The following is a 144,179-nucleotide window of genomic DNA, read 5'->3' on the forward strand; positions in this document are numbered from 1 at the left end:
GGACTTTTCTCTTCTGGCCCAGTGACTATTATCTACTTATTATCTATCCATCTCCTGGCAATAGTGACTATTGCCTATGTCTTAATCTCACTTTCTCACATCAAGTTCAGCACCCAACTGGATAGGCTCTTGCCTTTTTGTAAGCAGTGAAGTATGTTATTCTTTGTGCACTCTATAACTGAAGAACCCACCATCTGAATACCAGAACTGGTCCCAAATCAAAACGGAGATGAGGCTTCAGTTGCCTTTGTGCTCTCCTCTGCTTGCAGTTCCTTCTCCTGTCCTCTCAGCACTTAGCTCAAGCTATGGCCCTGGCCAGAATGCCCAGGCAGGCCTGCTCTCTTGTGTAAGATGGGAAATTATTAGGATAAACAAAGTCATACTAAACTGCTGGAGTCAAACCCCGTCAAGGAGCCTTTGCATTTAAATTAGCTTGTCAAGACAGGTTACTCCTTTCTCCTAATTCTAGATTTTCTAGCATGGTGATGCCTGAAAAAAGGGGCTAGTATGAGGCAGAGGCACCCCCAAAACAAAATATAAACCTTTTTGCTAATGTAGAGTATTGAAAGCGAGAAGCCTATTTTGTCTTGCTTGATTGGGGGCGGGGGTTTGTATGAGTGTAGGAGAAAGGTAATTTGTATGCTTTCTTGTCCACAACATTCTAAGCTTCAAAACACTTATAAAACCAGATGGAGAAATAAGGGACACAAATTTATTACATTTCCTTAAAATGCATCTCTGATTTACCTACTCAAACTGAATCCATAAGAACTCTTCGTAAGCTGTGTGTGGTGATAATATAATAATGATCTGCAACGATTTGTAAAACATTTCTGATTCTTCAGTCATATTAATAGTCTTACAAGTACAGGGGAAAACTCCATTTCATCCACAAATAGCTATTATAACTGATTACATATGAGTCCTCTACATTCTTACTTAAACTGTAGAAAACTATTCACAGTGTTTTCCGTAGAACACGAGTCTCACCAGAGTTTCTGAGGAAAAGGGAATCCATGGCTGTATGAGTTTAGGAAAAGCTATAAACTATATCCCCTCTTGGAGATTTAAAATGTATTTGACCACATAAAAGGCTCAGAGTGGCTCTGCAGTAAAGAATTCGAACTTGTTTTCGTCAAAACCTTCCCCAGATTGATTAGACTACTGAACTCGTCTTTTCACATAACGCCCGTTAACGTTGTGAGCCAGTATACTACAGCGTATTTTGGGAAACGTTCTAATAGACTCTTGTCAGTTGGGAGGGATATATTCTGAAGCTTTTATAAATCCCCAAATTCATAAATACCACTGTAGCATATCACTTCTATCATAAAATACGCAAATGTTGACCCTTATTGAAACAGGAACTGAAACAGTTTGTTGAATTGTTTTTCCTGCTCCCACGAGGAGTACATCGCAGATTCATTCATTTCATAAATCCCAACTACCTTCCACGGAATTAGGCATTAAAACCTGCATTTACCCCAAACTTCCTTGGTTAAAAACACTACTTTCCTTAACTTCTTTACTTTTTCTTCATTTCTATCACAAGGATTAGCAGAGGATAATTTGGGGGACAATTTCTGTCTCTGACACTCTCTCTCTCCCTTCTCCCTCCATACACACACATACATACAAACACTTTTTGTGTTTTTGTCTTATTTTGTATTCTGCGAAATAATAGAGTAAATTGTGGCCCAAGGCACTACATGCACAGAAGCAGAAAAATATGCAAATATATATAATCAGCCTCACCTTTGAACCCATAGTGACCTACACATAACACAGGAATTTGGGGGAACTGTTGGGTGTCATATTTGAGATGGTTTTGGAGTCAAACAGAAATGGGTGGACTCTAGGTGCCCTTCAGCAAGTTAGCTTATCTTTCTGGGATGTGCTGTCCTCATTTGTTAAATGGGATTATAATAGTTTTGAAGACTAAATGAGATAAGGTATGGAAATGCCTGGTACCTACGAAGTAATCCAAAGGGAGCAGTAATCATCTAAGGAACAGTCTCACAGGAGAAATGTCATTAAAATCAAAGTCTTTAAAAATCACGTTTGGGGCTGGCCCTGTGGCTGAGTGGTTAAGTTCGCCTGCTTCACTGCAGGCGGCCCAGTGTTTTTCGCTGGTTCGAATCCTGGGCGCAGACATGGCACTGCTCATCAAACCACGCTGAGGCAGCATCCCACATGCCACAACTAGAGGGATCCACAATGAAGAATATACAATTATGTACTGGGGGGCTTTGGGGAGAAAAAGGAAAAAAACTAAAATCTTAAAAAAAAAAAAATCACGTTTGCCCATGTGTACAGAAATCAAGGTTCAGAGCATGCTTGATTTTATCAACACCTTTGCAAGCTAGTTCAGATTTATGCTACATTACAGATTCAATGAACATCTATTGGGACCCTCTTGTCTAGCTCTAAATAGAGAGGATGAGATTCTCTGATCCAAATTCTGCACCAGTCTACTTTTCTGAGTAGAGGCCCCTAGGACATAATTTTACATACTTCTCCATACCTTGTACTTCTTCGGGAATTAATCATCTTTTACTTTGCAAAAATACTTGGATGGCAACTTTCTACCTGTTCCTATATAGGTCAGCACCCAAGAAGTATTTTTGAGTAAAGAAATGAATATGAGATGACATTACTGATAGTATGAAGAGCAGGAATTTATACCAATGACTGACATGGAAAGAAAAAAATCCCACCCATATACCCATTTTCCTAAATATGCTATTCTTTTTTTCTTTTCTTGTCCTCTACTTGACCTCTCAAATACTCTCTATATGACCTGAAATAAAAGAAAGTGTGAATAAAACGTAAGGGTAGAAACCCTTCATGTTCAATCTTCCTTAGTTCAACTTCCCTATCTTGTGGCAGTGAAATGGGACAGAATCTCTCTGATGCAGTGTGTCACAAATGGCAGAAATACGACACTTACCACTGTCATCTCTCTCTGTCTTGCGCGCGCACACACACACACACACAGATGGAAACCCATAGCACAGTAAATAGTGTTTTGTGTGAGTGAAACCAAACAAAACACAAACAATGGCTGGATTTCTATGACAATAGAGTCCATGTCATGGTTTCTGGGAACCTTTGGCAGCTATCTTTAATCTTAAGTATTTGGTCTGCTTCCTTATATCATGTCAGCAGTTCTGTGGGCCTCAAAACGTGTGCCTTGGCCATTTAAAGGCATTTCACTCCTTCTCTGTGCTCCTAAGTGTCTAGAAATAAGGCTGCAGCGTGAGCCTTGCTCAGGGCTGAGCCACTTCCCAAACCTCACTCAGAGAGAACCTGGAAGATCTTCTCAAGGTCCTATAGGCGGTGGAAACACCAGTAGTGAGAACTGCACTAGTCATCCTTCTTTAAATTAATTCCCACAAATGTCCTAATTTTGGAGCCGGGCAGTGGGTTTTATGTGCTATTATCTTTTCTTTCATGTAGAAAAAAAAATCTCATTTTTTTCTGAAATAAGAGGTCACTTTTCTTAAACAAAATTGTTAGGTAAGATCAATTTAACTCTCCAAACAATCCTGTGATGTAGGTATTATTAGCTTTATTTTTTTATTATTATTCTTTTTTTGGAGGAAGATTAGCCCTGAGCTAACATCTGCCGCCAATCCTCCTCTTTTTGCTGAGGAAGACTGGCCCTGAGCTCACATCTGTGCCCATCTTCCTCTACTGTATATGTGGGATGCCTACTACAGCATGGCTTGCCAAGCAGTGCCATGTCCACACCCAGGATCCGAACCGGCGAACGCCAGACTGCCGGAGCGGGTGAACTTAACTGCTGTGCCACGAGGCCAGCCCCTAGCTTTATTTTATGAGTGATAAAAATTGGATTCAGAGAGGTTAAGCAACTTGTACCAAACCCACAATTTGCAAACAAGAGGGCCTAGATTAAAACATAGTTACTTTGAAATCCTATTCAATTCCTTCCAATTTGGACCTTCCTATGCCTTTTACTGCATTCATGAGTGTGGTTCATAAAATAGTGTTTCAGGAACATCTTTGCCTAAGAAATATTTAATGAGGGCAAACAGTACAACTAAGAATAGAGCTATTGTTGTCGCCTCCACTAGGTCTGTGTGTGTATATGAGAAGGTAAAAAATTTCAGTGTACACTTGTGAAAGCTGATAGATGCATTTAAAAAGAAAAGAACAATCTTCTCTCACAGACATGTCCAGAGAATCTTAATGGAAAATGGGAAGATGTGAGTGTTTTGATCCCAAGTCACATTGGTGATTCTTCTAACATTACGGAAAGATACTCGACAGATTATTGAATCCATTTATGTATTGGTTTTCCTGACTATAAAGTCAAAATTTTACAGTTTGGGTGAGTTATAAAAAGAATGAGTAACGTGATCGTGATAAACTTAAATCCACAATGTTATTGCCTGTATTGTTTAATGCTTACACACAATCAGCTGACCATCCTTTATTGCCTAGGTCAGTTCCATGTGCTCTAGGAGATAAAAACAAATGTGTGATACAAGCACCATCCTGGAGGGGCCTACCAGGAGGTTGGTGAAACAGAATTCACAGACGTAAAAGAAGTAGAATGCACTAGAAGACAATATTGAATCAAATAGTATGAATCATCTTGCCCCCATTTAGCAACTATTGTTAATCATACTTTTTCCCAAAACCAACTAAAACCCCATTTACTCTGTGAAGCCCTCCCTGAATTTTCTAGCTCTTAGTTTCTTCCCTTGATTACATTTTATTTGAGTCATATTTTTGTCAATTATCATATACATATTTGAATTTTAAAATTTGTTAACATATAACCTGCTTCCCCAACTAGATCATAAGTCTGTTGATCGGGAACCATATATGATTCTTTCTTGTATCTTCCAAGCCAGATGCTTTGCTTTGCACGTGGACGTACTACTGATTTTTTCCCCTGATTATCATAAAAATGATGACAATTCTTAGTGAAGTATGAGTTCACGGAATGGGGCAACCACAAAGGCAACACTTCTATGAAGTTGCTATGTTGCAGGCACACTGGATGCACTTGGCTGTGAGTTCCTCAAGGACAAGGATTATGTCTTTTTCACATTTCTCCCTTGTTTTTGTCCTTGTATGATGCCTGACACATGGCAGAAATGGCAATGTTTGACAAAGGAAGGAAAGTAGAAAGGGGAGGAGAGTGGAAAGGAGGGAAGAACAATTTTGGGTGTTGAAGAATGGATTTCAATATGAGAAAAAGCAGGGAATTCTAGACAAGAAGAACATTATCTACAAGGCAGAGTGGGTGAAATTGCAGTGTGTGAGTGTGTATGTGTGTGTGAAACTATGGAGAAACTATTCTAACCACAACAAGAAATTTACTGTATGATGGCATGGAACAACATGTTGAATAGGGAAGATATTTTTCGTGCTGTGGAGTCATATTGTAAAAGTTGGAACGAATAAATTTAGAATTGGAGCTAGAAGCAATGTAGCCATTACAGGTTCTTAAGATGACAAAAAGCATTTTTAAGAAAGCTACTTAGAGGGCCCGGCCCCGTGGTGCAGCGGTTAAGTTCACACGCTCCACTTCAGTGGCCCGGGGTTCGCCTGTTTGGATCCTGGGTGCGGACATACGTACAACTTATCAAGCTATGCTGTGGCAGGTGTCCCACATATAAAGTAGAGGAAGATGGGCATGGATGTTAGCTCAGGGCTAGTCTCCCTCAAGGAAAAATAAAAGAAAGCTACTTAGAAAGAGCATCATACAAGGTAGATGAGAAAGGAAACATTAAAGGAGGAAAATCAGTTTAGATCCAATTGTGATAATGTAATCAGGGGGTGGTGAACCTAAACTATGGCAGGGTCACCAAAATAGAGAATCTCCTTATTGAGACAATCAGTGGGGTTTGATAATTAACTTGTTGTAAGATTAAAAGAGATAGAAACATAGTGAATATTCCTAAACTTCTAAATGGTGAGAGAGGTTGAGCTCACAAATTGTGGGGCCATAAATTAAAATAAGGACATACAGAAAATAGCTGGTTCAAGGAAAACGACAATTTAATTTTGGACATATGATTTTATGTAGCTTGAGGTAGTAGAAAGAACTTTATATTAAAGACAAAATAAGCAAAGCCTCTAATTCTGTGCAGAGTATGGAGAAGGCACTTAAGATGCTGAATTATTATTTTCATTAAGTCACTTAACATCTCTAGGTATTTATGTTTCCTAAAATATTAAAGGGGCACATAAATTCCTGCCATAATTACCACATTGTGATAATAAATAAGATGGTGATCATTAGAATCCCTGGTGTGGTCGAATCTTACATAAGCTATAAATCAGAGATCAGAGGCAGAGGTATAAATTTTACTCTGATCCATAACGAGCTGGGTTATCTGCCCTTTCTAGGATCTTACAGAGGAGTGCTACTCTCCCATGTCCACTTTCAAAGGGATAAAAGGCAACAAAATTGTAGAGAACACAGGATTTATTTTCTGAAAAAACAAATCCTTGAATTGGCTGGGCCTTCTTCTGTCAACCAAGTACCTCTATTTTCCTAACTATAAAATAAGAAGAAGACACCGCCTACCCAAGCTTCAGCAAACACAAAAACAGGAACTCTGAGTAGGTAGAAGAAGGAGAAAGTGGTGCTGGGTGATAAGGATATATGGCTTTCTGAATTATGGCAGATCTACAAAGAGCTAGAACCAAGTAGAAGGAAGGGACCTGATTACAGGGGATTTTGATTAAAAGGGGAGAAAGCATTCAATAATGATTAAGCACATGGACTCTGGAATCAGGCAGAAGAGTGTTTATCTTGAGATAAAACACAGCTCCTAGCTGTGTGGCCATGGGAAAATTGCTGAAGTTAGCTAAGCCACAGATTGCAACATGGGCACAATGAGAGCAGCTACTCCTAGAGCTGTAAAGATACAACGAAATATAGAGTACTCAATAAATACTAGCTAACATTGTTAAAAGGAAACAGGGTTATATCTCCTCTAATGAGCATGAAGACACCACTAATTTCTAACCTTAAATATAAGAACAAAAATAAAGACAGAGAAGATGGAAGAGAGAGAGGAGACAGCAGCAAGCATAGGTAAAGAAGAAATGGGATAAAAATGAGGGAGAAAAGTGACAGGTAAAAGTTGAAAAGAACAAAGGTAAAAGGAAACGGGGACTTATCATTTGAAACTACCATCTATAGTTCCTTTGTCATTGAAATAAAAGCAGAACCACTAAAATATAATTCTGGATGAAACTGGAAACAAATGTCAATGAAACATTCATTGGAAAGCTTAGGTGGAGAGCAGAAGGATAAAGGAGGAAAAGCCTTGGTGTTGGACATATGGGATTGATTAAAAGGCAGAGTGGAGGGCTGGCCAGGGGCACAGTGGTTAAGTTTGGTGTACTCCACTTCAGCAGCCCAGGGTTTATGCGTTCAGATCCTGGGAGCACACCTACACCACTTGTCAGCCGTGCTGTGGTGGTGACCCACATACAAAATAGAGGAAGATTGGCACCGATGTTAGCTAAGGGCTAATCTTCCTCAAGCAAAAAAGAAAGATCAAGGTTGGCAATAGATGTTAGCTCAGGGTAAATCTTCCTCACCAAAAAAAAAAAAAAAAAAGACAGAGTGAAGGATGAGTTCATCTAATTCTTTCCTGGGTCTTCTTTTCCCATATTTCTGTAGCTATATAAAAATGCTTGTTTAAATAATGTGCATTGCAAACCTTCTTAGTTAAATATGGTTTGGCCTTTAGATGCTACTTTAAACAAAGTACACTTACATAATTAGGAATGGTTCTATAACACAAAGCAAAGATATTATATTACACCAGGAAACTTAAGTTCTATAAAACAGAGGCTACATTCCAGCAAACTAGCAAATCTTTCTTTTATAATCCCTATTCATACATAAGTCAGAATGATGTAATGCCAGGTTATATATCAACTAAGCCATTCTTTTAATGAATCTCTGACCCAAATGCCTGAGGAATCTGTCTGGAGCTGATGGCACGCTGAAGAAATGAATAAACTCTGTGGTCTATCTATTATAGATTACTACAGTTCTCATACAAGAACCAAAAATAATTCAATTTAAAATGCTCACGTTACGCTTAGGAAATGAATATTAATAAATGATGCAAGTTCATTGAGTTAGGACTTCATTCACTTTTCTTATGAGTTGAGAAATCCTTCACACGGACTGAGATTTACAGATTTAGTGACCACGGACTTCTACAAACTTTTAATGTGTAAGCCATGTACATTCAGGGTTGGCCACGGGGAAAATTGCATGGGACCTGCAGTTACAGTGGATGACCTATCACCTCTCAACCCTCTCCTCCTCCCACACACAGATACACAAACCCAGGGACTCATCCACCTCTCCCTCCCCACACAGGGCTGCCAACCAAGTCTCTCCACTCTAGTTTTGGCTTTGACCCCTTCTCATAATATTATCTTGTATCTCAATTCCCCCCACTCAGTTATTTGCTACCCAACATGGCATAACACAAACCAGGCCACAGGGTTCCTAAACACCCATGGATTGAATTCCTTTTTAGTTAACCTATTGATATTGAAAGTTAAAGTTAAAAAAAAGTTTAGGGACCAGCCTGGTGGCATAGTGGTTAAGTTCTCACACTCCCCTTTGGTAGCCTGGGGTTCACAGGTTTGGATCCCAGGCACGGACATACACACTACTCATCAAGTCAGGCTGTGGCAGCATCATACATGCAAAACAGAGGATGTTGGCTCAGCAACAATCTTCCTCAAGCAAAAAAAGAGGAAGACTGGCAACAGATGTTAGCTCAGGGCCAATCTTCCTCACCAGAAAAAAACAAAAATAAGTTTAATGTTAGTGCTGTGGGGAAGATAATTTTTCTAGATCGTTTATTAAAAATATAGAGAACTCATTATGTCACATGTAGTTTGCTTTTGACTATTTTATTGCACATTGTCTCAGGCAATAATCCTGACGAGTTTCTAGAGTTATCTTTTGCTCACTACTGACAGGAGTCATTCCAAAATCACACACTGTGCTAGAGAAGGCAGCCTACTTCACTGTGAGAGAGGTATAACAAAACTCTGCCATGAGATGGCCAGAGCACAATAATATTATTGGCACCATATAAAGCTAGGGCTTTAATATTCAGTATTAACCAAGGCTGCTTAGAAAATTCCTTATAACTAAGATAAACAGTTCTTGGGTAAATGACATTTTCCCTTGTTAAAACACTCAGGATTCCCCTTTAAAAATATTCCACTTGGGGCCGGCCTGATGGTGTGGTAGTTAAGTTCATGAGCTCCACTTCACTTTGGCAGCCTGGGGTTCATGGGTTTGGATCTCGGGCGTGGACCTAGCACTGCTCACCAAGCCACACTGTGGTGGCATCCTACATAAAGTAGAGGCAGATTGGCACAGATGTTAGCTCACAGACAATCTTCCTCAAAAAAAAAAGAACTCCACTTAATTTCTTTCTTTAGGGTTAAACAAAAACTGCACTTGTTATAAAAGCTATGCATAAACATGCAAGAGAAAATGGAAAGCACTAAAAAGAAATTTTAAAAGCAATATTCTGAGTTCTTTTTATAATTAAAGTTAATAAAAGTAGGAAAGCACAAAGATTAGATTAAAACCTCCCATAATCTCACCACACAATGATGGTTTCTTCATTATTTGATAAATCTGTATATATATTATATATGACTTCAGGTAACGATTATACACTTCTATGCATATGTGTGTATGTATGTGTATATGCAGAGAGAGAAACACATATATATATATATTTAAACATGTTGCTGACACCTGCATTTTTTATCCTTTTCTTTTTCAATTAACAACATACTGGCAATATTTCCCATGTCATTAAGTATTCTTCTATCACCTCCTTTTTATTGGTTGCAGCGTGGTCCAAGCTACGGCTATATATAAGTTAACTAATTCCTTATTGCCAGACTTCCGTAGCAGTTTTTGCTTGCTTGGTTGTTTTTCTTTGGGATTTTTACATTGAACATACTTATAAATAAACCTCTGCACATATTGCTAATTACCTTTTTAGAGATAAATTCTTAGCAAATGAATTGCTGAGTCTAATGATAGGCCTAATTTCAAAAGTTGATCACTGGCCTCTAAAAATGTTACAATTTACATGTACACCAACAGTATACTTAATTCACCCAGATATGGTCACAACTCAGGTGTTTGGAAATTTGAGGTAGGTTAATGAATAAGTAAATAAATGCTTTACTTTCTGTTTTTCCTGCAAAGGAGTTGTAACAAGCTACTTGCAAGTAACCAAAATTTGTCTTTCCAGAATTCCCTTATTTCCCTAAGTCGTCTCCAGCACAAAACCAAAACGGAGAAAGAGAGAGAGAGAAAGAAACTAAGAATGAGAGGTGTTTCTGCTGCAAATTTCTACACAGCTGTCAAACAAGATTGGTTACTAACGTAGCAGAGTGATCATATTTGTTGGCCGGAAACTGCGTGGTTTTTACCTGTCAGAACCTGCTCTCGCTCTCTCTGTCCACCGCTCCCCCCCAGCCCCCAGCCCCGTTTCTTTCCTGCCTCGTCCCCCTCTTTGTTTTTGTTTTTTCTTTTTTTTCTGCTTTATCTCCCCAAATCACTCCTGGTACATAGTTGTATATCTTAGTTGCAGGTCCTTCTAGTTGTGGCATATGGGTCGCTGCCTCAACGTGGCCTGACGAGCGGTGCCATGTGTGCGCCCAGGACGCAAACTCTGGGCCGCCACAGCGGAGCACGCGAACTCAACCACTCGGCCACGGGGCGGCCCCCCTCTCTTTGTTTTTAATTTAAGACAATTTCTTGCACTGATATCTCAGATATTTATGATCACATCTTTTCAACTGACCCCCTAAGAATCAGCATTGATTCATAAACTCAATCCAAATATGAAGTGTTTCTGATAAAGCACAATGAAATTTAAACACAATTTAGCAACGTTCTTAAAACATTGGAGTGTTTGAACTACCAAACTCTAGCCTAAGGTTATAAGCCAAAGTTTGTTATGGAATTGAGGGTCAGCCACCGAAAAATCAGCTACAACACATGGAGTGGGTATAGGAAGATCACAAAAAGAGGATAGGGCGAGCAATTGCACTCAGCTGTCTTTCATCTTCTGGAAGGGCAGGATGCCTCGGGCTTTTTATTTTCCCCTAAGAATTTGCCATGCTCTTGGCAATGGCCAAATCAGACTGGCAAAGAGAAGTTCCCCTGATCAAAAGGTCGTAAACCCTTCTGCCCAGCCCTGATTGTTGCACAAGCTTTCCGATAGCACCCTTTCATGATCGCTGTGCTCCCCCAGCTCCATCATTTCTTTCAGGGTCATCACCTTGTGAACCAAAAAATTAATTCCCACATCTGTTCAGATCTTGGCTCCACCAAGTGCAGGATTCAGTCTCAAATACTGGCTTGTGCTGGAGGAGAGAGTGATAAATGAATGGAATTGGCCTTCTAGAAGATCCTAAGTTCCCTTAAATGATTTATTGTAAATGAATCTTCCATGAATGCACTTACCTTCTGGGTTTTTTTAAATCTATTTTATTTTTTATCTCTACCTCACTTAAAATATGAATTCCCCAAAAACATCAGAAGCAGTAACTCGGTATTGGCTTCTTAAAAATATATGATCAGCAGTGCAACCCCCAATAGTTCTGAGAGAGCGCTAACGCCCATTTGTAGCTAAGGGAAACAACATGAGTTTGGGAGTAAAATATAGCTTGGGGCAAATCCCAGCTTCCCCACTTGATGCCAGTGGAACGCAGGGCAAGTGGTTTCACCTCTTGGAGATTCAAATTAATCTTATGAGAGCAGGGTTCATAACATTCGGTTCTCTGGGTTGTTAGAAGAGTAAATGATACAAAACATGTAAAGAGTCTGTCATAAAACAATGTTTAATACATAACAGCTCGCCTTATAGCCAGCATTTGTTCAGTTTCCCCCACTCTATTTTGTCCCTGTGATTTGTGCTGCTCTGATTTAAAAGTGCTCTCTCCTTCAAAAAAGGTTCTTGCTGATTCATCAAATGGATATAATAACCAGTAACTATCTGCTTTAATATTTTGAGGACATAATTACAGTATTTATCTGTTATAGAAGGTGCATATACTCAATATGTCTCATTATGGTCACAAAAGTATTCTCATTGAATCATACTTACTTCTCAAAGAAAATCACATTCTCTCTCTCCCTCCCTCTCTCTCTCTCTCTCTCCATGCAGCAAGGTTAGTTAGTAGCTTAAGAAGGCTAACTTTCAACTCTAGAGTAACACTCTTAAGTTGTAACACGAAGATCTGCAATTCTAACATGGGGAATTCTTGAGTTTTAATCCCAAATAATGCTAATCCATGTGTGTCTTTATGTAGAATCATTGTGATCTTTTTAAAATTAAAAAATGCATTTTATTCCTCATTCTCTTCCTCCCAAGACTTCTGAAAGGCAGTTTTATCTTTCCTTCTATAACACTGACCATAAGGAGAAGTTAGAAGCCTAAAATATGGACAGGAATGGCGATAGTCCTAAGACATTGCCCAGAAATGGGCACTGATCACGAAGCCATGACACTCAGGGGGGAATTCTTCGGCATGTGCCACATCTATAGGTCAAAACCCTTGTGGGCAAAGTTGTCGCCAAACTTCTTAGACACCATCCTCTCTGTTCGTGTTCATCATTGCTTTTCCCTACCCTCACTGTGCTTCTAGTTCAATATGCTTAGCATGTGTGTTGTATTAAATCAATACTTCAAATAAAATCTGTCAAGTCTTTTTCAAATCAAACTCATAAGATCGCCTCTAATCTAGGACATAGAAATAGGATATTTCTTTAGGCCTTTTATGTTTATTTTAATGTTTATACTATATATTGTTAGAACTCACCTCAAATTCAATTTTAGAAATCATCACGTATTTGTTGAAAGATATCAAAGCTGGACTATATGAATTATTTCCATGATTCTGCTACTGGATTGCAGGATAAGGATGTTTCTGTCATCAAAGTTTCCTAGCCTATAAAAGCTTGTTAAAAAGAAAAAAGCTAACAGCTATTATTAACTAACTCATAGGTGATTATAAGTAAAGGCTAAACTAATATTATTTTTAATAAATTTTTCCTGATTAGGAAAATCTCTTATCTATTTCTTCTCTGTAGCTTTAAGCCTACAAGCTGCCTCCCTACCTCACTGCCAAACATTAAAAAGTACCAAACAAAAAGAAGATTCCAGTCCTCTTGTATTATTCACAGTCTCGTGTCTGCAGTGCCCCGCTAAGACCAAACATCATTCCACAGTGTTATGAGTTGAATTATGTCAGCCAAAAAGATACGTTGAGATCCTAACCCTATGGTACCTCAGAATGTGGCCTTATTTGGGAATGAGGTAGTTGTAATTTTAATTTGCTAAGTTAAGATATACTGGAGTAGGGTGGGCTCTTAATCCATTATGACTGGTGTCCTTACAAGATGAGAGAAATTTGGACACAAACACAGAAGGAAGATATCCACATGACAATGGAGGCAGAGTTTGGAGGATTGCTGCCACAAGCCAAGGAACCCCTGGGGCTACTAGAAGCTAGAAGAGGCAAAGAAGGCTCTTTGCCTCAAGGCTTAGGAGGGAGCCTGGCCCTGTCAACATTTTGCTCCTGAACTTCTAGTCTCCAGAACTGTAAGACAATAAACTTCTGTTGGAAGGCACTCGGTCTGTGGTACTTTGTTATGGCAACCCCAGGAAACTAACACACGCAGTTTTATGAGCTCGCTAGACTTCCTGCTGCTGACTTCAGGACTCATTTCCCCGAATATCACTTTGCCTAACCCTTAGACTTAAAACTGTACCGCTTTTCCTGGCTTTAAGTTTTTATTTCCTTTCTTAACCATAATTAATGATCATCCTCCAATTCTTTATGAAACAGAGGTGTGCTGGAGCCAGCCCATACCAGTTTGCAGGAGTCAATTGTTAAATTTTTAGGAATTTTGCAAGACAATTGCTAAACACAGCCATTATTTTTAAAACTACATTGTATAAGATTTAAACTAGTTAAATTACACTAAAACAAAGGTAATAAATCAAAACTCATCACTTCCTAATTATTTGACTACACTTTACATTTTATCTATGCTCTTGAGGTTATTTATGTCTAATATGTCTATATGGTGGAAATGATATATGGTGCTGTGCTATATGATCTTGCCCATCTTTTCCCAACTCATGCTGGTGGCTTGAAGTCAGCCATCATGGGAGTATTTACACCATGAAAACTGTCAAAAGCTACAAATCAGTTATTTTTATATTTTCAGACAGCTAGTTGTAAACATTTACCAGCATACCACTGACATAACCTATAAATCCATTCCATAAGCCAAATTAGGATGGCTATGGAGGAACAGACCAAGATTGTCATCACTGAAGAGATCTCTTTTCTAGGCCCTGCACTGAACCTTTCAGCAGGAATTCAGAGCTTAGGAAAGCAAGAAAAAGTAAATAAGGGACTATTCCAAATAATGAAGGCAGAGAGATTTGACAGGGATTGTGAAGAGGGGATAAGGCAGCCTTAGATGCTGGTGACCTACTTTTAGTATTGTCTGCTAAATCTCTCAGGGAAGCCTTTAGCTCTGATTATAAATATTAATTAGATTCCAATCAGAGCATTACTTAAAGGATCTTGTGCTCCTAGGAAGAGACATTTTCAGATAGATAGACAGACATAGAGATATAGTGATATAAATGGCTATGCATATATACATAAATAACATGCATAAATTGTTCAAGATGGAAATAAACTAGATAATTTTACTTGGTAAAACAGATCCAAGCCAGCTACAAAATTATAGATGAATTACATGAGTCTATAAACAGGCAGGATTAAATCTTCACAGCTTTAGGGGCCGGCCCCATGGCCTAGTGGTTAAGTTTGGTGCTCTCCATTTCAGTGGCCCGGGTTCGGTTCCTGAGTGTGGACCTACACCACTCATCAGTGGCCATGCTGTGGCAGTGACCCACATACAAAAGAGAGGAAGACTGCCACAGATGTTAGCTCAGGGTGACTCTTCCTCAGCAAAAAAATTAAAAATCCTTCACAGCTTGAGCAGATATGTAATTCCACTGTGTATGGAGAGGATCAACATTCTTTAGTTTTGCTGTGACATCTTCCTTAAGCCAATTGTCAGCTGAACAAAAATATTTATAGGAACAGCACCTCTGTGCATTTAAAACAAAGATTCAAAGAACCAATTAAGTACTTACTTCCTAAAATTCTTAAGGGCAATTTGAGGCTGTTAGCTGCTTGATATTCTCCCACACTGTGGGGAGTGGAGTCCCAGGTTAGACTCTGCCTGAGTCCTTGAACTCTGTGCCGGCAGGAGTTGTGAATGCTGCAAACTTTCAATCAGCACCAGAGAGAAGGTGGAAGGCCTTTTTTCTTGTAACCACAATGCCGGGAGCAGCTTAAGGAGTGGCATTACTCACACCGTCCGAAGTCCTGCTGAGTCTACTTTTGCTTTAAGTATGTGTCTCTTAACAGGAAGTGTTCTAAGCTTGGAATGTGTGGAGCCTGCATCACATCTCTGTTTTTGTGACTGAGGCATTCTTTTAAAACCTGTCATCTGAGTCCAAAAAGGTTCCTATTTAATTAGCTACTAGGGCTTTTTAAAATGATAAATAAGAAGCTCCCTTTCTTTCTTTGTGAACACAATCCAACTGGGGAAGAAACTCAGTCTCTTAAAGTTCTCCATAGTTTGACACCCATTCTTAGATTCCTTAGGCCTTCTAAACAGAAAAAAGGGCCCGTCCAGCTCATACATAACACAGACAGAAAAGAAAGCATATCATAAAGCAATATGGATCTAAAAAATTATATCACCAACACAAATAATATACTATTTCTTTAATTTTACTTTTCAATATATTAGGCTTGGGGAAACACTCTGAGTTTAGGTTGTTGCTGGCAGATGTTAGTAATTAAGGAAAGAAGAAGTGGTTGGAAGGGGACGAGAAAGGTAGGAACAGGAAGGGAGAGCTGCTAAGAGTGAGGGCGCAGTGAAATATACAAAGGTTGCTCTGAAGAGGTTTTCTCTATTTCTTTCTCAATTCTCCCTATTGCCCTCTTCTACTTGTTGAGGACCTCACAAGTTTACATTTGTTTTATACCGCACTGGCACAAAGTATTACTTTACATATAGATTATATTTTTACCTTCAGAGAAATTTTCTCTGCAGACATTTAAAATGCAAAAAAAGTTTTCTAGTTTTGAGTTACTGTCTTCAGGTATCAAATACTAATTTTTCTGCCTCACAGCAAAGGAGGTGTTCCTTTCCTGTACAGTACGTTGATGATAATTTGACAACACACTTTTTCATTGACCAAGTTCAAGTTAGATACGTAAGCTGCTCTTCTCAGCCAGCCCTGTGCTGAACTTTGTAATGGTTTTATTTATTTATTTATTTATTTATGTATTTATTTATTTGAGGAAGATTAGCCCTGAGCTAACTACTGCCAGTTCTCCTCTTTTTTGCTGAGGAAACCTGGCCCTGAGCTAACGTCTGTGCCCATCTTCCTCTACTTTATATGTGGGACGCCTACCACAGCATGGCATGCCAAGTGGTGCCATGTCCACACTGGGGACCGGAACCAGCGAATCCCAGGCCGCCCAGGCAGAACGTGCGCACTTAACCTACTGCACCACCGGGCCGGCCCCTGTAATGGTTTATAATAAAAAACTGTTCTTGACTGAAATACAAGGCTTCCATAATTACGCGTCACAGGGCAAATCTTATCCAATGAGCTTGTGGTTTTCCAAATTTAGGACAAAGCACGTCATTTGATTAGCGAGTTGAGATTTAGTCTTGTTCTCCTTTGATTCCATAAATGCTTGTTCCGCCTTTAAAATGAGCCACTTAACTTACAACTATTTTCTCCATTTCTTTTAAGAGAGAAATAATATACAAATATCTGGTATGTTGACAAGAGAACTTCAGCAGTCTTCTCCCTGATGTGAAATATTTCAACCCGAAGGCCTATGCTTCCTGTCTATAGATGGCCTAGGTGAGGCCATGCTAAACAGACTCAGATGCACCTGCCTGTGTGCCCACAAGTGTAAAACCTGAGTGATGTCTCGGGAATGGAGCCCAGGAAGGACCAAGAACACAAGTACTTCTCTGTCCCCAAAATAGAAGGGCCCATATATTGAAGAATTCTAATGGAAGCCCCAAATTAGACTTTACTGGGTAGAAAATAGTATCCTCTACTTGAGGATTATTAACACAAAGTCACTGTTGAATCAAACCTATAATCCACATAGCTCATAGTAACTTACTTGGCAGAAGTATCTCATCAATAGATTGCACGCTTTGAGTTTCTTCTAAATAGTTGAAAAATACAGAGAAATTATCACAGAGGATGACTTTTTCACTAGCTATGCTCAATATTTTTTCCTCCATAATTAAAGTATCTCAGCAACTTCCCCCCTTTCAAATCCATCTCAGTAGTCATATAAATTATTCTGGCTATTTAATTCTTCACTTCTTGCGGTGACACAATGTAACATTTGGTAAGACAATTAATTTTGGTTGTACATTCTCACTGAATTATTGGTGAAATAGTATCGCTCATTTTATTAGTATAAAATTATCAGGAAAGGCTTCTAAAGCTAGATTTCTGCAGACTAGGAAAATGCAGGGATGGGAAATGACACTGCATTTAAAGTCATTCTTCTGCCTCTAATTTTTGTTAAGTGTTGTACAGGTTGTAGCTACCAAGCAATTTCGCCGGGAAACCTGAAAATCTAATACCCTGTATTAGGTACTCCCCACTAAAGCAGGACGCTGAACCTGCTACTAGCAGCGGGGTTGGGAAAATTTCTGCTGCTCTTCTTGCCTGTGATATACGGTACAAGGGTTGGCCCTGATTTGGTCCACCTGCCAGCGGAGTTTAAAGTTTCCGAGGCTCGGAAGAACACAATGACTTGGATCAAACAGTCTAAATGGGAAGAAGGGTATTTCTGCTGCATCAAGGAAGCCGTTAAACTGCTGCTAAGCTAACTGTCTCTTTTTTATGCGTCCATGCACACGACTGACCTCTATCACTGACCAGAGATTATTTCTGACAATCCAGGATATTCCGAAAGCTTGGAGACGTATGGCTGGAAAATGAAACGACCCTGGAGTGTGGCCACATCATTATTTTGTGTCGCGCGGTACCAGATGGGCAGCCAGTGAACGGTGCAGGGATGTGAATGGACAGTTTTGTAATGTGAATTTTTCCCCCGTAAGACTAAAACAGACTTGATTTCCCCCTCTTTTCTTTTGGTCTGTAGTACTTGCATTTTCCCCCTCTCTGCAATATCAGTTAACTCAACTTTGCGGTGGGGTGGCTAAAAATGAAGAGGATGAAGCCATCTCTATAATCTTAGGAAGTGTCGGAGGAGCCGCAGCGCCCGGGAAACTGCGGCTGCGACCCGCCGCGTCCTGCGCGGATTTCAGGGTTGATACAACGCAGACGGTTATGGAGCGGACGGTGCGCTGGGTCCGCCGTGGATAGAGACCCGGGCGCCGGGAGGAGTCCGCTCATCTCGCGGCAGCCTTGGAGGCCGCTGCTGCCTCTCATCCTCTGCCTTTTATTAACATTGTCCTCTTTCTTCAAAAGTCATGGAAGACGGCCCGCTGCCAGACCTCAGAGACATCGAGCTGAAGCTGGGGCGCAAAGTACCCGAGAGCCTAGTGCGCTCGCTCCGTGGGGAGGAGCCGGTTCCCCTGGAAAGGGACAGGGACCCCTGCGGGGGGAGCGGCGGCGGCGGTGGCGGCGGCTGCAGTAGCAGCAGCAGCAGCTGCAGCTTCCCTCCCTCCTTGTCGTCCTCCTCTTCGTCCTCCCCAACCTCTGGCTCCCCGCGACGTAGCCACTCCAGCGCCCTGGAGAGGCTGGAAACCAAGCTTCACCTCCTCAGGCAAGAGATGGTGAGTGTGGTGCGCCAGTTGTGGGAGAAGGGGTCCGGGTCGAAAGAGGGGGCGGTGGGAAGTTGGGACTGGGGAAAGAGGGCGGCCGGGGCTGCAGAGCTGAGGGCTGGGCGCGTGGGAAATGCGGGGTGGAGGAGCGCGCAGCGGGCGCGCGTCTGGAGGCAGCCGCGGCGAGGCTTGTTTACCCCGGACTTTGCTCGTCCCGGGTCTGCTGACAGCAGAGCCTGCTCAGCTCTGTGTACTTTCTGATAGCACCCACTGGGTGCTTCGGCCTCCGACCATTTAGCTGCCAGTCCGCAGCCTCCCGGGCACTAGCCTGCGGAGGGTTTGCAGTTCCTGCTCCCATCTGGGGCCTGCTGTGCGCCGTTCACACTTTCGGTTCAAGGGTGGCTCCGTCCGTTGCTCTTACTGCAAAAATACTTCCTGGTTTGCCGAGAGGTGGCGCGGCGGGGTCCCTGCAGCGCTCCTTCCTCAGGAGCCCCCTCCTCTTCCACCACTGCCGCCCCCGCCCCTTGGTGCAGCAGCTGGTCCAAGGCCACCGTTGAGCTGGTTTTCCACAGCTGGTTCAGAAAACAATGGCCCACTCGTCCTTGATGGCCTTTTGAATAGCTTGTTTCACTGTTTTGATCCGAGAGAGCAGGTGATCCCCAGGCCCAGGGATTTGCTAATGACCACTTCCTACCCTTCCCCCTCAGTCCTTAATCTGCAATTGTTTTCGGTGCTGTTTGTAAACGTTAGCCTAAGAATAGGACAATGGGGCTAGTACCAGGTATGAGAATACTTGCTATTCCGGATGTACTCAGACGGAGACACATTTACCTACCATGAGCTCTTGGCAAGTCACTTCGCCTCTGTGGACCTCAGTTTATTTGTACAATGAACTGGTTGGAGGAAATGATTCCTTCCTAAATCCTTTGAAGAAAATGACCACAAAACAACAACATTTTCTACCAGTCTGGAGAGGAGCAAAGTTGCACCAGAGGGTCTCAGTCACCCAGAGGATGGTGAGAAGAATTTTCTGTGTAAACAACCCTGTCTACTGGGGCTTTGCATTAAAAAGAAGTAACCAGAGGTGTTGCCCTAGGTTCTCTCTTTCTGCAGTTGGAACACTCCCGGGGGGAATAAATTCCACAGCAGAAAGTAATCTTGGCAAATATATTTGTGCAAAAAGCCAGTCTCCAGAGATCATGGCCTATGTTTAGGATTTTCACCACACTGTCTACACAAAGGCTGTAGGATTTCTCTCTGAAAACCTCTCTCAAGATCTTTAAAGCTGCTCCACCTAAGGACTTTAGGTTTTATGTCTCAAGTATCCATTTTCTTCCCTCTTGGAATGTTCCAGATGTTGAAAGCGAATATATATATACAGGCACCTATATATGTATAGGTGTTTTTGTGTGCATATATATTCATATACAACATATAATGCAAATGATTTTATTATGATATTCATATTTCACTGTCTAAATACACACAGGTTATGCATCCTAGTTATTGGACAAGTATTTATTAAGCATTTACTATACCTGGTAATTAACTGGATGCTGGGAATACAAAATAAAAGTCAAGGAGCCTAGTCGGGGCTATCAGATCTCTTGCACTCATTTGCCACTTATTATTTGTAGGATATCAAGCCAAGTGTGTTGATGAACTCTGTAGCATAAAAATAATCTGGTTATTTTCAACTAAAGACAAGTTCTAGACTTGCCTATTTTTCTTAATGAAAATGTCATAGAGTTAATAAAAATCTGTTTCCCCAAACCAGATTTTGCTATGTATAGTAGTTATGGTATATTAATAAATACATTTTTTAAAAGCAAACAGAAAGAGCAACAACAGCAGCGGCGACTGCTAAGTTGATCATTCCTTGTATTTTCACTGTGAAGCGTCAGCATCTGTGGACCTAGGAGAACTTATGCCAGAACAGGTATTTTGGGTTCAACTTTGTAGTCAACGAAAGGTCTCCACTGAGCAAATGATGACATTGGCTCTGGGAGTTTGGAGGGGAGGGACTGAAAACAGGTATATTCCCTTGCCAGTGAGACAGTTTTCCCCCATTTTACATAAGTCTTGTGGGTGCTAAAAAGCCCAGCTTCAGCATAATTGCAAAGCAACAGATTTGTTTTTATGTAGACTTGGCAGTTTTGTTATAAACACCAAACAGATGCAGTTCTGCAGTTCTTCCTGTCTCCTCCTCGCATCCCCATACAGAGAAGTTGGGCTATGATGTCTTAGTGGTGATTTTTATGTTCTTTTCCATCCTCTATTAGGAGCAGAGTTAACCTCCTTGCTATTATTCATGATCCCCACATGTCATGCTTATTATTTTGAGTTATTCACACATTTTTCTTCTGGATGGTCTGGAATTATCAGGCTTGGGTCCTGCCTTCAGAATTCCCTCCTAAGAAACACCTTAGCCATGCACAAGCCTTTCTAGAGACTTCCAGGAATTGAGCCTCCCTTCTTTTCCTATTAGAATGGATGTGTGTATACATTGACACAATACAGCACAGCCTTGCAGGGAAGTAATCATCTCAATGCTTAAAGTTCTTTACACATATGAGATGTTATCATTGTCTCTCTCATCTCCTTTTATGCTTTTATGAATAATTTCCTTAACTCTTATCTGTAAATGTTACAACCTATGCTCTTAGAGGTCTGAGATGCAGTTGTAAAGGAAGCAAGTTAAAAGAGGTTGAAGAGGGGGGAGAAAGTGTTTCTGTGACCAAACTTCTTAATGTTGAAACCCTTATTGACATAAATAGCATCATACATATAATAACGGGTGTTGGAAGGAAAATATTGGAAAAGAAAATCCGCAGGCATATATTTGGTACAATAGGTCAATTCAAGGTAACCATCAGGATGTTTTGGGGGGAGGGAGCAAATTTTCCCAATGTGTATTTTTATTTTGAATTTAGAGATGAGGAAATTTGACAATACAATAAGCAAATGCAGAGATATGCATAGGAAATTCATAATGCAATTGGAAAAAGAGGCCAGACCTCTTGGATGAAGTTTGCCCAATACCACTTGCTCACTACTTTTCAGTTCACAGTGTTTTAATATCTGTCACATCGTTTGAGCCTAAGGGCATGCTGGGAAAGAGGAAGTCATCCACATTTTACCAATAAGATCATTATGGTTTAGAGGTGGTTGAGAAAGCACGCCAAGGTCACACAGCTAATTCATGAACAGAATCACAACTTGACCTCATATCATCCGACTCCATGTACTGTGCTTTCCCCCTCATTCCGGTCTGCATCCCAATAATTTCTCTTCAAAATACAGTATAGTTTTTATAAATCTGTGATATTTCGGCACTCCCTAGGGTACTAAGGGACCAACAAAAAGAAGCCCTCAGGATGCACATCAGGGGTTCATTCAGATATGGGTTCATTTAATAATCAGCAAATATTTATTGAGTGCCTACTGTGTACCAGGGCTGCCTTGACAGCTTGGGAACGTAGAACAAAATGCCTACTTTAAAAAGTCAGTCTTCAGCGGTCCTGCCCTATGTTTGAGGTTTTCATCCTACTGTCTATGCAAAGACTCCTTCTGCAGAATTTTCTTAAGAATGGGACTTTAAGCATTACTTATCAAATATTATTCAGAGTTTTACTTAATCTCTGTCAATACCTGTGTTCTACCACTTATCGCACTTTTCTTTTACAAGATGTTCAAAGGGTTTTAGTGCTTTCTCAATACGTCCATATCATACCTCTAGTTTGCGAGTGAAACTTATTTTCATCAGTTTACTCTGTAAGAAATTTGAAATGCATAAGATTATAAGGGCAATGACTAAAGAATCGAAACCTGGAATTAGAAGGAGTCTAAAGCACTGCTCCCCCCCCCCCCCCCCCCCCCACCCAGGTTTACCTTCCTAGATAATCCCTGTTCAGAAAATCAAAGTATAGTTTGGAATGAAGCTTATACTACCTGTCCATGCCACATTCTGGATTTTAGTCAATTCTGTATTAAGTTGGGATGGTTAATTCAGTGCCATTATGAGAACTAGTTTGAAAATATTGTGACCTGATTTCCATATTTTTGGAAATTATTTGCATAGCAGCTGTGTAATAGTAAGGTATAAACAATCTTGTTACTTATCTTTTCTTACCATTACAGTATTCAAATAACCCACCCAGTTCCTTAACTCTTGCTTTAATAATGTTGTCTAGGCAATACCCAGGACTAGACGCACACACACAGACTTACAGACACATCCGTGATGCTAGAAGAACAGAAATCAAAATGTCAAAATTTCTGAGAATGGTAGATTTATACTTGGTTTTTACTAATCCTTAGTCTTAGTGATCTTTTTCCTTGTTTTTCTCCCTATGTTAAATGGCTTGCTAATTTTGTAATAAAAAGAAAAATTATCTTATATTCCTTCAAAAAGATAATTTCATTAAATTAACTTCACCATTGCTTGGAACATGCTATAAAGCAGGCTAGGAGATTTCTATCATTTCTCCTATCATTTAGTTATTCTTAACAAAATAGTTTCAATAGTATTTTTACTATTTTACCATTTAGTTATTTTTGAAGTTGGACCAAAATTTAAGGAAAACCCTTAGGTATATAATTGAGAAGCTATAAAGTAGAAGGCACGTTCTTTGATGAGTTCACAAGGTAGCTGAAAAGATAAAATGGGGATATAATTTGGCCAGAGGAAGATTACAAACCAACACGTCAGCAAGGCGCATGATGCCACAGCAGAGCTCAGACATGAGTGCTGAGACCAACAGATAAGGCTGAGGAGATTTCTCCCAGCAAATGTGCCTCGTACCAGGAATTAAAAGTGCTGATAGCTATGCTAATTAAGGACTTAATATTAGGGATAAAGACATCAAGGAGATGAGAAAATCTGATTCCTAACAGTGGCTTCTTCTGTCATTTTGCACATGGAATGTTATTATACTTATTTAATCTAATAAATGAATCTTGTCGAAACTTGTTTCCTGACACAGTGGCTCAAAATTGACAACAGTGCAGACAAAGGTAGTAATGTTAACTTTGCTAGAAATACATAGAATTTAGAGGATTTATACATAACTTGAAAACAGTGACATTTCTAAAAACTGATGAGCCCCGCCCTGTCCCTAGGAATGTATGTTGAATGATTGGTGCACACATGAGGAATATAATCTGACAAAAAAGAATTATCTTCCATTCCATTCAAGTTTCACAACCATACTGCCGTGATCTTGAGGGACCAGAAATTTTATGAAAATTTTTGAACTGATTATGTTCACTTCTGTGACAGCATAAAAACATATATTTACTTTCCATTTTATAGTGATGAGTCACAATTAAAAGACTTTTTCGCACATTAAAACTTCAGTTTTTTAAGATACTACTTCTGAAACTGGAATTCATAGCTGGAGTCTCTAGGGTCGCTGAGAATTTGTTCCTTTTTTTGGTTTTTCTTTGAAGGGCGTTCCTTGTTGGTTTTCTTTAAAGCTTGTCCATTCACTGCCCAAGGGGTAGACCTCTGGTTTGGTGGGCCCTTCGTGGGTTTGGAATCAGATAAGCTGGGATTCCAGTCAAATCTAAAGCAAGTCAGTGCACAAACCAACAGGCCTCACAGGCTGCCAATGCCCTACACCCTAATCCTGCAGGGACTTTCAGCTCATCGTCCCTCCAGGGAGGGCCTGTTTAGCTCTCAGTGGCCCTCATTCTAGTCTTGGCTCTTGCACTCACTGGCATGTGGCATTGAGCAAGTCATATAACCACTCTAGGACTCAGCTTTCTTGTTAACAAAGGGATAAATCATCTCTATTAAGACATTGTAAGAATTCAGTGAAATAATATAAGAAAATCAATGATTACATAGACATTCAAAAACAGTAAGGATGATGACAGTAATAGTTATTATGTCAATTACATGCCTGTTCTGTCAATGTTACACAAGTAGCCTTGGGTGGGCAGTGTGGCTTTGGGACTGATGAAAGTATAAGCGCCTCCTCCACAAGACTATCATAGCACCTCCCATGTCATCAGCTCTTCCATAGAGACCATGCTTCTACACAAAAGCAAAAAAGAAATATGCATAGTCTTTCCCCAGCTTCAGTGCGAGCAGAGTACAGTAGCATAGATTAAGGAATTGTACATGGGGCCGGTCTGGTGGCGCAGTGGTTAAGTGTGCACGTCCGCTTCAGCGGCCTGGGCTTCGCCAGTTCGGATCCCGGGTGCAGACATGGCACCACTTGGCATGCCATGCTGTGGTAGGCGTCCCGCATATAAAGTAGAGGAAGATGGGCATGGATGTTAGCTCAGGGCCAGTCTTGCTCAGTAAAACGAGGAGGATTGGCAGCAGTTAGTTCAGGGCTAATCTTCCTCAAAAAAAAGAGAAAAAAGAATTGTACAACCTAAAATCTGGTAGCCTAGGAAGTCTAAGAAACAGAGACTGGTATATATTTACTTATAGTGAGAGCTTTCTATGTGCAAGGCACTGTATTAAACATTTTATATGTATTATCCCACTGAAACCTTACAATAATCTTAACTAAACATAATTTTCACAACTCTCTTATAGATAAAGCATTGAGGTTTATTGTTAATGCTCAAGACTACTGAGATAGTAAGGGGATGAGCTAGGCTGAGGTCACAATCTGAACTTTAAACCATGACTGTGCTATTACATGTCATGTTTTAGAGTACCTCAATGCTCATGTTGACACCCAGGATTAAATGGATATATCTGCTCTTCTTCCAAATTTCAAAACATTAAACATCTTAAACCGTATGCTTATTTACCATAAGCCCTCCTAGGAGGAACAAGAATTAAAGACAGTCTCTGTCTTAGGAAGACTCAAGATTTGGATGAACATATTCAAAAATCGCCTGGTGTCCAGCAATTATACCCTTTCTTTTTTTTCCACTGTCACCAAGATCTTCACAAATACTTCTTCCTGCGCCACAAAAGCTGCTAGTGAAGAATTCCCTGCCCTGACCGGTTCCAGGCTCAGAGCTCAGTGGTGGAGCTCAATTATGTTCACGACTTAGAGTTTTAGTAGCTTACCCTTGGTAGCATTTTAGTTCCCTGAGAGATTCTGTTCAGGATAAAGCTTGGACCTTAGATAACTCACTAGAAGGAACTAGAAACTGAGAATCCTGACACCTCCCATGACTTCTTAAATGTATGTTTGCAACACATTGATCCAAACTGTGCTCTATGTAAACTATATTTATAGAATTCACAAGGAAAAAAGAAGGTTATGTTTTCAAACATACATTTCAAAAGTCTCAGTCTTAGACTTCAAAATGAAACCTAAGTAACTCATCTATTTAAAAAGGGGCTACATATTATACTGGGTCTTTATATATGGCTATTATTATGTTCATTTTACAGATAAGGCAACTATGGCTTACAAGGGTTAAGGAATTTGACTAAGTCACTGTCAGTGGTTTCCCAGCCATTCATTCAAACAAGAACCACTGTGAGCTGGCTATGTGCTGGATCCAAATCACTCCCCAACCATGCTTTTTCTAAGACCATGAAGTGTGCCCATTTGTTATTAATGAACATTTTTATAGTAATATCATCACACATCTACCGATGGCTCTTTTGGTATTCCTTTAAAAATATTGTTCCATTTTAAAAATTAAATGTATGCTTTCTCATCATAAAATTTCCAGAAATACAGACATATTGCAAACAGAAAAACAAAAGTTCCCCCATCACCCACCCCTGATACTACACCTCCCCCATATTACTCTAGACCCCAAAGGAAACCGCTGCTGACAGTTTGGTGTGAATCCCCTCAGGTCTTTTTCTGTGTCTTTGCCTGCATATATATGCACATATATCCTACATAATTTTGGTGTGTTTGGATTTCATTTTCCTTATTTTATGTAACAATATTTTACCGTGTTACCTGAGATTTACTGGATGATGACAACAAGCCAGTTAGTCCTGCAAACCATTCCCATGGATTATGTCATTTCATTCTCATGCTTCACCCACTTATGAGGTAGGCACTATGGGGTGTTAGGTACTGTAGACAGATTCCTGATAGAGCTCTAGAAATGTTTATCTAGTCCATTTTATCTTATTCTGTCACTTCTCTTACATGAAACTCAACTAGTCACTAATTAAAAAGCAGAGGTAATTACTTTGCTTTTTTGATGTGATTATCCAAATATTTAATAGTTCTTTTTTTTCCTGCTGTTTCTCCCCAAATCCTCCAAGTACACAATTGTATATCTTAGTTATGGGTCCTTCCAGCTGTGGCATGTGGGACTCCGCCTCAGCATGGCCTGATGAGCAGTGCCATGTCCTCGCCTAGGATCCGAACAAGCGAAGCCCTGGGCTGCCAAAGCAGAGCGTGTGAACTTAACCACTTGGCTACAGGGCTGGCCCCTAATAGTTCTTTTAGAAAGTAAATTCCATCCATAGAAATATGAACTAATCAGAACACCTCATTCTTCAATTGAAGAAATAACTAAGTCTTCAAATTGGAATGTAATTCTCAATGACTGACCATTTTAACCTAACCTTCTTGTTGAGTTTTCTTCTGGTAATAATAATATTAATAAAACCTCTCAAACTTGGACCAAAAGGCTAACACGACACAAGGTGATCCATGCCACATGGAGAAGGCAGAATGGCCACCCAAGACTTGTGCGCCTTCAGTCCTCATGGCGCAAAAACATCTTAGGTTTGTTCAGACTTTGGAACACTTATGATGACAAAACAGATTCTGTTACTAGAGATCATACATAATCAGAACATTTGACTCTTCAATTGCAGAAATAATTAGTATCCTTCAAATTGGGTCTTACAAGAAAGGGATGTGTAAAACTAGAACTATAATATATTACTGAGGGATAAGCACTGTCTCTGAAGGTGCACGTCATGTTGAGAGCTGGAAAACTGGTGAAGCAAGGGATTAGGGTGAGAGCGAGGCAGGAATTTGATGGCGTCCTGGCACTGTTGGACCCAGGGCTTCATTTGGCCGCTTCACGGCAGCCATTTCCCTTAACTGTCTTGGTTGGGTCAGCCAGCCTCCACTGCAGTTCAGCCTATATTCTGACACATTTTATTCTTGACAATGTTAATCCCAGAAATCAGAAGTTGGTCATATTGAATGATCTCTGATGTCTTATAATTGATTTCAGACTTCTAGAGGCTAACCATTTCCCTGATTTCTAAGTTCTAGGGGTACATCACATTCACCTGCATGCCCCCCTCTACTATCAGCATCACGTTGCTTTTGTAGAATAATTTTTAAAAAACATTTGCTGGATAATCTGTCTTATTTTTATGTAAACCAGAAATGATCAGGATTATCTATTTGTAATTAAAATTGTGAAATGTTCTTTTTCTCTCTGTATTTTAAATTAGGATATCTGAAGTGAGCCAGATTTAAATCTTTAACTTTTCATATATTTATTGAGCAGAATAAAATTGGTGCTATATTAATAGCCACCTCAGTGAACTCATAAAAAAGGTTTTAACACCACCGTCCAAAACAGTGAGATAGGTCTGTTATAACTCAGTGATTGCCAGCCCAGGCTATTATCTAACAGTTTCCCTAATTTTTTTTTTTTTTAATTTTTCAAAAGACGTTTAACTAAACTTGTCTACACTGATATGTTGTTTTAGTGCCAACCAAAGGTTGAGACCAAAATTGAGATGGAAAGCCCCTCCTCATGGCCATAAGTCCAACTTTCAAAGCTACTCAATTCACAGGACTGCTTGTAGTTCCTTTACTGAGAATTTAAACATACATAGTTACTGTTGGCTTTTTATTAGTGTGAAGCGTACTTTGTTTCCAAGTTTTCTCTTAATTTCATAACATTTTACAAGCATTATTATTAAAATGATACATGCTGTTACTAAAACATGCAAACAGTATAAAAGGATCTAAAGTGGAAAATGAAAGTTCCCCGCTTCCCTTTTCCCAATTTCCACTCCCTAGAGATAACTGCTATGAATATTTTATGTATCCTCCTAGAAATTTTCTGAATATTTGCAAGCACACCTTTAGTTTCTTATATAATTTTAGCTATAATTATAGACATGTATTTGTGAAAGTATTTGTGGATGTATATAGGTGTGTATAATTTTAAAGTTGAAACTCTTAGGAACTCATGTTGCAGCTATTTTTCTAGCTTCAGCAAATTATATATTGCTTTCAAAGCACAACTTACAGTGCTGCCACTTTGGATGGATTATTGGCAAAGGACAGCGGTCAGAGAGAGCCCTTCTATTTGTATAAAAAATATTGCAGGGGCTGGCCCGGTGGCCGAATGGTTAAGTTCGCGCACTCTGCTACAGGCGGCCCAGTGTTTCCTTGGTTCGAGTCCTGGGTGCGGACATGGCACTGCTCATCAAACCACACTGAGGCAGCATCCCACATACCACAACTAGAAGGACCCACAACGAAGAATATACAACTATGTCCCTGGGGGGCTTTGGGGAGAAAAAGGAAAAAAAAATCTTAAAAAAAAAATACATTGCAGTTGATGAGGCAAAAACAGACTCAATAATCTCTAGAAGTGGAAAAGAGAACCAGAGAACCCTAGGGTGGGGAGAAACTTCAGAGGTCATCTAGACCAATTTCCCACTGGCATCCTCATCAATTGGCCAGCCATCTTTTGCTTGAACTTCTTGAGTGATGGGGACTTCACTGGCTCCCAAGCCAGACCTTTCCTTTTCAGACACTTCTATTCATAATATTGGTTAACTGGCAATTCCAGTGGTTCATCAAAAGACAAACTATAATCATTCACCCTGGGGGAAAGAAAATGCTCCAGCATGTGTGCCTACAAGCTATGGATTTATAACTGAAGATGGAAGTTATATCAGGTATAAAATACAATGAAAGCTCAATGAGTTTCTCCTAGTTTATATGTATATGACTAAAATAAAAGACTTTCTTGCTTTTTGTGCAAAATGGGAAAAGCATGGCAATGCCGTGTATTGGCAAGGATGGAGAGAAGTGGGCCCTTTCCTGTACTGTTGCTCGAAGTGCATGTTCAAGGCATCTTCAGAGGTAAACTTGACACTGTATTAAAAAAGATACTCCTTGATATAGCAATTCTGGTGCCAGTAATACTTAGGATAAACATAGAAATTTATCCTAAGGAAATAATAATGAATTTGTACAAAAATATAGTTTAAGTGTGTACCTTTGGTATTATATATGATTGCAAAAAATTAGAATAATCTCAATGACTAATAATGTAGGTTATGTGCATATGATAGAAATTTGTGCAGCTATTAAAATTATGCTGTAAAATTACTTATGGAAGAGAGAACATGGTGATGGATATTTACATGCTTAGAACAAAAGGCTGGAATAAAATACTATATAATGTTAACAGTGGTATCATTGGATGGTGGGGTTATGGGTGACTCTTTTTGTTTTTCTGTTGAGCTCTTTTGTTTTATCCAGTTTCTCTGCACTGAGTACATATTGTATTTTGATAAGAAAAAAATACATAGATATTTAAAAAAATAAAAGTAAAAGAATATGGGCTGTAGAATAAGGTAGAGCTGAATTCAAGGAATCATGGTCCTGCCTTTTACCAGCTGTATGTCTGTAAGCACATAATAGTTTAATATGTGTAAAGTAGCTGGGATTCTGCCTGTTAAATAATAAGCACTCATTAAGCATCTTTTTATTTTTTTGTCCTTCCCATTTGATGAATGGCCTAACTCTTTCATCCTTATAGGAAAAGATGAGACTGGATTTTTTTCCTCCTGTTTATCTTTCTCGTTCTTTCTTCTATTCTATTTCGGAGTTGCTAAATTTGGCATTGCGCATCCCTGCACAGAAGCAACTCCTGGCATGATTAGTGCCCAAGTAAGAACTGGCCACTTCAACTCTGGAATGTCCTCTCTGTAGAAAAAGGTGAATTAAAGGCCAACTGGCCCCTCAGGATTTTAGTCGTAGTGGCTGATGCTAATTATGAACAAGTTCACCACAAAAAGGGAATGGAGCTGACAGCTCCTCTCAGAAATATTTACGAAGCATTCCACAGTCTCCTTACATGAGCCTTATGCTTCTTGACAGAAACTGAGTGAGTAGAAAATATTAGGATTCGGATAGATGTTCATATAGGTTTTTAGAGAGAAAGTCACTGCTCAGAATGCAGAAAAGGATAAAAAATAACTGACTCAGACAAAGCCCTTTTTAGGATTTCATGGGCAAGGATCTGAAACCATCCTCTAGTCTTCTACCATTTTAAAAGGTGATGATAAAATTGTATTGCAAAGAAATAATACGCAAGGAGCCACCAAGTATAACTTCATTTAAACACTTAGATCAGTGATTTTAGTTACACTATAACTTAACAATTTAATGGTGGATTAAATATTATTCATTGATAAAAATCTTTCTGCAATCGAAGCACATTATTATTTAAAATATATATATATATATATTTTTTTTTTTTTGGAGGAAGACTAGCCCTGAGCTAACATCTGCCAATCTTCCTCTTTTTGCTGAGGAAGGCTGGCCCTGAGCTAACATCCGTGCCCATCTTCCTCCACTTTATATGTGGGATGCCTGCCACAGCATGGCTTGCCAAGCGGTGCCATGTCCGCACCTGGGATCCAAACTGGCGAACCCCAGGCCGCTGAAGCGGAACGTGCAAACTTAACCGCTGGGCCACCAGGCCGACCCCTATATTTAAAATACACTTATAAGTCTCTGAGGCTAATGATTTCCACAGGGTGAAAGTCTGAGAAAATTCTATGTACATAACTTTATTTGTCACTTTCCTATTGTGCCAAATTTTAGGCTATTTCAACGCAGTTAATAATGTTGCTCACTGTTGTTTTCTCCCTCAAAGTAAACACCTTGAGGATAGGGGCTAGCACTAAGTAATGCTTGTATTCCCCTAATGCCCCACCAGTTATTTAGGGACTCAGCCACTGTTTACTGTGTAAATTAACGTACATCTTAGTTCTGCTTCTAACTTTTATGTTTGGAGTATGTTAGCAACATTCTCTTTTTGGACTGGAATATAGAGCCCCAGTCCCCCCTTTGCCTCCCACAAGCCGATCACCTGGAATTCAGGTTCTTAGTTAAAGAAAGAGTAGAACACCTTTGTAGTATCTGTTACTGTGACACTTGACTTAAAAAAAAAAAAAGAAAGAAAGAAAAAAAGGAACTTTTCTGCCTGCTTTGAAGTCATAAAGCAGGATTTCTTCTTGGTGGCAGGACCCACTCTATCCTCAGATATTGTCAGCCTTGGGAACCACTGTTCTCAGGGGTACTGGCAGAACATAGAAACGAAAGAGTTGCTTTTCTTCTCTGATAGTGTACAAAGAAAATGCACATTTTAGTTTTTGCCATCCCTTTTTCTACTCTGGAATGAGGTTTTGAAATTTTAGAGTGAAAAGAAAGAATTTAGAAGGAAAAACGAGACATTTTTTATAGAGGTTTTTTTTTTTTTTTGAGGAAGATTAGCCCTGAGCTAACATCTGCCGTCAATCCTCCTCTTTTTGCTGAGGAAAATTGGCCATGAGCTAACATTGTGCCCATCTTCCTCTACTTTATATGTGGGACACCTGCCACAGCATGGCTTGACAAGTGGGGTGTAGGTCCACGCCCAGGATCCAAACTGGTGGACCCCGGGCAGCCGAAGCAGAATGTGAGAATGTAACTGCTGTGCCACTGGGACAGCCCCTATTTATAGTATTTTTATAGCATACATATGATAAATCGTCCAGTGAATGTGGTTTTGGTTGAAAATAAATAATCATTTCTTTTGGCAGCCTAATTTAGTACTTAGGTAGTGTTAATGGTAGGGCATTAATTCTCTGACTATCCTTGGCACGGCCCCTAGTATAGACTTGGGGACTTATGAGTACAATGTGACTTGGGCACAAGCCCAGATGAGTAAGTTGGATGGACAGAATGAGAAAAGCTAGATTTCTTGAGTATTCATTATAAGATATTAGAATTGGAAGGAGTTTCAAGGAATCAACCCATTTTTCTGTTTTTAATTTGGAACTAGATTCAAAAGATGAAAAATGCTACCAAATATTCTACTATTGCTACTAAACAAGCAACTGCACGTGTTTCCTTCTGGATTTTTTTGTCCCTACATGAACTTTTAAAAATACTTTCCTGGACTGGCCCAGTGGTGTAATGGTTAAGTTCGCATGCTCTGCTTCGGCGGCCTGGGGTTCACAGGTTTGGATCTTGGGCGTGGATCTACACACTGCTTGTCAAGCCATGCTGTGGTGGCATCCCACATACAAAATGGAGGAGGACTGGCACAAATGTTAGCTCAGGAAAATCTTCCTCAAGCAAAAACAGGAAGATTGGCAATGGCTATTAGCTCAGGGCCAATCTTCCTCATCAAAAACAAACAAACAATAAAACCCCTTTCCCAAAGGTGTTAGTTTTACCACCTTCCAAGAAGCTACACTACATGGGCTTTTGCTGTTTTTAATCTCCATCTTTATTTGTATCATCCATAAGGGGAGTTCCACATATGTTGCAAAATTTTAAAAAACCTTTATTTTGGGGGCCAGCCCAGTGGCGTGATGCTTGGGTTCGCACACTGCACTTTGGCAGCCTGGGGTTTGCAAGTTTGGATCCCAGGCATGGACCTGCACACTGCTCATCAAGCCATGCAGTGGTGGCATCCCACATACAAAATGAACGCAGATTGGCACAGATGTTAGGTCAGGGACAATCTCCCTCAGGCAAAAAGAGGGAGATTGGCAACAGATGTTAGCTCAGGTCCAATCCTCCTCACACACACCAAAAAATGAAACAAAAAACCCTTCATTTTAAAATAATTTTAGACTTTACATAAAACTACAAAAATAGTACGAAAAATCACTATATATCTCTCATCCAGGTTCTCCTACACGGTAACATTTTACATTTACCTTCTCATTCTCTCTGCCTCCCCCACCCCTCTTTTGCTCTGTCTCTCTTTCTCTGCACACACACATTTACTTATCCTTAAAACTTCTTCAAGTTAAAAGTTGCAGACATGGTATTACTTTATCTCTAAATACTTTAATGAGCATTTCTCAAAATCAAGAACAGTTATTGGGCATAAATGTTGTCCTTCCTTCCTCCCATCTACACTGCAGTCATAATTAATGACTTACATCACTTTTTCCTGCCGAGTTCAGACCTGCCCTACGAATATCTTTCAACAGAGCACTACAAGTGGCCACCTTACCTCCATCAGAAACCTACCCGAGGCCGGCATTCCCACAGATAATACCAGTGGGTCCATGTGAAGCAGAGTAAAGGCAATAAGAACACGCCCTCAATTTCTCCCCTTCTGTGGACTTAGTGCCAGAAATTCTATACTCCCCAAATCATCTTTTCAGCCAGAGCTTGTGATCCGTATATGAAATAGTAACTGGAAGATTTTGGACCATAGGTAGTATTCAGTAAAGATATTTTGAATGTTGGATACACTAACGACACCATCGCCTTCTACTATTTAAACTGTATGGGAGCAAGGATTCTGAGAGCCAGTTTTGTTGAGTGAGGAAAAAGAGAGAAAGGACACAGGAAAAGGAAAGAATCTTTTAGAATCTTTGTCTAAGAAAAGATTTCTCCTGTAAGTCCTTATTTCACACTGTATAACATAGTTTACAAAGCATTTGCACATATGCTGTTTTCTTTCCTCAGTCCTGGGGTTATGAGGTTACGATGATTAGACAATGAATATAACATTTGCAGCATATGTTTCAATACACTGCAGCATGCACTTTCTAGAATATAGTATTTGTTTAATAAAGGTGACGATTAATACTAGCCTTCTGCCTGATATTATACTTGCTTGGCCAAGGAAGTAACAAATCAAGCTATACCATGACTATCACCATGTGCGATATTAAATTTAGTTTTTGGGGTTTATATTATTTAAAGTAATTAAATAATTGAAGTTCACTCTTGAAAAATAGCCACTTGTCTTTCTTCTAATCTGGCTATGTTCAGTTTGCCAGGAACTATGGCTCTGACAACCCTGATGAAATGAAATAGGATTTTAACTTTTATAATCTGCTTAACTTTGACTTTATTTCTTTATTTTTAAAGTTTGTTTTGTGATGAATACTTATTCCAACTATTCCTTATTTGGAAGTTTTTAAAAATTAGTTTGGAAATGCCAGAATAAATACATGAAAAGAAAATCAGGATAATGAAGAGATTTATGGTCTCCATATGTGTGTTTTTGTCAGTGGGGAAAATGAACTAGAATATGACAAGGATTATTTTCATAGACATTGGACTCTGAGGGTGAACCCAGATTACATGTTTTTTTAATAGGGACCAAACTTATTTAAGGACTTAGAAATGGATCTTGAAATGTTCCCCACTCTGTCCACCACTCTGTCTCTCCCTCTGACCACCATCCTTAGTAGCCTGGAAAACTATCAAAATACCACCGTGTCTGCCAACATTTGTGCTGCCTCAAGGTAATCTGGTACCATAGGGAAATGAAATCTAGGTTCTCCACACCAGTATGCTTAATGTAAAATGGAACTGTTTCTTAGGTAACCATATTGGTATGATTTCTATGGGTTACCATTTAATCAAGTTGATTTTTATCAACAAAGATATTTGTTGTCCATGACCTTGATCTGTACTGGAGTAGAGTTAGACTGATGAGCATTCTGTATGTCCTGCTAAACATTATTTGGACTTGCTTGGTTACTCAATGGCAGTAATTTTTAATTGCCCACCTTTCCAACCACATTACAATTTGCATTTATAAGTGGGATTAAGAGACTGATTTCATAGAAGATGGGAAACTTATTCAGCGAAGCAATTGACTACCTCCATTCTGTTGAAGTTGAAATCTTAAATGGATTCATATATGACAAGATCAGAAATTTTGAGATCTTAATGGTTGTCATGTATTATGCTGATGTATACTATCTCTTTAAGGTTAAAAAGACACAGTGAAAAAGCTTCTTCAAACAATATTCCTTCCAGTCATGATACAAAGAATCTTTTTAGTGAACCATAACTTTACTTAGCAACAGACATGGAAAATCAACATGCTGTGAAGAACAGTGCCGGCACAAATGGAACTGCCCATTTTGATTTAATTAATAAACGAAATGAGTTCAGAATATGGCCATTAGCAGTCGATGAATAAATAAGGCTGAACTCTCAACTGGATGCTTTGTGTTTTGGATACTTTTAAATAATCATAGCACAACCATCTTGCCCTGTCGGCATTAACAAGCAAGTGGGTTGAAATGATTATTGTTAGAGCCTGTAATACTGTCAAAGCCACTAATCATTCATTAAGTATCCTAGGAGCACTATCAAATGCTCACATTGCTGAGCTGGAAATGGAGATGTGGAGACTGAGTGATTTACAGTAGATTAAGACAAGGCCAGACTTCCCACTTTCCAAACTGGTTGTTCAAAGTGCCATGGAGCGGCCAATATAAACAGAGGAAATGCGTTTCCATTTACACTTTAATTCCAAAAGTCCAGACATCATTACTGGGAATGCTCAGTAATTTCAAAACGTTAGCTGTTGTTTTATTTTTGTTTGCTTTCAGTCTTAAGATAAATTGATTCTCTTTGGATTTCACTCAAAATTCTTTAAAAAGAAATGCACTTTTACTTTTTTATTTTTTCACATTGAGTTGATTTCGTGTCAATAGGATCAGATAACTTGAGGAAACTTATCCTCTACATGAAAATAGCCCAGTGCCCTTTGTAAGCAGAATTTCGTGCTCCTCAAGTGCCCTAACTCCTCTGAGAACAAATAAATTAAGTACATACTAAGAACTTCAGGTTGATTCACACACTTAGAAATGAGTCTAACAAGAATCTATTTGCCATCTCTTAATCTTACACATGAAATCAATTTTGCCCCAGCCACAAATTTTGGTTGTTCCAGTTAAACACTGATGATGCATATCTGTAGTAAGTATACATATTTCCAATTCCTTACTATTTCTTAGGCCTTAGAGACAGATGGAAACTCTCAGTGGCACACTATTTAACTACGAAAATATTCACCCTGGACATTGTTCCCCATCTCTGTTTCTAAAAATGTTTCCATAATAGGAATCAAGTAAATACAACACATATTTTTAAGCATGTACTATATCGCACTCCTGTATAAGTCCCAGAAGAAATACAAATGAAGTTGAAGACCTGGATTTCATGTCACTTGCAAATCAATCAAATAGGTGAGGCATGTGGCAACTACTAAAACAATGGTAATATTTAATCTCCACGGTATTGAAAATTCCAGTCTAATCCCAAAGGTCCATGATCTGTAATAAAATGTAATTGTTTTTCAATCTCTTGTGTTGTTGTCTTTGCTGAGGAAGATTCACCCTGAGCTAACATCTGTGCCAATCTTTCTCTGTTTTGTGTGTGGGTCCCCAGCACAGCATGGCTGCTGCTGAGTGGTGTAGGTCCACTCTGGGAACTGAACCTGGGCCACCAAAGCTGCCCCCAAAAATGTAATTTTTATAAGAAACAAATTATATCATAGCCATTTAATACTTTGCCTAGGAACTGATCATTTACATCTTAATGTACAACTCCAGCCCTACCTCCTTTCCTCAGATATGCTGTCTGTACTCTTGTCTCTTGACATTTGTACATGCTGTTCTTTTTGCCTGGATCTTTCTTCCTCTCACCCTAATTCCTCACACCTCATCCAGTTAATTCTGGCTTCTTATGCTTCAAGTCTTACCACTGATAACATTGCATTTTGCTTTTATTTTCTGTTTTTTACTTGTTTATGTCCCTCATTAGACTGTAAGTTCTCTCACTGCTAGAACCATAACCAATTATTTCATCTCTACAACTTAAGCAGAGAGTAAGAGCTCAGTATTGGAGGAATAAATTAATAAAGCTATCTATAGAGGGACCTTGAAAGAGAGGAGGGTAACGTAGGTAGAGGTAATAATTGAGCAAATTTGGGGGAAGTGTAAGCAGTGATTGCCTAGGAAATTATAATGAGAATGATTGAGATAGATGGGAAGGTTATGTTGAAATTAGTGAAAATAAGATTGAAAAGGTAAAATAATCCCAATTGATGACAATACTAAGCTAAGAAGTTTCAATATGATTTGATAGGCAGTAAGGACCAATTGTAGTTATTTTAGAGACGTTACATAATGAAACCTGTGTTATATATATATCTTTTTTTTCCTGCTTTATCTCCCCAAGTCCCCTTGGCACATAGTTGGATATCTTAGTTGTGGGTCCTTCTAGTTGTGGCATGTGGGATGCCTCCTCAACATGGCCTGACGAGGGGTGCCGTGTCCGCACCCAGGATCCAAACCCATGAAACCCTGGGCTGCTGCAGCAGAGCGCATGAATTTAACCACTCAGCCACAGGGCCGGCCCCTGTGTTATATTTTTTAATACTTTATTTTTTTCTTACAATTCTCTTCTTGAGGACTAAACATGTGTTTTATATTATGGGATCCTTAAAGTATGTTGTACTTTTGAAACACTCATAAACAAGAAACTACACTGTTGATTACTGAGGAATGAAAGTATGCAATAAAATAAAAACTGACAACAATATTTTTGGAACAAGGAAAGAGACGATTATACTTGTACAAGATATAAATATTTCAAAAATGTTTGTTTTCTTCCTATCAGATAAAATTCCATAATTACAAATTTTATGACTACACAATATGCCCTCAATAAATTTCACTTGCCTTTGTTAGTATGTTAACGTTTTCTAAACAAAAAAGTTAAGTATGTTTTGATCATCCAAATGACATTTATCCATGAATAGCTATTTATATAATTCTCTGTATTTATGATTGTTTGATTTATTTTGTAATTAATTTTTCTGATTAAAATGTAATATGCATTCCTGATACATAATTTTTAAAGTACATAAAATATTAGGAAGGGAGAGAGGGCCCAAAAAACCATGATTACATTACTCTGAGTCTGTTATAACATTTTTGTCTTATTTTATTCAAATATTTTTCTTCTGTAATTTTCCCTTTGCATTGTTGAAGTTATACCTTATATCTTCTTGTAGAGCTTATTTTTTTGCTTGACCTTGAACTGTAAACCTTTTCCTCTATAATTTTCCTAAATCTAATTTGTATTGCCTGAAAAATATTCCACTGGATGTGCATTTCCCTAATATTGGATAGTTAACTTGTTTCTTATTTTTGTTATGATGATGTCACATTTCAGGTTATTTCCTGAATAGTTCCTGGGCAGGGAGAATAAATGTCCTTTTTTTTGCAACATGCTTTTCCAACTCTTGATTTCTTTTTCTTTTGTCAGACTAAATATCAAGCAGTTTGTTTTTGTAAAGGGGTGCATAAATGCTGTGTTTTCTGAGCTCTTGCATAGGGCAAAGGAAGCAGGTCAGCACATGGGCTTCAGAGCCAGATAGATCTAGGTCTGAATGCTGGCTCCATCACTTTCTAGTTGTGTGATATTGGCAAGTTACAGATCCTCTCTGAGTTGTAATTTGAAGATAATAATAATTCCTACCAGTTAGAGATTTTATGAAGACTAGGCAAAATATATATATAATACTTAGCATAGCGCCTGGAACTAGTAGCTAGACTATTAAAGTCTAGCTATTATTGTTTATGCTGTTATTATTGTTGTTGAAATTCTTCTCTGTCACTATGGAAGTTAACTTGGGTTAGTTAAAAATTTCTGTGTGAGATTACAAAAACAGTAAGAAAAGAATCATAACAGCAAATACATTATCAAGAACGAAAACTTCCACTCCCTTTAAAAAGGATTGCTTTAGGACGCCTCCTATTTCTGCCGTCAACCATCAGAGGGCTTTACTTATGGGAACTATGCTTATTTCCCAGAATTCAGTACACCACCTCCAGTTGCTCCTTCCCCTACTTCTGAGCAGTGAATTCTGATCCTTGCAAAACCAGCCTAGAAAGATGCTATTGCTGTTACTGAAAGTCGTGATGGGAATCAACCTTTGATTAACTGATAAAAGCAAAAAATACAGAGTTTTAGGAGGGACCAATGCTGAGTTTTTATTGATTGCATGAATTACATCTCTGAATAGGAGATAGATAGTGGGGAAGAAAAATAGGCTTTATTTTTAGAGAAGCCTAGGTACAACACAGATTATATTTTTTAAGCTGCATCCCGCAGGATTTTAATCAGTAGAAAAGAATCTCAAATTCTACTGATAATTTAATTGAAAGTGCAAGCTTTTATTGTGGTAACTTTGTCTTTTTTCTGTATTATAATTTAGGATAAGCTTTTAAGTTTTGTTTTAACTTCAGAAAATTCTTTAAGGATTTTGAGTAGGAATTATATTTTCTTTAATAGAGAGATATCAAATCAACCCAAATAGAGCCTTTATTTGGAAAATTCACACACAAAGGAAAACATTTGATTTTGCATCATCTTTGCTAATTATATGGCAAAATCTTATCTAAAATCCAGCTATTATTTAGTATCACATGTGTGAATATAAACACTTTGGTTTCTTTTTTATCATCTGAGTTTATGAATTGTATTTATGGAACCAACTCCAAATGGATAATGGAATATTCCTTAAAAATGAACAGTAAATTCAGGTGCCAGTTCATTGGGCAAGCATCCCATGTTAGGGTATCTCTGTAGTGTTTTATGGGTATTGAGTCAAAGTTTTATCATAAGCATCATTCTTGTCTCTAATTTATTTTCAAAAAGCATGTGTAATTATAATATAAGATGGTAAATGCTTCATAGATGAAATTTTCAGTGTAATGTTAGGATAAGGCATCATCTGAGCAAAAATAATAAAACTTGGTATTATGATGAAGCTGGGTGTCTGGACATGTCCTGATGAATTCATCATGTGCCATCTGCTCCAAGAATTCTTGCCACCAGCAACCATGCTTTGCCAGTGGGCGTTGTAGGTTCCTACCTATATTTGCTTGACTCTATTATGGATTTTTCTACATGGTTATGGACAGAACCATGACACGAAACATACTAGCAAACTACAAGTCCTATATTTTAATAGGACACTTAAAAACTATCAAAAAACTAGGACCCAATCAAGTCTGCATTGTCTTGATTGTTTCCTTTTCCATGCTTTTCACCTTATGTGAGAAGAATTGAGAAAAGTGAGCCATCCTATTCCCAGTAGCTCTTTTTAAATGTGGTGACCCATCTGTTGCCATATGCCAGGCATCTGCTTTTATCACCCTCATTTGTGGTCCTTCAAAGCTAGAATTGATGAATTAACATTGAATTTATGCTAATTTTCACTGCAAGAGAACAGCTATTTGCAAACCATTTAATCTGCCAGCAGGGATTTTCAGATGTAAGGCTATACAAGAGGATAAGAATAGAAATCAGCAATGTATTTTTATTCCCAGCTACCCTTTCTGAAGAGATGAATAACTTTTAGGTAACTGTAATACCTCTGTGGTTCCATTTCTTTAACAGCATAACGTGAAGAGTGATTCTTGGTTATAAAATATTTACTGAATTTATATCAAAGTAAATATGACATCAAACATTATAGGGTAGAATTGCTCATAAATGCTCATGCAGGTCAGCACCTCTTTAATCCAAGTTGTGGAAATGTTTCTTTCTTTAAAACAGATGATTCATTTTTATCCAATCCTAAACTGTCATCAGAAAGTGTTAATGGAATAGTAAAGGCTAATACCACACCGATCAGACCATAATATAATAATTCTCAATTCTTTAGTATTGTGGATACATCAGTGAGTTTGCATGAGAAGATCACAATGTCAGTCCTGTTTCTACCACAAAGTGTTGATACAATTTTGGGAAGGCATCTGTCTCTTGAGTCTGCATATGTCTTATAAAATGAGGAAGCCTGACTCGATTATTAACTATGGTTTCTATGAGCACCAGCAATATGAGGTGCTTAGGCATGTCTTTAGGGTATATTTTTTGTTGTTGTATGGAATTAATCACACATGCATTCATCAATCTAGTTTCTCAACGAATGCATGTAATTCTGAAGTGCAATAGATACGATATCAATATTAGATATTTAGATTGAAATAGCATTGTCTTTAAAACTGAAAATAAAAGTGACTTACCTAATGTGTATTGTGCAGATTTTCTATGCTGAAGCCAACATATAAATAATCTTTTTGACCAAGGGAACAACCAGATTTTTATTGGAAATAAATTCAGTCTGTTTCATTGATCTGCTTAATTACACTGAATTTCAGTATCCTCAAATTAGAAGGCATTCTTGGTTTAATTTAGGTCATTTTAAAAGTAAAACAGATAACTAATTTTTTTTATTCTGTATGGTAAAAAAACATAGGATTTACCATCTTAATCATTTTTAAGTGTAAAGCACAGTGTTGGTAACTATATGTACCTTGTTGTGCTCTAGAACTTTTTCATCTTGCAAAACTGAAACTCTATACTCATTGAACAACTCCCCTTTTCCCCCCTCCCCTCAGCCCCTGGCAACCACCATTCTACTTTCTGCTTCTAAGAGTTTGACTACTTTAAGTACCCCATGTAAGTGGAATTATGCAGTATTTGTATTTTTGTGCCTTGTGTGTTTTACTTAGCATAACGTCCTCAAGATTTATCCATGTTGTAGCAAATGACAGAATTTCCTTCTTTTTTTAAGGCTAAATAATATTCCATTGTATGTATATACCACATTCTTTATCCATTCATCCCTTGATGGATGTGTAGGTTGCTTCCACCTCTTGGCTATTGTGAATAATGGTGCAATGAACATGATTTTTCTTCGAGATTCTGTTTTCAATTCTTATGGGTATATACCCAGAAGTGGCATTGCTGGGTCATATGGTAACTCTATTTTTAATTTTTTAAGGAACCTCCATACTGTTTTCCATAGTGGCTGCACCATTTTACATTCCTACTAATAGCACACAAGGGTTACAGTTTCTCCACATCCTCATCAACAGTTGCTATTTTGTGCTTCTTTCAAATAGTGGCCATCCTAACAAGTGTGAGGTGATATTTCATGGTGGTTTTGATTAACATTTCCCTGAGGATTAATGACGTTGGGCATCTTTTCCTATGCTTGTTTGCCATTTGTATATTTTCTTTGGAAAAACGTCTGTTCAAATCCTTTATCCATTTTAAATCCGATTATTTGCTTTTTTGTTGTTAAGTTGGAGGAGTTCTTTATGGATATTACCCATTTTCAGATATCTAGTTTGCAAATATTTACTCCCACCCCATAGGTTTCCTTTTCATTCTGTTGATTGTTTCCTTTGCTGTGCGGAAGTTTCAAAGTTTGATGTGGCCCCATTTGTCTATTTTCTGCTTTTGTTGCCTGAGCTTTTGGTGTCATATCCCAAAATACACTGCCAAATCCAAAGCCATGAAGCTTTTCCCCTAGGTTTTCTTCTAGGAGTTTTATACTTTCAGGTCTTACATTTAAGTCTTTAATCTGTTTTGAGTTAATTTTTGTGTATAGTATAAGGTAAGAGTCCAGCTTCATTATTTTCATGCACATATCCTGTTTTACCAACAGCTTTTGTTGAAGAGTTTATCCTTCCTGCAATGTGTAGCCTTGGTACCCTTGTCAAAGATAATTTGACCTATATGTAAGGGTTTATTTCTGGGCTCTCTATTCAATTCTGTTTGACTATATACCTGTCTTTATGCCAGTACCATACTATTTTGACTAGTGTAGCTTTGTAATATGTTTTGAAATCAGGAAAAGTGAGGACTTCAGCTTTGTTTTCCTTCCCAAGGTTGTTTTGGCTCTTGGGGCCCTTTGAGATTCCCTAGGAATTTAAACATTTTTTTTCTATTTTTGCAAAAAATGCCATTAAAATTTTGATAGGGATTACATTGGATCTGTAGATTGCTTCGGGTCTGTATGGACATTTTAACCTTAGTAAGTCTTTCAATCCATAAACACAGAATGCCTTTCCATTTATGTTTCCTCTTTCATTTCTTTTAGCAACACTTTTTAGTTTTCAGTGTACAAGTCTTTCACCTCCTTGGTTAAGTTTATTCCTAAGTATTTTATTCTTTTTGATGCTATTATTAATGGAGTTGTTTTCTTAATTTCCTTTTCAGATTGTTCATTGTTATTGTATAGAAATGAAACATTTTTGCATGTTTATTTTATATATTGTAACTTTGCTGAATTTTCTTATTAGTTCTAACAGGGCTTTTTTTGTGGAATATTTAGAGCTTTCTTCATGTGTGTTATCTGTGATCAGACATAGTTCTTCATTTACAGTTTAGATGCCTTTTCTTTCTTTTTCTTATCTAATTGCTCTGGCCAGTACTTCCTGTACTGTGTTGAATAGAAGTGGCGAGACAAGGCATCCTTGCCTTCTTGATCTTAAAGACAAAGTTTTCAGATTTTCACCACTAAGTATGATGTTAGCTGTGGGTTTTTCATGTATAGTCTTTCTTATATCAAGGTAATTTCTTTCTATTCCTAGTTTGTGTTTTTATCATGAAGGGGTGTTGAATTTTGTCAAATGCTTTTTCTGCATCAGTCCAGTGGATTTTGTTCTTCAATCTGTTAATGTGGTGTATTTAATTGATTTTCCTATATTGAATCATGCTTGCATTCCAGGAATAAATCCTACTTGGTTATTGTGTATAATCCCTTTAATTTACTTTTGAATTCTATCTGCCAGTATATTACTGAGGATTTTTCCGTCAGTATTAATCAGCACTATTGGTCTATAGTTTTCTTATAGTAACTTTGATTTTGGTGTTAGAGTAATGCCACCTCATAAAATGACTTTGGAAGGGTTCCCTCCTCATCATTTTTTTTTTTTTTTTATAGAGTTTAAGAAAGATTACTGTTAATTCCTCTTTGAATGTTTGGTAGAATTCTCCAGTGAAGCCATCTAGTCCTGGGATTTTCTTTGTAGAAAGGTTTCTGATTACAGAATCAGTCACCCTATTAGTTATAGGTGTAAGGGAGGAAAAATGTTTTCCTTGACCCTCTTAGGATCCCTGGCTTGGTCTGAAAATTAAGCTGAGAAAGACATATTAACAAGAGAAAAAGCATACAAATTTATTTAATATAAGTTTTGCATGACACAGGAGCCTGCATAAGGACATGAAGACCTTAAGAATGGTTAAAATTGATTATTTTCATGTTAGGTTTGATGAAGAGTAGACAGTCAGGGAGAAATATGATAGGTCAGTGGGGGAAACTTAGCAAGGCCTGTTTGTTCAGATTCTTTTCAGCAGCATCTTGTCTTTGGAGATAAGGATGTTTCTTTCCTCTGGGGCTGGGGAGGGCACCTGTCATGTAAGAGTTTTATGACCTGTTTCAGGAGAAGAGTAGGGGAAGGAAGGTGGTCAGAGTGACCTTCTTGCTTCTGCTGTTTTCTCATACTCTTTCAGCTTAAAATATTCAATATACCAACATACTATTTTTGGGGGGTAGCCTGTCCTGAGTGTCATCATAGGTGTGTTTAGACTTCTTATCTCTTTATGATTCAGTCTTGGTAGGTTTTATGTTTCTAGAAATTTACTCATTTCATCTAGGCTATCCAATTTGTTGGCATATAATTATCCATAGTAGTCTCATAATCCTTTTTATTTCTGTGGCATCCGTTTTCACATCTCCTCCTTCATTTCTGATTTTTGTTATTTAAGCCTTCTCTCCTTTTTTTCTTAGTTAGTCTAATTAAGGGTGTGTCAGTTTTGTTGATCTTTTCAAAAAACCAACTTGTAATTTCATTGCTTTTTTTTCTATTCTCTATTTTGTTTATTTCTGTTCTCTTTTTTTATTTCCTTCTTTCTGCTAATTTTGGATTTAGTTTGCTCTTCCTTTTCTAGTTCCTTAAGATGTAAAGTTAGGTTGATGATTTGAGATTTTTTTGCCCTAATGTAGGTGTTTACTGCTATAAATTTTAGGAGTTAACTAAGTTTTGTTGAGCACCATTGGGCCAGGCTCTATGCTATATGTATACCTTATTTCATGTGCTTCTTCCAACCATGCTAACATAGTAATCGAGTTAGGTAATGTATATAATTTTATGGATTAGAACATTGGTGTAGAGAAAATATTAAGTAACATGTCCAACTGACCAAAGTCCAAGACGTAATTAGTGGAGGAATTGCATTTTATCCCTGGTCTTTCAAGATCAAAACCCATGTTCTTTCTAGGGTACCAATGTGTCTGGGATATCATTTTCCTACACTGTTTGCATTTGGAACTTCCTAAGGATATAGCAAAGAAATGCCCAAACATACTGAATCCAAAAGGAAAAAATAAAACACTAAATAAAAAACTATTGTTCCTTAATTGATTTAGAGAAAATGCTTAGGTGAACTCTTCCTGTAAAGTGATATGATCAGTGTGTGAGAAAAAAAATCTCTTCAGATCATCTGACTGTCTGATATCTTTGTAATTTTCACGATGGAAAATAATTAGTATCTGGAGGGTAGTCTGTCTTGACAAGCTCATGTAGAAACTGATACTTCTTGTCTTAACTTTGACTAGGCATAGTTAATTGTGATACTTAACATGTAAAAGCAACTGAAAAATATTTAGGGCTTTTACATAACGATAAGGATCAAGCTCTTCTCCTTGGTACAAAAATATTTTCCCAGTGAGCTGCAGAAGCTGAAAATATGATTGCCTAATTATAATAATCATATTGCAGTTGCACACAGCACCTTTCATCCAGGAACGTCTAACCACTTCACAAGCTATAACTGATTGAGTCTAGCAGCACCTCTTTGAAGTTACATCAGAATATAATTTTGAAGGTGGTTAAGTATATTAAAGATGGCTAAAGGTGTTAAAAAACTTGCTCATGGTGAAGAGAATTAGGAGTAACTGGAAGTGCAGTCATCTCTCAGTGTCTGCCAGGGATTGGTTCCAAGACCCCCGGAAGCCAAAATCCACGGATGCTTAAGTTCCGTATATAAAATGTTGTAATATTTGCATATAACCTATGCGTATGCTTTTATATACTTTAAATCATCTCCAGATTATTTCTAATACAATGTCGATGGTATGTAAAAAGTTGTTATACTGTATTGTTTAGGGAATGATGAGAAGAAAAGAAGTCTGTACACATTTATCACAGACCCAACCATTGTAGGCCTTTCAATCTGAGGTTGGTTGAATCCACAGACATGGGACCCCCAGATACGGAAGGCCACCTGTATATCTTAGGACTTTGTATCCTTGTTCCTTATAATAGAGCACCAGGACATTTTATTTTTTTCTAAAGGAAAACAAGGGAATCTTAAATCATCATTCATTTTGGGAAATTTTTACTGCATTAACTTCATTAAACTGCTATAAGGATACAATTTAATAAGCAAATCTTGCTTTAAGAACATTTTTAAATTCACTCATAAAAAACATAAAGTGTGTTTAGCAATTAAGTTAGGAACAATTAATGTTACTGCATTTGAAAGGCATGTGACAAACTTCCTTTATGTCCTTTACAAAAAAGGCAGTATAAACACAGACTTCAGAGAAGTATGTCCCCAAAATGGGAGAAGTCAAAACCCAAGAGGAAGAAAATATTTGTCGTGAGAACTTTAAGAACAATAAGACTGGGTTTATGGGGAGGAAATGGGTGATCAGAATAAGAATTTGGAGTCAAGACCTCTGGGCCTTTCTAAGTCATATACTTGAAAAGCACTTCCCCCTGTCTTTGCTTCTGATTGAAAAATGGAAAACAGCTTTGCTTCACATATGCAAATGGACTCTTTTTGAATTCTCAGCCTGATTCCTCCTAAGAGTGAATCTATCACTTTGGATTCAGGTTACTTACAGTTTAGCAAAATTAGTCCTGAAATGGGGGCCAGCCCCGTGGCTGAGTGGTTAAGTTTGTGCCATCCACTTCGGCATCCTGAGGTTCACCAGTTTGGATCCTGGGAGCAGACCTGCGCACCACTCATCAAGTCATGCTGTGGCAGCATCCCACATGGAAGAACTAGAATGACCTACAACTAGGATATACAACTATGTACTGGGGCTTTGGGGAGAAAAAAAGAGGAAGAGTGACAACAGATGTTAGTTCAGGGCCAATCTTCCTCACCAAAAACAGAAAAGAAAAGAAAAGAAAAATTAGTCCTGAAAAAGAAAAATTAGCACCCATTCCAGAAAGAGATGTACATGACAAAGTTGGTGTCAATCTAAGCTTTAGTCCTTATCTAACTTCCTTTCACAGCAAAATTACTTTTTCTTTAATATCCTTTGTTGTTGCAATTAGCCCATATTTGCCCCTGCTAAAGAACAGGCCTGAGATGTTAATGAAACCCCCTTATGCTCCTTTGAAGGCAGCTCAAAGTCAGTAACCTACAGCCCAGCAGTGAGGTAATAATCTGATGGAGAGCTTCTGTTTAAGACAATGTGGTTAGCTTTTATTTGGAATGGACTGTCACAGCATTTCTCAGAGAAAGCCTTGCTCAACACTCCAGGGTTTCCATGCTGTGTCTCTAAAGTACCTCTCCACCTTCACCTTCCTCCACATTCTAGATCCTCGGCCCCTCTGGTGGCTTGCCTCTTCCTGAGCGTGAAATGAACTTTTACATCTATAGGCCTTTACCTATTTTCCTTATTCCACGATAAAATTATAATGTGCTTCTTAGGATAGGCCACACATACCCATTTCTCTCTGTCCAAAACTATCTTATTCTTCACTATTCAAGTGACATATATCTTCTTTTCCCAAAGAAAATTAATCCATATTTATTCTCTGCTACATTGCCACATATATATGGACCTGTATTTTCCTCTCCCATCCGTTTCTTCTTTCATCATGTTTCTTGATTTGCCATGCACTAATAATCTTAGTTAGGATAGGATTAATGGATAGGATAGACCCACAGCACTAGAGGAATTCATGCTTACCACTTCTTTGTCATTTGTCTCTGTATTTGATTGTCACCAGTATGCTTATTTCTCCCGTATCTTGAAAAACTCTATCTCGAAAAACCCCCTTGTTCACATGTAAACTCCTTCTACCAATGCAGTCATCTCCCAGAATCAAACTCCAAAGTAATTCCAACATGCTCTGTCGGACTCATGGAGGAAACTTCACCTTTCTTTGCAAACTGTACACTGATCATACTCTGTTCATGTGCAGTCTCGGAGATTCAAGACACTGTAGGGCTGGAAGGAATTTTGAAAATGATCTCTAATATCCTTATCTAACAGACGGGAAAATAGAGGCATGGGAAGATTGGGTGACTTGTTACAAGTCACAGGTTAAGTTACTAATGGAACTAAGACTGGAATCAAAATTTCAGGTTTCCTTGCCATTCTCACTCTACTACACCATCGATAGGTAGTTAGGTCACAGGGCATCACTGGTGTAAATAAATAAAAAATCAGCCATCACCTCTGTTTTAAATTTTTTGTATACTATTTCTTCTGGAAATCAATTAAATCATATTCAATGGAGGGCAAACTCTCACACATCTAGGTGAAATCACCATCTACATTAATTAGAGTGAAATTCCAGGAGAATACTAAATGGGGAAAATGAACCTAATATTTTAGGCAATATTATTTCAATAACTGTAACTAATTTCATTTAAAATAAACACAATAATTTTTCAGAACAGTATCATGCCAAGGGACAGTTTAAACACTTTAATTTCTAAAAGACTTTAGTGTTTTAGAAGCACGTGAGTTGAGTCATGGATAATCTGTGGTGCCGGAGATATCATGCAGCTATTTGTGGGAAATAAAATGTAAGCAGCTCAGTGACATTATGAGCACTGAGTCATCACAATGCTTGGTATATGCTGAATCACAGATAATCAGAGAGGCAAATCCATTAGAAATAAAGAGCAAAGCCATTCCTTCCTCATGGACCTCACCTTGGTTCACATTGAAAAGACAAAATTTATTTAGTCTTATTTGAAGTATTAATTCATGGTATGAATGTTCTCTTATGCAATAAGGGTAACTTTTTTCTAATAAATAGGAAATAAGTGATTAAATAAAGGTAAAAAGGAGTTAAAGATCTAGGGACAAAGAATTAACAGAAACTTTCATCACAGCAGAGTCCCACTTTTAAGTTCCTTGGTCTCATTTGCATTATCTGGGCTGTTCCGGGCCCATCTGCATTTGCACCAGTTCTAACAAGATTTCTGTCTGTGGCTCTGTTATTTGATTCTATCAAAGTACATTTTCCAAAAAACATGACTCATACAAATTTAAAACAAGCGTATGCTAAAGATTTATTTAACTCTTTAATGGGGTGAACTGTCAGGATGGAAAAGGTGGATAAGGAAGAAACAGATGAGCAGAGGTCACATAGTCCCTTAGGAAAGGTATACTGAGTGAAATTCACCAGGGAGTGTCTTGTTTTTTTTCGCTTTTTTAAATACCTGTAAGATTGAGACCCTGGCAACCCAATGCCTAAATCCAGCTAGCCTGTTTTCATAAATACTCTTATTGGAACCCAGGCTGGCCCAGTCATTTACTGTGGCTGCTGTGGCTGCTGTCTAGCAGGCTTCATCTAAGGTAATTGCCCAGGGCCCCTTGCAGTGACCTCGAAGAATAGTTGGGTGTAAAAGGCATTTTAAAATTTTTCCCCCTGAATTTAGGGTCTTAGCATGGGAAGGCAGAATTAAAAGGGTTACAGTATTATTAGAGTAGATCTACTTATTTGATTAAAACACTATCATATGTGCCTGGAAACAATAGTTATAGTTTGGAGTGAGAATGCAACACAATTTTAAGTAACCTTTTTTTTGGTAATCAAGGATGGCGAAGTCAGCACAAAGTGCAGAAAGTTATCAGGTTAGATAAGGAATCTCTGCTATCTGGGCAGTTTACACAGAAGAATAACCTTTTACTATCTCTTGTTAACAACAATCTAAATTTTTCTATACCAATTTTTCATTCCAACAAAGGAAAAAAAAAAAACTAGTTCTAGTTTTGCATTAATATATTTAGCAGTAATTTATTCACAAGCTCCTTCAAAAATTTATCTCCTAGTTAATCCCTCAAAACAGCAAATTTTACCAACATTTTTACACATTTTATTGCTTTTTTTTCAGAATCAATCTTTGGAGATATTATAATTCAAAGCAAATAAAGTTTCTTTTTTTTGTATCTTTACTCAGTTTTCAATATCAAGTCAGTTCTATCCATAACTGTCTTCTTTCACATTCTGGAACAATTTTAATTGAGAACAAAAATACTCTCCTCTTTGATAAACAAAACACATTTTAGTTATAGTTCTTTGCCATGATTATTCCTAGTGTAGTCTCAACCATGTATATAAGCCGTAATTTTTAATCAAATTTACTAATCTTTCAGAGAGACACTGAAAAGACAGTAATTATTGTCTGTCACATCCAAGCATTTTAGCAAACCAGCAAAGCTTACACAACTATAAGATCTCCACAGCCAAATACACACCTTTCACACCTTTGTAGATGGCAAAATTACTATGTTCATTAAAATGACCCAAAGATGCAGCCACTTTATTACTATTAAAGAGATCCATAACACTGGTGATCAGTGTTTCAATATTCTATCTTCCTTAGAAGTTGAAGATTTTTATTTATTAACTTGACTTAATATGTCTAAGTTCTAAAATTAATAAATATCTTACAAATTATGTTTAAGCTGCCACAGTACAGAACATAATTAGTTGAGTTAAAAAAATTAAGACTTATAATTCAGTGTAGTTGAATACATAATTGTATATTTTCTTAAATATTAAATATATGGAAGAAACATTAGCTTATATCATCAGTAAATCAGTATAAAAAATTTATGAAGTTAATATTAACTAGTCTTTTCATTAGAAAATAAATCCAAATCTTAAAAAATAAAATTAAATTTTATGTTTATTCTCTATCCTGGAAAAAAGCAATGAAAAGATACATAGCTATTCATAACCTAAAACTACCAAACCAATATATGTCTAAAGATTCCCTTTTATTCTTCTATAGAAATGCTTCTGAGCTAGCATTGACTGTGAAGAATGGCTTTTTTTTTTTCCTTAAAAAAGTCAGTACATTCAGTGTATGAGAGTTCAGTTTATTTTCTTGAAATTCTGGGATTGTTAAATTTTTACAAGTATTTTTACAAGTAGCCTCTATTATTAGAAAAGTTTCCTTTTCCTTAAAAGACTTTATAATTTAATTTATTAAGACATTCGAAGTAGGAAAATATTTCATTTTCTTATCAATGAGCAGTAAAAGTTTTTTCTCAATTAAATGCACAACCACCAACAGGACTTGCAAGTTCAATTCTACCATCTCAGGCACAGAGCATTAGAAAACACAGAACACACATTCTCGAAGGGTTATTCTCTTACTCAGTGGAAATAGAATATTTTCCACCTGGATTTGAGCACACTAAAGGAGAAACAATACAGACCAACTAACCATATTCTGTGTCATCTCTCACCCAATAGAGAATAGATTTCCATCATTCTAATAGAGATCACCAAGTGATCACATCATGAAACCAGATTGCCAACTACTGCTACCCCAAATGGGGAGTAACTCATAGGGTATGTGAATTTGACTGGCCTAGTGATTCAGTACCCACAAGCCCCCAGAGTTGGCTGTTTTACACACGTTTCATACATGAAGGTTCAGTATTCAGCTGTGGAAATGGACATGACCTAAACAATGAGTTAAACAAAACATGTAACTATTGGCCAAGAATCTGAAACAATGATGTAGGGGAGGAAGACATTTCCTCTGCCCACTGTGGGTTCTTCTGGCCGGAGAACGAATTAAATTCACATGAGACAGAATAACAGGAGAAAATCAAACAAAGCTTTATCACATGTATATATGGGAGAGGCTCAGGCAGCCTGAGCAACTTGCCAAAATGGCTGAATCCCCCACCTTAAATATCCTCCTCACCTAAAGACAAAGGAGGATGTTGGCAGTGGGGGGAGTCAGTTACAGGAGGTTACCAGACAAGCACAGTAAACAGGAATAAGATTATAATGCAGATTTAAGTCCTTGCCTTCTGCATTGATAAGAATTTCTAGAGATAAGGTCATCCCCCATTCTTCCTGGTACAGAGAGGGAGACACCTTTACAGATGGAGATTTCCCTTACAGATGTAAATGTCTCTTAACAAAGGGTAAGTAAATCTACTTTTCAGTTGCTTTCCTGTCTGCAGTTTATTAAAAGTAACCAGCCCCAAACAATCCCCGTGCCAAAGAGACATATCTTGAGATGGCCAATTCCAGGCCCCCACAACGACAAAGCAGACAAACCAGAACAAAAAGCACTGGATCAGAAGAAGAAAATTGAGAGTCAGAAAAGGTAAAGTTCACTTGCTATCTGTGATCCACTCTGGAAGCCATTCCTTGGGCAACTTGGTTTAACTAGTTCTAGCAGGTGAGCACACTGGGCATCTTGAGGGCAACCTCCAAATTGATCAAAGCATAATTTTCAAGAAGCTGAAAACATGACTCTCATACAAACAAAGGGAGCACATGTTCAAGATTTGTTAACTCATTTAATGAGGGAACCAGCAAGATGGCATAGCTGGTTCAAAAGAGAATTAGAGGGATGCTTTGTATATTTTCTCAGGAAAGACATACGAAATCATTTTAAGTTAGAGGCAAAATTGTTTAACGTCCAGCAGGACAATACAACCATAACCTTTGAGATTATTGTTTTTTAACTGGACAGAAGTCATTTTCATGTCTTCCAGATACAAATCTGCAAGTCAACTTATAACTTCATAAGTCTGGGCCAAATTACTAGTAAAGAGCAGGTCACACGAAAGTATATCCCCATAGATAATTAATTAGTGCTTTGATGGGCCTCTCAGGCTATGCTTCAGCATATCATTGAAGAGACATTCAAACTATTTACACATCTTTAAGCTCACTGATCCTTTCCTTGGCTGTGTCCAGTCTACTGATGTATTTATCAAAGGCATTCTTCATTTATATGACAGTGTTTTGATGTACAGCATTTTCTTTTGATTCTTTCTTCAAATCTGCATATCTCTGCTCGTGACCCACCTGTTCTTGCATGTTGTCCATTTTTCATTAGATTCTTTAGCACATTCATCATAGTTATTTTAAATTCCCAGTCTAATAATTCCAAAATCTGTGCCCTATCTGAGCCTGGTTCTGATGCTTGCTTTGTTTCTTCAGACTTTGGTTTTGCTCTTTAGCGTGACTTGTCATTCTTTGTTGAAAGCTGGATATGATGTAAACAGAACTAGGATAGATAAGCCTCTAGCATGAGGTTTTGTATTTATCTGACTAGGACTTAGATTACGTTTACTGTTTGCTGTAGCTGTAGGTGTCAGAGACTAAAATTTCCTGTAGTATCCTTGTTTTTGTCTATTCTGTTATCTTTGGGCTTTCCTAGAGACTCCTTAAACAGAGTCTGAGGCCTGTAGTACTTTTAGGTGTAATCCCCTGTTATTACACAGGAGCCCCATTGGCGTGGTGCTAAGGTACAGAGAAAGAGAAGCATTCAATAGTCCATGAACAGGTCTCAGTCTTTTATTGAGCCTGAGTTGTGTATTTCCCTTCCTCCCCAGTTTGGTTAGGCGCTGGTGAAATAGTTTCCCTTGATGGCAAGCCTTGTTAGTAGAACAGAGAGCTCTGGGAGATTTGACAATGGTTACTTTTCTATCCTCCTAGAAGCACGGGATGGTGAGAACCCAGTAGGGCTCCTGGAGGTAAAACTCATGAAAGTGTGGGAGTTCCCTTGAAACTGGGCCTTCTTAGAGTTTTAAACTCTCAAGCTAGTTCAGCAATTCATCAGTTACAGTTTAAAGTGTTCCTGCTTATACTGGCTCCAGCTGGAGCCTTCTGCTTCTGGGCTTCCGTTCTTGGTAAGCTGTGATTCTCTGTATCTACCTGTTTGTCTCTCAGGGGCAGCCGTTTGCCCTGTCACCTCAATTTTCTGAGGTCTCTAAGAAGAGATGCTGATTTTCCGTCTGTTCAGCTCTTTTCTTGTTGTGAACGTAGGAGTAATAACTTCCAAGCCTTTTACATGTCAACCTGGAACCATAATTAGAATAATAATTAGCTTCATCACAGATTTGTTGTGATGATGACGTTAAATTTATTAGATAAATTAATATTTAAGACATGGCACATAGGAAGTATTTGGATAAATGGCAGATACATTTATTAATATTCCTAAAGCTGTTTTTTTAAAAAATGAGAAAATCACTAGACAAGAAAGTTAATGTATTAGCAGTGAGTGTTGGAATAGAGCAGGTGTTCCTCATTGGCCACTCTCCAGGGTGTGAGATCACTGCTCCTACTCGTGTCATCTAGAGAGCCCCACCCGAAGTTTCCCAAGTGAAAAGATTTAGTCACTGTTTAGGCATCATACGAAAAACAAAACAAAACTGATCTTTGGCATCATGAAGTGAAACATTTCAAATTTTGCTAAATTACCAAGATTTGGTAAAAATGAATGATTGCAACAAAATGCCAGTGCTTCAGTTACATTTCCTATGCAAAAGGACGGTTCTACAGAAATCCCTTTCTAAAGAAAATGGGTTAACATTTTTGTTAACAAACAAAATCTGGCTCATAGGAGGCACTCAATAAATGCAACTTTTATCCCTATCCTAATCTGCTCCCCACTTTCCCCTACGGAGGCCAAATTAAAGCAAGTTCTTCAAATTACATGAAGAATTCTGAGAAGCAATAGTCCAATTTAGTAAATTTGCCAATATTGAAAATCCAATGATGTCAGTATAATCTTAGTGTATTTTTTTTTTAATTTTTTTTATTTTTTTCCTTTTTCTCCCCAAAGCCCCCCGGTACATAGTTGTGTATTCTTCGTTGTGGGTCCTTCTAGTTGTGGCATGTGGGACGCTGCCTCAGCGTGGTTTGATGAGCAGTGTCATGTCCACGCCCAGGATTCGAACCAACGAAACACTGGGCCGCCTGCAGCGGAGCGCGCGAACTTAACCACTCGGCCACGGGGCCAGCCCCAATCTTAGTGTATTCTAAACTTAAAATTACATCTGAATGTTAACTGTTTAGTTTATTATCTTATCATTATATACCCTACATTTTATGACCCTCAAATCATAGGGAGTATTATTTATAAGTGACCTCCATTGAAAGCGTCTTGTGTGTTACTAGATACCAGAAATAGCATCTGCCATTTCTCCTTCAGGGTAATAAACTACCTTTTTTAGGGAGAAGAGAGGTGGTCCTGTGGGAGATGCTGATGGGCCCCTCAATGAAGACTTTGACTTCCCTTGAACATTTTTGTCCCCATCAAGAAATCTTTAAAAAAAGTGAAAAACAGAGTAAGTAGTTAAACTATGAAACAATGTATCAGAGCAGCATTTCATAGACACAGTGGTCCAGCATCCATCACCCAATATTATCCATAAGTAGAAATATCTCTAGGCCTTTGCTACTCAAAGTGTAGTCCATATACTAACAGCATTGATGTATTAGTTATTCATGCTGCATAACAAATACTCTAAAACTTAGCAAGGTGAACAACAAACGTGTTATCTCCCAGCTTCCATGAGTCAGAAGTCTGGGCACAGATTAACTGAGTGACTCTGGCTTAGGGTCTCTTTACAAGTATGCAATCAAAATGTCAGTTGGGGCTGCAGTCACCTGAAGACTGGATTTAGCAAGGATCAGCTGCCAAGCTCACTCATGTGGCCAGTAGCAGTTGGCAGGCCTAGCTCCTTGCTAGCTGTTATCCAGAGGTATCAGTTCCTTTTCATGTAGATCTCATAATAGGCGGATGGCTCTCCTCAGAGCAAGTAAGAGACTGTACCTAAGACAGAAACCAGTCTTTTCGTACCCTTCTCTCAGAATGACATCCCGTCATTTTTGCCATATTCCATTCCTTAGAAATAGGTCAATAGGCCCAGTCCACACTTAAGGACAGGAAACTACACAAGGGTGTAGACGACCAGTAGAAAGGGGTGATTGGGAGATGTTTCAGAGGCTGCCTCCCTTTACTGACATCAGCTGGGAATTTGTTAGAAATGCTGGATCACAGAATTAGTGAAGAGAATCTGAATTCTAACAAGATCCCAAGGTGATCCGGATGGATAGTAATGCTGAGAAGCGCTGCTCGAGGGAGCAAGGCCCCTGCACTTGATTCTGGTGCAGAGGCTACTCCCTCACTTCATTCACTCACTAGTTAAGGCTGCTTTCTAAGAAGTGCAAAGATCAGTTTTCCTTGCAACTCAGTTCTCCACTACTCAATGACAGAAACAACTTAGAATTACTGAAGTACCATTGGGATGCAAATTGAAGATTAGAAATAGAATGGGGGACTGGGAGAAAAGGGGGCAGAAGGACTGTGACAAAGAGGCCTAATACCAACATTAAGAAGTTACTGAGAGAGGCAATTAAGCATTTGGATGGGGGAGGGATGTCTGGAACCATATGAAGAAAGGGCTACAGTGCTATTTCCTCAAGAGCCCTAAGTGCACTGCTGAATAACTCTGCATTAGGAAGGCTCCAACGGTGGCCCCTTCCTACTTGATTTTGCTTGGTTCTACTTGCTTCTGTTTACCAAGACAGAGAAGACTGCAGCATATTTTAGAAATCTGTCCATCAAAAATTATAATATAAAAATGCAAATGCTTAAGTGAGTTTCAGCTATCTCAATTATTCCCTTTCTAAGAATGTTTCATGTCTCAATGAGGCTTAAAGAATAATCTATATTCAATATTTGAAGTCTTGCCATAAAAAAACACTAATAACTTTGGTATAAATATTTTACATTTTGCTCAAATTCTACTTAGCGGAACAGATAAAATTATATTGAGCTTTTAACCCTGTATAGAAAAATAAATGCCCTAAGGGAGAAAATGAAAGTCTCTAATCTACTTGTTACCAAATGCAGTAGATTAGGTAAAGCCTTTATTCTGTCTCTTCAATGGGATACTGGAGCCAACTCTTACTGGGGTGTGTGAGCTGTTTCTTAAATGTTTAGGAGTTTTATGAACTAGTTTTTAATTATAGTCATTATTAACACTTAAAGTATGTATATAAACCTACAAATCTTAAAGTATGTATATAAACCTACAAATTATGTTATATGAAAAACAAAGGTAATAAATACTCATCAATTTGTAATTATTTTACTATTACTTATTTTCTTGAGGTCATTTAAAATATTTATTGTACCCACAGGGTGAAAATACTATGTAATGCTATGCTACTGAGCATCTCTTATCAACCCTATGTTTAGTGACATCACACTGGTAGCCTGAAATTGGCCATGATAAGAATATTTACAGCACACAAATTGGAAAACACTATAAATCAGAATTTGACTTTTATTTTATTGATTGTCTTAAGATCGTGATGGGGAAAATGTTAATACCACAGCTTAAACTTAGAAGTTTGTCATATCCTTAGCTATTACATTATCAATAGCACAAGAAAAATTGGGAAATATTCTTCACGTATTTAAAAACTATTATCCAATTCAGCAAAGTTGCTCACATCACTGACAAACCTGTAAAGTTCAGACATAACTAGTGCTGAGGCTGAAACAGGTTTCAGATTAATGAATATAATTTGTGCTAGGGTGAAAAATAGTTTAATGTATCAGATGTAATGAAAGAAAATTACTGAGAAAAGAGTGGATTGGGATCAATTCTATTTGTTAATTGTGGTTGAACTGCAACCACTGGTTGCTGTACATAAAAGACTTCAGCAGAAATGAACAAAAGCATTCCGAGATTCAATTAGTTATGTGGAATTTACAATAAAAGGTACTGTATGTTTTAGTATTATTTGTAAAGTGTGCTACACGTCTTTTATATCGGCACAATTTCTGTTACATGTATGTGTGTGTGTATAGTTTTCCCAGGGAGCCAGCTGTTAAAACATTTACCAGCACACCTCGCTGCCTCCTCCTCCGCTCCCAGTGTAAACAGGCCCACTACATATCACAGGGGAGACCATTACCATGTCCTGTGTCCTAGTCTTCCATGCAAAAGTACTATTTTAAGTTCCAAGTTAGAAAAATGCACATGCAGAAAGAACGTTCATTGTAAATTAGTGGAAACACTTCTTGTCGGGTCTGTGTTCTGTGTGTGAGCTTCTCGGCTACAAATGTGGGGAGTCCATGTGTTTGTTACACCATTACAAGTGAATTTCAGCTCAGGTGATTTGCAAACTCCTGCATTAGCCAAAATTGCATTTTGCACATACGTATTGAAAGTACTCAGGAAAACACTTTTCACTGTATTAGGATATGGGAAAGGAACTGACATCACAGGCACCCAAGTATCCACTGGACCTAGAACCTGACGGAATAAGACTGAAAAGCTCCCTGTATTACTTTGGTAAGCGGAGGACTGACTAGCAGAAACTCTACAGATCTCTTGAGCAGGCCTGGTGGCAGGAATTTATGTTTAAGATTCAGGGAGTCACATGTGCCCCCTCCAAATAAACCAGATGCGGCTTTCCAGTTTATCAAAACAACATCAGTCCGTCAGCTGTGCTGATGACAGTGTTTTTATGTATGTAATTTAGTCCTTGGGGAAATTATTCTTCTATAAGGTTTTGGGAAAAGAGTGAACTCTTTTAGCTATTGCTCAGTTCCACATATAAACACCACAAATGGAGGAAGACAGAGCTGACTGCTATAAAATGGAATCCTCTGTTGCCCAATTAGAAGCAAATTTTATTATAAATTTTGAACTGGCCAAGAAAGTGGAGAAAAGCGTTGGCAGAACAGCGCCCACTTGTAGAAGGCCACAGGCTTTTCTCCCGAAGCATTCCACACCGAAAGCAGCGGTGGACCTATTCTACAGTGTCTTCTCAGACTGGAAAGAGACCTTACTATCCTTATGGATCCTCTGAGAAAACAGAGGAGTGCTTGAGAAATACAGCTATTAATAAAACTGCTGGAAATTTTAAGGATGGGTAGGCAGCATATCTTCTGCGATCATCGAATTAAGGCTGTTGTGAATTTGGAGAGGGAGCAAATTTGGACGTGAGAAGCTTCTGTAAAGGGAACACGCAGATAAACTGCTGGAAAACAGTATTCCAAGCACCTTTACAACAGCTCTTTAATTTAGTACATACTGATGCTTTTGCAAATTTTTTTTTTGTATATTTGGAAATAAATATGGCTAGAAAAGAAGCCTTCCACCAATTACTAATCTGAAGAAAATGCTGCTTGGCTTCCTCCAATTAGAAACTAGGATTAGAGCATCACATTAAAAGGCAAATCTACTCTGTCTTCCTTTCTTCATGTATATGATTAAGGACTTGCTTTTAGGGGCCGGCCCGGTGGCGCAGCGGTTAAGTTCGCACGTTCCGCTTCTCGGCGGCCCGGGGTTCGCTGGTTCGGATCCCGGGTGCGGACATGGCACTGCTTGGCAGCCATGCTGTGGTAGGCGTCCCACGTATAAACTAGAGGAAGATGGGCACGGATGTTAGCTCAGAGCCAGGCTTCCTCAGCAAAAAGAGGAGGACTGGCAGTAGTTAGCTGAGGGCTAATCTTCCTCCAAAAACAAACAAAAAAAAAACAACAAAAAAAAAAGGACTTGCTTTTAAAGTAGTCTTTCTCCCTTCTAATTGGTATTACAGTTTCCTGGACATCTGGGATTTAGGTCATGGATACTACTGTGGATGTTACAGTAGGAATGCATAACTAGGGGGTGGCTTGCTTTTATCTGATTAGTCAATTCTTATATACAAAAGGACCAAAATAGTGAAAGACAGCTTTATGAGAGATATGAGTACAAGCCTGCAGTATGACAAGGTAGAGTGGACAATCTCCCTGCTGCTCATGTGCACCCTTCCGTTAACATGTAGTCATATTAAAGATGATATGTATGTTTAGGTTGGAGCAGATCACAGATATGATTTTTATTTAAACCTAAATAGCAAGGGTTAAAATTACTATTACCTTACAGTTTCTGATAAGGTGATTAAAATTCACATAGAGCTCAGACTTTTGACTTTAGCTATGAGTTTTGCTAGCTAAATCTTTTGCTGGAGATATTGAGCAGCAAAATTGATCCGTCTCTCTAAAGCTTGCATAATTGTCTCACAGCAGCAACAATTTAGTAATCAAAAGGCCGCAGGAATGACAAAGACTCAGAAACCATTGTCAGAATGGAGGGAAACCCTGAGATGACCTGATCTACAGAATCTTCTTATCAAATAGCATCTTAAATGAAACCTCGACACAAATTGCAGACACAAGTGATAGGTGGGTTCCTCAGTTGAATTAAATCTTCCTTTTGTAAAGTAAAGACTGCTTTACTGCCTCCACTGAGGCCTGTGGCTGCCTGGAGCTCAGAAGAAAACCCTCTGATTTTTTTTCAGGTATACGGAAGCTGAGGCCCTGAGCTGAGCCTCTTTGCCCAAAGTCACATAGGTAGACAGACCAGTGGGGGGCCAGAACCCTGTGCTGTGTTGCTCACCCAGCAGCACAAAAGAAGTCAGCTTGTTTGGCAACTCCCTGATTCATTGAAAATTTGACTCCATTCCTGCTTTCTTGGATTCCACTGAGCCAATTCATAACCTTTGTATTCTTCCAGTATTAAAATGAGAGATCTGGAAAAGTTTATTATTAAGAATATTTTCTCTTTCAAGATCCCTCATTTCAAGTTCCACCATATACCAGTTCATCGCTCGTTGAACATGACGTGAAATTTCAGCGTTCATTCAGTCTAGAGTACAAGGACCTTTATACTACAGTCCTGAAGCACAAGAGACTCAAAAATGAAGATGAAACACATTGCAATAACTGTAAGGGCCAGAGTCGGGGAGAGGGAAGAGGAAAGGACATCCACATCTCTTTGGATCGATCAGGGCAAACCTGGTTTATTTTTTGGTGAACGTCCTATTTGTTTATTTGCTCCCTTTGTTCAACTCATTGCACCAAGTGTTTACAGAACACCTGAGCTGTGCTGGTACCAGTTATCACCTCAGGACAAACAGAGTAATGTTTGGAGTGTGAATCACACCTTGAAGTCCACTTCCTTCCCGAGATACTATCTCGTGATCTATACACTGAAGCTAGGAATAACCTTGTACCAGTTACTCAGTGTTTGCATCCTGTGAATGAATAGGAATGGGATTGCCTGCTGAGAATGCTTCAGAACTGAAGCTGCCTCTTTCCTTCCTCTTAAGTCACATGTCACTGACCCAAGGGGAGGGGTGTTCCTGACAGATGGTCCAGTCTGAAGCAGTCGTTCAGTACTTGACTAAATACTTTTTGAGCACCTACTGTGTACCAAGCACTCATGCGGGTCTTGGGCACAGAGTGGTGAACAGGACAGACCCAGTTCCCTGTACTCTGGTGATTACACGCTCATGAGGCGACTGAAAACAAGTAAACAAATAATAAGCAGAATGATTTCAACTAGTCATAAATATTACGAAGGGAACAAAAACAACATAGAAATGTAGCGTAAAACTAGGCATGGGTATTGGAAACGTGACTGATCAGAAATGGGCTCTCCAAGGAGAAGGACACAAAATCAGACCCTGCCAGGGCCTCCCAATTCTCAATATCCTCAGAGTAAAGTCATGGGACCGTCTAAGACCTCAAGTGAAAGAAGTGCACAGTTTCCTGCAGTGGGCAAGTCTACTCTCTTGTTCGTCATTACCAGACTTCTAAGGACTGACAGGAATAACAGTGAAGAAAGGTGGGGCAGCTACTGGAGACAGAAGCAACATTGTGATGTCGTTCGGTGGTGGATTGCTCATACTTTCCAGGTTCATGAGTAGCTCTGTAACCGCACCTTGGTTCTACGAGAAAACAGTGTGGAGTAGCCTGGAGCTCCAGGTAATGGACAGGCAGCCGTGTGAACCGGCTGGCCCAGCGCTCCCACAGTGGGAAGCTGTTTACTCTCTCACGGGACAACACAGAGTTAGACACAGTTAAATCCGTAATCATTATCTGCCGGATCAACACGTTCTAACTGACTTGCTTTCCTCATTTTTTTTTCCCCAACAGAGTGGTTCAATGGCCTGTGAATGTTTGCCTTCAGAAGACAAGGATTTTCTTATTTAAATAAATCATTTCATGGTGAAAGGAATCCTTTGTTACTTCATAGTCTGCTTCCTACTTATTCATATTGCTCAATAAAATTGAAAAATCTGTATTTGATGCAGCCACTGAGTAGCTCAGACAAAAACTGCTGAAAAAAATTTATCCTAAGTGTTTTAACCCCCAAGTGACACAGTTGCTGGGAATGTAAATTATTATTGTCTCAAGAGCTGAACTTTCACAGATCCTAAAATTATGACTATTTCTAAAAAAATAAATCAGTGCTTAGGACACATCTTAAGAGATGGAAGAAATGTAAGACATGCCTTCTTTCTTTAAGGAACTTAAAGCTTAGTTGAAGAAACAGCTAAAAGACACAGTAATAGGTAGCAATGTAAGATGGTACGAAATTAAGCTATCCTGTCGAGATGCAAACTAAAAGGACTGTGGAGGTTAAGCGGGTCAGCAGAGGAGACTGGAATCAGTAAGTACTGCTTGATGAAAGAAGGAGGACTTCAAGAATGGGAGGATTTGAGAGGAAGAGAGTAAAGTATTTCAAGGGAGGGGAATAACAGGCAACACACCCAGAGCTGGGCATGGGCTGGAACACTTTCACGGGACAGGGTGGGGATGTGAACAAAGGCAGCTGTGGGTCATTTCAGGAGCTCTTGGGAATGGTCACGTTTGTATTGCACCATGCCTTCAATGGGCACAGCAAGTTTTATCAGCTACAGATGCCTAACCGAAGAATTTGAGACTTTGGCTCATATTGATTTTCTACACTCCTCAGTGGACCTACGCAAATTGTTGGTAATTTGTAAATATTTGCTGTGTAACTTGTAACTTAAATAGTATCTTGATGCCTCATGGGGTGTGTGAGTGAATTTGAGCATAAAGACTGCCAGAAAGCCTCCTTCTCCAACATAACGTCATTGCAAGGTCACTGAGACCGCACCACAATAGAAAAGTATCTCAAGACTTACTAAGTTCGCATCTCTCTGTCTGAACACCATCAGAGAGAAATGATTTTCATTGTTAGCCTCTATGCAATTTATTTTCAGTGCTTTTCTCATGGAAGATAAGGAAGTCACCCAAGTCACTTTATTTAATATTCTAGCAAACTGAATTTTTAAATTGTACTTTATGCTATATATATATATATATACATGTGTATTTTTTAAAACCTGTAATCTCACATCTTTGAAGTCATTGGTAGAAATTCCATCTCTCCTAATGTTTGTTGATCACATTCAGTCAATCCAAAGTTTGCCTTCAGTTATGGATTAACTCCTAACCAGGAAATATTTTTGCAATATGAATACATACGTTTGAAGATAATAGGCTCCTTTCTCCCTTATGGCTTGAGTCACTCACGACTGAGTGCCTTTGATAATTCTAGAAACCCACAAATCTGAATTCGCCCTGGATCTTAAAAAAAGAATTAGCAAGGCCACCCTCTTGGGTTAAAGACCCCAAATGAATGAACAGGAATCCCATCCAAACCATAATGAATGTGACTAGGACCTCTAGTGGCCAAACATGTCCCTGCCTCCCAGTCCAGGCACTGGACTCTTTAGAGGAGCCACATCCCTTCAGTTCCAACAAGAACAGGGCCGGGCCAATCGTGAGTTCTTACAACCTCCCTCTCCCTACCTTCCCCAGAACCACCACACCCTTGACGTAGCAAATGTTTCCATTGAACTGTAGGGACTCCAAAGAAATTCTGCTTTGTGGCTGTGAAGACAGATTTCTCTGAAGTAACTTAGAACTATCAGAAGGCACTTGGGGGAGTTCTAGAACCTTCTCAGAGTCTCATATCCCAATTTTGATTGGAGCCACCCTGACATATCTGAAGCAAATAATTAGATTTACAGAAAATATCTGTATACTTCATCTTGTAAAATGGATGAGCCCCTTTTGGATTCAGGGAATATTAAAGCAATTTAGCTTTCTTAAAAATGAAAGCATGGGCTGGCTCCATGGCATAGTGGTTGGTTTCACATGCTCTGTTTTGGCAGCCCTCAGTTTGTGGGTTCGGATCCCAGGCATGGACCTGCACACCATTCATCAAGCCATGCTGTGGTAGAATCCCACATACAAAATGGAGGAAGATTGCCACACATGTTAGCTGAGGGACCATCTTCCTCAAGCAAAATGAAGAAGATTGGCAACAGATGTTAGCTCAGGGCCAATCGCCCTCACCACAAATAAATAAATAAATAACAAAAATAAAAGCATTGTTCGGTATTGTTTATGTCAATATAGTCATAAAGAGTGCAGACCTTTTTGGTCTCTTTTCTGAAGATTTCGGTCTCTTTATCTGTAAAATTGGGATAAAGATAATATGTGTGTTACAGGGTTGCTACTATAATGAATGTTGAACTTCTATAATGATTCCTGGCACATTATTGCTCAAAAATAGGGAGCTGCTACAATGATGACGATGCTGATGCCTTAATTTCTACACATTCCTCTTCTCCCCGCCTCTCAGTATCCACACACATATTCCAAAGTAAACATGGATAAACTATTAATCTGGCCAGAGAGAGAATAAGTTTCTTAGCAGGGAACCTGACATTCAATATGATAGTCCCAGCCAGCTTGGTTAGAGTCAGGAATGCAGTGGGAGTTTTATTACCAGTTTTGGAGCCTGATACATCTGGCAGGAAATGAGTTCTTTGATTATGACTCCTCCTACCATTGGTCAGCAGTTATCAAAAAATATCCTGAGATCAAGTGAATTATATTTTATTCTGTGAATTTAAAATTATGGATTACAGAAGATAGAGTCCAAATGAATTTGGGGTCTTTCAAGAATGCAGAATAACTGGCCTGTCTTTCCTTTCTCCCCCTTCTCCATAGGTTACCCTCAGAGCCACAGATGTGAGGCTCATGCGCCAGTTGCTCGTTATCAACGAGAGCATTGAGTCCATCAAGTGGATGATTGAAGAGAAAGCCACCATCACCAGCCGAGGCAGCAGTCTCAGTGGCAGCCTGTGCAGTTTATTGGAGAGTCAGAGCACCTCCTTACGTGGCAGCTACAATAGCCTACACGATGGCAGTGATGGGCTGGACGGCATCTCCGTGGGGAGCTATCTGGACACACTGGCAGATGATGTCCCGGGCCATCAGACCCCCTCAGACTTGGACCGACTCAGTGACAGCTCCATAATAGAGGACTCACAGGCACTGCATAAGCGTCCCAAATTGGATTCTGAATACTACTGCTTTGGCTAATGACCCAGTTTTTTGCATGGGACTGGTGTGCAATTAACTTGTATTTATCCTTCTTCTCTGCTGCTATATTTTTGGTGTGATTTTTTTTTTTTATGACAACCTTTTTAAAAGAAGCTTATTTTGAAATTGCTCAATGGTATTTCTGTTGCTTCTAATATTTCTCATCTGGACTGATTTATCTTTCTTTCTTACATCTCTGTTTTTATTTATTACAATGATTTTTCTCCCTTATTTTACAGTGGCACAAATAAAGTAGGGGGAAAAGACTAAGCAATAATAATGTTTTTGCTTTTGTTTTCAGAGCAAGGGGTCAGGGATTACAAGAAAAACTTTGCTAAATTTTACAATAAACCAAAGTCTGATAACAATTTTGTTGCTTATATTCTTAAATGATTCAAAGTTTCTTCTTCCAGAACATGTTGAGGTTTATTACTGGTTGTATATTACGTTGAACAAAATGCTTGGGACAAAGTTAGGGATTATTTCTAGCCCACAGATTCCTAGTGTAAAATCAACAATACTGTTAGTCACATAATTCATATGACAATCATTTGGAAGCCCCAACTATCTGCAATCTATTCACTTCAACTTTGTGTTCATATTGTAGATCAGCATTTTGTCATCAGTGATTCTAACTCAAACTGTAGACTAAGTTATGTGATAAGATCTATGAGTCTCCCAAATTTCAAAGAGTCATTGAGATTAGGTATGAAGGTGATTAGAGGTTAAGGCGTCCTAAATGAAATTGTATTTTGAGATTTTGTTGACATTTACTTGTGTGCATTTTGCAATTCTGATAGGATGCATAAAAACATAGATGCATACATATGAATAGACAGATAATGGGAAGCAGAATTACTACTTATTTATGAAATTTAATATAATATCCTTTCATCCTGAGATAAATAATCTCTTAGTTTTCTGAAATGACATCTGAAAATATAACTCATGTAGTGAACATTTAGTTTTGATGTGATATTATTAATCCTCCACATTTCTTTTACCTTGATGATTCCCAGTGAGTGAAGCCAGTGAGATTTCAAACTATTCTTTGTAATGAAATGTTTCAGCACTAAACATTTTATGAGTCAAAAAGTTTTCCTATTCATAACAAAAATATCCATACTCAAGAAATAGTTTCCCCAAAATTTCCATTGTTATTATATACCTATTACACACTTGTCAAATGTATTGTTTGTTTCTAAGACATATATCATTCAATTTCCAATTAAAATCTACAAGGTCTATATTTTACACTAGTCCTTTTTCATAAATTGCTTGACATAGTCATTACCACCACATGAATTTCATGATGTGGGGATTGTCTCCCTTCTGTGTTTCAGGAAACTGAGGCACGTAGAAGGTAGGTAACTGGGTCAAATCTCCCAGTAAGTGGCAAAGCTGGGATCTGAACTTGGGTCTGTCTTATTCTTAACAACAACACTCAGTACCTTTGCTACCTAACGAAATTAAATAATAAAGTGTAGATGAGAAAGCAAATATAAGCCCATGACAAAAAAAAATGTGACTATTTTCCTTCCAATAAGTGGGACCTGCATTTTCCAATACTGAGCTTTCCCAGCCCTTTCCTAAAATCATATGTCCGGAGTCAGGATTGTGCTTTTATAGGGGAATCCGGGAGTTGGCCACATGCTAACCATTCCTCATATATTTCTGCCTTTCTGCTTACTTTTACCTTCAACTTAGTAAAGGCTGTTTGGTTGGCTATTTTGTTTGGTTTTAATCTAGAATTAAACCAAGCAATTTTTAGCATAGATTGTTTATCAGATTGAAATCCAAGAGCATGCATTATGACCTAGCAGGGAAAACATCCTTAGAACCAAGATTGATGAATTTCAGAGGGTAATGAAATATGTAACCATATGTCTGTAACATTGCAAGGAGAAGGACCCCAAGAAGAGGGAAGTGGGCAGACAGCAGGAGTATAAGAGACATCAAGGGCAAATTCTAACTCCTTCAAAACCCAACATATGTCTAGAACAAGCCAGCACTTGATAGATGATTTCTGTCCTCAGGTCACAGTTTCAGACTGTGATTCAACCTGGCAAATTTCTTTTTTACATCCTTTTTCCAATCAGCTTCCCTTGCAATTTGTCTATCCCATGCCCTCTATCAATTTCCCCTCTGTAGAAAGAAAATGAAAAAGCCTAAGAGCATCATGAGAGAAGTGTGTGGAATAGTATTCATTTATACATTTCATTTTAAGAGACCTGTAACGAACATTGGCAGAATACTTGAGGAGACATTTTTTGGCTCTACAAGTTTCAATATTTTACGTGCTTTACAGTTATGCTTTTGTATTTTTTTTTTTGTGAAAGATACCAAATATAGAGTCTGTGATTTAGATATATGGAGTCACATATAAGCCAACAATGTTTTGATAGTCGATTTTACTAAGAGGATGGGAATATGTAAACAACACTAATTACTAACATATTCATTGGTCTCAAGAGAATGAATGCATTTTCAACTAAAGAATCCCCATAACTAATCTCTGACCTGGAGCTTTTCATATTTGATCTCTGTGAGCATCATGAGGAAACAGGGTAAAAAGTTAAAGCAAAAGTGCCTTTCAAACTATTCTAACTGCCCTGAGTTGTATTCTCGCAGAGAAACGGAATTTTCCTCAATTACATTAATCTCTCCATTTTTATGGGTTTGTCCATCTTATACGTGGAAGGAGAGAATTGGAGGTAAGGAATTTAGACAATTTAAAGCTAGTACATTTTGGGGGTTTTGCAAATAAAGCAATTCTAGATGACCAAACTAGAAGTCGTAACTAAACTTCAAAGAAACCCCAATATTTATACTACCAGTCCCCCCAAATTGCATAGCATCAAGTTTTAAGTATTCATCATTGTTTAGAAATGCAGTAAGGATTCTTTGCTGTTGAGTGGATTATAAAGGCACTTGGAGCTCCATGAATAACTTCAATCAGGCATTTGTATCCTCAACTCTCTCAAAACACAATCACCTCGATAATGCCAAAATAAATGGTTATTTTGAGGTCCTCATCTAACTGACATTTCAGCAGCAGTTGACAAATTCGATCATTCCTTTCTTCAAAGACTGTCTTCATTTGACTTCCAGGACATCACTCTCTCTTGGATACCCACGTTACCCACTGCCTGCTGTTAGCCTACTCTTGCTGGTTTCTCTTCGTATTCCTGACACCTAAATAAAAGAGCACCTCTCAATTCTGGCACCACTTCTCTTCTAAAATGGCTCCCCTGAGGATTTCATGCCATTTCACAGCTTTAAATATTACCTACGTGCTGAGATTCCTGAAAGTATATCTCTAGCCCCAATCTCTCGCCTAAACTCTAGTCTCTCATGTCCATCTGACCCCACCGCATCTCTACTTGATGCCTGATAAGCATCTCCATCTAAACATATCCAAAACTGAAATTTTGCTCTTGTTCTGTAATCTTCCCCAGTTCTGTAAACAGTGCCTCCACTCATCAAATGCTAAGCCTAAATCCTTGAAGTCATTCTTAATTGCTCTCTTTCTCTCACACCACATCCAATTTGTCACGCAAATCATGAGCTCTACCTAAAAATATATCCAGAATGAGCTATAAATTCTCACACTACCACTGCTACCACTCTAATCCAAGTCAGCATCACTTTTCCCAGGACTACTGCAATAGCCCTGTCTTGTCTCCTTGCTTCCACCTTCCCTTTCCTGCATTTAGTATTCAACAGAGCAACCAGAGTAATTTTTTAAGATGCAGATCAGAATTTTTCCAGGCTCTGTTCCAGTCCCATAACGTACTTCCATCTCCCTCTGAGTATAATCCAAATCTTTACCAGTGACTCCAAAATCCTATGCAATCTGTCACCTTTCTACCTATCTGACCTCATCTTATACCATTCTCCCCTGCTCTCTCATTGTGAGCCTCATTTGCATCCTTACTCTTCCTTAAAAATCTCAAAATCCATGCATGTTTCTACCTCAGAATCTTATTTCTTTTTTCTGAAATGTTCTTCTCCTAAATAAGTCTTGATTCCCCAGTTCGTTTTGGTCTCCAATCCAATGGCACCTTACCTGAGAGGACTTCTTACATAGCACCTGCCACAAGTCTGTCCTTACCCTGGTTTATTTTTCTTCATATCATCACCTACTACATAATTTTTGTTTGTATTCTCTGCTTCCTCACACTGGAATGTAAGGTCCATGAGAACAAGAACTGTGTTTTTTCACTCCCCTATCTCCCAGCACCTAGAAGAGTATATGTCACATAGCAGATATCATGCACTTTTTTTTTTTTTTTTTTTTTTACCAAAGGAATTATTAAACATTTGCTGAGTGCTTTCTAGGTGCCAGGCAATGACCATGCTAGGATCTGGTGAGGGAAAAAGTAAGAAGATATGAACCCTGCTCCTAAGGGACTCATTTGTATGGCATGTTTCTCTGGTAGGAAAAATAATGCCCCACCCTCCTAAAGATGTCCATGTCCTAATCCCTGGAACCTGGAATGCCTTACATGGCGAAAGGGACTTTGTAGATGTGATTAAGGATTTTGAGATTGGAAGATGACCCTGGATTATCTGGGTAGGTCCAATGTAATTATAAGGGTCCTCATAAGAGAGAGGCAGTAGCATCAGAGAGAGAGAGGTGAGAATAGGTGATACTGCTGGATCTGAGAGCAGAAGAAAGAGCCATCAGTAAAGAAATGCAAGAAGCTTTTAGAAGCTGAAAAAGGCAAAAGGATAGATATCTTCTAGAGCCCTATTAACACTTTTGATTTTAGCCAAGTAAGACCCATTTTGGATTTCTGATGTCCAGAATTGTTAGATAATAAATTAGTGTTGTTTTAAGCTACTAAGTTTATAGCAATTTGTTAAAGCAGCAATAGAAAACTAATACAGATTTTGGTAAATGGAAGTGGGATGCTACTGTAACAAATACCTAAAAATGTGGAAGTAACTTTGGAATTGAGTAAAGGGTAGGTACTGAGGAGGATGATAGAAAAAGCCTAGATTGCTCTGAACAGACTGTTAGTAAAAATGTGGATTTTAATGACTCTGTTAGTAAAGACTCAGAAGGAAGTGAGAAGCACGGTAAAAAAACCTATCTTGTCTTAGAGAATACTTAAATCATCATACGCTGAGTATTGGTAGAAAGGATAGTAAAAGCACTCTTGGTAAGGGGCTCAGGAGAAAATGAGAAACATGTTATAGGAAACTGGAAGAAAGAGAATTCTTGTTATATAGTGGCAAAAAGTTTAGCAGAACTGTGTCCTACAGTTATATGAAAAGCAGAACTTGTAAGTGATGAACTTGAATATTTGTCTGAGGAGATTCTCAGGCAAAGTGTTGAAGAGGTGACTTGATTTCTTCTTGCTGCTTATAGTAAAATGCAAGAGGAAAGAGATAAGGAAGAGGGAAGAACTTAATCAAAAAGAAACCAGGACTTGTTGAAATAGGTGATTCTTAGCTATCCAGATTGCAAAAGACACTAAAATTAGGAGATTCACTGTCAAGAAAAAGGGTTCTGGAGAGAAAGCCAAGAGTGTGGCTGGACAACTTTTTTATAATTCTTCAGAAAGGTCAAAAGATCAGAGTATTCAGTCAGAGAGAGGTCTCTTTGAAGAGATCAGGCATACACTCATGGCTGCCCCTCAATCACATCAGTGGAAGCCAAAAATAGAGATGAGATTATCTAAGAAAAGGCCTGTGAAGGGGCTTCTTGTCTAATGGAGTGAATCCTGTGACATACACAGGAGACTCATAAGATTCTTGATAATTTTATACCAGTAGAAACTTTGCCAGCTTGGACTGAAAGGGATAGAGAGGTCAAAATGAAAAAATGCTACAGGACTCTCAAAATTCCATAGGCAGGAAACAAGCTGATAAAACTACTTAGCTGCAAACACATGCTACCCCTGAAGAAAAAGGGAGGATGACTCTAGAGGTGGAGACTCAACCCCAGAGGGAAGAGTGCTAAGCCCAGAGGACAGAGCTGAAAACCACAGAGGTTTATTCCAGGCCTTGAAATGTTGATGTCTTGGCTGCATTTTAAAATTTTGGGGGATTGGTAACCCTTTTGTTTATTTCCCTTTTCTCCCTTTGAATTGAAATGTCTATAACTGTTAGCCTCTACCTGTCCCACCATTGTATTTTGGGAGTGAATAACTTGTCTCTTGAGATTCACAGGTTTGCACATGGAGAGGAATTGTGCTTCAGGATGGATTATACCCAGAGCCTCACCCACCCTGATTTAGACAGAGAAATATGGGACTTCTGAAGTGATGAGATTTAAATGTGATTTTGGACTTAAAGTTGATGCTGTATTGAGTTGAGACATTTGGGAATGTTGGAATGAGATGAATGTAATTTTCCTATGAGATGGACATGCATTTTGGGGGACCAGAGACTGAACTTTGGTATCCAGTGTAATGACCCTCTTCATCTTCAAAACCTGCGAATATGTTCCCTTATTAATACAATGCCTCTCTCTACCTAAGTCTTTCTCTGCTTTGGTTCTGTTTTTTTCACTACCAGAGAAGAAAGTAGATACCTGGACAAGAAGGAGTTCTAGGCTAAATTATAAGAGAGAAGGTACATTAGGATTTGGCCAGCTGCCCACAATTTTCACAAATCATGTTTTAAGGCAATTCATGTAGAACCAAACTCCAATTCCTTCTGACTTTATGAGTAAACATGATGAATACAATGAATATGCCTGGGCTCCTAATACCTAAAGTGACACCACTAGCAGCCTCTATGCCTCCACTCTGCGACGAAGCCCTGAAAGTCGTATCTTCCTGAGAAGCACACAGTACACTTAGGAAGCTAAGCTGAACCCATCACACGGACCGATCAGTTGTGTGCTCTGCAATCTCCTCCCCAGCACACTGGTTTACAGGGAGGTCAGCCATCTTTTAAAAGTGGGTATTTAAATCTCCACAAGATAATAAATTTTCATGTGCTTATTTCTTCAGTGATTCTTATGACTCAGTCAGAGTTATCCTTCATCCTGACAGTTTACCATTTGATGGCCATTTGTTTGAAGAGCCATTGAGCTGCAAGTACATTTTCTGTACTAGCAAAATAGATATCATGAAAGTCCTTATAATTATTAGTTTCAGTAAAATGCATTTGTACCCAGTAATACTGCCTCCTTTTCTCCGTCTTTTAAATACTGCCTGAACAACAGCCAAAAAAATCAAAAATTTTCTAAAATATTTTCAGTTATTTATGTTGAAAAGACATATTTCTTGTCCATGTGGAGCTTATAATCTAAGGAGGAATGAAGACAGCCAATAACAATACAGTATGATAGTTGCTGAATAAGAACTTTGGTCTACTGTGGAAAGAAGTATTGTTGAATTAATGTAAAATCAGTAACATATCCTTGGGAAATATCAAAAGCCTATATTATGGAGATTTATTTTATTCATTATTTCACTAGTAAGAGACATAGTATAACTAAATTATCTCTGCATAAATCTTACTCTCTGCTATTAAATTGTGTTTTAATTCTGGACCATTTTCCAAAAGAACTATTTAAGACAATGCTAATCACTTGGTGGTTTAGAATTTGTCAATAGATTCCTTGCTAACATAACACTTGTTACCTGTTCCAAGGGATGGATTTATTTAACAGAATCAGGATACATACAAATGGGAAAGAAAATACCTATTTTCTTGATTAATATCAGATACTGAATAAGAGAAACTGCATCACATGGAATTGAGAAGACTATTCTCCTGGGGGAGTTTGATGACCTTGGGTACAGCAGCAAATCCATGCTATTTCCATCCTAGGTATATCTCTAAAGAAATTACTCAAGTTCATTCAAATAGTAATGATCAGATCTAAGGTTTTAACTTAAGCTTTGCAGACTCCAAAACTTCTTACAGCATGCAAATTATAGCATGAAAATATTATACTGAATTCAAAGTGTCTTTTCTTAGTCTGAGATGTACCAGAATAAGATTTGTCTGCATACAGCTATATTCATAGCCAACATGTTTTTGTCATGGTCCACTATCACACTATCTACTTAGTCCAGAATACTTAAATCCAGCTTTGCAAAGCAGAGAAGAATTTCTCAGGGTAAGTGTGGAAATAAGATAGAGGTATGATGGAAGGAGAGAGAAACATACAGAATTGGATCTGCACAGAGTTTTGATTCCTTGCACAGCAGGATATAGTTTCTATTTGGATTTTATTGACTGGTGCATCAATCTTACACTATTTCCATGTGACTGCAGTTTTCATTATTTAGGAGAGCATTCCCATTAAATGTACTCTTTCACGTCTTCTCACCTATCATACTAGATTATTGTGCAGCACACTTCACTTAAGGCCTGGTGGAGACAAACCAGAGCCTGTGCTGGCATCATATCACATCTACCTGTGTTTATGAGTGCTAAATTCCAAACATCGCCCAAAGTTGGCATTCTTTCACGTTGTTAACATGGTGCACGGGGCCTGTTTGTCCAATGTGGGAGGAAGAATTGTCAGAGCCTGAGTTATTTCATTCTTTACTAATGAGGGATCATGTACCAATAGGAAAATGCTGCATTCTTGATGTTTTTAGGTTATTCTCAGAGTTATTTACTACAATTATCTTTACATCAGCCAAATCCATCTATAAATCAAACATTGTTTTAGCTACTAACTCTACATTTTTTTCCTCTCATGCAAAGGAATCTATGTGAGGAGTCAGAAGATCTCTTGCTCCTTTAGATGCATTCCAGTTTCTTGTCACTTTGCCTTCCCCTCAAAGCATTATCTTTGTGGTTTTTTTAATTGAAGATTCTTTGCAAACTTATTAGCCATGACTCTCTCAAACAATCTGAAAATTTTGTCCATCATAAAAAATGGACTTAGGTGACTATATTCTGCTGGACTCTCAAAGATCTGATTTTCTTAAATTCAGAGATTATGCGGTGTTAGGTCTTGAAGGGCTGCTGGAGGACATGTAGAATAATCCATCATTCTGCAAATAAGAAAAATGAGGCATTCTTGGGCAACTTGTACCATATGACAGACAGTGTGGCCAAGTTGTCTTTTTAAATTATGTTCCAGCAAATGATATGATCCACACTTGCTGCAAAGAATGAATGGCTCAAGGCTTTTTGAGGCAAAAAAAAAAAATTCAAAAAAATAATGAATTCCATTTAAAATATAAGTAATGTAATATAAAAAGATAAAAGAAAGTCCTTGAAGGAGTACATTGGCATAGTCATTAACAGACAGTTAAGGAGTGGTATAAAGTGTAAAAGCACTGGTTTCCAAGTGTTTCTGTTCTGCTGATTACTAGATGCATGAACTTGAAATACCTAATTTTACTTTTTAGTGTCTCGGTTTTCTCGCTTGTAAAATGGGCATAAAGAAATCTGTCTCATAGAATTGCTGGATTATTAATATTTGGAAAATACTTGGAATACTATTGAGCACATGGGAAAGCTTAATAAATTATGTTACTATCGTTGGAATAAATAATTAAGCAAAGGAATCTGTTTATATCTAAGAAGACCCATCATAGGGCATATAATTTAGGCATATACACTGTTGTATGACCAATCCAATAATCATTTTTAACCAACTTCTGTATTGATGACCTCCTCGATAGAGGCTGCAGAAGTTAAACGGTTACATTTGTAGCAACGCTTGAAACTAGCCATGGCTATGGGACGAAATTTTGGCCAATAAGCTGTAAGCAGAAATCTGACAAGGGTTTCTGGAAAAACTTTTGCTTACTCTGAGCTGTTTATATAAACCATTCCTGAACTCATAATATTTTGAACTTCTCGCATCTTTATTTCCTATGCCAGTTGTAAAACTTTTGTAAGAAAAGGCATTAAAAGTGCAACTTGTGTTTTAGGACTGTTAACACGCAGTGCCAGCAGTGTATTAAACAAACTAAACACAGTTGTTTTTCTTCTGTCCTTGGGGTCACCATAATACAGCTAATAAATCTGGGGATTTTTTTAAAAGCACAACAAGTTTTTGCCTTTTATAGTGCATGCTTTAGAGTAATAACCAAGTCTTCAGAATGATGAGAAAATGCTAAATTCAGGTTTTGTTTTCTCAAACTTAATTTCTGGAAACCAACTAAGGTGCATAGAGAATTCTTTAGGACATCAAGACTCTCTAAAATATTGTTAATTTGCTGTCTCAAATTTCACTTGGAGCTGTGTTTAAAAAAATGGAAAAGAAATATTTATATAATGTGTCACTTTCTTCTTTTAGGTCCCTTATAGATACAATACCAGATAAATGATGACGTAATTTGGTAGATTTATTACAGAATGAAAAACAAAGCCAATATAAATAAGAGTAGAGTTAAAAATGTAGCCGTACTTGACCTACTTTTCCTACTAGGTTTGTCAAATCAACCAGTGAGAAAATAATAGGTGTCAAATGATGGCTGGTGATACCATTTATAGTCACATATACCATTTATCATAGAGATCATTTTAATTCAACAGAAGTTTATCAAATGATTGATCCAAATCTATCATGACTGCATCTTCTTCAAATTTTTACTATCCATAGAACTTTGGAACATTAAAATTCTTGTGGATTTTCACTGGTATAGTTCCAGGCTTAAATATTTGCCACCAGTCAGGGTGAAAGTCCTCATCAAATTGATGACTAGAGGCTCTCATTTCAGTTAATCAGAGGCACAATGTAAATATCCCCACATGAAACACTGGCAGATCTATGCAAGATTCCAGTCGAAATCTCATGCAGTGCATTTTAAGATGGCTGACTAATTAAGAAATGTTAAAACTCTGAGGCTCTTGAAGAACTTGCAAAGTTCTTGGGTCAAGAGACCCAAGACATTGGGTCTATTGAATGCTGTTTTAGAAAAATGAAAATATCACTGTAAAAAAACGTCTTTCTTCTTTCTATTTGAGGTTCCTATGTTTGATGAGGAATATATATGAACCCACAGGCTTTGAAGGCCTTAAGAATTCAATTTCAAGGCTTTGCTCAGGAATTGGGAACAAAAAAACAGCATGTAGTTTTCACCGCGAGATTGTCTCTTAAGAGTTCTACAGGGAAATCTGAATTACTAATTGCTGGGGTCATCACAATTTGGTAACTGGGAAACGCTTGGTTTTGTTTTAAGCTAAACAGTTCACTTTTAAATAAATACTGTGATCCACTCTTTCTTTTAGTGATGCAAATACTTCCACATTCTTGCAGAGGCTTGTGTTCCTAATTATGAAAGTCTACCTTATTTCATATTTCACATAGATTCATTTTGAAGAAATAACTATAAAACATATTTTTTACGTAAAATTACCCTTCAGTCATAGTTTTTCTATAGTTCTATACTCTAACATACTCCCCTTAAGAGCTTTCTATTGCAGAATAATTTCCCTACCTTAGCATTCAAACCTGCCGCTTTATCTGCCCAATATTAGCTTCGCAATGTAAGAGTGCTATCCCTTCACAACAGGAGGAGCAAAAAGACTAGAAATGTCATAAAGATCTAATGGATGAACCAGATAATAAAATCTTTACTAAAGGTTCTCTTTTCTTTCTTTTTTTTTTGAGGAAGATTAGGCCTAAGCTAACTGCTGCCAATCCTCCTCTTTTTGCTGAGGAAGACTGGCCCTGAGCTAACATCCATGCCCATCTTCCTCTACTTTATATACGGGACACCTACCACAGCATGGTGTGCCAAGCGGTGCCATGTCCGCACCCGGGACCTGAACCCGTGAACCCCGGGCTGCCAAAGCAGAATGTGCACACTTAATCGCTGCGCCACTAGGCCAGCCCTTACTAAAGGTTTTCTTAATAATAAAAGTCAATAGTAAAGCCAATGATAAAAAATTGCAAAGCCACAAATCATGTTGAACAGCCAAGGTCCAGAGGCCAAGGAGATAATTAGAGAGAGGCCACAGTAGAGAGTAAATCAGGATTCAAAGCTAAAAGCGTGCAACCTTAACAAAGGAAACCAGTGAAATAGATTTGGGTGCAAATGAAGAAAAGGGGTAAACTCTCATCTATTATCCAAAACATCAGGCAGTTCTAAAGACCAGCAAAAGCATGGCTCAAGAACGAGTCAAGCTAGATAAATGTCCCCTGTTCTCACCTTGAACACTGATCTGTCTATTCTCTGAATATGCCTTGAGAATACTATATCCATGTCTTTGCTTTTCCTTCTCCATGCTCAAGAATGCCTTTCCCTAGCTCTCTCTCTGTCCAAATCTGTTCATCTTTGAAGGTCTGTATTCTCCAGGTAGCAGCCAGCTTTTCTATAAACCTGTAATCCTCATTGACCATACCACGTGCTTTTGTACTTAAGAATTTGCTATAATGTGAGTAGATGTGTATATGAGTGTATGTATGTATAAGCAATTTGAGGGTGGAACCATAAATTTTTAGCTCCTCATTGCCTAGAATGTTATACATTTCATAATATTCATTCTCAGTATATGTTCAACAGATATTTCTAGAAGTAAATTTAATTGAATTTATTTTCAAGCCCCATCAAATAAAAGTAATTTCACAGCCATTAAAATCAACAGAAAAAAGTACTCATACCATGAACATATTACCATTACTTAAATTATCTTTAATATATGGTAAAAAAGAAATTTAAGAAGAGAAATAAAAAGTATCAAATATCAAAGAAAGAAAGAATGGGAAGTTATATAATACTGTGGTTAGAAAAGCCAAAACTGCCAAATTAAAAATTTTAAATTAATAAAGTTAATAAAATGAATGAAACGATCACTATTTTAAAAAATATATTGTTTTGTTATATGTCAGAATCTTTTGAGAGATGTGCCAGGAGAGACCATTCACAATAAGAAAAAACATATAAAGCATGTAACAATAATTTTTGGGTTTTTGTAAAGATTGGCCCTGAGCTAACGTCTGATGCCAATCTTTTTTTCTTCTTTTCCCCAAAGCCCCCCAGTACATAGTTGTATATTCTAGTTGTAGGTCCTTCTAGTTCTTCTGTGTGGGATGCTGCCTCAGCATGGCTTGATGAACAGTGCTAGGTCTGTGCCTAGGATCTGAACTGGCGAAACCCTGGGCTGCAGAAGCAGAGTGCGTCAACTTAAGCACTCAGCCACAGGGCTAGCCCCTGTAACAATAATTTTAATGAAAAATGATTTGAGCTATCTGCAAAAAAACAAAACTATGAACTTTTCGCAAATATATAATATAAAACTTGGAAAAATGGAAAGATCTTGTAAATGCATAAATTTTTTCCAATTAATTTATGTTTATGGAACTAAACAAGAAAGTAATATAGATTGCTGTAGGAGAAAAAAACAAACAAAAACAATCAGATCTAAATTTCATCTAGTGGGAAGACTGGGCAAAAATATAAAATATTATATTCAGTAAATAAAGAATAAATGGAAAAATCCCTACCAGATAATAAACCTTTTTAGAGATATAATAATTAAAACAATATGTTGCTGGTATAAAAAAGAGCTCTCCTGGAATGGAATAGATAAAATTATACATAAAGATTTAATATTTATAAGAGAAGGATCTGAAAACAATAGGGAAAATAGTTTTTTTAATCTATGACACTGAGATAACATGTTAGGAATTTGAAGACAAAAATCTGTTTGAGACCTACAACTCACACTATAAACCAAAATAAATATCATGTGTATCAGGGTATTAGTTTTTAAAATAACCATAAGGGAGCAAGAGAACAAAACGTTTTAAATTTTAAACATATTGGGATAAAAATCTGATATTAAAACAATGAAAATTTTAATATGTAAAAGTTAAAACTCTGAAATTTAGAAAAAGATAAGTAGTTGGGAAAAATAATTGCAGCAAAATGGGATAACAAAAAGAAGATAATTAGAAAGAAAACATCAACATCCCAATAAATAAATGACATGAAAATTGCAAAAAAGAGGAGCTCAATTAAGAAAATAATATAGGAAAGTAACCTTTGTACTAATTAAATAATGACCAAAAATAAAGTTCCAATTTGCTTATTAAATTCCCCAAATTTTCAAAAATATATTGGTACACATAAATTGCTGATGTACAAGTAAATGTGTACTATTTTTTACAATTTGAAAGTATCTGAATTTGGAACTTTTGAAAGCAAAAGCTAGGGGAAATAACCCAAAGGAAAGAGAAAGCCCTAAGTACAAAGATGTTTACTGACATTAGTTAAACTAGTGAGGTAGAAATAACCTGAATATCTAGCAATATGGAAAACGTTAACACTATATATACTGGAATTGCTATTGTTAATACAGCCATTAATAACAATAATTATGAAGTTTACCCAGTAAAATAAAAATATTTTTTATGAAATATAAAGTGACAGTCATACTTTTTATGAAGAACAACTATGGCTGTATAAAGAAATATGTGAAATTTATCATACTCACTATTGTGGTGTTTTTTCCATTTGTATTACAAAACAGTACAGTTAGATTTTTTAAACACAACTTTAAAAGACTTACCAAATTATCCTTTCACTAGGTTGTACCAATTAATCAATATTCATTAAAAAGTCCATTCTTCAGCACCTTTACCATCTCTAGATATTGCATTACTTTTTAAAAGATACTGGTTTAGTTTAAAAATCATTTCCCGTTGTTATTTTATTTATTCTTTCTGAGGAAGATTGGCCCTGAGCTAACGTCTGTTGCCAATCTTCCTCTTTTTTTTTTTTTAATTGAGGAAGATTAATCCTGAGCTAACATCTGTGTCAATCTTCCTCCATTTTATATGTGGGTCACCACCACAGCATGGCTGATGATTGGGGTAGGTTCACTCCTGGGATCTGAACCCACGAACCTGGGCCGCTGTAGCAGAGTACACCAAACTTAACCACTATGCCACAGGGTCTGCCCCCTATTGTTATTTTTTATTCTATTTCTTTAATATTTAGTTAGGTTGAACATCTGTTCATCCTAATTGACTATTCACTTTTCTTCTATGACTAGACTTTTTATTGTTTGTCCATTTTTATTGATTTTTTTTATAGTTAAGTAGATGATTTTCTATATTAAAGGCAAAAATAACATGTATTATATTTTTTTTTATTTTTTTTTTTAAAGATTTTATTTTTTCCTTTTTCTCCCCAAAGCCCCCCGTACATAGTTGTATATTCTTCGTTGTGGGTCCTTCTAGTTGTGGCATGTGGGACGCCGCCTCAGCGTGGTCTGATGAGCAGTGCCATGTCTGCGCCCAGGATTCGAACCAACGAAACACTGGGCCGCCTGCAGCGGAGTGCGTGAACTTAACCACTTGGCCACGGGGCCAGCCCCCATGTATTATATTTTTTAAAAGGCTATTTTAAGTGTGATGACTCTTAGGTTCTTAGTGTCATATGTTGATACATTGATCATTGGTTTATGTATAGAAATGTATATCTCTATTGTTTTATAGTTTATAAAGCATTTTCACATACATTGTTTAATTTTATCTTTACAGACTAGATTTTAAGCATTAAGTTTTAGGTTGTTTATTATTGGAAATGTCAAATTTACCTTATTATAATTATGAGGTTCCTATGCTCTAGTGAGAGGTTCTTAGACTTCTTATAGTCAACAGCACTGGGTTTCAATCTGAAGATTCCACTTATGAGCTATATGCAAAACTGTTTTCTCATGCATTAAACTCAAAATTTATCTTTGAAGGCTGTATGAGAAGTAAATTAGACAGTATTATTGAACTGTAACATCCTCCACAAATGTTAGGGAACATACCTCCTGCTTTACTTATAATATGGTTCTGTAGTATTCCATAAAAGGCAGCTATATAAGGAAGCTCTTATCAATTATTTATTATTGTTTAGTGATTATGATGTTTATTCACGATTTATTTGAAAGTCCTTTAAATGAAATATTCTATAAAGCAAGACTACCTTGAAAATACCATAGTTCCAGAAAAACTAGACAAGATGACCGGCTATTACTGAAACCTAACATTGATGTGTTTTGGTTTCACACTCTGAGATTGTCACAAAAGGATATGTGATCTCTATCCTTGAAAAAACTTTTAAAAAACTAGTCAAAAGCTATCAGCACTAAGAACTGTTTTTCTATCAGCACTAAGAATGTTCAATCTGTTTAACTTAGTGCCAAATACACTGTAGATGCTCAATAAGTATGTATTATATAATTAATACCAGAAAAATATCACACTAATTAGTCATTTTCCAGAAAGCCTTTTAATGTTGTTTAGTTAGTTTCAAAACAAGTGTATAATTTGATTTTTATAATGTGATTTTGTAATAATGCTTTGTACTTCTCAGACTGGCACGATTACCTTCCTGATTTGCACATTATTCATGTGTAGCTCTGCTTGGTTTCATAATTAAACTCTGAGTAACATGGCTCTCACTGAAATTGCAGTCAGTTAAGAGTGTCTATATCCAACTGTTTATGCATGCTTTCTTTCCTCTCTCAACTTAACTTACCAACTTAACTGCCATTTTAGTTTCTAGTTTAGACTCAGATTTAGTCTGAATCAAATTCTCACAAAAGAACTGAAAACCTCATTTTAACCCCGAAAGCCTAGCAGAATTCCTAGAATTTATGGACAGAAAAATATGTTTACATACAGATAAAAGGAACTATAGGAAGCTAATCTGTGTGGCTTTATGAATTAAAACGTTACACTATTTTAAGATTTCAACAAAACATAGAACATGCAACCAATCTATTCTGGATCTACATTTACATGTTTAGAAGAATAGCAAAATAATGTGGGAAGGTGAGAAACAGTTTTTATGAAGACAAATCTAATTTTTCAAGTGGTCATTCACTCAACAAATACATTTACGATGTGCTCTAACTGAAGTGGATGCTCTGTTAGAGGTGAAGTTAAAAGGAAAAAGCCATGATTTGATTTTAAATAGTTCACAGTCACATGAAGAACAATGACAAAGTACAATAAACACTATAATGAATGTGGCAGAAATCATAGTACTAAAAAACACAGATATTTGTCTTTTTCTCCACCTTTTGAAGAGTATATTTATAAGCAAACCCTGATTACATGGGTACTGTTTTTCTAAGAAGAGTCATGGCTGGAGCTGAAAAATTGGTGAGCCCAAAGAGGCATTCACTAGCTTTGGAGTTAAGATGCAAGTACCTGGGAAAAATATTTAAGAATTGGTAAGAAGTTTGGAGAATTGGTGACAATGATGGAAGGGAGACATTAGAAAAGAATAGTCAAATTGCAATGCAATAGAGAATTACAAAGACTAAGAGATGAAGAAGTTGTTAGAAAGAGTGGATCATTAACTGGTAAAGAAAGAGGAAATCTACTCAGACTGTTAGGAAGTATGGTTGGGTTGTATGTGGTGAAATTCCTCCTCTGTGATATCGAAAGTCCTTCTGTAAAAATGAAGGTTGCCCTTCAATGCTTTTTTTAGAAGGACTTGTGTGCTTCTCCAGATGCATCTACATTTGAGATTGGGCTTGAGCTTAGTTGAGTAGTTCAAAACGGCCCACAACATTTGGTTGGAAGTTATGTTTGAAGTGTTATGAGAAAAGAGTTGCTAATTCGGAAAATAGGTGAGTGGTACTAGGAAAAGACTTCACAAATGTAGTCTTTGAACAAAACCTTAAAGATGTCAAGAAGAGAAAACATATGTAAGAGAAGGCTGACGAGTTTCCAGTTTAAAAGTAAAGGATAAAACTGGGGAAATTAGACATTATGAGATGATATGCAACAGGAAGTGAATACTATCATCTAAATTTTAGTACCTACAAAAGCAGGAACCACTGTATTTTAATCAAACCTCTAGATTTAACTGCCAAGTTATAGGAAATACATGAAGGATTAAAGAGCAAGTTAAAGCACATGAAAATACAATAACCCCAAACCAGGGAGTAGACATTCTACAGGACAAAAAACAGATTTCTCCAAACAAGGGAAGGAGAGAGAATTTTACCAAAAAATGCATAAAGATGCACAACAGCCAAATATAATATGTGGAGCTAAAGTAAAACAAATCAACTGGAAAAAGCTTTCTTTGAGGCAATTAAGGAAATTTGAATATATCATTACCATTAGGAATTCTCTTAAGTATAAACACAGATACAATTTTCAAATTGCTTATCAGAGATGCATACTGAAGTACTAATGGATGACATGACATGATGACTACAATTTACTTTAAAATACTCCAGTTAAAGATGTAGGAGGCAGAGAACAGATGAAAAAAAATAGCTATTGTTGATCTTTTTTTCTGAAATTGGGTGATGGGTACATGGGTGCTCATATACTTTTTACTTTTGTATAGCTTTTAAATTTTTCGTAGTAAAGAGTGAAAAATAAAGATGGAGTAAATGTTTGCCTGCTCCTTGTTAGCTCTCTGAAATCACAGCTCTAGAATTTCCATCTGGTTCTTTTCTATTTTCTATTTCTCTGCTAATATTTTCTATCTTTTTACTCACTGTGAACATACTATTCTTTATATCCTTGAACATCAAAGGAATAGCTGCTTTAAAATTCTTGTTTGGAAATTCCAACATCTGGGTTATCTCAGAGTTGGTCCCCATTATTTTGTTTCTTCTCTTGAGAATGGGTCACATTTTCTAGTTCTTTGTATGTCAGGTAAATTTGAATTTTATGCTGGGCTTTGTCAATGTTATCTTGTAAAGAGTCTAGATTCTGTTATATTCTTCTGAAGAATCTATTATTTTTAGGAAATAATTAATTTGGTTGGACTCAAAAAGTGAACTTTGTCCTCTGAGCTGCTCAAATCTCATGTCGGCCTTTGATCCTTACCTGGATTTTGTCCTGTGCCTGGTTCAGACAAAGACTTGAGTAAAGTTTTATGCAGCATTTGGGACTCCTCCTGTCTGACTTTCTCCTTTCTAGGATTCTCTCTCCCTCACTATTTAGTGACTTTGGTTGCCTTCAACTCTGTATTCTGGTTATCTAGGCCTGAAAGCTGGCAGGGTTCTTATTAGAATTTTAGCCACTTCATAAATAATCAACTTCAGCTTGCTTTCAGGCTAAAAGTCATAAAAATGGCAAAATCTCCATATGCCATTTCCGTCTTCCAAAGGTCAACTTATTACTAAAATCTGTCCATTTTATTTTCTCTCCAGGGCTTCACACCAGTAAAAAAAATTTCCAGCTATTGTTGTTATCCATGGGAGGGTTGAGTTTGCTTGTAGCTTTACATGGCATACTACACACACACACACACACACACACAATTACTTAAGGCTGAGATTAAGTAGTGAGGGTATAAGAATATTTAAGAAGTATAAGAATAACATTAGAAGAACTGAGAAAACACAATAAATGGAAAGATCATTGTAGTGGTGAAGAATGGGTGTGGGGAGAAAGGCAATACTACAGGTGTTCTCATTTGTTACAGATATAATATTAGTGCTAAGAATAATAAGACAGTCAGTATTCTAGGGTTGCTAACACATGGATTGGTGGGTGGGGACGTTGTAGAGTAGCTGAAGATGAATGAGATAGGTTAGCATCAGATTGTGATGAGCTTCATGTGACATGCTAAGGTGTTTGAACTTTTTCCTATAGAGAGAAAAGAAAGGAATTCTCATGGGCAATGGGAAAAGCTATTCATATAACAACTAGAATTCATTGGGAGATTTGCAGAAGCCAAAAAAATTATGTAATATATTTCCCTAAAATAGAAATAGAGTCTTATGGTGATCATTTCACAATGTACATAAATATGGAATCATTATGGTGTATACCTGAAACTAACATAATGTATGTCATTTACACTTCAATAAAAAGAGTGAAATTTATATCCAAAGTAAATTTGTAAATTTTTGCATACAAACCAAGAGTTGTTGCTTCATGGTCCATGTTTATTTTTTTAAGCAAAGAGAAATAATGCACCCCTAACACAATGGACCGATCAATAGAGAACCTGAGAATAAACTGTCATTTATTAGAAAGAAACTTTGTTCATTTTAAAAATAAAACTAAATGTTACTGAGATATTACAAGTATGACTGTCTCAAGGTAGTTTTGGATTTACTATAGCAACAGTGCAATACACACATCCTCCCACAAAATAAACAGCCATTCCACAAATGGCTAGGAATGAAAAAAAAAGAGAGATTAATATTGCCCTTACTAACCTTTCCTTAAAACAAGCATTAGCATGTAAATTTAAAAACATGAGTAATAAAATAGAATGGTTTACCTCTAAAAGGAAATACAGTTTTTAAAAATGGGTTGTGAATACACAGAATATATCCCCTGGAGGACATGGTAAAATTGACATATGGTAACTCTAGACTTGTTACAACATGTATTGCTGCTAACCCTTCTCTCTGCACTTTCTCTATGGGGCATGGATCAGTTTTAAGTTCTGTCCTCTATAAAGCCATAATAGTAATGATTTTAATAGCTACCACTACTGAACACTAATTATGTATTAGAAACTACGTGAGGTATATGACATTTTATTTAATTCTTGACATGCCTTTACAACTTAGATATCACTGTCTCATTTTACAGATGAGGAAATTATCAGGGGACAGGGGAAAGTATATCAATGTGTAACAAAGATTACACAGCCAGTAGGCAACAGAGCTGGGAACAGTATCAGCTCAGTTTAGCACGAAATCTTCTATGTCCTTTACATTACACTGTGCCATCCAAGGTATAACACTACTCTAATATTGCCTGCATCAATAGCTGGAAGTTGCCACCACTAACACAAGTTCAGCATCTGTGTACCAGGTTTGTCATTGTCATCCAAAGCGGCACGTTGCCTTCAACCATCCATCCTGCTACTTTGCTAGCTGTATAAGCAACTGAGAAAATAAAACTTATATGTGATTGGCCTTCCCATTAGTGCGTTACTGCAGCAAAGCAGATAAAATTGATGTATACTTTAGGTATTAAAAAGAGATGGGTGTTTAAATAACCATATGCATAGAAATGTCTATTCTGCAGTGTCAGTATTCTGATGAGAAGCATCACCCCTTAATTTATCTGCTTTGCAAATCAGAAATTTGGGGTTATAGCCTTTCTTAAAGCAAGGCATCTTTCAAGCCAAAGTCAATTCTCAGTAATATTGTGGCTTAAATAAAGTTGGTTTTATTGCACGCCTAATTGCCTTCAGAAGCACCAATTGGCATTCTACATTTAGTAATCAAGCACCCTAATTGCAGTTTCTACTGCAGGGTTTCATGGGATCTGTATTCCAATCCCAAGGACTCAGGCTTTAGATCAGAGATTCTTCTGTTTTTCAAAGAAACAAATATAATGCCTATTTTTGAGATGTAATTTACATACAAAAAACTTCACCCTTTTTAAGTGCACAGTTTAAGTTTTAACCAATGTATACACTTACATAACTACCATCACAATCAAAACACAGATCATTTCCATTGCCCCTAAAAGTTTCTTCATGTCCCTGTGCAGTCAATTCCCACTGCCACCGCCATCACTGGCAAGCACTTACTTGCTTTCTATCATAATGGATTAGTTGGCACTTTCTTGAATTTTATATAAACAATCAAAGAATATATACGTTTTTATGCCAGACTTCTTTCACACAGTAAAATGGTTTTGAGATTCATCCATACTGTTGTGTATATAGTATTTCATTCCTGTTTACTGCTCAGTAGTATTCCATTGTATGGATGTACCACAATTTGTGTATCTATTCATCTATTAATGGACATTTAGGCTGTCTTCAGCATTTAACTATTAAGAATAAAGCTACTATAAATGTTCAAATACAAGTCTTTGTGAGAATATCTGTTTTAATTTTTCCTAGATAAATATGTAGATATGGAATTACTTGGTCATAGAGTAAAGCATATGCTTAACTTTATAAGAAACTGTCAAATTTTTTTAAATTCATATATCTACTTTTTTGAAGTACCTGTTCAAATCTTTTGCCTATTTTTATTGTGTAGGTTTTCTTATTACTATTCAGTTGTAAAAATTCCATATAGTCTATATACAAATCTTTGTTTAGATATATGTCATTTACTTTGCTCCCCCCACATTATATGGATTAACCTTTCATTGGCATAATAGTATCTTTCAAAGAGCAAAAGTTGGTACTTCAGAAAAAGCCAAATTTATCAATTTGTCTGCTTTTTTGGCTTGGCTTTTTTGAGTCTTATCTATGAATTTGGGCATTTTTTTGCCTGCATCAATATTGTAAAGATTTTCTTCTACTTTTATAGTTTTAGATTTTCATTTAGGCCTATGGTCAATTTTGAGCTATCTCGCACATGGTGTGAGGTAACATAAGGTTGATTGTTTTTACATGAGAGTATCCAAATTTTAGCACCATTTGTTGAATAATCTTCCTTTATCCATTGAATTACATTTGCAGCTATCGAATATCAACCATGCATCTATGTCTATTTCAGGATCTCTGTTCTGTTTCATTGATCTATAATGTCTATCCTTTCACCAATACCTCACTATGTTGAATAACTGGCTTTAATGTAAGCCTTGAAATCAGGTGGTGTAAATTCTCCTACTTCACTTTTTCCCAAATTGTTTGGCTCTTTAGATTCTTCATATTTCTTTATAAACTTTAGCATCAATGTGTCACTTTCTTGAAAAAAAAAAAGCCTAATGAAATTTTGACAGTCATAACATGCTCTCTCTCTCCATTTATTAAGGTTTTAGTTCCTTTTAGCAGGTCTTGTACATATTTTGTTAAATTCATCTTTAAGTATTTAATGTTTTGGGTGTTACTGTAAATGTAAAGGTGTTTTTTACTTTCCTTTCCAATTGTTCATTGAAGGTATATAAAACATACGATTAATATTTGTATATTGATCTTGAATCCTACGACTTTGCTCAAATCATGTATTAGTGTTAGTAACATTTACATAGCTTTCTTAGTATTTTTCTCATACAAAATTATCTTGTCAGTGAATAAAGATAGTTTATGTCTTCCTTTTCAATGAATATTTGTTTCTTTTTCTCGTTTTACTACAATGACTAAGATCTGCAGGACAATGCTGAAGAGAAGGAGTGAGAGCCAATATTCCTGCCCTTTAGCTGAAATTAAAGAGCATTCAGTCTTTCACATTAATTATGATGTTGTCTTGTGTTGTTCATGAATTCCCTTTGAGAGAGTTCTTTTCTGGAGTGGAAGGAGTTAAAGCAGGTAGCCTGTGGTCCATTTGTTCCCTTTCCATAAGTAACGCTCCTATCAGCTTGAAGATGGATTAAACTTTCATTGTCATAAGGGTCTTTCAAAGAACAAAAGTTGGTAATTTTGAAAAGGCCCAATTTATCAATTTGTCTGCTTGTTTGATTTGGCTTTTTGTGTTTTACCAATGAATTTTCTTTTTTGGCCAAATCAATATTGTAAAGATTTTCATCTAGAAGTTTTATGGTTTTAGCTTTTTTATTAAAGTCTATGATCATTTTGAGTTATTTTATGTATAGCGTGAGTGAAGGGACAAGATCAGTTTCTTCGAACAGGCGACATACTTGAAGGAGAACGATAGGGAGACGCTATATAATCACTTTGTCAACAAGATAAATGGACTTCCAGGTAGAGAGACTAAGACACTTTCTAGGAGAGGTGTACTTATATATAAAATGTCCTTAACACAATATCTCTGGTTAATCAGTGCTTATAGTAAATAAACACTGAATCTATAAAATTATGGGGTATGGTTACCCAGAGAATGTCACTAAGCAATAACTCTTTATATGAAGATGTCGTACAATACAAATGTTCCCCCCAGATGAGGTAATAAGCCATGTACTTCACTTACAAACTTTCTCCACTCTGGGGCCAGAAAGCATGCGAGGAGCTGCCCTAATGCCCCAGACCTCTTTCTGCTTCACGTGAGCCTCCTGACTGCCTGAATCCTTGAAACTTGCTACTGCTAAGAGCTATGGTTTGAGTACATCTGATTTTACAATCTGACCCTTTGGATTGCGTACCTGTTTTTAGTGTGATGAAAGAATATTGAATTTTTTCAAGTCATTTTCTTTACCTATTGAGATCATCAAATGGATTTTCTTGTATATTTTCTTAATATGTCAAAATAGATTTTTTTTAATATTAAATACATTCTTGGGAGAGAATCCGCTGGTCATGATACATTATCCTTTTAATATATTGTTGGCTAAAATTTATTAATATTTTATTAAAGACTTTTGTGTCTGCATTCATGAGGGTATTGATTTGCTATTGATAATTACAGTACAATATTATTTTCTATATTCGTTAAATTGTGCATTAGATCAATATGGCTTATTTACTACTTGTTGCAAGTTTGTAGCCTTAGACAACATTAGTTTTATTCAGTTTACTTTTAATTTAATTTGCTCTTTTTTAAAGTTTCCTAACATGAAAATTTAGATTATTGATTGTAGACATTTCTGCTTTAGCTTTATCACACACATTTTGTTATACATTTTGTTGCAATTCATTAAATATATTTTCTAATTTCTCTTATGGTTTCTTTTTGACCCATGAGTTATTTAGAAGTGAGCTGTTTAATTTCTAAAAATTAAGGACTTTTCTGGTTATCTTATTATTGTTGATTTCTAATTAATTCAGCTATGGTCAAGGAACTATTAAGACTTCTTTTATTGCCAAGAGGTGGTCTATCTTGGTGAATTTTACATGTGTACTTGAAAAGAATGTGCATTCTATAGTGATTAGATATAGTGTTCTATAAATGAAAATTGTGTTAAGGTAGTTTGATAGTATCATTCAAATTTTCTCTATAGTTTTGATTTTTTTTAATCTAGATTTTGTATTGATTACTGATGGAGGTGGAATAAAACCTCCAACCAAAACTGTGGAGTTGTCTATTTCTTCTTTTAATTCTGTTAGTTTTTGCTTCATGTAATTTGAAGCACTCTAATAGGTACATGTATATTTTTAACTCTCATCTTCCTGTTGATCCTTTTATCATTACAAAGTGTCCCTCTTTGTATCTGCGAATACCCCTTTTTTTGTACATCTATTTTTTCTGATATTAATATAGCCCTTTAGCTTTATTGTACCTACTTCTTGTTTGATATGTTTGTCATTCCTTTCACATAAATTGTGTATTTGTGTTTAAAGTATATCTCTTGTAGACAGTATATTGCTTTTCATAGATACCAAGTTGCTTCGTGCTATTTTTTTTCCATTCTTACCATCTCTGCCTTCTAATTGGAGTGCTTAGTTGATTTACACTTGTAGTAGTTATTCATATGGTTGTTTCAGATCTGACACTTTGTTATTTATTTATGTTTTGTTTACCTTTGGCTACTTTCCTGTTTTATATTAATCAACTTTTTCTATGTTCCATTTTAATTCTTTTTTTGGCTTTATATCTGTGTCTCTTTGCTCAGGGGATCAAAATATGTATCTTTAATATTGCAATATTTAATGACCTCAGGTAGTGATACAAACCTTACAAAGTATATTTCTTTTTACTCCATCCATCGCTTTCTACTATTATCACATATCACACATACATACGTTATAAATCTAATGATATAGTGTTATGAACTTGCTTTAAAAAGGCATGTCTTTTAGAGGAATTAATATATATAAAACCAATATATATAAAGCCTAGATATTTACCATTTCCAGTGTTCTTTATTCCTTTTTGTCAATCCAAGTTCCAGCTCATGTCATCTCCCTTCAGCTTAAAGAAATTCTTTGGTTTTTATGTAGTTCAGGTTGCTGGTGAAGAATTTTCTCAGATTTTGTTTAGTTAAAAAGTTTTATTTTGCATTAATTTTTGAGGGATTATTTTGCCAGATATAAAATTCTTGGGTTATAGGTTTTTCCTTCTAGCACTCAGAATATAATCTTTCAGTGCCCTATGGCTTCAATTATTTCCAATGAGAAATCAGATATTAATTTTAATGTGCTGCCTTTTTTCCCTCTGTTTTCAAGATTTTCTCATTATCTTTGACTTTCAGCAGTTTGATGCTGTGTGTATATGAATGGTTTCCTTTGTATTAAACTGATTTGGGTTTGTTGAGATTCTTGAATCTGTAAGTTATTTCCAACCATATATGAACATTTTTAACTATTATTCAAAGAATTTTTGCCCTTTTCTTTCCCCTCTCCTACTACAGCCCCAAATACGTGTCTATTGGACTGTTTGATATTGTTACACAGGCCTCCACGTGTGCATTCATCTCCCATCAATCATTTATCTCTCTGTACTTTGAATTTAGTCATTCCCATCAATATATTTTCATGGGCACTGTTTCATTCAACTGGTTATCTAATTTGATTTTGATCAAATTTTTGATTGATGTTTATTTGATCCCATCTAGTAAATTCTTAATTTCAGATATTGTACTTTTCAGCTCTAAGATTTGCATTTTTCAGAGTTTTCATTTTTTCCATTGAGATTTTCTACCTTTTCATTCATTAAGATCACTTCTTTAAAATTCTCTCAACATATTTTAATTCCTTGTGTATATTTTTAGCAGCTGTTTTGAAATTTTCTTCTGCTAATTATAGTACCACACCTACTCTGAGTCAATTTCTAACTATTGCTTTTTAATTTTCCTGAGTTTGTATCATAGCCTTCTCTTTATTTGTATGTCTAATGATGTTTAGTCGAAAACTGGACATTAGAAATAATACTTTGTGGCAACTGTGGATTCTCTTGCATCCTTTTGAGTATTGCTCACTTTTTTTTGTTCCAGTAGGTAGTTACCTTGCCTAGACTCAAATTGCAAGCTGATTCTCTTCTGATGTTACAGTAGCTGACAGATCTGCTGCAATTTCTGTGCTTTCCTTTTTTAACTTATTTCCCTGGTGGTCTCTCCCGGGTCTGTGTAATTTAGCACTCAGCCAAGGGTTTGGGAAGAATTTAGACTAGATTTGGGGACTCATTTTCTCTGTGGATCCTTTTCCGGGAAGTCTCTCCAATATTTTCAGCTTCTCAGTCAGCCTTAGCCTCTGTCTTTGGACATATAAAATTATTAAGACTTCTGCTTTCTGCCACTTGACCTGCAGAAAGCACTTGATTAAATGAGTAGAAAACTCAACAAAAGCATCACTTGGTGCAGCAACCTCTTTCAGGGTTAGGTTCCTCTCTGGTCCCTGCCTTTTTTTCTGTCTCTTTGATTCTCATCTACACTACATAGGCTGTCAGTCAGCTAGAGTTTTGTGCAGAGATTATTCTCCAATTTGGGGTTTCCCCTCTTAGTTCTCTTGCTTCCAGGATTCCCTCCTAATTTTCTAGCTGATCTTTCAGTATTGACCTCTGTTGTTTGTTACCGTGAGCCAAGACAGTAAGACTGAAGTTTTCTTCCACTGTAGCAATGGGAATAGGAGAGTCCTCTTGGGCGAGAAAGTCAAATGCTCACAATTATTACTCCTTCCAGTTTCAGATTTTTAAGGGTACACACTCTTCCAGCTTCTGTCCGATGTTAGAGTCTTTCTAATGCTTTTAAATAGTCATATTTAATATTTCGTCCAGATTTTATAATTGTTACATGTGGGAGGGTCCACATGTTTCGATCACCACTACCAAAAGTTGTCCAGACCAGAGTTTTAATATGAGACCTAAGACGGTTCAGGTGTTGGCTTGGAGAGGAGTAGATTTAGGAATACTTTTTAACGGACGCAAAATTGTGTGTGAACGCATTATTGTGAAGAGAGGAACCATTACTTTCTTCAGATTCTCAACGAGGTTTGTGACACAGAGAAAGATTAAGGACAAGTGGCTCACCAAGATTTAGACCTTAGATGTGCTTTTAAATTTTGTTATAATTATGCTACTAAAGTAGCTTTCATTTTAGTTATTCCATTATAGATAACTCAAGTGGATTTAAAAGTATTTTTAATTGATAAATTTCATTAAAAGTTTAAATCAAAGAAAAAAAGCATAATTGCTCCCAATGTAGCAATCTCTCTTATTTTTGATGATCTGAATGTCAGACGTATATGTTTTTATTCATCTCTGTTCCAAGTATGGGTATGAAAAAAACCACAGCTCTTTGCATTCTGCATCCCAGCCTCCTCCTGTGCTCCAGGAAATGGACAGCGTTCTGCATAAAAAGATGTGAGAACATTCTTTATGCCCTTCATGACATAGCAGTAAAGAAATCTAAGCTTTGCAAGCTGACTTTTGGTGTTGAATGCATTATGTTTAATCTGATTCACCAAAATGGAATGGAGTAGATTTAGTGTTTCCCTCAAAGATTCATGTCAATCTCTCTTAAACAAGACTATTCCATTCCATTATAAAACTTGATAGAATTGGCCCAGGTTTAAAACTAGCCATATAGAAAGCTCAAATTGAATCCATATTATTTTGTTACTGGATTTTAAAGAGTTTATCTAATTAAAAATAGGTAAACAAATGTCTTGGTTCTTTATTTTCAAACTGTCTGGACCTATGCCATGAATTGTGAAGTTAGAGCTGTATTTTCTATCATATTGTGGCTGATGACTTTTACTCATTTACTTATTTGATCATTTTCAACACCTATTCTGAAAACCTAGACACTTCTCAACCTAGTGTAGCATTTGAACAATAAGAGAAAAGGAGAGATGACCAAATATACTGTGATAATTATATCATATGTGCTGTATTAACAGCAAGCACAGGGACTATGGGATAACATGAAAGAGATATTTAAGAATATTAGGGATAACATCTTAGTGGGGAGATGACCCAAAAATGATTCTTATATGATTACAAATGGGTGACAAGGCATTTATTCTTCCATAATTAGGAATGGGTGATAGGACTGGTCAGAATGAATTTGAGCAGGATGATATGTCAATTTTAGTGAAATGGGAGGCATTCAACATGTTTAGGTACCATATTGAGGTAAAGGTGGTGGGAAATGAGGCTGAAGAGTTTGGCTGGGACAAGATTATGAAAAGCCTTATAGCCTAATGTGGGTTTGTGACCACTAAGAATTGAGCTATGGAAATAATAATAAAATAGTAAAACAATTTTAAAGTCTCATCTTCCATGCAATTCAAGATTGGCTTATGTAAGGAAGAAAAGAGGACCGTGCAATCTTGAGCTGAAAATGCCACTGCTAACAATTCATGGGCAATATTAAAGAGAGCACTTGAACAATCAAATAGTTAACCCATGTTTAACATGTGACTCTGGTGGGTTTTGTCACCCACCAAGTGACTTTAAATATATGTAATATTCTTACTTCATCCTCCCCAATGCCTTTATTTCTTGTCCTCAGGTAAGATTTATTTTATGGAAAAGAAGTGTTCAAAGCCAGAAGAGAATCTAGATGTTGCATGGAGAAGAGAGGAGAAAGTTAAACAAATCATTCATACACTCTACTGGGATAAGTGTCAAGATAAAGACTCCTGCTTTCACAACAACCTAGAAACCCTGTCTGCCACCCTATGAGCCCTTCGCCTTCCAGGAATTTCAGGAGGCCCCTGTTGAAATAAACAAGCCACATTCTTCATAGAAAGAGCAATGCTGGTTGTCTGAGAAGTCCAGATATAAGACTGGATGTCTCATTTGTTAGAAAGAATCCCTTTCGAGAAGACTAAAGCTGAAAATGGGGAACTTGTGTTTTTCACGTTAACTTATGAGTCTAAGAAGGTAGTATGCGTGATGCTATGGTTAAAATATACAAAAAAGCATATTTCCAATTTTAAAAAAGAAGGCATTTAAACTTGTATTACTAAAAAGTGTTGATACAGACACACACACATACTTTTGTCCCTTTGTTATAACAAGCCAAAGTCAGAGTTACAGACTGATACAGAAAGTAGGGCATGTTGTAATTGGGAGGCACAAACATAAGATAAATGGACTCTTCCTGTGTGAATCCTATAGAACACTCAGGGGCAGAACTGCTGAACTCGCCCAGTTTGCCTTATTAGGAGTGCACTCGGCACTTCATTTTACAATCGTTGTCTCATTGCTCCTTTCCACAAATATCCCAATTGCACAGATTCATGATACTTGCAATTGTTTAATTTTGGGGAATAAGCAGTGCCATTCATCATCTTTTCTCTTCGCATTTCTAACCATTGGTTCCAGTCAGCGAGGGAAGTAGACAAGAAGTACAGTCACCGTCAGCCTGAGAAGCCTGGTATACGATGAAAAAGGCTCTGGGAAGAATGTGATCACTTGGTATAAAGGACAAGAAACACTCCACCTTAACATTACTCTTAAAGCGTTTGTCCTCTTCTCTTTCTTTATGTATATTTTCACGTGTGTGAGTGTATGTGTACCAATCTTCAGCAAAAATTCTGGTTTGGAGACATTAGTGAAGTAAAGTGTATTTAATTAACAGACAATTACCAGACATATTTATTCTAATATATTTCTTTCTCACCCAGATGATTAAACTACTGGAAAGCTACTATTTATAATTAATCTAATTTCTTACCTTCCAACAAAAAGCTGACTGTGAAAAAAACCCTGAGGACAGACTACTGAAATTTTAGTCAGAAGTAGAGAATATGCAGTTCCTAGCAACCAAGAAGAAGAAAGGTTATCTCTTTCTTGACTTACACAAGAGAGAACACATGGGTAAATGGTTATAATGTGAAGATATTTGATCCAAAAGTCAACTAATACGTTGGGTCTCCCTTCCAAAAACAATTTTCTACCAAAGGCCAGCAGTCAATATAAACGTGTGCAATAACCTTGGCAAGTCATTTGTCTCTTTGAAATCAAGAATCTTTAAATATTCATACTCTTTGACCTGAGAATTCCAATAGGGGAATGTTTTCTGTAGGGAGAAAATATATTCCCAGAAGTATTCATTAGAATGTTACTTACAATAAAAAGAAATCTGGAATAACCAAAAAGCCCTAAAATAGAGTAACAATTATGTACATTTTGCTACAAACACAAGCTAGAATACGCTACTAAAATTGAAAATTTTTTTGGGATATTTTAAAATATGGGACAAATATTAGCTCATATAGTCAAATAAAAATTTATAGTTAAATAAAGAACTCACCCACGTGTACACCAGGATACCTACACAAGAATGTTCATAATGGCCCTAAACTGGAAACAGCCCAAATGTCCATGAAAAATACAATGAATAAATAAATGGTAGAATATTTAGACAAGGGAATCCTATACAAACTGTAAATGAACTCCAGCTACAGGCAAAAAAAAGATTAAACTTAATACAATGTTGACCAAAAGAAGTACAAAATACACGTACTGAGATGCAATTATATAAAGTTAAGCAACAATGTTACTTAGAGAGGTATGCATACTCAGCAAAATCTCAAATAAATAAGTAAAAGGAAGGACATGATTATTACAAGGTCAAGACAGTGATTACCTCCAAACAAGAACAAAGAGGATATGATTAAGGAGGTAAATCACATAACATGCCTCAAAGATGTTAATAGTGTCTTGTCTCTTCACTTGGGTGCTGGTTTCATAGATGATTCCTTTTAGATTGTTTTCTGTACTTTTTTTTTTTTTTGAGGAAGATTGGCCCTGAGCTAGCCTCTATTGCCAATCTTCCTCTTTTTGCTTGAGGAAGATTGTTGCTGAGCTAACGTCTATGCCAATCTTCCTCCATTTTCTGTGGGATGCCATCACAGCGTGGCTTGATGAGTGGTGCTAGGTCAGTGCCTGGGATCTGAACCTGTGAACTCTGGGCAGCTGATGTGGAGTACACAAACTTCACCACTACCCCACCTGGCTGGCCCCTATTTTCTGTACTTTTATACCTCATGTGATATGTTTTACAATAATAAGTGTTTTAAAAAGGAATTCAGAATACCTAATTTTTTTTTCCGACTCTGAAAGATTAGCAGAAAATAAACATTGAACTGGACTTAAAGAACAGCTAGAATTAACACAAGTAAAGATGAGACGGAAAGAATTTCCAAAGATAGGAAATGGCATGGCCAAAAGGAAAGATGTACAGGGGCTGGCCCCGTGGCCGAGTGGTTAAGTTCACGCACTCTGCTGCAGGTGGCCCAGTGTTTCGTTGGTTTGAATCCTGGACACGGACATGGTACTGCTCATCAAACCATGCTGAGGCAGCGTCCCACATGCCACAACTAGAAGGACCCACAACGAAGAATATACAACTATGTACTGGGGGGCTTTGGGGAGAAAAAGGAAAAAATAAAATATTTTAAAAAAAAACAAAAAGGAAAGATGTAGGGTAACAAAACAGACAAGTTTGGCTGTATTGATGAGGATATGAAGAAAAATAAAGGGAAATTAAGCGGGAACATTACAGGCAAAAGAAGCCCCTGAACATTAAACAAATTGGTTAAAACAATAGGAGTAAGGTAATGTTATTTCACCTGAGTAACAGATGTGGATTATTCCTCAGCTTTCCCTACGTCCCACCTGCAAAATCAGTTTCATCCCAATACCCTGAACTATTGGGATGTAGAACAGGCAGGATTGAACACATTTTACCAACTTCCTCCTTCAAGGACTGAGAGACGTTTAATTTATCCACTTTCCTCCACCGTGGAGTTTTAAATCCACCAGCTCCTGTTTATCCTGGTCTCTAAGACTGAAGTTCTGCTTTGGTTCCTGTATAAGGTTGTTTTGTCAGTTCCTATTCCAGAGAAAGCCCTGAAGACGTTGAGCTTTTCAGGTTAGAACTGTGTTCATCCACCTACTAGGGACACCTTTACTGCACGTGGAATTCGCGTTGAATACGGTTTGCCCTTCCACAGTCTGTGTGCTCATCTCCCTGACAGCCCCTGTTAAGCAGACCTGCTCTCCAGTTAAAGTGTGCCTAGTGCTTCCTCCTGAAGAAGACAGGCTGTAAGAAGTGTGGACAAGTTCTGTGATTTATTTGCATCTCTATTTCCAACTTCAAGAATAGAAACGACACTGTTCAACAAATAATAATGGGGATGAAAATCAATCGCTACACATGTAAAGAATGAATGTTATCATATTTCTTTGCTATTTTTATGCTAAAAATATTAACATCGTTATTCCCAGAAGTGATGGAAAAAGTGAGTAAATATGTGTTACAATGATCAAGTACAGAGTAATTTTTTAAACAAAAAAAAATCCGTTTCCATTTTTCAGGAGAAATGAAATCATACTTGTCTAGACATTTAACAAAAATTATCTCTGAAATAGATCATTGCAACATAACTCCTTGATAAGATACGAGAAAAATCCAAGGGTAATTTCTAATGGCCTATAATGTTCTTCTATTCATTAGTTGTGATGACTTATGGATAGCATTTTCCTTTCCCTTAAGAATGAAGAACCTCCACAACACACATAAAAAATAAAACCATGAGTATATTTTGTTAAATCTTGGGTGTTTATATTTTAGCTAAATAAACAGTTTCTTGATTTAAAAAAGAGAACCAAGAGTCTTTTGTTTTCAGATACTTTGTTTTTTGCATAATATTTTCCCAATAAAACAATCATAAAAGAGGGTGGTGCAAAGCAATTAAAACAGCTTTGGTTATAAATTTCCCTCCAGAGACTATGATTTATCATGTTACATCTGTTTTCACAAATAACGATTGCAATAACATTGCGTTACTGAATTTTCTTCTACATAAATATTCGTTCCAACCCAGCTCATCCTGAGTTGCTCCCACTAAAGCTGCTATTGATGCGTGCTGCTTCGGAACTGCAGTTTTTTGAAATGTCTCTGTTCTCTAGTTCCTTGGCTGTTGCATGAGCCGGTGTACAATCCAAGGGATTTCTGAGCTCTCAATTACTGTGTTTCATGTGCCATGTATTACTCAAGTATAATATTTTCCCTCTGGCTGCTTTCTGCGCAAAATTGTAAATCAATTCCAATTTCTAAATGGGAATATGAAAGAATATCTACGTGTACTTACTTATGCATTACTATTAGTCAAGACTCTTTGACTGTAAATAATTGGCAGTTACTCAAGGTAGCTCAAGAAGACAAAAAAGAAAAAGGAATTCAGATAGTCCTCAGAGGACAGGAAAGCCATCAGGAACCTTGGTGAAATTCCCTCAGTTGTTTTTTTTAATGTCTTCTCTGTGAAAACTGGCTTTCTCTGCTTCAAAGTGCACAGAATAGAATATGGCTGCCCCATGCTCCTGAGGTGTCAAGCTAAAGTTCCAAACAGACGTAGAATTCAATTTATTGTTTCTTGGTCTCTATTCTCAATTTTCAAGAGAAGGAAAGAGGTTTCCCCCATCCCATCACAGTATTAAATGCTGGTCATTACAATGGGTGAAAACAAGCACAGCTGCTGGAAGGCAACCCCTTTAGATAAGAGTGGGAATGGTTTTGTGAGAAGGTCAAATACTTTAAATGTGTCTACTGCAAGCTGTCTTATCCCAAACTCGCCTCTTTGTTTCTTGAAATACATACCTGCCCTCTTAGCACTACCTTCGGCCTCAATTCAAATTGAGGCCTAGACTCTGAGAAGAGGCCTAGGAACCTAAACAAGTATATTTTATAATAATTAGTCCCCTTAAGAGAAACACAAAAGGCTGTCTGATCTGCTCCGGATTCAGCTCCCTCAGGTAACTTTGGCATCGCCAACATGCAGCTCTTCAAGGCTGCTGCTTCGATCCTCATACAAAGGCTCACTGAGCAGGTAGACAGTTTGAAGCAAATGCCAGGAATGCATGTTACAAGGAAGCCGTGGTGTGAGTATTAGGGAAAACAATGTGCAATTCATTCCTCTTACTAAGGAGGCATTTCCCCTTCAGGAAAATTCTTTCACCAACGTATGATAACGAAGGGCTTCAGTCAGATCTTCTTGACAAACTGGACATGTTGTTGGACAGGTGCCACCAACTTAGAAATAAACACAAGGCTTTTTCAGCAAAGCTTTCTCACGAAGCAACCTGGAGCGAGAACACACAATTCCAACAGTCCCAGATTATCTGATGTGAAACTTCAGAGGATTTCCTTATGAGACCACAAAGACAAGAAGGATTTGGGCAAGAAAAGAAAACCAAGACTTACACAGGAGAACAAACTGCGAGATAATTTAATTAACGGCAAGAGATATTGACAAGACATACACTGCAGAAAATGGAAATTACAAAGATTATCCTCTTAACCTTTTTCTCTGGTTTTTATAAAATCTATAACTCAGAGGGCAGAAGATTCGGAAAGATGAAGTCATGTCATCAGTACAGGACAGGACTCCTATTGAAAAGCCCGGTTTTGTACGTATTACTCAAAAATACTGGTGCATATTTTAAAAAGCAAACGTATTTTGATGGGGTTAAAAGTCTTATGTCATATGAGCAACAGGATAAATTTAAGAAAACCATCTTCTTTGCTATGATTCCAAAATTACAGCAAAATACAAAATATAGCAAAGTATTCTCTTTCTTGTAAAACCATTTAGGAGATGGGAAATGGATGGCAGTGGACAAAACTGAAAGTCAGAAATATCTGAAACTTTACCAATGGGAAAAAAAAGATCACAGTACTATAATACTGTAAAAAGAGAGAGAACAGGGCCAGCCTAGTGGCCTCGTGGTTGAGTTTAGCGTGCTCCACTTTGGCGGCCTGGGTTCAGTTCCCTGGCGTGGATCTACACCACTCGTCTGTCGGTGGCCATGTTGTGGCGGCAGCTCACATACAAAAAAAGGAAGATTGGTAACAGAGGTTACCTCAGGGTGGATCTTCCTCAGCAAAAAGAGGAATACTGGCAACAGAGGTTAGCTCGGGGCAAATCTTCCTCAGGAAAAAAAAGAGAAAGAGAGAATAAAGGAAATGAAAGAAGGAAGGAAGGCAGGCAGGCAAGAAGGAAGGAAAGAGCAATGAGAATCGCGCGTTATTGCTTTGAGAAGTCCCACAACAAATATCCATTTGGCTGCTTCTCCCTTCACTCTGTCTCATTTTATAAGATTTTACGGCTTTAATCACTTTAGGGAAGGAAATGCAATAAAAGAGCAGTGTGATTTTCTGAATTCACAGACCCCCATATTTCCTATGAGATCCCTGTCAGGACTTTGGAATACAGATCATGACTACTTTATGAAAAGTATCCACTAAAGCGAGCTCAGTTATTACTCTGATTATTATAACCAGTAAGTACATTGTGCCAGACAGTATCAAGGTCTGAACCCACAAAATGAACAGTGTTCAATATGTGCTTTGGCAGGCATACAGAATCAGATTAGGATGCCTGATTCAGATTACATTTTACTCATGTCTTTCACCCTAAAATTCTGTCACTGTAACCGCTGAGCTACAAGATACTGATTTTACAGCTCATAGGATTTTCAGCTTCACACTAAAGACTGTTTAAATGTCCAGCATAAGGAAGCTAACTTCTTCCCCCACCCTAACCCCCAACAACCCCACTCCAGGACAGCATAGAGGAGAAACGACTCAGCTCCATGCTGGCACAAAGAATTAATTCTCAGTGAAATGATGGTAAAATGAGAGGTTCGGAGAAGAACATTTTATCTTTCTTCTATGTGGTGTTATTACCGCTGGGAGATCACATTAGACCCAATCTTCCCAAACTCTGAAAAACATTCTGCACAGAAACTGTATTGTTTTCCTACCTGACCTGAATTTTTTAAAACTAGAATCCCTGTTTTCGGTTATATGACTATTTCACTTGCAAATAAACTGTTCCATTTTCCTCATGTGCAAATTATTATGCAGATGGGCAATGCTGAGAAATGCTTTTTGGAAGACTATTGGTATTTGCAGCAACTGGTTCCTGCACTGGATTAGGAATTCTTTGTGAGGGAGGGTTATGTCTCATTTATATTTGTATCTCCAGCTTCTAGCACAACACTTGACACACAGCAAGAACTCGACAAATACTGAAAGAACAGACTCCAAACGAAGCATGAATCACATGGAAAGAGGGGACTCTCCACTGCTCTCCCATTAGACAGCACACCATTTAGGAAGATAAAATCCAGTTTGAATTGAGTTTGGATTTTTCTGTTTTAGCCACAGACCAAGATCACAAGAAAACAGCACACTTAGAAGGGTACCTAATGCCAAAATCCTGAGAGTTAGGCCTGGGTCAAATACGAAGAAAGTACTAATAAGGCATTCAAACTAAGCTTGATTACTGTGACAAAATATTTATAAGAGAAGGGAAATAGCCCAACTGTCTAAAAATTGGGGAATATTTCAATAGATCAGGGCACATCAATGAAACAATGAAATAAAATATTATATGTATTGCACATCCATGGAAATGTTCATTTTAAAGAGTCTTTGAGAGCATGATGTATCAAATTACTTCATGCCACACTTCAGACCCTATTCGCCTACTAACTTTGCCTTTTTCTAATTCTAGCTCTGCTGTGGTGACCAGCTCTGCCTAAATTCTCACTGATCCACAGAGGCTCCAGCTGACGCCATTTGTTTCATGTCTAATACAGAGCCTCTTGCCTTCTGTCCCAAGGCTTCCCTGTTGACACTGACACCATAAGACCTGCTCACATTCACACACATGCCAGGGAGTCAATATCCTGCAGGGCAGACTGTGGACCCGGGGGAGAGAGTAGCTGGTGGATAAATTCCTTCCCTTTTCTCCCTCATGATCGACAATCCCATGATATAGTTCATAAGCCTTCTTGGAGAATGTTTCTATGAGACCAAAGTGGAAAATTTATATTAGTTCTTCCTTCTTCACTTCCCTTTTTCCTTACAACTGCTCCCTGGAATTACAATCCTTAATGAAATACTAGCACGCAAGACTTTGCCTCAAGCTCTGCACCCTTCAAAAGATAAGAGCTGGGGCACCAATAGGATATCAGAATCAGTGACCTGGAAGAGTACAGGAGAGGGGTGAAAAAGACAATAAATTGGAGTGCATTTATACCACATAACGCTGATACATTAAAATGTCAAAAATCCAACCTGAAATGAAGCTACTTCATGCAAATTTTCTTAAAAATGGGATTAAATTATAGTATTTTCTTTGTCCCAGGCACTGTTGTAGACTCTGGGAGTTTGGTGGTAAACAAGAAAGACCATGGTGCTAGTCCTGAGAGAGCCTACGGCCTAGTGAGCTGACGTACACAAGGAACTGCCTTATTAAAACTGTAATAAGTGCTCTGAAGAAAATATAATGAGTTATGAAAATTTATATATTGGAAATCTAATCCAGTATGAGGGAGGGAATTGAGAGCCTCCCTGAAGAAGTAACATTTAAGTTGAGATTGGCATGAATAGGGGTCAGCCAGGCATGAGGTGAAGGAATTAAGGGAGCATTTCAGGCACACGGTCACTGCAGCACTGTGGGACGTCATATGAGGCCAAAGGCCCCAGAGCAGAGAGTTTTGCTTTTCTTTTGTCCCCTGCTGTACCTTAGCACCTGGGAGAGTGCCTGGCACACAGCGGATGCTCAATAAATATTTACTGGATGAGCAAAAGATTGAACGATATGTTCTGGGATAACACTAAAGTTTGAAAAGCCCTGAGCCTAAGGGATCATGAGAAAAGGAAACTTTCAAAGAGTAAGCAGATTTTAGCCATTCACAGGTAGAGGTGGAGATAAATAAAAGAAATGGTGTGAAAGGCACCATTAATCAAGCATCAGGGTCTGAAACAGTTTTTTGTTTGTTTGTTTAAAATATTTTATTTTTCCTTTTTCTCCCCAAAGCCCCCCAGTACATAGTTGTATATTTTTAGTTGTGAGTCCTTCTAGTTGTGGCATGTGGGATGCCGCCTCAGTATGGCCTGATGAGCAGTGCCATGTCCGTGCCCAGGATCTGAACACGCGAAACCCTGGGCGGCCGAAGCAGAGAGCACGAACTTAACCACTTGGCCACAGGGCCGGCCCCAGGGTCTGAAACAGTTTGAATCACTCCTGTTCAGCATCTCAATCCTCTGAGTCCAGCAGTTCTTCACAGGCCATACATTAAGGAATCCACAGTTTAAAAAGCGGTATCGCCTTTTCAGGGTTATGCAACCCTGAGTAATGGATCTTTCTTTATAGAAACCAGCTCCACCCTAGTAATTCCATATACCTTTGAGTAAACTATATCATGCATTCTTTACAAGTAGTTAAGGCTTAGATACAAATGCCTCTCTTTTATTTTCTTTCAGTCTAAGATAGGCTGACCACTGACCAAGAGAGAGTTGTTACTGAATCATTCTTAAGTCACTTTGCTGGGCTGTTTGACTTGGACAGAAATTTAAGGCTGAACACAAACTCACTGTGGTGAGTGATTCAGGACTTGCCCCCCTCTCTTTTCTATGATTCCATTGTCTCTTCTAAAGGATTGCCCCACCCACAGAGTCAATTTTCTCCAAGAGTGACATGAGTCCTCGCAGAAGAAAGGAAAAGAAAATTGGAATCCTTTGTAAATTATTGTTTGCTCTTTCAGACTTTATAATCATCTAAATGAGAATTTCCTGTTTTAACCATCTAATCTTGCTGTCTCTAAGTGAACATCGTATAATTTAAAATATTTTAATAGCGATTCTTTGCCTTTCCCATGTAATAAATCAAAAATACCAGTAGAATCCATATAAAAATCACGATATCTTTTAACCATTTCTTTGATGAAGTCCAGTACATGTAATAACAAATTGGCCAGGAATTCCTAAAGGCAAGAACTGTGTCTTATCCATTTTTAAGCTATTTTAAATCCATTTTTAATGTGCCTGATACACATTCATTTCCTTTCTACAGCCTATTCTCTCATTGAACAATTTTTAAAGTCTATTTTTACTTACCACTTACTTGGTCCCAGATAGTGAGTCAGGTACCACATGTACATGGTCTCGCTGATTAAATGAATCCATATATATAAAGTTCTAAAAACAATACTGGGTAGAGCATAAGCACTCGATAAATACTGTCTATTAATTTCTCATTTAATCTGCACATGTCTAATAATATCTGACAAGGTCGGTATTATTATTCCCCATCACAAATGAGGACACGGTGCTCAGTGAGGTGGACCATGAGGCAACAGGGACCCAACCAGAAGTGGCTGAAGTCAGGCCGTCTCCTTTCATGCAACGATTTCTCACTGCACATGATTTCAGAGTACCCTTAGAACGGATTTTGTGGCTCATCAAAAAATATATGAACCGAAAAAACAGAAACCTAAGTCCAGAAGGCATAATGTAGAGTCCATATGGACAGAAAAATATTGACTATTCTCTCTGGGGAAGTGAAGTCAGCAGGATAAGGAACATGGGATGCAGAGACTGCTGTAAAACCAGAGGAGAACCCAACCTGTCTTGTACGTGGCCTGTCCCACAGCACACACCCTCTGGGAGGGCTCATTCCTCCAGCACGTTTATTAAGTATCACTAGCTTTCTATGAGGACTGTGTCGACACTGGCAATCAGACAAAGGTGGGTATGTCAGACATGCCAACTGCTCTTGGGAAACGAACAGACTGATAGCAAAACAGACCCAAAACAAACAAATAAAATAACTGCAAACTGGGATATATCTTGTAAAGAAGGCCAACAGAATGCTGAGATCCAAACTTGGTTACAACTTCAGATGTTTGGGAAGCAGTCCTTGTCATTTTCTGACTTGCCTATTAACTTTTTAAATATAATTAATGCTATTCACAACCACAAAAAGCACATCACAAGTCAGTAGAGACTCTTCCATAAGTACGATGATATTTTTAAAGTATTTTTTAAAATCCCTTAATATAATCTATCATATTGATGAGTTAAAAAAAAAATCGCCATATGGTCTTAATAGATTCAGAAAAAACATCCATAAAATGTATCATCTCTACACGACACAAACTCATAGCTATTTTTAAATTAGGGTCTTCTCTTAGCCTAAGTAAAGGAATGCACAGAAACACTAGAGCAGGGTTCTCAAACTTGAGTTCACATGAGAATCACTGGAGGGCTTATTAAAACACAGATTTCTGGCATCATCCCTTTTTCCCGGGAGTTTCTAATTCTGTGGCTCTACAGTAGGGCTCAAGAATTGGAATTTCTACTGAGTTCCCTGGTGATATTGATCCTGCTGGTCCAGGATGCTGGCCTCACTTGGGGAACCACTGACCTATACTCTTAATCATAAAGTGACAGAAGCATTCACTGTGAAGTCAAGATCAAAATAAGAATTCTCACCTCTACTTTATCATTATAGACCCTGAATACAATAGTAAGAAAAGTAAAAGTCAAAAGAGGTTAAAAAATTGAAAAAAACAAAACCTATTTGTCTTTATTTGCAGGCAATATGACAGACCACAAAGACAATCCAAAACGTTCATTTAGTAAATAAGAACATTCAGTGTATATGCATGTATATGTGTGTACGTATATATATATATATATATATATATATATATATATATGTAATGTTCCCATATGTCAGCAAGAACCAATCAGAAAAGTAACTAAACATATGTTTTATATAAAATAGCCTCAAAAATTATAAACTACATAGGGAAACAGCTAAAAAAAACCCCACATAGGTGTAGCCCCAATGGCCTAGTGGTTAAGTTTGGCATGCTTCACTTCAGAGGCTCAAGTGTGGTTCCCAGGTGCAGACCTATACCACTCGTCTGTCAGTGGCCATGCTGTGGCAGTGGCTCACATACAAAAAGAAAAAGGTTGCAACAGATGTTAGCTTAAGGCGAATCTTCCTCAAAAAAACCAAATATATATGTGTAAGATCTATATGTAGAACATTTTTTCAAATTTAATAAAACATGCCAAAGAGGACCTATAAAAGTGGTGGAGAGATATATAATATTAATGATGCTATTAATCTATGAATTTAATTAACCTATAAATTTAAAGCAATACTAACCAACATCTCAACAGACCTTTTCATAGAATGTAACAATTTAACCTTAAATTCAATTGGAAGAATAAAAAAAAAAAGAATGTAAGAAAATTTGGAAGAGTAGGAGGCAATATATAAATTTAACTATAGGTACAATCAGGTAGACCAACGGATCAGAATAGAAAACCCAGACATAAATACATACACAAATAGGAACTTAACATGCGAAAGAGTGGCACTATAAAGTGCTGGCTTTTTCAACTAATGATGGAAAACAAGACTTCTTAGGAGGAGCAAAACTTTAAAACTTATGGAAGAAAAAATAACAGAGTATAAGTTTGGATTAGGGATGGATTTCTTACATAAGACACAAAAAGCACTGATCATAAATTTAAAGCTTAATACATTCAATAACATGCATTTCAAACTTCAAAACAAAAGACACATGGAATAAATCTAAAAGTCAAACAAGAGTGGGTCAAGATTATCTAAATACATACAAAGAATCACAATCAGAATTCTGACTAATCAACCAAAAGAAGACAAGCAACAGACAAGAAAAATGGTCAAAGGACGTGAACAGCCACTTGACAGAAGAGGAAACCAAGATGGTCAATAGACTTGTGAAATGATGTTCAACTTCACTGACAGTGAGTGAGGGGAAAGCAAATAAAATAATAATAAAAGACAATTTCTTAACTCTCAGGTTTATGAAACTTTTTAAAAGCCTAGAGATGCCAGATGTTGGAGAGGACGTAAAGAAATGGTCTCTCTCACCCTGGTGGAAGTAAAAATTGGTCCAGACACTATGAAGAGTAATTTGGCTATATCTATTGTGCGTATCCAAGACAAACAGATTAATTCTCACACATATGTAAATGATGATGAATGTAAGAATATTTAATGTAGTACTGATAGCAATACCAAATATAATGCAATAATTTAAGTTTCCGTCAATAGGGGGATGGAAAAATTGTGGAAAAATCATATCATGAACAATATACAACTATCCATTAAATATCCCTACTAGAATAAATACATGGTTTTAAGGAGGGGTAAAAATCAAATTCCAAAATGAGAACATTTGTGGATGCTTTGATAACCTTCAAATTAATACAACATATTTTATGTAATAAAATTACTATAATCAAAACTAGAGGGTTATCCATCAACTTCACGATAGTGGTACCATTTGGGAGATGGGAAGGTAAGCTCAAGGTATCCCTCTGTATCCCCAATGCGGTGCCTTATAAAGTCTGTGTTGGTCAGCCAGCTCTCCATGAACGCACGTTAGTAAAGTCTCCACTGACTCAAATAAATAAATAATTTTTTTCTTCTTTATTGATGATTGTGACTCCACACACTTTTAAAAAGATCTCAGCTCTTTTCTCTTAAAAGTTTCTTTGGGAAAATTGAACAAAGCAGAACCCTTCCATAACCATGAAAACTGGCAAGTTGCCTTGATTGAAATTGTTACCATATTGTGATGAACTTCTGGTGGTTGTGTTAATCAAATTGCAAGAAAATGTCATTCCCTTAAAGGAAATATTTGGTTTCACCAGCCTGTAAATCTATATTAGCTATTCTAAGTCACTGGTTCAAACTGAAATCCAGTACCTGGTTCATCATAATCAACCGGAGATAAATCAGAGCGAGTCACAGTCATTCCGCTGTCCTCTCTAAGAGACACTGTTAATATTAAAACTCTCAATGGCACCTGCTTAGCATGTTTGCCTTCATACGCTGTTTCCAGTTTCTTTGTAAGTTTGCCAAGTGTTTTCAAATGAGTCCCCTGGGAAAATGACCTATCAGTAATTTTTTCCTGCATTTTCTCAGGCTGACAGGAGAGCAGTTCTTTGATCCTGCTAACTGAGGGTTTCACTTCTTAGTTTTCTAAGGACAGAGAAACCTCATGCTTGTGCAGCTAAGCAGAGCTTTGTGCCAGCACTGGATATTTTTATGTTTTACATAAAGCTTAAAAGCTGAAATCATGATCTACAGGTTGGAGGAATAGGGAATGTCTCAATGCTTTAACTAAAATTATGGTAGGCTCTTGTCAATTTTATCTTTCGGAATGCCAGTAATTTGCTCTTTTCCATTACTTTACTCAACCAAATCCTCTTCCCTTCCCACCCAAGCCCTCCTCCCACTCTCTCCCCGCAAGATACACAGAAAATTATTATAGTTCTTTCACAGACAGAGAAATATTTTGTTTCCATTATCTGAGGTAAAAATCTAATAGTAATAAAGTCATTATTTTCCATGAACTAAGACAAAAGTCATCATTCTTTTTTCTTTGTCTCTTCGAGTGGTGGGAAAGCAAATGTTATTTAGAAGTGTCCTGCCCTGAGATGATGGAAAACATTAGAGGACTGGGTTTCACATCAGGAAATCTAGGGAGGAAAAATCCCTTCCTCTGGGATGGTGTTAAGTTTCTTTTTCCAGAGAGGGCAAAAGATCCACTAATTAAGACGAAAGCAAAGCCAGGATGCCTGTGACAGCAGTGAAGTTCATTTGTTTGTTTTCTCTTAGGCAGAGAAAGAAATCTGACAAATTAATTCTAACTTTTTGGAGTCAGATTTAATTTTCAGATTGAATTTCCCTATATTTTGAGTATCTCTTTATTTAGAAATAAAGCAATTTCAATAAAAAATACTTAATTGTTTAACTCTGGTCCATTATGACATCATTGAGAATTGGTTTCCCCACCTGTGAAATGTGGCTGTTTTTACCTACCTTTGAGAATAATTATAGAAATCAGCTGTGGGGAGAAAAAGAGCTGGTGTAGGCAAGGAAAATCCAAACATCTTCGGGAGTTTCAGAGGTCACTGAAATATGATCATCAAGGTGAGAGGAAGGTGGGCTCTACTGGATTCGGGATGAGCAAGTGCATTCACAAAAGCATTGCATTTCTTAAAAAAATTAACACTGTGACCGACAAAGAAAAAAAACCCTCCACAAGTCTTGGACAGCTCCCGAATGGTAATTTGCAGCCCCTGTAGTAACAGAAGAGTGGGTTCTGGTTGGAGATGGTCTAAGGGTTTGAAATCACCTCAAAGTACAGGCTCCACTTGGTTCTTAAATAACTTAGGGAAGTTACTTAATTTCTATTTTTGCCCAGCTTTATGGAGAGATAATTGACATATAACATTGTGTAAGTTTAAGGTGTACAATGTGTTGATTTGATACATTTATAAATTGCAGAATGATTACAACCATAGCATTAGCTACACACTTCCATCCCGCTACATAGTTAGTTACTATTTCTTTTTTGTGGTGAGAACATTAAAGATCTACTCTCTTAGCAATATTCAAGTATAGGATACAGTATTACTAACTATAATCACCATGCAGTATATTAGATCCCCAAACTTGTTAATCTTAGATCATGCATTAAATATCATGCGTTAAATATCATGCATGCAAATCTTACCTCCTCAATAAATGTGATTTGTTGTTACTGCCTCAGAGAGTGCTTTGTACACAGCAATGTTCTACATAGATGTAAGGAGTGTTTGGTTTGTTTTACTATCAATGGTTATGTGATATTTAAATAAAAAATACACATACAAATCTAATGAAACTTCAGTTCAATTAATCACTTCCAGATTGGAGGTGGGGAGACATTATTTTAACTGCTATAGTTAAAATAAAAAAAGTTATATAGTATTCTATTCTGGCACAAATAATCTCAAAACTATGATAGAAGCATTCATATGGATTACTTTGTATAAAAATATAGAGGCCAGGCCCAGTGGCGTGGTGGTAATGTTTGCACATTCTGCTTCAGCAGCCCAAGGTTATCTGGTTCAGATCCTGGGTACAGACTTATACACCGCTTATCAAGCCATGCTGTGGCAGGTGTCCCACATAGAAAGTAGAGGAAGATAGGCACAGATGTTAGCTCAGTGCTAATCTTCCTCAAAAAAATAGACAAATAAATAAATAAATAACTTACAACTCATAATGGCCATTTCCACATTTTACATTATATATTTTACGGGTTTTAAGTTTTCAATGAAAATAAAACTGGATCTAAACAACAGAATCTTATTTTCTTCTAAATTTCAGACAGTAAAGAAGAAAATATTGGGCATAATCCACCAAAAAGAAAGAAAGAAAGAAAACAGGTCTACAAAGCCTCTTTCTTTTTCTTGTAAAATATATCAAACACACAGAAGTATATATAAGAATTTATAAAATAAGCAATAAAAATAAAGCAATCACCCCTATAGCCATCATCCAGGTTAAGTCATGGAACACTGCTAGTACGTTAGAAGCCTTCTGCATGCCCCTCCCAAATGAATTTCCTTCCCTCGCCAGGGAAGTAATCACAATCCTACATAAGTGATAAAATTTCCTCTCCTTCCTTCTATACATGCATATTGAAAAACAATACATTGTTTAGCTTTGCCTGTTTGGAACTTTGTTCAAATGGAATCACATTGTATGTATTCTATATCTACTTCCTTCCCTCAACACTATGTTGATACAATTTTTCCATGTTGGTGTGTGTAGCTGTAATTTGTTGATCTTCCGTCTAGTACAGTATTATAATGTATAGATGTACCATGATTTATTTATCCAATCTATATTAGATGGGTTGTTTGTATTTAGGGCTATTTTATCAGAGTTGCTCTGAAAATTTTTCATAAGTTTCTAGGCAAACATAAATAAGAATTTCTCTAAAGTATGGATCAAGAGTGGAGTCCCAGGGTCATAAGGAATGCATATCTTCAAATATGCTGGAAAATGTCAAACTATTTTCCAAATAGGTTCTATCAGCTGATCCTTTGCACTGCGGAGGATGAGAATTCCCCTTGTTCCACATCTTCACCGGTATTTGATAGGGCCAACCTCGTTTTTGTCCCAGGTTCCATATAGCAGTTAGGGAATCTTTTCAGAACGTTAACCTGATCACATCCTTGCTTTCAACTCTTCCTTGGATCCTCTTACTGTCAGAACAAAGTCTCAAATCCTTGGTCTAAACTTCAAGGCCATGCCTTATGTGATCCTAGTTGTTAGACATTTCAATTTTGCCAGCTGTCTACAGAGGTTTTAATTTGCATTTCCCTGATTACTGATAGAATTGAGCACCTCTTCCTCAATGTATTGGCCATTAGTGTTTTCCCTTTTGCAAAGGACCTGACTACATCCTTTGCCTGGTTTTCTTACAGGGCTATTTGTCTGTTTCTTATCCTTTTATATGAGTTCTTTTTTATGTTTCAATAATTCACTTTGTCAATTGTATGTGGTTGCCATAATCTTCTCTCACTTTATGACTTCTATTTTTAGTTTCTTTATGGAATCTTTTGGTGAAGAGAAGTTCTTAATTTTAATGTAGCTAAATTTATTAGTCTTTCCTTTTTAGTTTATAGTCTCTGCATTTTGTTTAAGAAAACCTGAGGATATAAAAATATTCTTCTATGTTAACTTCTAAAATCTTCATGACATTGCTTTTCACAGTTATAATTGAAAGTCACCTGGAATGGATTTTTTGTAAGGTAGTGATCCAAGTGCATTTTATCCTATATGTATAACCAGTTGTCCCAGTTCCACTTAATGAAAAGTCCAGGGTTTTTCCCACTGATCTGCAATACCTCCTCAGTGAAACTCCAAATGTCTTTTTTGCATGTCACTTTTACTGGGTTCAACTTTCTGTTCATTTGACAATTTTTACATCCCTGCACTAATACACACTATCCTAGTTATTAGAGTTTTAAGTCTTCATGTCTGGTAAGACCAGTTTGTCCAACTCGCTCTTCAGGAGTATCTTGATGGTTTGGGCCCTTTGCAGTTCCATATAAATTTTTCACTCATTTTGCTAAGTTCCATGAAATGAATAAAAATTTTAAATGCATTAGCTCTATAGATCAAGTAGGGAAAAACTGACAATCACAATATTCAATCTTCCATGCCATGAATATGATATATCTGTTTGTCTTTAAAAAATGTATTTCAACAGAGTTGTGCAAGTCTTTCCACACAAAATTTGGACATATTTTGTTAGATTTATTTCTAGTTACTTATTTTTTATGTTAATATAAGTGGTATCTTTTTAAAAACATTCATTTTTGAACTCTTTGTTGCTATTATATTAGAAATGCAGCAGATTATTGTACCTTGATTTTATACCTACATACATGCTTAACTCTTATTTCTCACTATTTATTCTTTAGGAAGTTTTATTCTTTTGGATATCCTATGTGTCATCTTATTTCTCACTATTTATTCTTTAGGGAGTTTTATTCTTTTGGATATCCTATGTGTCATCTGCAATTAATGACAGCTTTGTTTCTTCTTTTCTAATTTTTATACCTTTATTTATCTTCCTTGCCTGACAGAACTAACTGGCTCCAACCTCCAGTACACAGTCGAGTAGAAATAGTGATAACAGGCATCTTTGTCTTTTTCAGACCCTAAAGGGAAGTATTTTGGTTACTTACTATTAAATATCACGTTTGTGTATGAATGGGTGTTGAACTGTATATGAAAGACCTTGAGGGGCTTATATTAGGATGATATTTTACATATTTTTACATTTAATCTGTTCATATTTATTTCCCAAATTTAAACAAACTTTGTATTCTTGCTATTCTTAGGTCATGGTGTATTACATCTTTGTTCTACGTTGCTGCATGCAGTATGTCAATACTTAGGCATTTTGCATTTATGTCCATTAGTGAGTTTGACTTGAACTTTTTCTTTTTTTTTTTTTTAAAGACTGGCACCTGCGCTAACATCTGTTGTCAATCTTCTTTTTTTTTCTTCTCCCCAAAGCCCCCCAGTACATAGTTGTATATTCTAGTTGTGAGTGCCTCTGGTTGTGCTATTTGGGATACCGCCTCAGCATGGCTTGATGAGCGGTGCCATGTCCACGCCCAGGATTGGAACCGGCAAAACCCCAGGCCACCAAAGTGGAGCACGTGAACTTAACCACTCAGCCACAGGGCCATTCCCAGAACTTTTTCTTACTCAAATTCTCCTTGCTTTCTTTTCTTCTTTTTTTTTGGGGGGGGGGCGGTATTAGTGTTTGGTATGCTAGCTTTAAAAAATTAATGGGAAGAGAAGGATATTTCTGTCTTTTTCTATATTCTCAAATATCAAAATTATTTATTTCTTTAGCATGCAGCACAACACTGAGGCAGTCGCAATGACATGTGATCCACAAGTCTTGTTTCCTTTTCTGCATGGCACACAGCTAGACTACGTTTCCCTGCCTCTTCACAGTTGTGTGGGGCCATTGACTAAGTTCTGGCCAATGGCATGTGGTCTACAAATGGGAGTAAGTGGGATATTGTACGTAAAAGTGTTTTGTCATAGTAAGTATTTATATCTGAGACATTGCTTTTCAGGAAAACTTTCCTCATCTTCTAGTGGTGGATAATAATATAAAAAACAAATGGTAGCTGTGTGGATTAAAATCTGCATGTAAATAACCTACAAAAATAGAAGACTAATTTGTGTTTAATAAATGTAAATTGTTACTATCATTAAATACAAGAATGGTATTGTGATAACAATCCTATTATACTTTTCAAAGAGATTTAACACTGAATCTATATTCCATATAAAAAAACAAGTCCATAACTCCAGTTTCCAAAGGTAATAAAGTCTTTGGGATTAAAAGTTACTCTAGTCAACCATCATACAAAGATTCCAAATACTTTACTTTGAATTGGGAAAATGGACAAAAATGTGGTTGTGGAAGCATTCTAAGAACTTCAGAACATTTTGTTCCATTCTTCAGCAGGCATCAAAATGGGGAACAGCAATAGCAGGAAAAGCTGGATGGTCAGCCTCTGCACCCTTCTGCGCAGCGTTCCCTTCTGTCTCAATATATACCAGAGATCTGAGAGACTTCTAGATCTTTCACAGACTGGAGTCTTTCACAGTCTTCTAGTTCTGGGAATGTCACCTCCTCTGTTCCATTCAGAGCAATAGTAAGTTGAGTTTAAGCAGAAACAATAATGCTCTCTCTAAAAGGCCTGCTCTCCTGACAGGTGAAATCAGTCTAATTTGAACCTCGAAGACAGCCTTTGAAGAAAAACTGGGGTATAAATGAGGTAAATATGGTGACTGTTTTTATATGGATCCCAGATATTATTAGAACAAGCTTTCTTCATTTCTTCCCATACGCCACTGCTCAGCTAGCAGTGTCTTTGGGTAAGGGACAAAATAGAATCTATGCTAGACAACACAGTATAAGGACCAAGATATGAGCAGGTAGATTACGGGCCGTTATTTGGTCAACTAGATAGGTTTGGTGAGAGTGAAAATTATTGACATAGCAATTATGGACATGGCAAATGGTCAGGGAGGCAGTAGGACACTAGTAAAGAACACTAGGTTTGGAATCCATGGAAATAAAAGAACTAGACTTACTCCTATTACTTTTCATTGTGAGTTGTTATAAAATCACAATATTACTCCATTTCTAAATTGGGGTCATTGGTAGGCCAGAGCACCTTAGTGGTTCACAGCAAGGAGCAACAGGATAAATGAAAGCTTTGTAAAATAGAAAGGTCCAGACACATTAGGGAACAAAGAAGGATTATGTGATAGCTAAAACCACCCAAAGATTCTGCCTAGCAGAAAACTGGCTTTGTGGAACAATTAGCTTATGAGGGTTTTATAAATATAAAAGTATGTGTAATATATAGTAGATAGTATGAGGGAGAGAAAAGTAAATAGGGTTGGTTATTTTGTGGCAGCCAGTTGTACAGTTCCAATATACTCTAAGTTTTGGGGTTAAAATCAATGTTCTTTTCTTTTTTTTTTTTTTTAGGAAGATCAGCCCTGAGCTAACATCTGCTCAATGTTCCTTTCAATGTGACCTGCTCCAAACAGCCTCTGATATGATCACTCAGTGAAACGCTGATATAGATGTGCCTTGGTAATTTACTTACTGCTAAAAATAAAAATTTCTACTGTCCTCATCAATGATGAAAATGACCTTTTGACAAAACAAAGAGCCACAAGCCCTTTACTGTTAAGATGAGTTTACCTCTTGATTATGAAAAGACCTCTTTCAGTGGTGTTAGAACAGGGCTGAACATGTTCTCATTCATTTCAGAAACAGACGTAAAGCAATTGTGGGGAATCAGTACACGAGTTAGATAAGGCCAGAAAGGAAGTTTCAAATCAAAACGGAACCTAAATATCACAGAAGAACCTAAAATTTCCTCATAATACATATGATAGACAGTCATTGTAGAAAATTAAAATACACAAAAAGAAATATAAAACCACATATAATAATGACACTTTGACTATCCTCAGAATTAGCTATTATTTATTACTGTTTTAACCTATATCCTTCTAGACATTTATTTGGGAAGGAGGATTTAAAAAGGACAATTTCTGTGCCAGGGACTTTCCTCACAACTGTTCTGGGAGTGACTTGACATTATCTCCATTTTACAAATGAGAACACTAAAATTCAGAGGTCAAGTCACTTGCTTATAGACTGATAAATAGCTAAGTAGGATTCTAATTCAGACAAAATGACTTTAAAGTTCAAGGTTTTCCCCGAACCCAGGGATGCTGAAAAGAATGATGGTGCTCAAAGTGACATCAGGCAAGATGACAGAATAGGCAGCCCCAGACCTTCCTTTCTCCTATGGAGATACCAATTCAACAACACTACGTGGACCAATTCTCTTTGTGAGAAATCCAGAAAGCAGTTAAGAGACTCTTACACCCCAGGCAAGTGCAAAGCCAGACACATCAAAACCAGTAGGAATATTTGGGACACTTTCTCATACAGTTCCTCCCAGGCCCCCAGTACAGTGCCATGTAATTGAGAAGAAACTCCTACCTCCCAGCTTCTTCCTGGGGAAGGAAAGAGAAAACTAGAGGATATTTCCAACATTCTGACTATTCAGAAGGGGCTACCTGAGGGTCTGGCTTCTGACTTGCCTGTCTCAGAGTGCTGACAGGATTCAGCATACTCTCAATGCCTACAGGATGCTGAGAACAAAAAAAGAGCTGGGTGGTATGCTGCTGCAACAAAGGATCTGCAGTACAGTAGACAGAGGTCAATACAGCACAGCAGCCTTTCCCTCTGGGGGAAAGAGAAGAGGATGCAGCATGTGTCCAAGGTCCTGGGTTTTCAAGATGCTGCCCAAAGGACTGATTTTTGGTTCACAGGTATTGGAGTGCTGATGGGACCTGGCATACTTCAGATGCCTGGGGCCACTGAGAACAAAAAAGAGCTGGTTGGTGGGCTACTGCTCCAGAGGACCGCTGGTACAGCAGACAGACACAAGAAGGAGTCAGAGATTATAAGCTTCTGAATAAAAAGAAACCAGCACATCCCTCTAATTAGGAATCTACACCCAGAAATGCAGAGAAGCCACATCTACAGAAAAGGCTTGAGAGGTCCCTAGAATCAATAGCTGGGCTGATTGGTGAAGTTCATTCTCTGTATGAAGCCAGCCCATAAAGACTGGGAGAAGTGGTTGTTTTTTCAAATGCATGGATACCAACTCCAAATTATAAGGAACACAAAGAAACAGGGGGAAACAGCCCAAAAGAACAAAATAAACATCCAGAGACCAACCTGAAAGAAATGGAGATCTATGAATTACCTGAACAAGATTTCAAAATAACTGTCATAAAGATGTTCAATGAGCTCTGGAAAATGATATATGAACAAAATGAAAATTTCAACAAAGAAAGAGAAAATATGTTTTAAAAAGAGTCAAACAGAAATTTTCAAGTTGAAGAATGTAATAACTGAACTGAAAAATTCACTAGAGGGATTCAGCAGCAGACTTGCTTGATCAAGCAGAAAAATGAATCAGCAAATTTGAAGATAAGTCACTTGAAATTATCCAGTAAGAAGAGACTGAAAAAGAATGAAGAAAGGCTAAAGGACTGATGAGATACCATCACATGGACTAATATATACATTATGGGAGTCCCACAAAGAGAAAAGAGAAAGACAGAGAGAAAAAAAAGGGCACAAATTTTATTTAAATAAATAATGGCCAAAAACTTCCCAAATCTGGAGAAGGATATGGACATACAGATTTGAGAAGCCCAACAAATCTCAAATAGGCTGATCCCAAAGAATTCCACATTAAAATACACTGTAATCAAATTGTCCACAGTCAAAAGCAAAGAGAGAATTTTAAAAGCAGCAAGAGAAAAGCAACTCATCACATACTAGGCAAACCTTGTAAGATTATCAGTGGATTTCTCAGCAGTAACTTTGCAAGTCAGGACACAGTGGAATGATATATTCAAAGTGCTGAAAGAAAAAAACTGCCAACTAAGAATAATATATTTGGCAAAACTGTCCTTCAAAAGTGAAGGAGAACTAGATTTTCTCAGATAAACAAAAGCCAAGGGAATTTATCACAGCTAGACTTACCTTACAAGAAATGCCAAAGAGAATCCTTCAAGTTGAAACAAAAAGACACTAAGCAGCAACACTAAAGCATACAAAAGTACAAAGTTTGCTGGTAAATGTAAATATACAAATAAAGCCAGAATACTATAGTGCTGTAATGGTAGTAAATCACTGTTAATTTGGTTATAGAAGTTAAAAGTCAAAAGCATTTAAAAAAACTATAACCAGAAAAATATGTTAATAAATACACAATATATAAAAAGATGTAACTGTAACATCAAAGAATACGAAGTAGGGGTGGAGAAGTAAAAGTGTAGAGTTTTGGATGCAATTGCAGTTAAGCTGTTATCAGCTTAAAAGAGATGATTATAAGTATAAGATGTTTTATGTAGGCCTCATGATTATCACAGAGAAAATACCTATAGAAGAAACACAGAAAAAGATGACAAAGGAATCAAAGCATACCACAATCAAAAGAAAAAAATCGATGAAACCCAAAGCAAGACAGCAAGAAAGGAAAGAAGGAATGAAAGAACTACGAGACAGACAAAACAATTAACAAAATGGAAATAGGAAGTCTTTCCCAATCTATTGATTGAGTTGAATCAATCAATCTTTAAGTTCAATTAAAGTCCCCAATCAAAAAACAGAGTGGCCAAATAGATTTAAAAAATACCAAACAAACCAAGATCCAACTACATGCTGTCTACAAAAGACTCAGTTTAGATTCAAGAAAACATATAGGCTGAGAGTGAAAGGGCAGAAAAAGATATGGCAAGCAAATGGCAATACAAACAGGGTACAGGTGGCCATACCTATATCAGACAAAACAAACGTTAAGTCAAAAATTGTCACAAGAGATAAAGGAGGACATTATATAATGATAAAAGGTTCAATTCACCAGGAGGATATAACAATTATGTATGCACCCAACATCAAGCACCTAAGTATATGAAGCAAACATTGACAGAACTGAAGGGAGAAGCAGAGAGCAACACAATAATAGTAGGAAATTTCAAGACCCCAACTTTCAATAATGGATAAAACATCTAAACAGAAGATCAATTAGAAAACAGTAGAGACTAAATGGATTTAACAGACATATACAGAACATTCCACCCAACAGTAACAGAATACACATTCTCCTCAAGGCACATGCAACCGTTTGTAGGGTACATTACATGTTAGCTTACAAAACAAGTCACACCACGTATAAGAAGACTGAAATCACAGCAAGTGTCTTTCCTGACCTGAATGGAATGAAACTAGAAATAAATAGCAGGAAGAAAATATTGGAAAATTCACAAATACGTGGAAATTAAAAACATACTCTTGAACAACCATGGGAAATCAAAAGGAAAATCAGAAATATCATGAGGCAAATAAAGCAAAAACAACACATCAAAACTCATGGGATACAGCAAAAGCAGTATTAAGAAGGAAGTTCATAGCATTATACACCTATATTAAAAAGGAAGAAAGACTACAATTAAACAACCTACGTTTACACCTCAAGGATCTAGAAAAAGAAAATAAACTAAGCCCAAAGTTAGCAGAATGAAGAAATAATAAAGATTAGAGCACAAATAAACAAAATAGGAAATAGAAAAACTAAAGAGCTGATTTTTTGAAAAGACCAACAAAATGGACAACGTTTTCCAGGCTAAGAAAAGAAGAAACAAGACTCAAATAAATAAAATCAGAAATGAAAGAGGAGAAATTACAACTGATGCCACAGAAATAAAAAGAACTACAATAAAGTACTATGAACAATTATACACCAACAAATTGGATAACCTAGAAAAAAGGTGATAACCTCCTATAAAGATAAAATCTACTAAGACTCAACCATGAAGAAACAGACAACTTGAACAGAATATAATTAATAAGAAAATTGAGGGGCTGGCCCAGTGGCGCAGCAGTGAAGTTCGCACATTCTGCTTCGGTGGCCCGGGGTTCACTAGTTCAGATCCCAGGGGCAGACATGGCACTGCTTGGCAAGCCATGCTGTGGTAGGCATCTCACACATAAAGTAGACGAAGATGGGCACGGATGTTAGCTAAGAGCCAGTCTTCCTCAGCAAAAAGAGGAATAGCAGCAGATGTTAGCTCAGGGCTAAACTTCCTCAAAAACAAAAAAAAGAAAATTGAATCAGTAATCAGAAATATTCCAACAAAGAAAAGCCAGGGCCAGATGGCTTCACTGGTAAATTTTACCAAACATTTAAAGAAGAATTAACACTGTTTATTCTCAAACTCTTTTAAAAAACTGAAGAGAAGGGAACACTTTAAAACTCATTTTATGAGGTCAGCATTATCATGATACCAAAGCGAGAAAAAAAAAAAAAAACACTACAAGAAAACTACAGTCCAATATGCTTGATAAACATAGATGCAAAAATTTTCAACAAAATACCAGCAAGCCAAATCAATCAGTGCATTAAAAAGATTAAACACTATGACCAATTAGGATTTATCCTTGGGATACAAGGCTAGTTCAACGTATGAAAATCAATCAGTATGATACACCACATTAACTGAATGGAGGACAAAACCTACATGATCGTCTCAATAGATGCAGAAAAAGCATTTGACACAATCAACACCCTTTCATAATAAAAATACTCACAAGCTAGGAATACAAGGATATTACCTCAACATAATAAAGGATATGAACATAAAGCCCACAGCTAACATCATAGTTAATAGTGAAAAACTAAAAGCTTTCCTCTAAGATAAGGAAAAAGTTGACAATGACCGTTTTTGCCACTTCTATTCAGCACAGTACTGAAAGCCTAGTCAGAGGAATTAGGCAAGTAAAATAAATAAAAGGCATGTGAATTGAAAAAGAAGGAAAATGATATCTGACTGCAGATGACATGATCTTATAGGTAGAAAACACTAAAGATTCCACACACACACGTGTAGACACACACACACACACAAAACTGTTAGAACTAATAAATGAATTCAGTAAAGTTGCAGGATACAAAATCAACATACAAAACTCCACTGTGTTTCTATGCACTAACCAACAAACTAAAAAGCAAATTAAGAAAACAATCCCGTTTACAGAAGCATCAAAAAGAATAAAAGAAAAAGAATAAAAGTTTATTCCTAAACATAAGCTTAACCAAGAGGGCAAAAGACTTGTACACTGAAAACGATAAACCATTGCTGAAAGAAATTAAAAAGGACACAAATAAATGGAAAGATATCCCAAGTTCATGGATTAGAAGGCTTAATATTGTTAAGTCCATTCTATTGTAGTAAGCCCATGTCCACACTACACAAAGCAACCTACAGATTCAACGCAACCTCTATCAAAAACCCAATGACCGTTTTTTACAGAAACAGGAAAACAATCTTCAAATTCTTATGGAACCACAAAGGATTCTAAAGAAAGAAAACAATCTTGGGGAAGAAGAACAAAGTTGGAGGCCTCACATTTCCTGATTTCAAAACATATTACAAAGCTACATAATCAAAACAATATGGTACTGGCATAAAAACAATCATACAGATCAACAGAACAGAACAGAGATCCCTGAAATAAACCCACACACATATCAACTGGTCTTCAATAAGGGTGTCAAGAACACGCAATGGAGGGCCAGCCCCAGCAGCCTACTGGTTAAGTTCGGTGCACTCCACTTCCGCGGCCCAGGTTCAGTTTCCAGGCGTGGACCTACACTGCTCTGTTAGCAGCCACGCTGTGCTGCCAGCCCACATACTAAAAAACAGAGGAGGATTGGCATGGATGTTAGCTCAGGGGGACTCCTCCTCAGCAAAAAAAAAAAAACGACAATGGAGAAAGCAAAGTGTCTTTAACAAATGGTGCTGGGAAAACCAGATATCCAAATGCAAAAAAAGTGAAATTGGACCCCTATCTTACACTATACACAAACAGCAACTGAAAATGGATTAAAGACTTAAACATAAGACCTGACACTAAAACTCCTAGAAGAAAACAGGAGAAAATTTTATGACATTGGTCTTGGCAATGATTTCTTGGGTATGATGCCAAAAGCACAGGTAACAAAAGCAAAAATAGACAAAAGGGACTATGTAAAACTAAAGGGACTACAAAGACAAAGGGGACCATGTCAAACTATGCTTCTGCATAGCAAGTAAACAATCAACAGAACGAAAGGGCAACTTATGGTATATAAGAAAATAGTTGCAAACTATATATCTTATAAGGGGTTAATATCCAAAATATATAAGTAACTCCTACACCTTAATAGCAAAAAATCAAATAACCCAACTAGGAAATGGGCAAAGGACTTGAACAGACATTTCTCCAAAGAAAACATACCAATGACAAATAAGCATTTGAAAGATGCTCAACATCACTAATTCTCAGGGAAATGCTAATCAAAACCACAAAGAAATATCACCTCACACCTGTTAGTATGGCCATTATTAAAAAATAAAAATAAAAAACATAAACTAACACATTTTGGGGAGGATGCGGAGAAATTGAAACCCTTGTGCACTGTTGGTAAGAATGTCAAATGGTGCAGCACTACAGAAAAATACTATGAGGTTCCTCAAAAAATAAAAAATAAAACTATCATGTGATCCAACAATCCCATCTGTGGGTATTTATCCAAAAGAGCTGAAATCAGGATCTCAAAGAGATATTTGCACTCCCATGTTCACTGCAGCATTATTTACACTAGGCAAGAAGTAGAAACAACCTAAATGTCCATGAACAGGTGAATGGATAAAGAAAATCTGAAATATGCATACAATGGAATATTATTCAGACATACAAAAAAGAAATCCTGTCATGTGCCATAGCATGGATGAACCTTGAGGACATTACACTAAGTGAAATAAGCCATTTACAGAAGGACAATTGCTGCATGATCTCACTTACATGAGTCAAACTCATTGAAGCAGAAGGTAGAACGGTGGTTGTCAGGAGCTTGGGGAAGGGGAAATGGGGAGTTAAGGGATAAAGTTTCAGTCACGTAAGATGAAAATGTTCTAGAGATCTGTTGTATAATATGGTGCCTACACCAAACAATGCTGTACTGCACACAATAAATTTAAAAGACTAGATTTCATGTTATGTATTTTTTAACATAATAATAATAATTTTAAAACTTTAAAAAAAAGAGAGAGAATGATGGTGCGCTTCTTTCCACTGGGAATTCCCAAGACCATGTCTATTCCATTCCTCCTGGTGTCTCATTACTCTTTTGCTATACCTTCATTTTATAAATATTGATTGAATGTTCTGCATATATTTTGTCTGTATTTCTCATATTACCTACTACAGGGCTTTGAGCACAGAAGACACTCAACAAACACTTGTTGAATAAACGCATTGATGTATTTTGTAAAGGACAATTCTATTAAAATTTTCCAAATGTTACAGGCCAGTTAAGTTTTAGAATTCACTTGAAAGGCTGATTTTCAGAACTCTGTAAGGCTATAAGTTCACCAGGAATTTAAAGAAGTTAGCATCTTTACTGAGCGAAATAGTTGGGAAAGACAATGGAAGATGTTGGTCTTCATTCATTCTCGCATTGGACATATTAAGGAACTACCAGTTGCTGTGAAGATGAACATAGGCTCACAGTCTAATGAACAGCCAGACCATATGTAATGAAATGAGTGTAAAAAGAAGTCAACATAAGTGGTTATGGGTACAACAACATTAGAACAGTTGGCATCTTCCAATGTCTACGGGGGTTGCCAAAGGCTTTACATCTAGATTGGGTTTTAAAGGATCAATCTATACTCGTAAGGTAAGAGAAGGGCAGTCTAGGCAGAGGAAGCAGTAGATACAACAGTGAGAAAACATGAAGAAGCCAGGCTAATTAGGGAATTTGTAAAAACTTCAGAAGTTCTGGAGTATAGTACGTCAACAGGAGAGTAACACAGAATATGTGGTAATGAGACTGTGAAGGACTTGAAGGTTCAAGATCTTACGTCAGAAAGACTTACGTCAGAACTAGTCCCATCTTCACTCCAATCTCAACTAAATCCAAGGACTAAAAACTACAGCACAAGATGCTGTTAATAGGATATCCACTGTCCAGATCAATGCATGTGAAAGTTGTAGCCATTTGTTAAGTTCCAGGCAATGTAGAGGTATTTGATTAATCTCTGCCTCTTTTTGTGTATTTCATAGCACTTTTTACTATCTTACAATATGTGTCACATTTGACTGTATACTCTACGCGTAAGTGAATTGTGCTATTTGCCCTAACTCCGTTTTCAGCCCCTTGTTTATCTCTGTATCTTCCACAGATGTTGGGTGAACTGAATGGCACCAAATGGAACTGAGCTAAAGCGTTATTTCTTTCTCATGAGTTTTACAATCTTTGATCCTTACTGAATAAATGCAGTCACAGAAAAGATACCTTTCACAATATAGTTAACTTAGACTAAAAAAATAAGAAGAAGAAAATAAGAAGAAGTGTTTGGTTACTGACACCTAACCCTTTGTTTTTCTTTGACTTGAGTCAGCAGAAATATGAAGCCTGGTAAGACTGCCTGTATTTCCAGCTTTTGTGACCCTTGTTTATTCATCAAACTATTGTGAACTTTGGCCCAGTTATGTTCTTTTGCAGCCTATATTTATATTTGTGTACCATTCACCCAAATGGAAGAGAGACTCTCTGTTCCAAGGAATCTGTTCACAGAGATTCCAGAGGCATGGAAAGAAAAGGCTAGTCAACACATACATTTTGTGTTTCTTTATAGAAGCACCAATTGATTTGTTTTAAGGTACTCGCAGCTCTAACTGCTAATCTGGATAGGAAGTGCCTAATCTTCCCAGGACTACTAGAATAAAAGGGGATTTTTTTTTCACTTATCACAGGCTCAATTATAGGATAAATCTCCAAGAAGTGTATGCCAAGCCACCCAAAGGACTCACGTAAAAGAAAAGAGATGTCTAAGATGTTAAATGCTAATGGAATACAATAGTTACAGGAACTAAAGTACAAGTCAGCCTGTAGAGGGAATGTGGAAGACAGGAGTAAAGAAGGACAAAGATTTTTACCACTGTTTTCTAGAATTTTTATTTCTCTTTTTGTAACTATTGCATCACGCATTTCCTATTAGAGATACTTATGTGAATTTACCCTATCATAGTTAAAGGGCCATTTTAGGATTTTTTTAAGGGCTGAATTCAAAAGGATATAAATCCTATAACTGAAAATCTACATAGCTAAAGATATCTAATTTTATAGTCAGATATTTATGATAAGCTCTTGATAATCATATCACTTTTACGCCATTATCTTATTACTTGGTATACAAATACATTAATTCAGTTAATGAAGCTTTAGTTTCCGAAGGGAATTAATATGATTTCTGAAAGTATTCATCGCGATAAATGCTTCTTAAGGTCTGGAAAAATATGATCAACAAATAAAGCCAGTATCGTCATTCTTGATGAATTTTAGAATGAATCCACAGTTTAATTTGAAGATCACTTTCTCTGTGATGCAGGGAAGGGGCAGTGCTGTGGATGAAAGGCTGTCTCAGATAAAGGTTTCAGATTCCACAATTGCAAAGAATTTAGAAGGAGAGTCTTTCTTAAATCTCTGAGGCCTGATGGTTTACCTGTGATAAGTTATATGAATCGATCTCAGTGGGTATCTTTTGAAAAATGATACGCTTCTTTCTATCATCCTTTTGCTACCAGGAAACTCAATGTAATTTAGTTTTTAATTGTGTCCACTCTTTTACATCAGATTAAAGGTAAAATTAAGTCCCATCCCTGCTTTCTGTGGTTTCTAAAAAAGAAAAATATTTATTTCTGACCTCTCCTTTGAAATTTCCTATAATATATACACTGTCATTAAAATATACAGATTTTTTTTTAGACAGGAGGAAAGTATGCATTATAAATCAAAAGAATAAGAAAGATGGAATTATAATTCATTGTTTTAAAATGTTCTTTTTAAACAAGCTTAAAAAACATGTAATTTTTGTGATGTGATTTATTAGACAAATGTTTGGCAAGATGAGGTTCTTTTCCCTTTTATTTTACTTTTTTCTTCTGTTTTCATGAAAAATAGCTTAGTTATAGAAACGCTCTTTTCTTTCAAAGAGGACTTAATTCTCTTCTAATGAATCTTATATTGAACAAGCTAAGGGAAACAAATGAGGGGAACAGAGTCAGAGAAGGAAAATGGAACTAGAGTTGAAACTCTTAGTGAGTGGGAAGAAACAATGAACCCCAGTTTTGTAGTTTGAAAAGCTAATGGAAATTGGTGCCACCAACTAAGAATCAGACTACAGAGGGGATAACAGTTTGAAGAAGATAATGAGCTCAACGGTGGTTATACCATGCATTAAAGCAACTGGAGGAGGGGGGAAAAAGAGTGAAAATGTAAGTGGCCATGGTAACTCACTGAACCTTACCACAAACTCACCTCCTCCAAACACCAGACAGAAGAGCCATTGCAAAGGTGAGGTTTCTGAGGTTTCCAAAACTAATCTGAAAGATGGACCTGAGTTCGGTGGAGGCACATAACACCTTATAACTTAGATCATCGCCTGGGGTTGAAAGGTAAAGGATAATGTAACATACCCCATTGCCAGAGGATAAACAGGCTCGGATTACCACTGCATTATTTGGCTGCCCTCATCAGAAACATAAACCGTCTCTACAAGTTTAAGATAAAACAGGAGAGGCCTGATCATTTGACTCAAATAAAACCATCTTAAGTGCAACTGCTATCTCCCCTCCTGATATGGCACATGACTCCTTGTCAAGCCCAGCTGGAGACTGTATCTAGAAGGATTACGGTTGAGTTTTCTGAAGCTGCCCTTTTCTCTTATACACACTCACTAACATGATCATCTTGTTTTTACTGAAACACCCTGATAAAAGTTGCATGAAATCTGCAAATGGTAACTAGACGTGGAGAAATTCTGCCAGGAGCAGTACCACCCTGAGACAAGTCCTCAAAGGTAATAGCTTTGTGGGATTTGGCTGCCTGTTGATAATATTTCATGTAAGTTTCCACAGCCAAGAAGAAACAGATCAATCCAAGGGGTTTTTGCAGCTTTTTTTTTTTTTTCTTACATGTAAAAACACAAAGAAAAAAGTGCATAGCACAGTCTTCTAATAAAACTTTGGGGATCATTTTTATCAAGATGGCCACACATCTGTGAATATTAAAAATGAACTTTAGCACTTTTGTTCCTTATCATAATATTACCACCATCATTTCCTTCCCTATGAATGTTTTATACCTCACCCATTCTATGACCCAACCCAAAATAAATCTACTCCAGGCAAACCATGTGTGCTTATCTAAACAACGCAAGTAAGTATAAAAGATTAAGACAAACTTCCCACTAAAAATGAGAATGTTAAAAAAAAAAAAAACTAGTTCAAGTTTCTTTTTTAACAATCTAAGTTTGCTTTAAATATTATTCTCCCGGATTCATTGTAAGCATTCGAGATTTCAAGAAAAGCATCCCTTTTGTAAAGCTTAATAAGCACAGAAATATATTGATTATTTCAGAAACGTATGTGTAGATGAGATATACACTAAGTTAAGCAAATTATTTGTAAGATTCAAAGGAAGTAGGTGATTTAGTTTTTGTTATAGTGATAATTGCTTCAAATGTTTCTGGTCTAGTTAATTAACTAATTGTTGACCATCTATTATATTTCAGACCCATGCTGGAAAGAATTATAAATGTAAATGTATATTTATATATACACACGATGTATATAAATGTATACAGGTGCAGATGTACATTATTTTCTATATGAAAATGTAAAATATTGGACCAAAGGGTTAAAAACAAACTCTAAAGATGATGTCCTGATTCACCTACGACTTTTGATGTTTAAGATTCACGAGCCAAATACAGACTTCAGAGGAAGGCATTCCTTTAGTGCAGTGAAGCTGAGAAGGGAAGATGGAGAATTCTGTTAAAAGTGACTCAGATAATTAAATTGTGCATCCTCTGTGGTCCTTCTAACTTTTCGGTTTATTTAACCAAAAAAAACCTCCTCAAAAGAAGAACAATTGATTTGGCCTCTTTTCTCTCTCACCAGACCAAGTCCGGTGCTACTTTGACACAAAAATAATAAATCAGCTTTACTTAGTTCTATGAACTGGAGTGCAACACCGCTTATGATGAGTTGGAGGGCTGCATTTCTCCAAATCCCCACTCTGGTCCTTTAATTGGAGTTTTGTGAAGCCTCTCGTGGCATCACCAGCTGCAGTCAGGAAGGGGCTATTTGAAGCTCCATACGGAAATAAGACCAGAGCTGGTGGAGTTTTACACAATGTCAGTCCACCCTTTCCCTGTGGAATAGGAACTGTTGGCAAAGCAGACATCCTCTCATAGTCAGAATAATCTCAGCTTTCTCCTTGGAAAACATACAAAAAAGAAAAAGAACATTCTAACATGCAACCATGAGGAATGCGCATTAAGATCCTGTTTAGAGGGATTAAAATCTGTATCTTGAATCAGCATTACTGACTGCCCTCCGTATGTCTGTCTGAACCAGAAGTTAGACAATCCATTTCTTCATTTTTGTCTAGTGATATTGGAAAGTCTACGGCATTCACTGAACTATATTAAGCAGCCAGTGAAAACCAAGTTGAATGGAATGTTCCAGAGTTATCCAAAGTTATCCAAAATGTTAGCCAGTAAATTCATCCTAACCCAAGTAAAAAAAACCATCCATTGCTATTCTTTTTTTCTCATTAACAAGTTTATTTTGGCTGCATTATCCTGACATCTATCGTGTCAGGATCACAATATATCAAAATATAACTATACCGATTCTTGTATGTACTGATTTTACAACTGATTTCTATAATATTTTTACCATGAAGAATAAAATTTAATAAAATCTGGCAAACTCATTTTGGAGTTATTTTAATGAATGACCTATCCTTACATCCTCCTAATTTGCAAACCAAACAAGTTCAACGACCTCAAAAGTTGTGCCACATAAGGTGAGAAATAGTGCTGAGGAAATTTGAGGTTTCACAAACCCTTCAAGGATTTGCTAATGGCTCTTTCATCAGCATTTGCCTATTATAGTTACTTTTGTCCCTCTAAAATGCTACCATTCAATTCAACAAGTCTAACAGGGATTTTGATAAAATTTTCCTGGGATGATCATTTGATATTTGTATGTTATCAATTGCGGATTATGACAAGATTTTGGCATTGAGATCTATGTGGTATTGCTGACTTTCGTATTCTGTGATGATAAATTCTATTGCACACAAATGAAACTAAATTGTGCATTTTGCACTAGTTGCACAGGAAGCTCATCCTTTTCAATAATGTAGGGGTGCTGACTGTAGCTTTCTTCAGGGATGGGAGTATCATGATGACAAAAAGATCTGACACCCTAAACCCATCACTGAAAGATAGCTGGTTCACTCTGCAGTGCAACACCCAGGGGTCAAGAGAAAAGAGATTTTCTCTGCCCCATATCTCTATCCTGCTCTCCCTTCTCTGACGATATTTTTTTTACCACCTTGCCTAATGCAACGTAGCACTGGGAGATGATTCCAGGACACAGGCTAAACAAGGGAAAGTAGCATAAAGTCCACAGAATTAAGAAATATTACATAGCATGTTTTACATTACTCAACTCTTCATCTTTTCCTTTCTGATACTCATCCTCCATCCACACAAAAATATAGTACTTTGAAATGCAATTCTATGCTCTGGTGCTTAAAACCTTCTAATGGCAACACATTGCCTGTAAGACAAGTGCAAATCCATTGCAGGGCACACAAGTCCAATTATTACCTGGTTGCTACTTCTTTCACTTTATAATCTAGAAATAGCAGATTACTACAGTTCTTTAATGCATATCACGATGAACCATGCATGCTGTTGTCCATAATCTTTCCTCTGCCTGCAGTCTTACAAATCTTGACCTTGCTGGCCCATACTCAAGACTTGGCTCATAGATATGTTCTCCAGAAATCTACCCATGAACTGATGGGTCCCTCCTGAACTCCCCAGACTGAACAATGGGCCCTTCTTGTTGAACCCATAGCACTCTCTGCTGTCTTCCATTATAGAATGTATCATAGTGGGTTTTCTTCATCTTTCCTTCTTAGGAAACTGTGAACACCTCAAGGTCAAAAGAAAAAATGTGTTCACCAATATTTTATTCTTCTCTCTGCTGCCCCTTACCTCCACCTTCCAGGATGGCAGAGGGTGGAGAGAGAGAGACCCAGGAAAGCAGAGACAAAGATAACAGAAATATGTAGAGAGAAAACAGGGTCCCCAGGGGAATTCTAGAGAAAAACAAATGCTTAAAATAAAACAAACCCCATTACAGGAGATTGTCTGGGTATGTCTCTTGCTTGCAACCTGAAAGAATAAAATGAATACAACACTCAGTAAATGTTCATGGGGTAGCTTCCTGGTGAATGATAAGTATCCTCTCTGTTTTCACAACAGGCTCTATTTCCTCCTGCAATCATTTTTCTTACCCGGACTGCCTGTTCCTACTCTCTAGGCCCATTCAGACCAATATCTCTCTAAGCCTGGGTAAAACCCCATTGTCTCTATGAAGCCTGCTCTGACTACTCCTGGAAACATTGTTTTTATCACCTCTGAAACTCTAGGATACTGACTCTTATTCTCACCATTCATAAATATTTTATGGCTTTCTTTCCTCCATGTTTATTTAATCTCAAAAAAATCCTGTCTGGGGGCTGGCCCCGTGGCCGAGTGGTTAAGTTCGCGTGCTCCGCTGCAGGCGGCCCAGTGTTTCGTTGGTTCGAATCCTGGGCGCGGACATGGCACTGCTCATCAGACCACGCTGAGGCAGCGTCCCACATGCCACAACTAGAAGAATCCACAACGAAGAATACACAGCTATGTACTGGGGGGCGTTGGGGAGAAAAAGGAAAAAATAAAATCTTTAAAAAAAAAAAAAATCCTGTCTGGTTAAATATGTTGATAATTCTGTTGTGGCTAAAACCACTGATACTCATATTTGGTGCTGACAGCAAATGAAATTAATGTTTAATTAAACGATTTTCTCTTTTCTCTGGCTTCCCTTTCTGTTGGAATATTCATAAACCTATGGAAAACAATTGGTTAGATTTGTATTTCTTTTAGACTTCTTTTACCCATCCACGTATTCTTATAAAAAACTGGAATTTCAAGCATCTGAGGGTAGACAAAGGAGCTGTTTATAGGCAAGGGAAAACTTACTTCACCTAAAATAATTTGAAAATATTTTATATACAAATTTTCTAAGTGATCTTGGGAAAGTATATTTTCTCTTTGGATTTTAGATTCCTCCCTGTAAAATGAAGCATTAGATGACGAAGGAATCTTTCCAAATAAAAATGTCCAATGTGTGTAAACCCATAATTTCTTGATTCAAATGGTGTTAAAGAGTAGTATTATATGGTTAAATTATTAATCTAAAGATCATTGAACATATGTAGCAGAGATGAATCTCAATCCACAACTCAAATGCACAAGGAATATGTTTATTTTCTATAATTGTCTATAATTGAACAATTTCTATTTTGTGCTTCATTCTATCTGGATGGCAGAAACTTATTCTCAGTCACCTTGGAGTTTCTTCCCCTCCTTTCCCCAAGATGTGCTTAAGTTCTGGGGTTTACAGAGCACCAAAGCAATGGGATTGTAGTAGGGATCAAGTGCTCAATAATGGCTGTCCACAGTGGTGTTCACTGAGACACATAATATTGCTACATCATTCTCCACAGGTTACACCAAGTCATCCATTCCTCACCCTGTCCATAAGCCCCTGCCCCCAAAGCCCAGGACCTCTCTCCTCATGTCAGAATGGAAACCATTCTGCTGTACTGGTGACACTCCAAGTGTCAAGAAACTCTACAAATCTGTCTCAAGACCCATCTAAACACACACATAATCCATTCTTCACTAGGGTTTCATCTCTTCCCTGAAGCCCTCTCCCCAGGATCTTTTCCATCCACTTTCCCTGGAACCCACCCTTCTGTTGAGGACAATTAGTTTCACATTCTCATCACTTTCTCTCCCAACTCTTCCTCCGCTCCACACACTCTCTCTCTCTAGAGAGAGAGAGAGATCAATCTAGATAGATAGATAGATAACTTGCAATAATTAAGTATAAAAATTAAGTAAAAAATTAAGTATAAAAAGATACACATAAAGTGCCTAATTCCACATATGACTCAATGTTAGAAGCTCAATAAATGCTAAGCACTACTTCTTCTATTGTTTTTACTTCTTTGAATAGGTACTGCAGTGACGTTCAAAAATGAAATATATATAAAAACACAGACATGTACACAAAAGTTACAGTGAGAAATATCCTTCTCATCCAGTTACCCCTTTGTCCAGTTTCCCTGTTCGTCCCCCAAGAGATAACCGTGATAGAGTTGTTTTTTTAGTCAAAGATAGTGAAATAAAATTAATGACATCCATAAAACAGGGAGTTTAGGATATTTATTTTCATATATTCAGACATATTTATAACACTGTTGCCGAAACATTACATCATACTTTGTCAAATATTTATGGAGCACTTCCACAGACACTCTTCTAATGCTTTCAAAATATTAACCCAGTTATTTCTCATCAACACTATGAGCAAGGTGTTACTGGTAGCCTCCTCTGACAGAAGGGGAAACTGAGGCTCAGAGACTAACACTTGGAAAGAGAAAGTGAGATTTAATTTTTAGCCCTTCTACCCTAACACAACTATTATAATTTATATATGTACTCATCTAGCCTTTGCATATACATGTACTTGAACATTCTTTTTAACTGTTTTGATTTCTTCATGAATTATCAAAAGTCAGAAATGCCATTATCCTCAGAAATACTTTGGCTAGCCTAAGAAACAACTTATGGAGAATAGGGTTGAATGAGGGAGCATCCACAGACTCTCTTGAGCATGAGCAGTAATCAAATATGTTTCCATTTAATCTTCATCTTTGAAAACACTGTTTTTTAAAAAAAATCATTGACCATTGCATAAAATCCAGAACGCTAAGGTCTAGTAATAATGATGATTTACACTTACAAAACACACCCAGTGTCCCTCTGTATCCTCACAGCAATTCTATTGGGATAACCTTCTTATTACTATCCCTGTTGCTTATTTTTCTCCTTTAATCCATCTTTTGCAATGTCAGTTCCCAAAATGCAAAATAATGGAATGCATCTTTTTTAGAAAGTTTGAATATTGTCCAAACATTTTGAGTTTAACTTTTCAAAATATTTAAAATTTCCTAGGGGCCGGCCTGGTGGCAAAGTGGTTAAGTCCACACGTTCCGCTTCTTGGTGGCCCAGGGTCCGCCAGTTCAGATCCTGGGTGGGGACATGGCACTGCTTGGCATGCCATGCTGTGGCAGGCGTCCCTCATATGAAGTAGAGGACGATGGGCACAGATGATAGCTCAGGGCCAGGCTTCCTCAGCAAAAAGAGGAGGATTGGCAGCAGTTAGCTCAGGACTAATCTTCTTCTTCTTCTTCAAAAGAGAGTTGGACTAGAATAAAGAGATTGAAATATTAAAAAATAAAATAAAATTTCCTAAATCATAGATTCATATATTACACAAATATATGTATGTATAAGCAATGTATGTAATATAATCCTTCTATTATACTATATATAATAAACTATCACCATGCAAAGTAAGGCATTCAATTTTCAACCTCCATTTGTAGCCTCATCTTTTACTTCCTGACTTCACCTGCCCTCACCCAGGTATTCAATTATACTCAATTATTTGCTATCATCTGAATACAATATTTGCTTTCCATGCCTTTGTTTATATTGATCCCTTCTCCACTGATGGAATCCTATTCTTCCTTTAAGGCTCAACTCAAATATCACCTACTTAACTTTCAAGATAAATATAATTTGAATTTGGAAGTCTCCCAATCATAGCAATGTGCTTCCATAGCGCTGGCATGTGTGGCATATGGCACATTTTATTATTTCTTCATGTGCCTAATGGATTTGTCATTGTGTCCTGACATAGTACCTGGAATACAGTAAGTACAGAATAAAAGATTATAAGATCCATGAATGATAGTGAGATGGCATAGCAGGAAATATTACTTGTATTTAACAGATGAAGCATTTTGCAAAAGTAAAAATGGCTTGCTGAGGGCTACAGACTAACTCCTTTATGATATTACACAGCTATATGAGCACAAGAGAAAGCTAGCTTCCCAAATGTTCCCACCTTTCCCATGATGTGTGACAGGAATTGAAGAATGACAAAGCTGGCGGAAAAATCCAGGTATTTGCAAAGAATACTAGGGCCAATTTGGAGGGACCGAATCATGAATACTTTAAATTTATGACCACAAATCTCAATGGGCTCTGAGAATTACCTATATACACTCCTGGTCAACTGAGACAGCTATTTCCCATCACCTTTATGCCTCTCCTAAATCTCAAAAGCTGACCCTCCATCTTTCTTCAGTAAAAAGGCAGATGTACCTGCAACAGAGCCTTACTGCAAAGCAGGGTGGATGGATGGGTGAGACAGACAGATCTATGATCAGAGAGGAAAGGGGATCTTATTTTGACATGGACTCCACCAACTGCAAGGGCTTAGTATCTCGACTTGGCAAAAAGAGGTCAGTGTCCTGTTCTGTCTTTATTCTGTATCCTTACCAGATAATGTTCCCAGACAGGAGATCTGAGATATATTGCTCTTGTGTCATCTCAACGAGTTCTCTGGATCAACGTTTATAAAAATAGGAAGAATGACTAATGACAGGAAGGAGACCTGAAAGAATGGAGGGGACTTACCAGTGGGTAAAAGAAGACGGAGCTCACGTTTTTCCGTGATGGTGAGACAGCCTTCTTGGCACATCTTTAAGACATCAGTTGGATATTCTGTTGCCACATGATGAAAAGAAGGAACTCTTTATTTCTTAGATTTCTTTAGGGTAGCACAAACTCTTTCTTAGTTAGATTTCCTTTCAGTGGCTATAAGCGGTGACAAGGGCTGTTGAAGCTTAGGGGAGATTCTAGGTGACACCCTTTCCAATGGTTAAGGTCACTTAGGTCTGCACTTTATACAGTACAGAACATTCTGCATCCATTGTACTTGCTTATATGACTGTCTACTCCCACAAACTATGAGTTCGTGTGTAATCCCAATGCCTAGTATACTGCTACACATATAGCAGATACTCAATAAATGCTTATTGAGTGAACATATACTTGTATGATTTTGCTTGTGCTAGGAATTTGGATGGAACTTCAACTCAGAATGAAGTAGAATGCACCATATTTTCAGGAAGGTTAGCAATGTGAAATCATTATAAGTTATTGATATGATTTGTATACTACCTCATAGGACACATACAACTTGAGGCGGTGCTAGAAACTTAGTACTAAGAAAAGACTAGGAATTTTAAATTCTTTTTTAAAAGTAAGATATAATAGAGAATTGTAATTTCAGAAAGGACTCCTATGTTCTTGGCTTGATCCTTTCACATTTTGGGAAAAAAAATTTTAATATGTCACTTTCACCATAGATGCCACTACTAATGACTAGATTTAATTATTATCTGTAAGATTTGCTGTATTGTTTATTAGAAATGCCTTCAGAAGGATGGATTATTATTTCTTGAGTGTATTTCAGCCTTAATAGGTTTGTAGTCGTGATCTGGCTTATTTATAAAGCAGGAAGAACAGACAAGTTGAGAGTTTCCTGTATAATTTTTTCCTCTTTGATTCTGGCTCATTTATAACCCATTGGTGTAGTGTTAGAGTGACATTGCCAGATCAAAGCATCTTCACAGAAAATGAAAACAGACTTCAATCAAGGTTAAAGCAGAAAGAAATGACTTTCCCTTAAGTCATTGCTTTTTACTTCTGTGGGTGCATGTTTTCTGCTTCCTGAGGGATTGGCAGTACAGTGCATGATGTTATCCTTAGCTTCTTACATCGCTGACAGCCTTATAGGGTTCTGCATGGGAATATACTTGGTTAGTTTATTATAGAGAGAACATACTCCTAAAAAGACGGTTCTTTATCATTTTCTATCTGATCTTGAGTTGGTCAAACTAGTCCCTGATAGTTAGAGAAAGTTCAAATATTTAGCCTTGCCAAACACAGGGCTTCTAACATTTTAATTGAAAGCTTAATGCTGTCTGATTTTGTTTTGATATTGCTCAAGGATCCAGTCAAGGGAAATACATAATTCCTTTAGGTTCAAGACACAAGCCTTAGAGAGAAATGTCTTCGCAATTGTTTCTATGTTGCAGGAAATTTAAATTCTAATTTTGCATCAACCTCCAATAGGTAGGTCAACTTACCTTTTTGTAGGCCATGTTCTCTCATCCAATACAATTGTGCTCAACTAGGTACCTTCAGAGATCACAGCAATGGCACGTTTTACTGAGGAGTTCAAGTGACTGCTGGTTATGAGGAAATTCCTGGGCTTCCATCCTCACTCAGAGTCCATTCACTGACCTGTTGATTCAGCTGGACTCTTTAAATACTTAAAACTAATAGACTTCTGAGCGTCAACAGGGCTTTGGCTTTTTAGTCAAGAGAAGCCTGAGACAGAAGTATGAAAAAATGTGGAGACTGGCATAGGGACCACTGTTTCCAATCCCGTCATTACAGGGAGACATTTTTGTGGTTTACAAGAAATGTTCAAACCTCTGATCTGGCAGAGACCTGCCATCCTAGACTGATTTTGTCATCAGTAGTCTATGTGGCACAGAAACAGTCATTATATGGATTCCACTTTTCCTATTCTTGAACATTATTCTTTAATTACTTACAGGAATCCACCAGTCTGTTGATAACTTTGTTTAGGCCATACTGTTTAGCTGGTCAAGTCTGTCTTTTCTGTCCTCTATTCTTCCAAACTCTCACTTCTCTGTAGGATCCCAAGTTCCTCTCTAGGCTCTCAGCCACTTCATCCCTCTATCTGTAGAGGAAGAACTTCAGGTTATCCAGGGTGCGGATGGATGAGGCCTTGAGGAAGCCAGAAGAGTTTTCATACTAAGTTGATAGAATCCAAACAGTAAATGGGGGAGAATTTTCCCACAGTCATGACTCACTTTCTACATGTGCAAATATTTAAGTTACAGGTGGTATTTTCAGAATTCACAACCAAAGGCAGACCTCCAAAGTTTCCCACAGGCAGACTTCACTATACTTAACGGTTTAGGAATGCATGCTTGTCCAGTTAGTTAAATAGTTAGTTGGTTATATGCAAAACTAATACGTTGCTTACTAAAAGTTAGGAAGTAAACATATCCCAGAGGAAATAAGCACAAACTGTTGTCAGGCAGACCTGGGCAAAAATCCCAGCTCTGTCACTAACTAGATTTTTAAATATGAGCAAGTTTAGTTTAGTACTTTAACACTTATTTTTCTCTTCTATAAAATGGGGAATAATTCTGGCCTCTTAGATGTGAGACAAATCTAGAAGGGACATCTGTCAACGCATTATGATAGAGTTGATCTTGCTGTTCAGATTAACAAGGCAGGCATCTCTTCTGTCCTTGTGACTCCAAGTGGATCCTGAAAATTGACTGATGAAAACAACTTTCCAATTTAGAAGGCCATCCTTTGAAGATTACCACTTAACAAGGTTGCTTGACGTACAAATAAGAGCATGGATAAAGCACATTACACTGCACCTGTACACAGTAGGCACTTAGCCAATGTTAACCTTTCATCTTTATGATCTTAATAACTACAGTAATGATAATAAGCTGTGATGCAAAACTCTGGGTCATAATGAAAATGTGATGAGGCTAGTGGTCGGACTGGACACCTGGGAGCGGGACATTGGTCAGATCACCACAGTCTGGAGTTTGGCCCTAGTGTGTTGACTCAGTAAACACAGTATTTGTCACTACTAGGGGATGATTCACAACCAGTAACTCAGAAACAACAGACATAATAATTTACAATGAGAAATGTAGTTATCACACACAAATATTCTAGTATCCACAATTTCATTTGGCAGAAGAGATCAGGGTGAAACAAGGTTCACCTGAGAGTGGAATCAGAACCAAGGTAGGAAGCTAGATGATCTTAAAAATGAAGGTTTCCATGGTTCATCAAGCTGGTGAATCCACAGCCGCTGTTGGAATTAACTTATCATATGGATCATAAGGACAAGATAGTATATAGAGGAGCCAGAACTTTCTGTCACCTAGATACCGCCTGTGACACACTGCCGGTGACACACTGCCAATGGGTCTCAGTACTTTTTTCTTCCCCTTTTCTATTCTCTAAGTTGACCAATCCCCTTCTATTGCCATTTCCTTCCTTCTTCCCTTCCTTTATCCCTCCTTTCCTTTTGCTATATGTGTTTTTCTTTCTTTAGTCTTTTTTTTCCTCTCCTTCTTTTTTTAAGCAGGATAAGACACATTTGAATAACTACAACTTGTATATGTTAACAAAGCCATTCTCCTTTACTCCAGTTCAATGACCCTCCTTGGCTACTCAAGATTCACATGTTGACACTGTGAGTTGTATTTGTAGTTGACTGATCTCATTAAATGTACAACAATTTGGGCTGATTTATTTCTTAGAGCTAAGATTAACTTCATATTCCAGAGGTAACATGGTTTACTCCCATTATGTATATTAGGAACATACTTCTTAACAGATCAATTAAACTCATAATGCATCTGAAGCATTCCAGCCCCATAGAAATGAGTGACTGACATATAATAATTTTCTCTGAGAAAGGCTTCAGAGTTGAACCTAAAATGCTAGAAACCGAAGTCCTCTGACTCTCCAAATGCTCCTATCATCCCCAGCTTCCATGAGCCAGCTGGCCAGTGATGCTGGCTCCCAGGTCTGAGGGTGACTAGATTCCACACTGTGAAAAAGAACGGGACGGACTTTAGGCTTCCGACAAGGAAGTGGTCTACCTGCTTCCCTTTTCATTGTCCTTTATGACTCCCAGTCAGAATTTTTCTCTTTCTTTACGCACTGTGGCCTAGTCTAGAGATTTCTATACAGAATGTTTTAATTTTTCCTAAAGTGTTTCTATTTGGGTAACAATAGCATCTACCTCCATATAATTGTTGTATGTGTAGGGAGGGATTAAAATGATATAATACGTGGAAATAATTTAACAGAGTGCCTGAAAAATATTAAGTGCTCATAATCCCCTGCCTCCTCATACCCTAAACAACAAGCACCATGAAAGTGACATTGCATTCCTAGCACTTACCACAGTGCCCAGAAGACGGTCAGTGGTCAATAATAGTGGCTGAATGAATGAATGAAAGAATGATGAGAACGAAAGAGGAATCAAAACACCCTTTCACGTGGCTTCCTTCTCCTTTCTAAACTTAGAGTCCCAGTGCCTTTTGTCCTTTCCCAGCCAAGAATCCCAAAGGAGAACAGTGAGCATTGCCTGGGAGAACAGAAGCTAGCGAAACACTGTTGGTTCTAGCACAAAAGTTTTTGTTTTCCCTTTTTCTTAAACTTAAATTCTTATATCGTTGTTTAATACAAAAATTGTGTTTCAAACTATTCTATAACCTCTTATTCTTATTCATAACTTTATTCATAACCTCTGGCATCAAACCTTTACCCCAGGAGTTTCGAATATTTATGACAGTGCTTCTCAAAAGTTGGTCTACAGACCACCTGCATCAGAACCACCTGAATACTTATTTAAAAGTCACATTCAGGAGAAACGCTTCCCTGCTTTATGGAATCAGAATTTCTGTGGCTAAAACCCCAAATCTCCAAATTATTTTCTGCACATTAAGTTTGTGTGCCATTGCTGGGAAAAAAGACAAAATTGTACATGGATACTAAGGATAGTAGGGTTTTTTTTTCAGGGTTAAAAAAAGTTTCACCTACTATTAAGGGAAAACAAGAATCAGGCTTTCTTGAGCATTTAATCACAGGGGCTAGAGCTACAATACACTAGACATTAGTGTTGCAGAAAACCAGAGCTGGACAAAGTAGTTAATGTGATAAAAACAGATTTTATTCAGGAACTATTGCAACAGGAGAAAAGAGACCTCAGTAGAGAACTGGGCTCCATTCTGAATATAGTATGGACTAGCGGGGATTTACAGTAAGAGCAGGGTGAAGGTCAGTAGACAGAAAATTACCAAGAGGAGATATCCAGGGGTAGGGAGGACTTTGGCTAAACTGACCTAACAGGATTTTTGCTGAAGTCAGCCCAGGGTGATCAGACATCAAGATGAGGATGGGGAATTCAACCAGATATTGAGGATGATCAAATATCAAAGGTGGTATTTGGCAGGATCCTTGCTAAAACTGGGCAGTTTCACAAGGACAGATGCCAAAGTCAAAGCCTAGTTGAGAAGATAGCTTAGAGGAGCCTGACTAAAGTCTGGTCAAGGAGAGAGTATTTGTCACTAGTCCTGTGAGCCTATTTAAATTCAAGTTATTAACACAAAATCTACATATCCAGTTTATCAGGCACACCAACCACATTTCAAGGATTCAAAGCCACATATGACTAGCGGCCACAGTACTGGGCAGCACACAGTTCCATCATCACAGAAAATTCTTTCTGCTCTGGAGAAAAGAGTTTCTCAGACCTGGGGTAGGGTCAGTGAGGACAATGGCACAAAAGCTAGGAGAACTCTAAAGAGCTATATGGACATCGCCACCCTAAATTTGCACACAGGGTCAGAGAGAGGAGAGGAATTGCAAAAGAACTAATACATGCCAGGAACCGTGTCCTTGCTGGGTAGCTGCTTCCAGAAACGACGCCAAGGAAGGGAAAGAACAACACTGGTGGACAGCTTGTCTTCTCTGCCACAGCCATCTACAAATCTTCAGAAAAAAGACTGCTGAATTCACAAATGTATTGAATTTGAAAGACAAAAAAAGGTCTAGGTTTCTCCTTGTGTTGGAAGTGGTGAGTGGAAAGGAGCAGTTCAGCTGGAATTAGAATTTGAAAGGCAAAGAGGGCCAAGGAATCAACTCCACCTGCCACAGACCCAGTAGGCATTTGGAACCCAGGTCTTCCGAGTCTCAATATCATGGAATTGGGCTCTTCTGGCAATTTCACGAAGACAGGTATCCACACTGTTAAAACTCATCAGAACGAATACTGTGCATATAAATTGGACCCCAATAAAAATTAAACAAAAAATATAATATGTTGTATTTAATCCTCAAAATCATCCTATGGGAAAAACACAGGTCATCGTGTTTAAGAAACTTGCCACATTATGCTTTGTAGGGAGCTTATAGTAACTTACTTTTTCAAAATGGTAATTTCATATTATCTCCATTACCCCTCCTCTGAACACAGACACCTCGAGGTAATTGCTGTGGAAGAAAGATAAATAAACTATAGATCATGTAGGCAGAGTACTGGAATCTAGACTCTGGGCCAGGAAAGAAGGTACTGAGTCAGCACAACTGTGGTTTATGTTTAAGAACAATGACCTAGGAGGCATTTGGAGTCCAGATCTTTTGAAGTCACGCATCAGCCATCTTAGTTTGTAAGTCATCAGTATGAACAATATTTCTATTATTCAGCCTTCAATCCGATCCTCAGTTACATCTATCTGAGACAGGGGAAGTACGAAAGCCAAAATTAAATTACAGGCACCACTACAGAGAGGCACAGCCCCTTATTTGAGGATGAAACAAAATATCAGAGAGCCACCGAAGGATAATCCGGACTTCCGAAATTAGCGGGCGATAAACTGAAAAGTCCAGATATTGTTCTCTATCATCTGTCAACAAGAACCACTTTCCTTTATGTTTTTTCATGTCTCAAATTTTCAAGGATTAGTTTAAAATTACAGGAGGCATGGAGTTTTAATTAAAAATAGATGGAATAGATTTTTGCACTGGAAAATGGAGCAGACTGGGATGCTTAATAAAATCAATTAATCCTTGTACTGTAATTCTGTGAATTTATACTGCTCTATGGCTAAGTCTTATTTTCATTATCTTGTATTCTTAATGTAACAAAAATGTTATATAGATCTAAACTTTGATAGCATATTGCCATTAACAAAAGTCAATAATATTGCAGAAGGTTTACTATCTACTTAAGGAAAGATAGTGCTTCAAGGAGGAAAGCAACCACAAACGCAGATTATTTCAAAGCAACAGCAGGAGAGGAAGCTGCTTCGGAAAGGAGGGTTGCTGCTTATGACAGAAAAGATCACACCAGTGCTCCCAAAAGGAAGGTATTTTGTGAAGACAAGAAAAGAGTTTAGCTGCATTAAGAGACAAGATCCAGGAGTTCACTTAACGATTAAACATGTAATACCATATTATGAAGACAATATTTAAATACCAGAGCTCTAGCAGCTAAAAGTAGCTGAATATTTGAAGAACAGATAAGGTTAAAACTGTTATCAAAAATCAAGTTAGACATACGCAGTTTATCATTTGTTATTATTTTCTTTCCTTTCTCTATCATGTACTTTTTTCCCTTATTTTCCCTGTAGAAAGTAACCAAATCATCAATTATTTATTGAATGCTTATCCTAGGCCAGGCATTCTTCTAGGAACTGTGATGTCCTTGCCATCAAAGAGTTCATAACATTGTTGGGAGTGGGAAGTGGGAGAAAATAAATGCATTAAAAAAGGAGTGGCTAGACAAGATTTAAGAATTTCAAAGCAGTAGGTGAAAAGTCACGAGGCAGCTCCTGTTTCACTGTCTGAGGAATCCTCTACCTGTTAATACCTAGCAATTCAGAGGTACCAGTGATCACCTCAACCTTGAATGATTACAGAAGACTTCATTTAATTTTCATTTTACTTTATTTGTATTGGAGTGCAATATAGATATAGAAAGATGCACAGATCTTAAGTATTCAGTTCTATGAGTTTTGACAGCTATATACACGCTAGAAACCACCAGCAAAACTAGACATCAAATATTACCATCACCCCAGAAAGATCACTCATGGCCCCTTCTAGACAATCTCATCTCTCCCATCCTGCCCTCAGAGGCAACTATTTTCTGCTTTCTATCACCATAAATTAGTTTTGCCTGTTCTCGGACTTTATATAAACTGGATCATAGGCTATGACCTCTTTTAATTCTGGCTTCTTTGGATCAACAAAAAGTTCCTGAGATTCATCCATGTTGTTGTATATATTAGTACTTTGTTCCTTTCTAACGCCAATGAGTTATGCTACTGTTTCTTGGTTATCCATCCAGTGAAAGTCCATATTCTTAAAACTAACAGTATTAGTTTTCCATTGCAACATAACAAAGCACCACAAACTTCATCATCTCCCAGT

At 37.3% G+C, this 144,179-nt stretch overlaps 1 protein-coding gene across 1 annotated transcript; it reads left to right on the forward strand.

The window, feature by feature from the left end:
* Window positions 1-17,864: 17,864 nt before the first annotated feature.
* Window positions 17,865-66,398, forward strand: LURAP1L (leucine rich adaptor protein 1 like). Its single transcript, XM_014843528.3, has 2 exons — window positions 17,865-18,949; window positions 65,656-66,398. The coding sequence occupies exons 1-2, from the start codon at window positions 18,644-18,646 to the stop codon at window positions 66,028-66,030; spliced, it is 681 nt and encodes a 226-aa protein (XP_014699014.1). The 5' UTR covers window positions 17,865-18,643; the 3' UTR covers window positions 66,031-66,398.
* Window positions 66,399-144,179: the final 77,781 nt, after the last annotated feature.

Source organism: Equus asinus, chromosome 23 (genome assembly GCF_041296235.1).
Source record: "Equus asinus isolate D_3611 breed Donkey chromosome 23, EquAss-T2T_v2, whole genome shotgun sequence".
Taxonomy (NCBI): domain Eukaryota; kingdom Metazoa; phylum Chordata; class Mammalia; order Perissodactyla; family Equidae; genus Equus; species Equus asinus.

What these genes read in the sequence shown, in the direction of transcription:
- LURAP1L (XM_014843528.3), top strand. Translation starts at nt 18,644, where the DNA reads ATGGAAGACGGCCCGCTGCCAGACCTCAGAGACATCGAGCTGAAGCTG. An exon ending in ACCTCCTCAGGCAAGAGATG is followed by an intron (nt 18,950 to 65,655) that starts GTGAGTGTGGTG and finishes CCTTCTCCATAG; the next exon opens with GTTACCCTCAGAGCCACAGA.